At 45.1% G+C, this 125,124-nt stretch overlaps 1 protein-coding gene across 2 annotated transcripts; it reads left to right on the top strand.

Moving 5' to 3' along the window:
* Positions 1-39,322: 39,322 nt before the first annotated feature.
* Positions 39,323-113,891, top strand: GOLGA3 (golgin A3). 2 transcript variants are annotated; one of them, XM_069756097.1, is made up of 24 exons: positions 39,323-39,830; positions 43,092-43,413; positions 67,490-67,747; positions 73,272-73,384; positions 75,050-75,732; positions 76,463-76,574; positions 78,036-78,342; positions 85,394-85,596; positions 85,686-85,823; positions 87,556-87,717; positions 89,833-90,201; positions 90,342-90,419; positions 91,976-92,239; positions 97,258-97,352; positions 97,922-98,138; positions 98,262-98,405; positions 102,614-102,811; positions 104,790-104,906; positions 105,919-106,058; positions 106,257-106,389; positions 106,808-106,930; positions 107,819-107,983; positions 109,259-109,419; positions 111,179-113,891. In XM_069756097.1, exons 2-24 carry the CDS (start codon positions 43,290-43,292, stop codon positions 111,366-111,368), a joined length of 4,494 nt encoding a protein of 1,497 aa, XP_069612198.1. In that variant the 5' UTR covers positions 39,323-39,830; positions 43,092-43,289; the 3' UTR covers positions 111,369-113,891. The 2 variants fall into 2 exon arrangements, with proteins under 2 accessions (XP_069612198.1, XP_069612199.1); XM_069756098.1 differs by having other exon boundaries at positions 39,504-39,830; positions 67,490-67,633.
* The last annotated feature ends 11,233 nt before the right edge of the window (positions 113,892-125,124 follow it).

The raw sequence follows: 125,124 nt of genomic DNA on the forward strand, positions 1-125,124 counted from the left end.
GGGGTGTGTCAGGGTTAGGGGCGTGGTTAGGGTTATGGTTGGGATTAGTGTTTGGGGTGTGTTGGATGTGTGGTTAGGGTTGGGATTAGGGTCTCTAAACTCGACATGGCGTCCGATCTCAATTCCAGCCAATTCTGCGTTGAAAAAGTAAAACAGTGCTCCTTCCCTTCCAAGCTCTCCCGTGCGCCCAAACAGGGGGTTACCCCAACATATGGGGTATCACCGTACTCAGGACAAATTGGACAACAACTTTTGGGGTTGAATTTCTTGTTACCCTTGGGAAAATAAAAATTTGGGGGGCTTTAAAACCCTTTTTGTGGGAAAAAAATTGATTTTTTATTTTCACGGCTCTGCGTTATAAACTGTAGTGAAACCACTTGTGGGCTCAAAGTTCTCACAACACATCCAGATAAGTTCCTTTGGGGGTCTAGTTTCCAGAATGGGGTCACTTGTGGGAGGTTTCTACTGTTTGGGTACATCAGGGGCTCTGCAAATGCAATGTGACGCCTGCAGACCAATCCATCTAAGTCTGCATTCCAAACGGCGCTCCTTCCCTTCCGAGCTCTGCCATGCGCCCAAACGGTGGTTCCCCCTCACATATGGGGTATCAGCGTACTCACGACAAATTGGACAACAACTTTTGGGGTCCAATTTCTCCAGTTACCGTTGGGAAAATACAAAACTGAGTACTAAGAAATTATTTTTGTGGAAAAAAATGAGTTTTTATTTTCACTGCTCTGCGTTATGAACTGTAGTGAAACACTTGGAGGTTCAAAGTTCTCACAACACATCTAGATAAGTTCCTTAGGGGGTCTACTTTCCAAAATGGTGTCACTTTTGGGGGGTTTCAATGTTTAGGCACATTAGTGGCTCTCCAAACGCAACATGGCGTCCCATCTCAATTCCTGTCAATTTTGCATTGAAAAGTCAAACGGCGCTCCTTCCCTTCTGAGCTCTCCCATGCGCCTAAACAGTGGTTTACCCCCACATATGGGGTATCGGCGTACTCAGGACAAATTGTACAACAACTTTTGGGGTCCATTTTCTCCTGTTACCCTTGGTAAAATAAAACAAATTGGAGCTGAATTAATTTTTTTGTGAAAAAAAGTTAAATGTTCATTTTTATTTAAACATTCCAAAAATTCCTGTGAAACACCTGAAGGGTTAATAAACTTTGTGAATATGGTTTTGAGCACCTTGAGGGGTGCAGTTTTTAGAATGGTGTCACACTTGGGTATTTTCTATCATATAGACCTCTCAAAATGACTTCAAATGAGATGTGGTCCCTAAAAAAAAAAATGGTGTTGCAAAAATGAGAAATTGCTGGTCAACTTTTAACCCTTATAGCTCCCTAACAAAAAAAAATTTTGGTTCCAAAATTGTGCTGATGTAAAGTAGACATGTGGGAAATGTTACTTAAGTATTTTGTGTGACATATCTCTGTGATTTAATTGCATAAAAATTCAAAGTTTCGCCAAATTTACGTTTTTTTCACAAATAAACGCAGGTAATATCAAAGAAATTTTACCACTATCATGAAGTACAATATGTCACGAGAAAACAATGTCAGAATCACTGGGATCCGTTGAAGTGTTCCAGAGTTATAACCTCATAAAGGGACAGTGGTCAGAATTGTAAAAATTGGCCTGGTCATTAACATGCAAACCACCCTTGGGGGTAAAGGGGTTAATATGTATATGAGTATGCATGTGCTTTATTCATAAGGGACATTATTTATATTATTTCATTATGACTCTAAGGTAGACATGCACATTATACTATTGATATAGCGGTTTTATATCCTTCATCACTCCCTATTATCAATAAATTGTTTGCTTATATCCATGCACTTTTTGTTCTATATATCTTCACCGGTAACAACCTGCACTCCCTATTGTTTAATATCCTTTACAATGGATGGCACAGCACTTTTTGCCCCTTAGGCCGGCTTCACACTCAGCGTATGAAAATACGGTCCGTATATTACGGCCGTAATACGCTGAAATGTCCCGAAAATAGTGGTCCGTAGCTCCTCCGTAGGCAGGGTGTGTCAGCGTTTTTTGCGCATGGCATCCTCCGTATGTAATCCGTATGGCATCCGTACTGCGTGGTTTTCTCGCAGGCTTGCAAAACCAACATACCGCTATAGAAGTGATCCATGTGTCCCAAAAAGAAAAAAAAATATATATATACTGTCTATATATATATATATATATATATGTCAGTAGACACATATATGTATATATATTAATATTTTTTCCAGCGCTATACAGCTTGAAAGCCGGAAATTCAATTACCGGCTTTTTCCTTCTCCTTCCTAAAACCCGACATGATTTGAGACATGGTTTACATACAGTAAACCATGTCTTCTCTCCATTTTTCTCCTGGTAGTGGTAGTGTGGAATCTGCAAAAAAAATGGAGAGAAGACATGGTTTACTGTATGTAAACCATGTCTCAAATCATGTCGGGTTTTAGGAAGGAGAAGGAAAAAGCCGGTAATTGAATTACCGGCTTTCAAGCTGTATAGCGCTGGAAAAAATATTAATATATATACATATATGTGTCTCACTGACATATATATATATATATATATACCTATTCTATGTGTACACATTTATTCTACCTATTCTACTGTAAGCTGTCAGTGTGATTTTACTGTACACCGCACTGAATTGCCGGCTTTTCTCTCTAACAGCGCTGCGTATTTCTCGCAAGTCACACTGCTTGTCCGTGTGTAATCCGTATTTTTCACGCTTCCATAGACTTTCATTGGCGTATTTCTTGCGCAGTACGGTGACAAACGCAGCATGCTGTGATTTTGTACGGCCGTAGAAAGCCGTATAATACTGATCAGTAAAATACGGCAGATAGGAGCAGAGGCATAGAGAATAATTGTGCGTATTTTTTGCGAGTTTTACGGACGTAGTTTCTGCGCTCTTACGTCCGTAAAACTCGCAAGTGTGAAGCCGGCCTTATTCTGGCACTTCCCTTTTTTAGTTTTTTTCCCAGACCAGGTATCTTTATGATCTGGTTTTATATTTTTTCATCACTTCCCAATTTTCATTAACCCGGTTGTTCACATCCGTGCACTTTTATCCTGGTCCTATATATTCTCACCGGAATTTAATCCGCACTCCTTATTGTTTAAATCCTTTATTATGGATAGCACAGCACATTTCGTTTCTTAATCCTGGCACAGTTTCTTCGGCCCCTTCTCTGATCAGGCACCCGAACGATAGTGCGCATGCGCTGTCTATCGCGTCACCATGCATTTCCGTAAGCGCTCCACTCTGGGCCTGCGCACTGCAATGTGCGCGATCCAGAGAGCGCAGATCCGGAAGTGCCTTATCATGGTATGATGACGATGACCACATGCGCCAGTGATCTCGCTCGTGGTGTGCCGATAAACTTCACCCACAGGTAAAAGTCCCGTTAGCATTGCCATTGTGCGCTCCATATGCGGGCCACTGAGGTCACTTGTTTGCGCCGATTGCCAGTGTATCAGTACACCCAATGGGATATGGGCTAGGGTACAGGCCCTCCTCTTCCCTATACTCCTATTGGTTGCCACCAGTTCAAAAGACCACACTTTCCATCCCCTGGGCACGCCCCCGGAAGAAGCTAAAGGCGAAACGCGCGTCGGGGTGAATAGGGGAGCGCGAAATCACCCTACACCATCTAATTTATTGCCTACATACCGGCGATTCACTGCTACCAGGTAATACCTTCTGATATTTGTTCTTTATGTGAGGATTGTCCATGATGTATGCCCCGTCAGGGTACTGCTAAATATTTAAATTCCTCTGCATATACTGGGCACATACAGCAATGTCTTGATAGCACTTAATAAGCATTATGCTCTTATTGTTTCTGCGTTTTTTGGCATATGCCTAAGCAGTCAGGTAATACCTCTTGAGCCTGGTGTTGTATATGAGAATAGTCCATGAAGTACGCCCTGTTCAGGGCACCATTTGAATATTTGAATATTTATTCTCAGTATACACTCCGCATACATGGCAATGTTATGATAGCACAAGCTAATCTTTAATGGACACTGTGCTCTTTTTTTACGCCGTGTTTTTTTGGCATATACTTAAGCAATGTGAATTAGGGTATTAACGCTGTGTCTCCCCTGGGTATTTTTTGTATTTTATGTACCGTACCTTTTTTCTTTTCTTTTTTCAATAAAATAAGTTATATTTTCGATAACTCTTGGTTCTCTTCTTTGGGCTCAGGGGTTAATTCCTACTGAGTTTCCTGTTTGTTGTATATATGCTGTGAAGTGCCAAACCAACTTTGTAGGACATTTGTTGAGTGATCAACATTGCGTGCAGCAGCCACAACAGCCTCCCAGACACTGTTCCGAGAGGTGTACTGTTTTCCCTCCCTGTAGATCTCACATTTTATGAGGGACCACAGGTTCTCTATGGGGTTCAGATCAGGTGAACAAGGGGGCCATGTCATTATTTTTTCTTCTTTGAGACCTTTACTGGCCAGCCACGCTGTAGAGTAGTTGGAGGCATGTGATGGAGCATTGTCCTGCATGAAAATCATGTTCTTCTTGAACGATACCAACTTCTTCCTGTAACACTGCTTGAAGAAGTTGTCTTGCAGAAACTGGCAGTAGGTCTGGGAGTTGAGCTTCACTCCATCCTCAACCCGAAAAGGTCCGACAAGTTAATCTTTGATGATACTAGCCCATACCAGTACCCCACCTGCACCTTGCTGGCGTCTGAGTTGGAGTGGAGCTCTCTGCCCTTTACTGATCCAGCCTCTGGCCCATCAAGAGTCACTCTCATTTCATCAGTCCATAAAACCTTTGAAAAGTCAGTCTTAAGATATTTCTTGGCCCAGTCTTGATGTTTTATCTTATGTTTCTTGTTCAAAGGTGGTCGTTTTTCAGCCTTCCTTACCTCGGCCATGTCACTGAGTATCGCACCTAGTGCTTTTTGTTACTCCAGTAACGTTGCAGCTCTGAAATATGGGAAAACTGGTGGCAAATGGCATCTTGGCAGCTTCACGCTTGATTTTCCTCAATTCATGGGCATTTATTTTGCACCTTTTTTGCCCACCACTTTTCTTGCGACCCTGTTGGCTATTTGCCATGAAACGCTTGATTGTTCAGTGATCACGCTTGAAAAGTTTGACATTTTCAAGACTGCTGCATCCTTCTGCAAGACATCTCACAATTTTGGACTTTACAGAGCCCGTCAAATCTGTCTTCTGACCCATTTTGCCAAAGGAAAGGAAGTCTACTATATAATTGTCTAAGGGTCACTTCCGTCTGTCTGTCTGTCTTTCTGTCATGGATATTCATTGGTCGCGGCCTCTGTCTGTTATGGAAATCCAAGTCGCTGATTGGTCGTGGCAAAACGCCCACGACCATTGCCACGACCAATCAGCGATGGGCACAGTCTGCCAGCAAAATGTCCGCTCCTTCCTCCCAGCAGTCAGTGCCCGCTCCATACTCCCGTCCAGTCAGCCCTCACACAGGGTTAATGCCAGCGTTAATGGACCGCGGTGTAACGCACTCCATTAACGCAGCTATTAACCCTGTGTGACCAACTTTTTACTATTGATGCTGCGTATGCTGCGTATACTACGTGGCTGGGCAATATACTACGTGGCTGGGTAATATCCTACGTGGTTGAGCAATATACTACGTGGCTGGGCAATATACCATGTGGGCTGTGCAATATACTACGTGGACATGCATATTCTAGAATACCGTTAGAATCGGGCCACCATCTAGTTGCCTAATAATTAAGCACACCTTATGTAGGGTTTTGATGTCATTAGACAACACCCCTCCTCATTACAGAGATGCACATCACCTGATTTACTTAATTGGTAGTTTGCTCTCAAGCCTGAACAGCTTGGAGTAGGACAACATGTATACAAAGTATCGTGATCAAAATACAACTTACCTAATAAGGCTATGTGCACACGTAGAAAGGGGGCTGCGGGTTCTCCGGCAGCGGATTTGATAAATTTGCAGGGCAAACTCGCTGCGGTTATCCCTGCAGATTTATCGCGGTTTGTGTTGCGGGTTCCGCTGCGGGTTTAATCCTGCACTTGTTTTGCATCAATAGCAATGTTAAAAATAATAAAAATAATGATATACTCACCCTCTGACGTCCCGATCTCCTCGGTGCTGCACGCGGCGGTCCGGTTCCAAAGATGCTGTGCGAGAAGGACCTTCGTGACGTCACGGTCATGTGACCGCGACGTCACCGCAGGCCCTGCTCGCATAGCAACCTGAGACCGGACGGCCGCGTGCAGCACTGAGAGGGGAGTATATAATTATTTTTTATTTTAATTCTTTTTTTTTACAAAAATATGGTTCCCAGGGCCTGGAGGAGAGTCTCCTCTCCTCCACCCCGGGTACCATCTGCACATTATCCGCATTACTTCCCGCGAAGTGACATGCTGCGGATTGTAAACCGCTGCGTTCCCACGCGGTTTTTCCCGCAGCATGTGCACAGCGGTTTGCGGTTTCCATAGGGTTTACATGTTACTGTAAATGCAATGGAAACTGCAGCAGACCCGCAGCGGCAAAATCGCCACGGTTCGGCTGTAAAAACCGCAAAGTGTGAACATGGGCTAAGGCTTCGTTCACACTTCCGTCTTCCAAATCTGCACAGGATCCATCAAGACGTTGAAATGACGGATCCTGTGCAGATTGTGGAAAACGTGTGCACTGGGCCCGTCTTTCTGACGGACCCGTCGAGGCTATGTGCACCTGTTGTGTATGCGTCTTCGCAGCGGTTTTCCGTGGAAAAATCAGTGTGGAATTACTGCGGATTTAAAAGAAGTGCATGCCACTTCTTTTGTGCGGATCTGCAGCGTTTCTGCACCCCTCCATGATAGAAATCCGCAGTGGCAAAAACTGCAGAAAATCTGCATCAATTCCGTGGCAAATCCGCAGCTGCGGATTCTGCCAGGAGATGCGGATTTTGTGCAGAAAATTCTGCACCACGTTTCCTATGTGTGCACATAGCCTTAGAGATGAGCCCGGAGACCTGCGCGGTGCGTGCAGATTCTAGGAAGCAGCAGCCAAGGCAGACAATGTGGGAGATGGGAAGAAAGCCCCCGGAGACCGGCATCACTGCCGGGTACCGCGCAGAAGCGTCGACCCCAAGACCACAGGTAAGGACCAGTGAGCAGAGAGGGACGGATGCACTACAGTAACCCTGATGATTTACGCTGTGCTGGACTAGAAAGGGTGAATTTGCCAGCCCAGGGCAGTGACCTCCATAAACTGTTGCCCCTGCGGTTTCTACTACATTGGGAAAACAATCCGGCCACATTTTGTCCGTTTTTGAGAACATTCAGAAACTCTTGCTAAGGAGAGAGGTGTTGTGAATTCTGTTGTCGAACTCCCTCCTGTGGTCGTGAATGGTACTTCGGTGAGTTCTGTCCATGGACTCCCTCTGGTGGCTGTGAGTGGAGCTGCTACTTCTGAGGTTCCTTACACAGGTGACGTGGTTTATCCTTTGGCTGGCTGCTCTATTTAACTCCACTTAGATCGTTACTCCATGCCAGCTGTCAATGTTTCTGCATTGGTTCAGTTCGCTCCTGGATCTTTCTGGTGACCTGTCTACTCCAGCAGAAGCTAAGTTCCTGATAGTATCCAATTTGTTCATTGTTTTCTTGTCCAGCTGGATATCATGATTTTTTCTTGCTAGCTGGAAGCTCTGGGATGCAGAGTGGCATCTCCGCACCGTTAGTCGGTGCGGAGGTCTTTCTGCATACTCTGCGTGGTCTTTTGTAGTTTTTTGTGCTGATCGCAAAGCTACCTTTCCTATCCTCTGTCTATTTAGTAAGTCTGGCATCCCTTTGCTGAAACCTGTTTCATTTCTGCGTTTGTGACTTTCATCTTTACTCACAGTCAATATATGTGGGGGGCTGCCTTTTCCTTTGGGGAATTTCTCTGAGGCAAGGTAGGCTTTATTTTCTATCTCTAGGGCTAGCTAGCTCTTAGGCTGTGACGAGGCACCTAGGTAGAGTCAGGAGCGCTCCACGGCTATTTCTAGTGTGTGTGATAGGATTAGGGATTGTGGCCAGCAGAGCTCCCACATCCCAGAGCTTGTCCTGTGTGAGTTTTAACTATCAGGTCATTCCGGGTGCTCCTAACCACCAGGTCAAAACAGTACAGCTGGCCCAAAGTATTAATGCATCTCAATAGAGGGATAAGAGAAGTTCTGAGACCATTTTTTTTTCTTTACACTGTGTTTTGTCTTTCTTTTCCCCTAAACCTTTGGGTGGTTCAGGACACAGGTGTAATAATAATAATAATAATCTTTATTTTTATATAGCGCTAACATATTCCGCAGCGCTTTACAGTTTGCACACATTATCATCACTGTCCCTGATGGGGCTCACAATCTAGAATCCCTATCAGTATGTCTTTGGAATGTGGGAGGAAACCGGAGTACCCGGAGGAAACCCACGCAAACACGGAGAGAACATACAAACTCTTTGCAGATGTTGTCCTGGGTGGGATTAGAACCCAGGACCCCAGCGCTGCAAGGTTGCAGTGCTAACCACTGCGCCACCGTGCTGCCCTTGCGCCACCGTGCTGCCCTGCTGTACCGTGCTGTAGATATGGACATTCAAGGTCTGTCCTCTTGTGTGGATCATCTCACTGCAAGGGTACAAAACATTCAAGATTTTGTGGTTCAGAATCCGATGTTAGAGCCTAGAATTCCTATTCCTGATTTATTTTCTGGGAATAGATCTAAGTTTCTGAATTTCAAAAATAATTGTAAACTGTTTCTAGCTTTGAAACCCCGCTCCTCTGGTGACCCCGCTCAACAAGTAAAAATCATTATTTCTTTGTTGCGTGGTGACCCTCAAGACTGGGCATTTTCCCTTGCGCCAGAGGATCCTGCATTGCGTGACGTTGATGCTTCTGAGATTGGAGCAGGGGCTGTTTTGTCGCAAAGAAGTTCTGGTGGCTCGGTGATGAAACCATGTGCCTTCTTTTCTAGAAAATTCTCGCCTGCTGAGCGCAATTATGATGTTGGCAATCGAGAGTTGTTGGCCATGAAGTGGGCATTCGAGGAGTGGCGACATTGGCTTGAAGGAGCTAAACATCGCGTGGTGGTCTTGACGGATCACAAGAATTTGACTTATCTCGAGTCTGCCAAACGGTTGAATCCTAGACAGGCTCGATGGTCGCTCTGTTGTGAATTCTGTGGTCAAGCTCCCTCTTGTGGTCATGAGTGGTACTTCGGCTGGTTCTGTCCATGAGCTTCCTCTGGTGGATGTGAGTGGGGCTGCGGCTTCTGAGTTTCCTTCGTCATGTGACGAGGTTAAGTCGTTAGGTGCTGCTCTATTTAACTCCACCTAGTTCTTTGTTCCTAGCCTCCAGTCAATGTTCCAGTATTGGTCTTGCTCTCTCCTGGATCGTTCTTGTGGCCTGTCTGCCCTGCATAAGCTAAGTTCTGCTTGTGTTACTTTTGTTTGCTATTTTTTCAGTCCAGCTTGCTATATTGGTTTGTCTTGCTTGCTGGAAGCTGTGGGACGCAGAGGGAGCACCTCCGTACCGTTAGTCGGTGCGGAGGGTCTTTTTGCGCCCTCTGCGTGGTTGTTTGTAGGTTTTTGTGCTGACCGCAAAGCTATCTTTTCTATCCTCGTTCTATTCAGTAAGTCGGGCCTCACTTTACTAAAATCTATTTCATCTCTGTGTTTGTATTTTTATCTTTACTCACAGTCATTATATGTGGGGGGCTGCCTTTTCCTTTGGGGAATTTCTCTGAGACAAGGTAGGCTTATTTTTCTATCTTCAGGGCTAGCTAGTTTCTCAGGCTGTACCCGAGGCACCTAGGTCTGGTCAGGAGCGCTCCACGGCTACCTCTAGTGTGGTGTGATAGGATTAGGGATTGCGGTCAGCAGAGTTCCCACGTCTCAGAGCTCGTCCTATGTTATTAGTAACTATCAGGTCACTTTGTGTGCTCTTAACCACCAGGTCCATTGTGTTTCTGAATCACCAGATCATAACAGTACTGGAGGCCCAAAGTACTAATGCTTCTCAATAGAGGGAAAGGAGAAGTTCTGAGACCATTTTTTTTTCTCTGCACTGTGTTTTGTCTTTCCTTTCCCCTAGACATTTGGGTGGTTCAGGACACAGGTGTAGTGATGGACATTAAAGGTCTGTCTTCTTGTGTGGATCATCTCACTGCAAGAGTACAAAATATTTAAGACTTTGTGGTTCAGAAATCTATGTTAGAGCCTAGAATTCCTATTCCTGATTTGTTTTCTGGAGATAGAGCTAAGTTTCTGAATTTCAAAAATAATTGCAAACTGTTTCTGGCTTTGAAACCCCGCTCCTCTGGTGACCCAGTTCAACAAGTTAAGATCATTATTTCTTTATTACGTGGCGACCCTCAAGACTGGGCATTTTCCCTTGCGCCAGGAGATCCTGCATTATGTGATATTGATGCGTTTTTTCTGGCGCTCGGATTGCTTTATGATGAACCTAATTCAGTGGATCAGGCAGAGAAAAATTTGCTGGCTCTGTGTCAGGGTCAGGATGAGGTAGAGATATATTGTCAGAAGTTTAGGAAGTGGTCTGTGCTCACTCAATGGAATGAATGTGCGCTGGAAGCAATTTTCAGAAAGGGTCTCTCTGAAGCCCTTAAGGATGTCATGGTTGGATTTCCTATGCCTGCTGGTCTGAATGAGTCTATGTCTTTGGCCATTCAGATCGATCGACGCTTACGTGAGCGTAAAACTGTGCACCATTTGGCGGTATTATCTGAGCATAAACCTGAACCTATGCAATGTGATAGGACTTTGACCAGAGCTGAACGGCAAGAACACAGACGTCGGAATGGGCTGTGTTTTTACTGTGGTGATTCCACTCATGCTATCTCCGATTGTCCTAAGCGCACTAAGCGGTTCGCTAGGTCTGCCACCATTGGTACGGTACAGTCGAAATTTCTTTTGTCCGTTACTTTGATCTGCTCTTTGTCATCCTATTCTGTCATGGCATTTGTGGATTCAGGCGCTGCCCTGAATTTGATGGACTTGGAGTTTGCTAGGCGCTGTGGGTTTTTCTTGGAGCCCTTGCAGTATCCTATTCCATTGAGAGGAATTGATGCTATGCCTTTGGCCAAGAATAAGCCCCAGTACTGGACCCAATTGACCATGTGCATGGCTCCTGCGCATCAGGAGGATATTCGCTTTTTGGTGTTGCATAATCTGCATGATGTGGTCGTGTTGGGGTTGCCATGGCTACAAGTCCATAACCCAGTATTGGATTGGAAATCTATGTCTGTGTCCAGCTGGGGTTGTCAGGGGGTACATGGTGATATTCCATTTCTGTCTATTTCATCAGCCACCCCTTCTGAGGTCCCAGAGTTCTTGTCGGATTACCAGGATGTATTTGATGAGCCCAAGTCCAATGCCCTACCTCCGCATAGGGATTGCGATTGTGCTATCTATTTGATTCCTGGTAGTAAGTTTCCTAAAGGTCGACTGTTTAATTTGTCTGTGCCTGAGCATGCCGCTATGCGGAGTTACGTAAAGGAATCCTTGGAGAAGGGTCATATTCGCCCGTCGTCGTCGCCATTGGGAGCAGGGTTTTTTTTTGTGGCCAAGAAGGATGGTTCGTTGAGACCTTGTATTGATTACCGCCTTCTAAATAAAATCACGGTCAAATTTCAGTACCCCTTGCCGCTGCTGTCTGATTTGTTTGCTCGGATTAAGGGGGCTAGTTGGTTCACCAAGATAGATCTTCGTGGTGCGTATAATCTTGTGCGTATTAAACAGGGCGATGAATGGAAAACAGCATTTAATACGCCCGAGGGCCATTTTGAGTACCTGGTTATGCTATTCGGGCTTTCCAATGCTCCATCAGTATTTCAGTCCTTTATGCATGACATCTTCCGAGAGTACCTGGATAAATTCCTGATTGTATACTTGGATGATATTTTGGTCTTCTTGGATGATTGGGAGTCTCACGTGAAGCAGGTCAGAATGGTGTTCCAGGTCCTGCGTGCGAATTCTTTGTTTGTGAAGGGGTCAAAGTGTCTCTTTGGTGTTCAGAAGGTTTCATTTTTGGGGTTAATTTTTTCCCCTTCTACTATCGAGATGGATCCTGTTAAAGTCCAGGCCATTTATGATTGGACTCAGCCGACATCTCTGAAGAGTCTACAAAAGTTCCTGGGCTTTGCTAATTTTTATCGTCGCTTCATCAATAACTTTTCTAGTATTGACTGATTTAACCGTTGACTGATTTAACCAAGAAGGGTGCTGATGTGGTCAATTGGTCTTCTGCTGCTGTGGAAGCTTTTCAGGAGTTGAAGCATCGTTTTTCTTCTGCCCCTGTATTGTGCCAGCAGTGGCGTAGGAAGGGTGGTGCGGGGGGGGCGGTCCGCCCCGGGCGGCACAATGCGGGGGGCGGCCGGCGCTGCAAGAGAAGAAAAAAAAAAAAAAGACGCCCCTTCAAATCTTCGGGCGGCGCCGTCCGCCGCCACGACCAGCTCCCCCCACCCCCACCCCCGCCCCCGCCCCCCGCTCGCCGCTCTAAAATACTCACCTCTCCTGGTTCCTGCGGCTTCAGCGTCCTCTGACTCTGCGACGTCTCAGAGCAGAGGGCGCGATGACGTCACTACTGTGCGCGCCGCTCAGCCTCTCTGTCCTGAGCGTCGCAGAGCCGGAGAGACGCTGACTGCACCGGACCTGCGCTAGGAACGGGAGAGGTGAGGATTTTACTTTTTTTTTTTCTTTATGTCTGACTGTCTGGGGGCAATGCTGGACACACTGGGGCAATACTGGAGAGCATGGGGCAGATTGCTGGACACACTGGGGCAATACTGGAGAGCATGGGGCAGATTGCTGGACACACTGGGGCAATACTGGAGAGCATGGGGCAGATTGCTGGACACACTGGGGCAATACTGGAGACCATGGGGCAGAATGCTGGACACACTGGGGCAATACTGGAGACCCTGGGGCAGAATGCTGGACACACTGGGGCAATACAGGAGACCATGGGGCAGAATGCTGGACACACTGGGGCAATACTGGAGACCATGGGGCAGAATGCTGGACACACTGGGGCAATACAGGAGACTATGGGGCAGATTGCTGGACACAGTGGGGCAATACTGGAGACCATGGGGCAGAATGCTGGACACACTGGAGCAATACTGGAGACCATGGGGCAGAATGCTGGACACACTGGGGCAATACTGGAGACCATGGGGCAGAATGCTGGACACACTGGGGCAATACAGGAGACCATGGGGCAGAATGCTGGACACACTGGGGCAATACTGGAGACCATGGGGCAGAATGCTGGACACACTGGGGCAATACAGGAGACTATGGGGCAGATTGCTGGACACACTGGGGCAATACTGGAGACCATGGGGCAGAATGCTGGACACACTGGGGCAATACTGGAGACCCTGGGGCAGAATGCTGGACACACTGGGGCAATACTGGAGACCATGGGGCAGAATGCTGGACACACTGGGGCAATCCAGGAGACCATGGGGCAGAATGCTGGACACACTGGGGCAATACTGGAGACCATGGGGCAGATTGCTGGACACACTGGGGCAATACTGGAGACCATGGGGCAGATTGCTGGACACACTGGGGCAATACTGGAGACCATGGGGCAGAATGCTGGACACACTGGGGCAATACAGGAGACTATGGGGCAGATTGCTGGACACACTGGGGCAATACTGGAGAGCATGGGGCAGATTGCTGGACACACTGGGGCAATACTGGAGACCATGGGGCAGAATGCTGGACACACTGGGGCAATACTGGAGACCCTGGGGCAGAATGCTGGACACACTGGGGCAATACTGGAGACCATGGGGCAGATTGCTGGACACACTGGGGCAATACTGGAGACCATGGGGCAGAATGCTGGACACACTGGGGCAATACTGGAGACCATGGGGCAGAATGCTGGACACACTGAATGCTGGAGACCCTGGGGCAGACTTCTGGACACACTGGGGGAATGCTGGACACTGGGGCAGATTGCTGGACACACTGGGGGTAATATGCTGGACATACTGGGGCAATGCTGGACACTGGGGGTAATATGCTGGACACCCTGGGGCAGACTGCTGGACACACTGGGGAAAGGCTGGACACTGGGGCAGATTGCTGGACACACTGGGGGCAGTGCTGGACATACTGGGGCAGATTGCTGGACACACTGGGGGTAATATGCTGGACACACTGGGGCAGATTGCTGGACAACATGGGGGTAATATGCTGGACACACTGTGGCAGATTGCTGGACAACATGGGGGTAATATGCTGGACACACTGGGGGCAGGACTTGAGGCATGGGCAGAATGTAGACACGGGGCATGATTGGAGACACGGGGCAGGATTGGATCATGGGGCAGGATGGATACGATGGAGGCTGGTGGGGCAGGATGGGGAGATCATATGGGGTAGAATGGATACTCATGAGGGCAGGATGCGAGAACATATGGCTGGAGCCAGGAATGAGATAAACGGGGCCAGGGTGGGGAATAGTGTTACCATAGGGGATAATTAAGAAGGGATATTATTACTGCAGTGATGTATTTATTTTATTTTTTGAGTATACGGTTTTAAATGGGGGGGCGGTCCTGTTACTGTGCAGAGTGACACTATATCACCTTTTTTTCTTCATGTGATGTAATGTAGAAGTTGTGAAAAATTAAGTAATGTGTTCTGCAAGCGGAGCTCGAGATAACTGTGTTATTTCCTGCAGAAACGAGTCCTGGCTGGAAGGAATGATGGCGGTCTGTGCTGGATGAAAGATGAAGGACTTCACCTAGAGACGTCACTGGTGAGTCAGTGTTACCTATACACTGACACTATACACTGTATACTATATAGAGGTCCTGTGTATAATGTCACCAGTGATCTCTGTATTACCTCTACACAGACACTGCATACTAAATACAGATCTCCTGTGAATACTGGCACTTATGGTGATAGTATTGTGGGGTTTTTTTTATTACTGATCAGTATTGTAGTATTCAGTCACTATGTGGTGGTAATATGTGGTCTGGAAATGGTGTTGTGGTATTTGTCCCTTGTATGTAGTATTATTCGGTCACTATGTGGCCTGGTCATGGTGTGGTGGTATTAAGTCACAGGTGTGGCATGTGGGGGTGACACCATTAGGCCCAGTTTAAGTTCTACAAAACAGGAAAACCATTTTTGGTAACCTTTGTGTGTATTGAGCCGGGGGGGGGGGGGGGGGGAAGGGGCGCCAGACTCGGGAACAGCCCCGGGCGGCAAAAGCTCTAGCTACGCCTCTGTGTGCCAGCCAGATGTTTCGCTCCCGTTCCAGGTCGAGGTTGATGCTTCTGAGATTGGAGCAGGGGCTGTTTTGTCACAAAGAAGTTCTGATGGCTCGGTGATGAAACCATGTGCCTTCTTTTCCAGGAAGTTTTTGCCTGCTGAGCGTAATTATGATGTTGGCAATCGAGAGTTGCTGGCCATGAAGTGGGCATTCGAGGAGTGGCGTCATTGGCTTGAAGGAGCTAAGCATCGCGTGGTGGTCTCGACTGATCACAAGAACTTGACTTATCTCGAGTCTGCCAAACGGTTGAATCCTAGACAGGCTCGTTGGTCGCTGTTTTTCTCCCGTTTTGACTTTGTGGTTTCGTACCTTCCGGGCTCTAAGAATGTGAAGGCGGATGCCCTGTCTAGGAGTTTTGTGCCCAACTCTCCGGGTTTGCCTGAGCCGGCGGGTATTCTCAAAGAGGGGGTAATTTTGTCTGCCATCTCCCCTGATTTGCGGCGGGTGCTGCAAAAATTTCAGGCTAATAGACCTGACCGTTGCCCAGTGGAGAAACTGTTTGTCCCTGATAAATGGACGAGTAGAGTTATCTCTGAGGTTCATTGTTCGGTGTTGGCTGGTCATCCTGGAATCTTTGGTACCAGAAATTTGGTGGCTAGATCCTTTTGGTGGCCATCTCTGTCGCGGGATGTGCGTTCGTTTGTGCAGTCCTGTGGGACTTGTGCTCGGGCTAAGCCCTGCTGTTCTCGTGCCAGTGGGTTGCTTTTGCCCTTGCCGGTCCCGAAGAGGCAAGGGCAAAAGCACCTTGCCTCTTCGGGACCGGCAAGGGCAAAAGCAACACCAACATAGAAGAGGAGTCTTTACTGTTAGGGCAGTGAGAATCTGGAATTGCTTGCCTGAGGAGGTGATGATGGCGAACTCAGTCGAGGGGTTCAAGAGAGGCCTGGATGTCTTCCTGGAGCAGAACAATATTGTATCATACAATTAGGTTCTGTAGAAGGACGTAGATCTGGGGATTTATTATGATGGAATATAGGCTGAACTGGATGGACAAATGTCTTTTTTCGGCCTTACTAACTATGTTACTATGTTACTATGTTACTATGAGGCCCTGGACACATATCTCTATGGATTTTATTTCGGATCTCCCTGTCTTGCAAAAGATGTCGGTCATTTGGGTGGTTTGTGATCGCTTCTCTAAGATGGTCCATTTGGTACCCTTGTCTAAATTGCCTTCCTCCTCTGATTTGGTGCCATTGTTTTTCCAGCATGTGGTTCGTTTACATGGCATTCCGAAGAACATCGTTTCGGACAGAGGTTCCCAGTTTGTTTCGAGGTTTTGGCGAGCCTTTTGTGCTCAGACAAATGGCCAAACTGAACGAACCAATCAGACCTTGGAAACATATCTGAGATGTTTTGTTTCTGATGATCAGGATGATTGGGTGTCCTTTTTGCCTTTGGCTGAGTTCGCCCTTAATAATCGGGCCAGCTCGGCTACTTTGGTTTCTCCGTTTTTCTGCAATTCTGGTTTCCATCCTCGTTTCTCTTCAGGGCAGGTTGAGTCTTCGGACTGTCCTGGTGTGGATACTGTGGTGGATAGGTTGCAGCAGATTTGGACTAATGTAGTGGACAATTTGACATTGTCCCAGGAGAAGGCTCAACGTTTCGCTAACCGCAGGCGCTGTGTGGGTCCCCGACTTCGTGTTGGGGATTTGGTTTGGTTGTCGTCTCGTTATATTCCTATGAAAGTTTCCTCTCCTAAGTTTAAGCCTCGTTTTATTGGTCCGTATAGGACTTCTGAGGTTCTTAATCCTGTGTCTTATCGTTTGACCCTTCCAGCTTCTATTTCCATTCATAATGTATTCCATAGGACATTGTTGCGGAGATACGTGGAACCTGTGGTTCCATCCGTTGATCCTCCTGCCCCGGTTTTGGTTGAGGGGGAGTTGGAGTATATAGTGGAGAAGATTTTGGATTCTCGTATTTCGAGACGGAAACTCCAGTACCTGGTTAAGTGGAAGGGTTATGGTCAGGAAGATAATTCCTGGGTCTTTGCCTCTGATGTTCATGCTGCCGATTTGGTTTGTGCCTTTCATTTGGCTCATCCTGGTCGGCCTGGGGGCTCTGGTGAGGGTTCGGTGACCCCTCCTCAAGGGGGGGGCACTGTTGTGAATTCTGTGGTCAAGCTCCCTCTTGTGGTCATGAGTGGTACTTCGGCTGGTTCTGTCCATGAGCTTCCTCTGGTGGATGTGAGTGGGGCTGCGGCTTCTGAGTTTCCTTCCTTAGGTGACGAGGTTAAGTCGTTAGGTGCTGCTCTATTTAACTCCACCTAGTTCTTTGTTCCTAGCCTCCAGTCAATGTTCCAGTATTGGTCTTGCTCTCTCCTGGATCGTTCTTGTGGCCTGTCTGCCCTGCATAAGCTAAGTTCTGCTTGTGTTACTTTTGTTTGCTATTTTTTCAGTCCAGCTTGCTATATTGGTTTGTCTTGCTTGCTGGAAGCTGTGGGACGCAGAGGGAGCACCTCCGTACCGTTAGTCGGTGCGGAGGGTCTTTTTGCGCCCTCTGCGTGGTTGTTTGTAGGTTTTTGTGCTGATCGCAAAGCTATCTTTCCTATCCTCGTTCTATTCAGTAAGTCGGGCCTCACTTTACTAAAATCTATTTCATCTCTGTGTTTGTATTTTCATCTTTACTCACAGTCATTATATGTGGGGGGCTGCCTTTTCCTTTGGGGAATTTCTCTGAGGCAAGGTAGGCTTATTTTTCTATCTTCAGGGCTAGCTAGTTTCTCAGGCTGTGCCCGAGGCGCCTAGGTCTGGTCAGGAGCGCTCCACGGCTACCTCTAGTGTGGTGTGATAGGATTAGGGATTGCGGTCAGCAGAGTTCCCACTTCTCAGAGCTCGTCCTATGTTATTAGTAACTATCAGGTCACTTTGTGTGCTCTTAACCACCAGGTCCATTGTGTTTCTGAATCACCAGATCATAACATCGCTCTTTTTCTCCCGTTTTGATTTTGTGGTTTCTTACCTTCCGGGATCTAAGAATGTGAAGGCTGATACCCTGTCAAGGAGTTTTGTGCCTGACTCTCCAGGTGTTCCGGAGCCGGCGGGTATTCTTAAAGAGGGGGTAATTTTGTCTGCCATCTCCCCTGATTTGCGGCGCGTGCTGCAGAAGTTTCAGGCTGATAAACCTGACCGTTGTCCAATGGAGAAACTGTTTGTCCCTGATAGATGGACTAGTAGAGTTATCTCTGAGGTTCATTGTTCGGTGTTGGCTGGTCATCCTGGAATCTTTGGTACCAGAGATTTGGTGGCTAGATCCTTTTGGTGGCCTTCTTTGTCATGGGATGTGCGTTCTTTTGTGCAGTCCTGTGGGACTTGTGCTCGGGCTAAGCCCTGCTGTTCTCGTGCCAGTGGGTTGCTTTTGCCCTTGCCGGTCCCGAAGAGGCCCTGGACGCATATTTCCATGGATTTTATTTCTGATCTCCCTGTTTCTCAAAGGATGTCGGTCATTTGGGTGGTTTGTGATCGCTTCTCTAAGATGGTCCATTTGGTACCCTTGTCTAAATTGACTTCCTCCTCTGATTTGGTGCCATTGTTTTTCCAGCATGTGGTTCATTTGCATGGCATTCCGGAGAACATAGTCTCGGACAGAGGTTCCCAGTTTGTTTCAAGGTTCTGGCGGTTGTCAGGATTCCCCTGACCGCTGGCCCCAATTGTCATGATTCGGGGTGACTTTAGGCCAACAGACAACTATCACATGTGCAGGGGGACTTATCTTAGTTATCCCTCCACTGCTAGCAATGTGATGAGAAAACACACACAAGGCTATTGACCTCTTAGTTTACAGCAGGGGCTTATTCTAGGTATCCCACTGCTTTCAATATACCACAAACTGCAGGGATTTATGTATATCCCACTTACTGTTCCACTTAACACTTGCAGCTCTCTGGCGCCCCCCTTACTCTCAGGTCAGATTAGGTACTGCACCCTGGGTAATAAGTCGCCAGAAAGGTTGCCTGCTATGTACTGGCTATTGGGCACGCTGCAGCGACGCGATAACTACTCCCACTCAGGCAGGAACAATAATTATCAACGCCGCAGTCGCTGCAGCATCACTCAACAGTCTGCACACGGTATTGCCGCCACCAGCTTCGATTAAACGGGTCCGAAGCTAACCCAACACAACAGTAACAGTAGCGTATTTCCTTTCAGAAGACTTAGGGTACGGTTTAGAACAGGAGAACGAACTAATATTAAATATTATATCCCATAAAAAATTAGGCAGTGCTTTATCAAAAATATTTTATAAAGATATTACAAATGAGACAATTGCAAATATGTACACGGGTAATTATAACATAAAGGGAATAAAGGAGAAAGGATAACACTCACATGTTCAACGCATGGCAGGCCCCCAGGCTAGGGCAGTTTTCCATACGTCCCAGCTCATGGGATGTACTCAGCTCTTCCAGGAAAAAAAGGACAAGAAGGCAAGCTGGGGATGTGTGCAGACAGTTATAGCTTAAGCCTGTAACATCCCAGAAAGGGGTTGGATCACCTCGCCCCTCCTACCTCTCCAGTTAACTCATTTTATCCTAATCTATATCTACTTTCGATAACTCCACTACAAAACATGTTATAGTCCTAACAAATCCATCATTCATCTCGGATTAACGTGAGCATTCTAATGAGATCAAATATGTCCTATCTGGGATACATATTTACAGAGAAATCCCTACTTCTTTACCAGATGGAGTTAGAAGCCCGGGTTTCGCGGGATGGGTAGATACACCGAGTGAGAATAAGAATATATATTTTCGTATTTCTAGCTTAAATCGTTTGCCTAATATCTAACAAAAACTAAACAAAGAATCTTTCATGGATCCTCGAAGTTTCTACTTCACTTATAGCTGAACAAGAGCTTACACAGGAAATGCCTGTCGTAAATACTTTTGGCTCTCCTAACCCCCACACTCTCTGAGAAGGAAAGCCAGGAATTTGCAGCTACAACTGTTGCAGTATCACTCCAAGAAGGGGGGCTTAGCCCACGCAGGCTAGCAAGAGAACTACTTATGATATTTCATACCATATCGTGACACCTCCCCCTTTTGTTGTGCGCTAGGGAGGCAGTACCCCACGGTATGCCTCCATGGGCACCTCAGTAGGTTCACCCTGGCGGGAGAGTCCATCAGCATTCCCATGCTCTTTGCCCGTTTTGTGTTCAATGGTGAAGTCAAACTGCTGAAGGGCAAGGCTCCAGCGTAGCAACCTGCCGTTGGTTCCACACATGGCGTTTAGCCAGCGCAGAGGGTTGTGGTCGGTCACCACAGTGAAGGGGCGACCGTACAAGTAGTGCTGCAAGCGCTGCAGGGCCCAGACTATGGCCAGGCACTCCTTCTCGATGGTGGAGTAGGCCACTTCCCTCGGCAAAAGCTTCCGGCTCAGGTATAACACGGGGTACTCTTGGTCCTCCGAGTCAACCTGGCTGAGCACAGCACCAAGGCCAAACTCGCTGGCGTTGGTCTGCACCAAGTACGGTCGACTGCTGTCGACTGCTTTCAACACAGGGGCGTTGCACAGTGCGGTTTTCAACGCCTGGAAGGCCCCCTCACAGCCATCTGTCCAGGTGACGATGTGGGGTAGCTTCTTCCTGGTGAGGTCCGTCAAAGGTTTTGCCAGGCTACTATAGTGCTGTACGAAGCGCCTATAGTACCCTGCAGTGCCCAAGAAGGACATCACCTGTTTCTTGGTCACGGGAGTGGGCCAGTTCACGATCACTCCCACTTTGTCAGGCTCTGGCTTCAGGGTGTTCCCGCCTACCCGGTGCCCCAGGTAGTGAACCTCCCTCATGCCCATCTGGCACTTTCCGGGCTTGATAGTCAGTCCTGCTTGGTGAATTCGCCTGAGCACCTCCTCGAGATGCTGCAGGTGATCCTCCCAGGAGAAACTGAAGATGGCAATGTCATCCAAGTACGCCACTGCGTACTTCTCCAGTCCCTGAAACAGGAGGTTGACCATCTGCTGGAAAGTGGCAGGGGCATTCTTCATGCCGAAGGGCATGACCGTGGACTCGTACAGTCCAAAGGGTGTGATAAAGGCGGACTTCTCCTGTGCCTCAGGGCTCAGGGGAATCTGCCAGTATCCTCGACTCAGATCCATTATTGTTAGGTAATTTGCGCCAGCTAACTTCTCAAGCAGCTCCTCGATGCGCGGCATGGGGTGCGCGTCAGAGGCTGTAATGGCGTTGAGCCCCCTGTAGTCCACGCAGAACCGGGTGGTCCGGTCCTTCTTTGGCACAAGAACTACAGGTGATGCCCACGCGCTCTTTGAATGTCGAATCACCCCCAGCTGTAAAATCTCATCGATCTCTTGGCGCATAATCTGCTGCACCTGGTCAGAGATTCGATAGGGTATTCGCCGTAGTGGGGCGTGATTCCCGGTATCCACCTCGTGGACGGCTAACTCAGTCCTCCCAGGTCGGTTGGAGAACACGACCCGGAAGGGTTCCAGTGTGGTTTGCAACTGCAACCGCTGGGGTTCAGTTAACGAGGCGCTTACCTCCACGTCCTCGATGGACCCATTGGCCTTGGCTTGGGCCAGCATGTCCAGGAGGGTGTCTTCCTCCCCGTCTTCGGGCAAGCTGCAGACCGGTAGGACGAAAGGTTCACGTTCGTGATGAGCCTTCATCATGTTGACGTGAAAGGCCTTTTGCCTACCCCGAGCGTGGTCAAGCGTGACCACATAAGTGACCGGGTTGAGCTGTTGGTGGACGACGTACGGGCCCTCCCAGGCTGCCTGAAGCTTATCCGTTGGTACGGGGACCAGCACCCACACCTTTTGACCCATGTGGTAGGTCCGCTCCCGGGCGTTCTGGTCATACCAGTGCTTCTGATCAGCCTGAGCCTGCGTCATGTTGTCATGCACCAACTGCGTCAAGGTCTGCATCTTGTCACGGAAGCGCATGACATACTCCACTATGGACACTTCAGAAGGGTTCGGCTCCTCTTCCCAGGATTCTCTTACCAACCCAAGGGGTCCCCGGACTCGCCTGCCGTACAGGAGCTCAAAGGGGGAGAACCCCGTCGAGGCCTGCGGAACCTCTCGGTAAGCGAACAGCAGGTGTGGGAGGTACCGCTCCCAGTCGCGCCCTTGAGTCTCAACCAGCATGCGTAGCATCTGTTTGAGGGTACCATTGAAGCGTTCACACAAGCCATTGGTCTGTGGGTGATACGCACTCGATACCAGGTGCTTCACCTGCATTCTCGTACAGAGAGCCTCCATTAGGCGAGACATAAATTGGGTCCCTTGATCAGTAAGCATTTCCCTGGGAAATCCTACACGTGAAAAGATGGCCAACAGGGCATCCGCCACCTTATCTGCCCTAGTTGACGACAGAGCTACTGCCTCTGGGTACCGGGTAGCGTAGTCTACCACAGTAAGGATGTATTGCTTTCCAGAGCTGCTGGGGACGGCCAGCGGGCCCACAATGTCCACTGTGATCCTCTGGAAAGGCTCCTCTATCACTGGCAAAGGGATCAGGGGAGCCTTAATAGCAGGTCCCGCCTTCCCCACTCTTTGACAAGTGATACAGGAGCGGCAGTAGTTTGACACATCTGTCCCCATCTTAGGCCAATAGAAGTGTTGAGACAGCCGGGCCTTAGTTTTGCTGATCCCCAAGTGTCCGGCTAGCGGGATCTCATGGGCAATCCGCAACAACTCACCCCGGAATTGCTGCGGGACGACCAGATGTCTTTCCCTCAACCACTCTGGAAGGTCCTTAAAGATGATTTCAGGGAATTAGGCTGCAAGCTGAAAGCAAGGACCTACAACGTGGTATTTTCCGAAATACTGCCGGTACCACGTGCCACGCCAGAGAGGCAACGGGAGATTAGGGAGGTTAATAAGTGGCTCAAGAATTGGTGTAGGAAAGAGGGGTTTGGGTTCCTGCAGAACTGGGCCGACTTCTCAGTTGGCTACAGGCTCTACGCTAGGGACGGGCTGCACCTCAATGGGGAGGGTGCAGCTGTGCTGGGGGAGAGAATGGCTAGAAGGTTGGAGGAGTGTTTAAACTAGGAATTGGGGGGGAGGGTATTCATTTTATAGGAGGGGAAAATAGTGCAGACAGAGACCTGGGCACAAATAAGGAAGTTGGGGGTGGCGGTGGCATGGGGGGTGGGGTCAGAACAGTTAATAATTTAAGAAATAGAAGTACAGAGAGGAACATAAAGTGCATGTATACTAATGCCAGAAGCCTCGCCAACAAAATGGACGAATTAGAACTAATGTTGTTGGAGCATAGTTATGACATGGTGGGGATATCTGAAACGTGGCTGGATGAGAGCCATGACTGGGCTGTTAACTTGCAGGGCTATAGCCTGTTCAGAAATGACCGTACAGATAAGCGAGGGGGAGGGGTGTGTCTATATGTAAAATCATCCTTAAAACCCATCCTGCGCGATAATATAGGTGAATTTAATGAAAATGTAGAATCCCTGTGGGTGGAGATAAGGGGAGGGGGAAAAAATAATAAATTACTGATAGGGGTTTGTTATAAATCTCCAAAAGTAATGGAAGCAATGGAGAATATCCTCGTAAAGCAAATAGATGAAGCTGCGACTCAAGGAGAAGTCATTATTATGGGGGACTTCAACTACCCTGATATAGATTGGGGAACAGAAACCTGCAGTTCCAGCAAAGGTAATCGGTTTTTGACAATTATGAGAGACAATTACCTTTCACAACTGGTTCAGGACCCAACAAGAAGGGGGGCACTGCTAGACCTAATATTAACCAACAGGCCAGACCGCATATCAAATATAAGGGTTGGGGGTCACTTGGGAAATAGTGATCACAAAATAATAAGTTTTCATGTATCCTTTAAAAAGATGTGTAGTAGAGGGGTTACAAGGACACTAAACTTCAGGAGGGCAAATTTCCAACGGATGAGAGAGGATCTTGGTGCAATTAACTGGGACGATATCCTGAGACACAAAAATACACAAAGAAAATGGGAGACGTTTATTAGCATCCTGGATAGGACCTGTGCACAGTATATACCGTATGGGAATAAACATACTAGAAATAGGAGGAAACCAATATGGCTAAATAGAGCTGTAAGGGGCGCAATAAGTGACAAAAAGAAAGCATTTAGAGAATTAAAGGAAGTAGGTAGTGAGGAGGCATTAAATAAATACAGAAAATTAAATAAATTCTGTAAAAAGCAAATCAAGGCAGCAAAGATTGAGACAGAGAGACTCATTGCCAGAGAGAGTAAAAATAATCCTAAAATATTCTTTAACTACATAAATAGTAAGAAACTAAAAAATGATAGTGTTGGCCCCCTTAAAAATAGTCTGGGTGAGATGGTGGATGAGGATGAGGAAAAAGCCAATATGCTAAATGACTTTTTTTCATCAGTATTTACACAAGAAAATCCCATGGCAGACAAAATGTCTAGTGATAAAAATTCCCAATTAAATGTCACCTGCTTAACCCAGCAGGAAGTGCGGCGGCATCTAAAAATCACTAAAATTGACAAATCTCCGGGCCCGGATGGGATACACCCTCGAGTACTGCAGGAATTAAGTACAGTCATTGATAGACCATTATTTTTAATCTTTAAAGACTCCATAATAACAGGGTCTGTGCCGCAGGACTGGCGTATAGCAAATGTGGTGCCAATATTCAAAAAGGGAACAAAAACTGAACTCGGAAATTATAGGCCAGTAAGCTTAACCTCTACTGTGGGTAAAATCCTGGAGGGCATTCTAAGGGACGCTATACTGGAGCATCTGAAGAGGAATAACCTCATGACCCAGTATCAGCACGGGTTTACTAGGGACCGTTCATGTCAGACTAATTTGATCAGTTTCTATGAAGAGGTAAGTTCCGGATTGGACCAAGGGAACCCAGTGGATGTAGTGTATATGGACTTTTCAAAAGCTTTTGATACGGTGCCACACAAAAGGTTGATACATAAAATGAGAATAATGGGGATAGGGGAAAATATGTGCAAGTGGGTTGAGAGCTGGCTCAGGGATAGGAAACAAAGGGTGGTTATTAATGGAGCACACTCGGACTGGGTAGCGGTTAGCAGTGGGGTACCACAGGGGTCAGTATTGGGCCCTCTACTTTTTAACATATTTATTAATGACCTTGTAGGGGGCATTCAGAGTAGAATTTCAATATTTGCAGATGACACTAAACTCTGCAGGGTAATCAATACAGAGGAGGACAATTTTATATTACAGGATGATTTATGTAAACTAGAAGCTTGGGCTGATAAATGGCAAATGAGCTTTAATGGGGATAAATGTAAGGTCATGCACTTGGGTAGAAGTAATAAGATGTATAATTATGTGCTTAATTCTAAAACTCTGGGCAAAACCGTCAATGAAAAAGACCTGGGTGTATGGGTGGATGACAAACTTAAATTCAGTGGCCAGTGTCAGGCAGCGGCTGCAAAGGCAAATAAAATAATGGGATGCATTAAAAGAGGCATAGATGCTCATGAGGAGAACATAATTTTACCTCTATACAAGTCACTAGTTCGACCACACTTAGAATACTGTGCACAGTTCTGGTCTCCGGTGTTTAAGAAAGACATAGCTGAACTGGAGCGGGTGCAGAGAAGAGCGACCAAGGTTATTAGAGGACTGGGGGGTCTGCAATACCAAGATAGGTTATTACACTTGGGGCTATTTAGTTTGGAAAAGCGAAGACTAAGGGGTGATCTTATTTTAATGTATAAATATATGAGGGGACAGTACAAAGACCTTTCTGATGATCTTTTTAATCATAGACCTGAAACAGGGACAAGGGGGCATCCTCTGCGGTTGGAGGAAAAAAGGTTTAAGCATAATAACAGACGCGGATTCTTTACTGTAAGAGCAGTGAGACTATGGAACTCTCTGCCGTATGATGTTGTAATGAGTGATTCATTACTTAAATTTAAGAGGGGACTGGATACCTTTCTGGAAAAGTATAATGTTACAGGGTATATACACTAGATTCCTTGATAGGGCGTTGATCCAGGGAACTAGTCTGATTGCCGTATGTGGAGTCGGGAAGGAATTTTTTTCCCCAATGTGGAGCTTACTCTTTGCCACATGGGTTTTTTTTGCCTTCCTCTGGATCAACATGTTAGGGCATGTTAGGTTAGGCTATGGGTTGAACTAGATGGACATATAGTCTTCCTTCAACCTTAATAACTATGTAACTATGTAACTCTGTGACGCTGTAAGAATCTGGCTGCACTCGGATGTCACCCGAGTGCAGTCCTATTAGAGCATGTAGATTCAAACAGTGAAAAACGGAGAGTGGACCCACTGGACCGTGATGACGAACCCCTCTCGGACGAGCTGACCAGGTGGACCGCCCCCTATACAGGGAGAGTTAGGGGCAGGCCCGTGAGGGACTATCGCCACGGAAGCTGGAGGGTCGACTGAGAACAGATGGGAACACAGCAGGCACAAAGGGAAAGAGGGAACAGAAAGGAACTACTGAGACAAGGGAGAAGATGGGAACGTTACGGAGGCACGGAGGCTGGCAGGACAATATGGAGACAGCGAGGCTGACGGGAGCAAGGAAAAGATATAGGAGCCGGGCAGGTACCGCAGAGGAAAAGGAACTGAAGGAACAAGGCAGGAACACAGGAAAACAGGCAGGCACTGCAGAGGGCGGAGGAGACCCAAAGTCAGAGAGCTAGGAACGCACAGAGACCACAGGTGGCCAGAAGCACTTGTAAACACAAATGAACATCAGGCACAGAGAAGCAGCAGGAAGCAGTTTACATAGCAGCAAGGGAGCTACTTCCGGGTTACAGTCCTCCAGGATGACGGAGAGGACAGGAAAGAGCGCCAACAGAGGAATCAGATGTGCACACGCGCAGAGCTGAATGCAACGCACGCGCGCACCCGGCGAGCTGCAGTGGGGAGAGGCGGCGGCAGCAACGGCATGACAGTACCTTCATCTTTACGCCCCTCCTTTTTAAGACTAGAAAGAAACCGGGACAAAATACGAGGAGCATGAATGTTCTCTCGAGGCTCCCAGGACCTCTCCTCAGGACCAAAACCCTTCCAGTCAACCAAAAACAAAGTTCTACCTCTAAGTTTTTTCATGGTTAAGATGTCCCTAACTTCAAAGACATCATCCTCGGAAACAGGCGAAGGAGAACAAAGGTTAGAAGAATGAAACTGATTAAAAACTACAGGTTTAAGGAGAGACACATGAAAAGAATTAGAAATACGCAGAGAGGCAGGCAACTTAAGTTTGTAAGAAACGTCATTAATACGAGACAAAACTTCGAATGGACCGATATAGCGAGGACCCAGCTTATGTGAAGGGATTTTGAGACGGATAAATTTAGAAGAAACCCAAACCTTGTCCCCAGGATGGAATATAGGAGAATCAAGACGTCTTTTGTCCGCATGTCTCTTCATTCTAACTTGAGCCAACTCAAGGGCGGACTTGGTCTCCTGCCAGACCCTGGAGAACTCTCTAGACAGAAGATCAGCCGCTGGTACAGTAGAGACAGGAGGAACCGGAAGAGGAAGACCAGGATGTTGACCGTAGACGATAAAAAATGGAGATTTGTTAGTGGCTTCGCTGGGATGGTTATTGTAAGAAAACTCAGCCCATGGCAGTAAGTCAGACCAATCATTCTGATGAGAATTGGAAAAATGACGGAGATAAGTTACCAAGGTCTGATTAGTACGTTCCACCTGGCCATTGGACTGTGGATGGTAGGCCGAAGAAAAATCAAGCGAAATGTTCATAGATCTGCAGAGGGATCTCCAGAAGCGGGCCGTGAATTGAACACCTCGGTCAGAAAAAATATGTAAAGGAAGACCATGAAGACGAAAAATATGGTGAACAAAAATCTTTGCCAATTCGGGAGCAGAAGGTAAACCTGGGAGAGCGATGAAATGAGCCATCTTGGAGAAACGGTCCATGACCACGAAGATGACGGTGGAACCAGAAGAATGAGGCAGATCAGTGATGAAATCCATAGATAAATGTTGCCACGGAGAGGAAGGTACTGGCAAAGGATGTAGAAGCCCAGAAGGTAGTTGCCTGGGAATCTTATTCTTGGCACAGGAAGGACAAGAGGCGACAAAACTTTGGACATCCTTAGACAAAGTTGGCCACCAGTAAAAACGAGAGATCAAACGAAAGGTTTTTTTGAAACCAACATGTCCAGCCAGTTTGGAGGCATGACCCCAAAGTAAGACACGTCTCCTGTTCCCTTCAGCGACAAAAGTCTTACCCGGAGGCAACGAAGTGAGAGAGACTGGAGCAACTGTGATGACTCTGGCAGGATCAATGATGTGTGCAGGCTCGTCCTCCAAATCCACCACCTGGAATGACCTAGACAGAGCGTTGGCTTTGGAGTTTTTATTTCCTGGCAAGAAACGAAGTTCGAAGTCAAACCTGGCGAAAAACAAGGCCCACCTGGCCTGCCGAGGATTAAGTCTTTGCGCAGAACGAATATACGCCAGATTCTTGTGATCGCTGTAGATTATAAAACGATGTAAAGCCCCTTCTAAGAGGTACCGCCACTCCTCTAATGCCAACTTGATTGCCAAAAGTTCTTTATCACCGATGGAATAATTTTTTTCTGAGGAGGAGAAGATCTTTGAGAAAAAACCACAGGGCACAAGACGACCAGAAGAGGATTTCTGCGAGAGCACAGCTCCAGCTCCAATTGCAGAAGCAGCTACTTCAAGGATGAAGGGTTTATTGGCCACTGGACGATGAAGAATAGGAGCTGAGGCAAAGGCTTGCTTGATGGACCGGAAAGCCTCTTCGGCCTCAGACGACCACAGATGAGGATTGGCACCCTTCCGAATCATGGAGGAGATTGGAGCTGAAAGAGAGGAAATGTGAGGTATAAACGGCCGATAGTAGTTAGCAAATCCAAGAAATCGCTGAATTGCTTTCACTCCAAGAGGACGCGGCCAGTTGAGCACGGCAGAAACTTTTCCCGGATCCATACACAAACCAGCGTCGGAAATGATGAAACCCAAGAAGGGTAGAGATGACTGTTCGAAGACACATTTTTCCAGTTTTGCGTACAGCCGATTCTCTCTCAAACGCTGAAGTACTTGCCGTACATCTCTTCTGTGAGTAGACAGATCTGGAGAGAACACAAGGATATCGTCCAAGTACACTACAACACAGGTGTAAAGTAGATCCCGAAAAACATAATTTACGAACTCCTGGAAGACTGCGGGTGCATTGCATAAACCGAATGGCATAACCAAATATTCATAATGACCATCTCTGGTATTAAACGCAGTCTTCCACTGGTCACCAGAACGGATACGGATCAAATTATAAGCTCCTCTGAGATCCAATTTGGTAAAGATTCGTGCTCCATGCAGACGATCAAAGAGTTCTGGTATGAGAGGAAGTGGGTACTTGTTTTTGATCGTGATGGTGTTGAGACCCCGGTAGTCTATACATGGGCGAAGAGAACCGTCCTTCTTTTTAACGAAGAAGAACCCATCTCCTGCAGGTGAGGAAGACTTTCGAATGAAGCCTCTGGCCAGATTCTCTTGAATATATTCGGACATGGCTTGAGTCTCGGTAGGAGACAATGGGTAAATACGACCCCTAGGTGGAGTAGAACCAGGAACAAGGTCTATCGGGCAGTCATAAGAGCGGTGCGGCGGCAAGATCTCCGCTTCCTTCTTGTTAAAGACGTCCGAGAAAGCGCAATAGGCTGGAGGAATTCCCACGGATTCCGAAGCAGACCGAGAGGAGGACGCAGGCTTGACGGGAAGCAGGCACCTGTTCAGACAAGACTGTCCCCACCGTAGAACATCTCCAGTACACCAGTCCAGCGTGGGTTCGTGATCTCTCAACCAAGGAAGACCCAAAAGGAAAGAATGAGACAAAGAAGGTAAAACATAAAAGGCCAGTTTCTCACGATGAAGAGCTCAAATCTGAAGTTCGACTTCCTCCGTAACCAAGTTGACGGTCTCCCGCAAAGGCTGACCATCGACGGAAGCTATTTGTCTTGGAGTCTCCAAGGGTCTAACAGGTATCCCAAGCCTGTTAACAACCTCGAGCTGAACAAAGTTCCCAGCCGCTCCTGAATCAACATAAGCCTCCAGAGAAAAGTGACGGGAACCTAAATGTAGAATAACAGACAAAACCAGAGGCGGAGAGGAATCATAACCACCTAGGAAGGCCTCTCTTACCTGTCCTAAGCGGATGCGTTTCCCGGCTTCTGAGGACAAGTGCGTAAGAGATGAGAGGCACTGCCGCAGTAAAAACAAAGACCTTGTGCGAGTCTCTCCTTGCGGCGTTGCTCAGAAGACTTAAGGCGATCGACCTGCATGGGTTCAGGAGAAGATGAAGAAGCCACCGGGGCTGCTTGAGAAAAAGAAGTCCCTCGAGCAACAGTGGTCTGGCGAAGAGGTCTCCTCTCTCTGGCAAGCTCACGAGTGCGCTCCTGAAAGCGCAGATCAATGCGTATGGCCAAGGAGATAAGATCATCCATAGAGGTGGGAGTGTCCTGTCCCGCCAACTCATCCTTAATCCGTGAAGACAAACCACGCCAAAACGCTCCAACCAAAGCCTCATTATTCCACCCAAGGTCTGAGGACAGAGTCCGGAAACGGATGGCGTACTGGGCTACTGAGAGAGTACCCTGGTAAAGGTTAAAGAGGGACTCAGTGGTAGAGACCAGACGACCAGGTTCATCAAAAACCTTACGGAAGGTATCCAGGAACGGATTGAGTTGGGAGACCAAAGGATCATCACGCTCCCAGAGGGGATTAACCCATGCCAAAGCCTCACCCTCCAAATGGGATACTACAAAAGCAACCTTAGCTCGGTCGGTAGGATAAAGTAGCGGAGACAATTCAAAATGCAACTGGCATTGATTAAGAAAGCCGCGGCACGCTTTAGAATCCCCACCACACCGAGGAGGTCTAGCAAATCGGGGCGAGGGTTGTGGCGCAGAGACAGGAGTGGAAACAGAGGCCACATTCTGGAGGGAGAGAAGCCGATCATTAATGGAGGCCATAAAATTCAAAATATGAGACCGAGTGTCCCGTTGTTGACCTAGCTCCTGCTGAAGGGCAACCAACTGCGGAGCAATACCAGGATCAGAAGGCTGTAAAGCCGCTAGGCGAGACTCCATATTCTTTAAAAATGACATGATCCTAGTCTGGTTTTCACGCAAAAAGAGTAACTCCTTTTGAGTGGCGGAGACTCCAGCGGGGTCCATGGCCTGATGTTACTGTGACGCTGTAAGAATCTGGCTGCACTCGGATGTCGCCCGAGTGCAGTCCTATTAGAGCATGTAGATTCAAACAGTGAAAAACGGAGAGTGGACCCACTGGACCGTGATGACGAACCCCTCTCGGACGAGCTGACCAGGTGGACCGCCCCCTATACAGGGAGAGTTAGGGGCAGGCCCGTGAGGGACTATCGCCACGGAAGCTGGAGGGTCGACTGAGAACAGATGGGAACACAGCCGGCACAAAGGGAAAGAGGGAACAGAAAGGAACTACTGAGACAAGGGAGAAGATGGGAACGCTACGGAGGCACGGAGGCTGGCAGGACAATATGGAGACAGCGAGGCTGACGGGAGCAAGGAAAAGATATAGGAGCCGGGCAGGTACCGCAGAGGAAAAGGAACTGAAGGAACAAGGCAGGAACACAGGAAAACAGGCAGGCACTGCAGAGGGCGGAGGAGACCCAAAGTCAGAGAGCTAGGAACGCACAGAGACCACAGGTGGCCAGAAGCACTTGTAAACACAAATGAACATGAGGCACAGAGAAGCAGCAGGAAGCAGTTTACATAGCAGCATGGGAGCTACTTCCGGGTTACAGTCCTCCAGGATGACGGAGAGGACAGGAAAGAGCGCCAACAGAGGAATCAGATGTGCGCACGCGCAGAGCTGAATGCGACGTGCGCGCGCACCCGGCGAGCTGCAGTGGGGAGAGGCGGCGGCAGCAACGGCATGACACACTCCTTTTGTGATTCTCCGGGTACTGTCTCCCGGTACAACCTTCCTTGTTCCCAGAACACCTTCTCCTTATCAGTCTCGGAGAAGCGCGTCCCGGCGAGTTGTCTCAAACTCTCTAGGCTCGCATCTGTGTGCAGAGTGGCCTGAAACTCCTGGCTAGGGGAAGCCAAAAGCGACGTCAGGGTCCCTTCCCCACGGGAACCCTCTTGGACATGCTCTGGGTCCACCTCTGGTTCAGTCACAGTAATGACTGAGGAGGGTCCGGAAGGCTGACAGTTATCTGCGTTCCGGGCACTGACTGCGGGTGACAGCAGCTATGTAGGTTGTCTCCCCGGGGATTTCTAAAGACCCATCAGCCGGCGCTGCTATGGGCTCTACCTCCCCATCCACCCCCAACACTCCAGGGGCAGTGCTACTTATGGGCCAGTTACCTTCCACGGTGGCACTGGTCACTTTCATGGCATCACCTTCCTCACGGTTCCCATGCATCTCCCCATTTCCTGTAGCACTGACACTTGCCCCTGTTAGGGGTTCCTCAGCCGTCTCATTCCGCAGAGCGACGTGGCTGGGCACGCCTGTACCTATGGACACATTAACCTTCACAGAAAAATCATTATCAGGTTCAGCTGGCACAGGTACAACATTTCCACCATCAATCCTAGGGAAAAAATGGTTATTAGATGCATCATTACAAGATAAAGCATGGTCAGGTAACACATGCGATTTCCCATCATCATCATCATCAGGGTTAACTTTACCCTCATTAGTAGATTGGGGAGGGGTGTCAGGGACGTAGTACGCAACCAACCTCCCCAAATCAGTCCCCAACAAAACATCAGTGGGCAAATTATCAGACAGCCCCACTTCCTTCACCCCGCTCCCAGCACCCCAATCAATAAAAACCCGGGCCATCGGTAAGGGACAGCTGATGCCCCCAATCCCAGTGACAGTTAGGGTTTTCCCTGGAATGATTTCTTCAGGGGCCGCCAGTTCGGGTCGGATGAGGGTTCGTTCAGCCCCGGTGTCCTTGAGGCCTGTAGCAACATGGCCTCCCACAGTGACGTGCTGTACGTTGTCACACACCCTCCCAACCACACCACCCACCAAAAGAACTGCTGCATTAGGCCCTGGGGCCTTGGCTGGAGTGTTCTTCTGCTTGGTTGGGCAGGAGGGACTGATATGACCAGTCTGATGGCAGGTGAAACACTTGCGAGGTTCGGTGGTAGGTCTGGTGCTGTTGGCTACGGGGACAGGACCTCTGGAGTGCTGGCTGGCAGGGATACTGGCGTTGGTTGCAGGCTTACCCCCTCTCCAGCTGGTGGTGACTGGCTTCCGCACTTCCGATCTACGGTTGGCCTCATAGGCATCGGCAATCTGCGCTGCTTTCGTCACGTCTTTGGGTTCTCTGTCCATCACGAACTGTCGCACCTCAGCTGGGCAAAGATGAAAGAACTGATCTTTGATCATCAGGTCTCGCAGCTGTGCAAAGGTGGTCACTGACAGTCCTTGGGTCCACTGGTCAAAGTGGGTCCCCAGTCCATGCACCACATCACTGTAACTGTCGTGTGGGACCCGTTGGAGGGTCCGGAACCTTCTACGGTACACCTCGGGTGTAAGCTGGTACTTGGCTATCAGAGCCTGCTTGATGGCCTCATAGTCACCATCTTGTTCTTGAGGGAGGGCAGCAAACGCCTCCAGAGCTTTACCTCTCAGCCCTGGTGTCAGGTATCGCGCCCATTCATCTGTAGGCAGCCGGTACTGTCTGCAGGCTTTCTCAAAGGCCCGCAGAAACGTGTCCAAGTCTCCGTCCTTCTCCATAACAGGGAAGTGATCGGGCCGGGGCTTAGGCATCTGAGCGCTGCTGGGCTCACGGCTGGACTGGGACGACCCCTGCATTTGCAGTCGGGCCATCTGCAGCTGGTACTCCCGCTCTGCTTGCCGCTCGGCTCGCTGGGCCTGGGCCTCTCGCTCAGCTCGGGCCTCTCTCTCAGCTCGGGCCTCTCTCTCGGCTTGCTGGGCCTGGGCCTCCTGCCGGTATTGCTGAATCAGCTGCCGGCGTCCCTCATGGTCGTCAGTGGGGAATTCTTTCAAGGCCGCCTGCAGGTGGGGGTCCAATTCGCCCGGATTGCTAACAGGGCCGGCATTCAGTGGTTGGACCTCTGCTGCAGCACCATGTTCGCTGGTGCTGGCTTCTGCGGCCTCTGGGCTCTGTGACCTGGCTTGGTCTGCTTCGAATTGCACCAGGTCAGTGACCATTTGAGCCTTGGACTTGTCCTGGGGGTTCAGGCCATGGTACATGCATATCCCAGCAAGAATGTCCTTCTTCTGCTGGTTGTACCAGGCTTCCCCTTTCGCAGCCATGGTTGCCAAATAAAAGATAGGATAGAAAAACGTAGAGAAAGGGAGGGGATAATTACCCGTACACAATTGTCTCAAGACTAAAAACACTGAGTTCGTTCTCCAAACTTATTTGCGCAGAGTCCTCGCAAGAACTTTCTGCAAGTTTTTAGTGAGAGGAAAGATTACTCAAACCAAATCACTAATGCTCTAAGCTATCCCACCGCCTTGCCACCAAATGTCAGGATTCCCCTGAACGCTGGCCCCAATTGTCACGATTCGGGGTGACTTTAGGCCAACAGACAACTATCACATGTGCAGGGGGACTTATCTTAGTTATCCCTCCACTGCTAGCAATGTGATGAGAAAACACACACAAGGCTATTGACCTCTTAGTTTACAGCAGGGGCTTATTCTAGGTATCCCACTGCTTTCAATATACCACAAACTGCAGGGATTTATGTATATCCCACTTACCGTTCCACTTAACACTTGCAGCTCTCTGGCGCCCCCCTTACTCTCAGGTCAGATTAGGTACTGCACCCTGGGTAATTAGTCGCCAGAAAGGCTGCCTGCTATGTACTGGCTATTGGGCACGCTGCAGCGACGCGATAACTACTCCCACTCAGGCAGGAACAATAATTATCAACGCCGCAGTCGCTGCAGCATCACTCAACAGTTTGCACACGGTATCGCCGCCACCAGCTTCGATTAAACGGGTCCGAAGCTAACCCAACACAACAGTAACAGTAGCGTATTTCCCTTCAGAAGACTTAGGGTACGGTTTAGAACAGGAGAACAAACTAATATTAAATATTATATCCCATAAAAAATTAGGCAGTGCTTTATCAAAAATATTTTATAAAGATATTACAAATGAGACAATTGCAAATATGTACACGGGTAATTATAACATAAAGGGAATAAAGGAGAAAAGATAACACTCACATGTTCAACGCATGGCAGGCCCCCAGGCTAGGGCAGTTTTCCATACGTCCCAGCTCATGGGATGTACTCAGCTCTTCCAGGAAAAAAAGGACAAGAAGGCAAGCTGGGGATGTGTGCAGACAGTTATAGCTTAAGCCTGTAACAGCCCAGAAAGGGGTTGGATCACCTCGCCCCTCCTACCTCTCCAGTTAACTCATTTTATCCTAATCTATATCTACTTTCGATAACTCCGCTACAAAACATGTTATAGTCCTAACAAATCCATCATTCATCTCGGATTAATGTGAGCATTCTAATGAGATCAAATATGTCCTATCTGGGATACATATTTACAGAGAAATCCCTACTTCTTTACCAGATGGAGTTAGAAGCCCGGGTTTCGCGGGATGGGTAGATACACCGAGTGAGAATAAGAATATATATTTTCACATTTCTAGCTTAAATCGTTTGCCTAATATCTAACAAAAACTAAACAAAGAATCTTTCATGGATCCTCGAAGTTTCTACTTCACTTATAGCTGAACAAGAGCTTACACAGGAAATGCCGGTCGTAAATACTTTTGGCTCTCCTAACCCCCACACTCTCTGAGAAGGAAAGCCAGGAATTTGCAGCTACAACTGTTGCAGTATCACTCCAAGAAGGGGGGCTTAGCCCACGCAGGCTAGCAAGAGAACTACTTATGATATTTCATACCATATCGTGACAGCGGTCCTTTTGTGCTAAGATGGGCATTGATTTGTCTTTTTCTTCGGTTTTCCATCCTCAGACTAATGGCCAAACCGAACGAACTAATCAGACTTTGGAAACATATCTGAGATGCTTTGTTTCTGCTGATCAGGATGATTGGGTGTCCTTCTTGCCTTTGGCTGAGTTCGCCCTTAATAATCGGGCCAGCTCGGCTACTTTGGTTTCTCCTTTTTTCTGCAATTCTGGTTTCCATCCTCGTTTCTCTTCAGGGCAGGTTGAGCCTACGGACTGTCCTGGTGTGGATACTGTGGTGGACAGGTTGCAGCAGATTTGGACTCATGTGGTGGACAATTTGACATTGTCCCAGGAGAAGGCTCAACGTTTCGCTAACCGCCGGCGCTGTGTTGGTCCCCGACTTCAGGTTGGGGATTTGGTTTGGTTGTCATCTCGTCATGTTCCTATGAAGGTTTCCTCTCCTAAGTTTAAGCCTCATTTCATTGGGCCATATAAGATTTCTGAAGTTCTTAATCCTGTGTCATTTCGTTTGGACCTTCCAGCTTCTTTTGCCATCCATAATGTGTTCTATAGGTCGTTGTTGCGGAGATACGTGGTGCCTATGGTTCCCTCCGTTGATCCTCCTGCCCCGGTGTTGGTCAAGGGGGAGTTGGAGTATGTGGTGGAGAAATTTTGGATTCTCGTGTTTCAAGACGGAAACTCCAGTACCTGGTCAAGTGGAAGGGTTATGGTCAGGAAGATAATTCCTGCGTTTTTGCCTCTGATGTTCATGCTGCCGATCTAGTTCGTGCCTTTCATTTGGCTCATCCTGATCGGCCTGGGGGCTCTGGTGAGGGTTCGGTGACGCCTCCTCAAGGGGGGGGGGTACTGTTGTGAATTCTGTTGTCGAACTCCCTCCTGTGGTCGTGAATGGTACTTCGGTGAGTTCTGTCCATGGACTCCCTCTGGTGGCTGTGAGTGGAGCTGCTGCTTCTGAGGTTCCTTACACAGGTGACGTGGTTTATACTTTGGCTGGCTGCTCTATTTAACTCCACTTAGATCGTTACTCCATGCCAGCTGTCAATGTTTCTGCATTGGTTCAGTTCACTCCTGGATCTTTCTGGTGACCTGTCTACTCCAGCAGAAGCTAAGTTCCTGATAGTATCCAATTTGTTCATTGTCCAGCTGGATATCATGATTTTTTCTTGCTAGCTGGAAGCTCTGGGATGCAGAGTGGCATCTCCGCACCGTTAGTCGGTGTGGAGGTCTTTCTGCATACTCTGCGTGGTCTTTTGTAGTTTTTTGTGCTGATCGCAAAGCTACCTTTCCTATCCTCTGTCTATTTAGTAAGTCTGGCCTCCCTTTGCTGAAACCTGTTTCATTTCTGCATTTGTGACTTTCATCTTTACTCACAGTCAATATATGTGGGGGGCTGCCTTTTCCTTTGGGGAATTTCTCTGAGGCAAGGTAGGCTTTATTTTCTATCTCTAGGGCTAGCTAGCTCTTAGGCTGTGACGAGGCGCCTAGGTAGAGTCAGGAGCGCTCCACGGCTATTTCTAGTGTGTGTGATAGGATTATGGATTACGGTCAGCAGAGCTCCCACATCCCAGAGCTTGTCCTGTGTGAGTTTAACTATCAGGTCATTCCGGGAGCTCCTAACCACCAGGTCATAACAGAGAGGCCAGGTAGATCATGCACACAGGGGCAAAGAGTTTAACAGGTTTTAATGAAAAATGTAATGATTGTTTTTGTACGAAGTGTTGTAAATGTTTTTAGCATGTACACGGTGATATAGAGGGATTTGGTTGTTTTAATCTTTACTGTAATTAAAGGGAACCTGTCCCCCCACCCTGGTGTTTTTAACTAAAAGAGCCAACTTGTGCAGCACTAGTGCTGCATTCTGTGAAGGTGGCTCTTTTTTGGGGGGTCCCTTCCAACGCTGCAATATTACTTTTTATAATTTTCCCGCCATACCTTTAGTCTATACTGGGGGCACGCCGTTTCCCCCTGGACACAAACGCCTCCCAGCCATCACTCAGCCCCTCCATACGCTGGGCGCCGCCTCCTCTGCCTTCATTAATGTCCCCGGCGCCTGCGCTGTAAGTTCGTTTTTCGGGCATGCGCAGTTTGCGCTGCCCTTCGACTCACATTACATAATGGGAACTTACAGCACAGGCGCTGCAGATTTCAATGCAAGACGCCCTACGCAAGAAAACTGTCACCATTCCCATGTTATTTAGGTGTATCCATATAAGTTGCCCACCCAAAAAAGTTTGTCTCATCACTGAACATAATGTTCTGTGAAAACTGAGAGTTCTGTTCCAATTTTTGTTTTGCTCATTCTGCAAATTCAGTGCGCCGATCTGGCATCAGTCGATCAATCCTCCGGTGGATATTAGCTACTCACAAATGGCACCCTTACAAAATCCAGCTGCTGCAGCATCTCAACGAGGATGACCCAGATCGGCGTGCTGAATTTGCAGAATGGGCAAAACAAAAATTGGAACAGGACCCTCAGTTTACACAGAGCATTATGTTCAGTTATGAGGCAAACTTTTTTGGGTGGGCCATTTATATGGCTACACCTAAATGCACACAGATATAGCACACAACACTCCGGCGATGGCTCCCAACATCCTTCACTCTCTTGCCCCCCGCTAGTCTCGTGGTGGCTGTACACAGGCCCGCTGCTCTAATACACACAAAGTCAAAGACCACATAACACCCAGAAGAATAAAACAACCAGGGACACTGTCCAAAGAAGAGGGACACAGTAACTGGGCAACAAAAATGATGAAAAGTTGTAAATATTAATAAAACACTTTTTAAACTTCTGCTTCTTTTTATGATATATCGTAGTTGTTGTTGGCTCTGTATTGCTTTGTGTCCATGCATGATATGTCCTGGGGTGACCGGACCCTCACAGCCATGGCATAAAAGCTAGGCACACCATCTTTCTTGCTGCATATCTGTTTGCAGAGGTCTCTAACTGCTGCGCTTGTATGGAGGTATATGACATGTAAGCAGGGGAAGGTTCGGGGTGCGGCCTCTGTATTCAGGGGTGGGGAATAAAATTGCCCATTGGTTGCTGCAGGCTCCATGCACGGCTAATGGTGCCGTCAGTACACTTTATGAGGGGAATGCCGCTCTCCTGCTTGTGTTGCACTGGCAGCAGACTGCAGGAAGGAACTACTGGGATTTACGCCCGGCACCGAACAAGTTAACCAACAAGCCCTCCTCTTGTTTCAGCTGGCACCGGAAGCTCTTCGTGCAGCTGGCGTTGTCTTCCTCCCGGAAACATTACACAGCTGATACTATCTAGAAAGCGACGTGGCCGCTACTTGGTGCTTGTTATTGTGTTCCCTGGCTGTAACCTCAGCCTCAGTGCTGCCCGGCTCCGCTGCTCCGCAGTCTGCGCTTTCTCACGGCTCAGGATAGCAGCGTGCACGGCTAATGGTTCCGGGATCTGACGATTCCTAGTGGAATGGAAAACATATAGACACCGGGCCGGTCACCAAGAGCCACGTCTGATGGGAGAGGCAGAGGAGCAGGAGCCGAGTGACTGTAGCCAGTGACGAGGGGCTGCTCATGGCGGGTGAGTATAATCGTCATATATTAGAGGTGCCAAGTCCCTGCCATGTCCTCTGCTGTATCTGCCCGGTCACATAGTGATTACCCATGTCACGTCTGACTGTGCCACCCAGGTGTCTGCTGCATCATAACATACTCATCATATATCTAGTGTATTACTACATATCACACCCTCTACTGTCATATCTAGTGTATTACTACATATCACACCCTCTACTGTCATATATCTAGTGTATTACTACATATCACACCCTCTACTGTCATATATCTAGTGTATTACTACATATCACACCCTCTACTGTCATATATCTAGTGTATTACTACATATCACACCCTCTACTGTCATATATCTAGTGTATTACTACATATCACACCCTCTACTGTCATATATCTCGTATATTACTACATATCACATCCCCTACACATATATCTAGTGTATTACTACATATCACACCCCCTACTGTCATATATCTAGTGTATTACTACATATCACACCCTCTACTGTCATATATCTAGTGTATTACTACATATCACACCCCCTACTGTCATATATCTAGTGTATTACTACATATCACACCCCTACTGTCATATATCTAGTGTATTACTACATATCACAACCCCTACTGTCATATATCTAGTGTATTACTACATATCACACCCTCTACTGTCATATATCTCGTATATTACTACATATCACATCCCCTACACATATATCTAGTGTATTACTACATATCACACCCCCTACTGTCATATATCTAGTGTATTACTACATATCACACCCTCTACTGTCATATATCTAGTGTATTACTACATATCACACCCCCTACTGTCATATATCTAGTGTATTACTACATATCACACCCCTACTGTCATATATCTAGTGTATTACTACATATCACACCCCCTATTGTTATATATCTAGTGTATTACTACATATCACACCCTCTACTGTCATATATCTAGTGTATTACTACATATCACACCCCCTACTGTCATATATCTAGTGTATTACTACATATCACACCCCCTACTGTCATATATCTAGTGTATTACTACATATCACACCCCTACTGTCATATATCTAGTGTATTACTACATATCACCCCCCCTACTGTCATATATCTAGTGTATTACTACATATCACATCCCCTACTGTCATATATCTAGTGTATTACTACATATCACACCCCTACTGTCATATATCTAGTGAATTACTACATATCACACCCCCTACTGTCATATATCTAGTGTATTACTACATATCACACCCCCTACTGTCATATATCTAGTGTATTACTACATATCACCCCCCCTACTGTCATATATCTAATGTATTACTACATATCACATCCCCTACTGTCATATATCTAGTGTATTACTACATATCACACCCCTACTGTCATATATCTAGTGTATTACTACATATCACCCCCCCTACTGTCATATATCTAGTGTATTACTACATATCACATCCCCTACTGTCATATATCTAGTGTATTACTACATATCACACCCCTACTGTCATATATCTAGTGAATTACTACATATCACACCCCCTACTGTCATATATCTAGTGTATTACTACATATCACATCCCCTACTGTCATATATCTAGTGTATTACTACATATCACACCCCCTACTGTCATATATCTAGTGTATTACTACATATCACACCCCCTACTCCATACTGTCATATATCTAGTGTATTACTACATATCACACCCTTACTGTCATATATCCATTGTATTACTGCATATCACATCCTAACACGTTATTAGCGCCATGTCATGTCTCAAGCCATTGTTCTAGTTACATACTATGACGTTCTCTGTTGATAGTTTTTATCTTGACATGTATAATCATTATCTGTTCTGGTGCTCATGGATACAATGCTTCTGTTTTCCAGGGAACCCATAGCCTTAAAGTGCCCATACTTCTGTGGTGTCTGTCCACTGCCCTGTCAGTCCCTGTATGGCAGCCAGCCCTGTGTGGTCATCCAGGATCTCACATGACATTAACAAAACATAGTAAAAGACAGAAGAAAAATCAAATCAAGACTTTTCCATATATAGCATAGCAAAATATCACACCCCATACTGTCATATATTTAGTTTACTACTACATATCACACCCCCTACTGTCATATATCTAGTGTATTACTACATATCACACCCCTACTGTCATATATCTAGTGTATTACTACATATCACACCCCTACTGTCATATAGCTAGTGTATTACTACATATCACCCCCCTACTGTCATATATCTAGTGTATTACTACATATCACACCCCTACTGTCATATATCTAGTGAATTACTACATATCACATCCCCTACTGTCATATATCAAGTGTATTACTAAATATCACACCCCCTACTGTCAGATATCTAGTGTATTACTACATATCACACCCCTACTGTCATATATCTAGTATATTACAACATATCACACCCTCTACTGTCATATATCTAGTGTATTACTACATATCACACCCCTACTGTCATATATCTAGTGTATTACTACATATCACACCCCCTACTGTCATATATCTAGTGTATTACTACATATCACACCCCCCTACTGTCATATATCTAGTGTATTACTACATATCACACCCCCTACTGTCATATATCTAGTGTATTACTACATATCACACCCCCTACTGTCATGTATCTAGTGTATTACTACATATCACATCCCCTACTGTCATATATCTAGTGTATTACTACATATCACACCCCCTACTATCATATATCTAGTGTATTACTACATATCACACCCCCTACTGTCATATATCTAGTGTATTACTACATATCACATCCCCTACTGTCATATATCTAGTGTATTACTACATATCACACCCCCTACTGTCATATCTAGTGTATTACTACATATCACATCCCCTACTGTCATATATCTAGTGTATTACTACATAACACACCCCCTACTGTCATATATCTAGTGTATTACTACATATCACACCCCCTACTGTCATATATCTAGTGTATTACTACATATCACATCCCCTACTGTCATATATCTAGTGTATTACTACATATCACACCCCCTACTGTCATTTATCTAGTGTATTACTACATATCACATCCTGACACGTTATTAATGGCATGTCATGGCTCAAGTCTTTGTTCAGACATTGTTCTAGTTGCATACTATGACGTTCTCGGTTCATAGTTTTTATCTTGACATGTATAATCATTATCTGTTCTGGTGCTCATGGATACAATGCTTCTCTTTTCCAGGGAACCCATAGCCTTAAAGTGCCAATACTTCTGTGGTGTCTGTCCACTGCCCTGTCAGTCCCTGAATGGCAGCCAGCGCTGTGTGGTCATCCAGGATCTCACATGACATTAACAAAACATAGTAAAAGACAGAAGAACCATCAAATCAAGACTTTTCCATATATAGCATAGCAAAATAACCCGTAAAGAAGTGCGTTCATGCAGCCTGTGTCCGAATCACCTGGTGTCTTATTTGGCACTGTGACTGGAAATGACATTTCTGGTAACCAAGTGGAAGTGTTAGGTGCCAGGATAGAAATTAGCAGAAGAAACGGAGAGGATGGTAAGTGATGATTTTTTTATTTATTATTAATTTGGTTCTTGATGAATATTTTTGAGCTCTTATTATTGTTAGTTTTATGTGACATTTTATAAATATGTAATATTATAAAGTTATAGGAAAAAATGCAGGCAGCACTCCATAAAGGTGAACAAAATGTGGTTTTATTTCAAACCCACAGCATGTGTGTTTGAAATAAAACCATGTTTTTTCCCCTTTAAGCTATGGAGTGCTGCCTGCATTTTTTCCTATGTCTGGATTGAGGCAAGTCTTGGATATTTTGTCTGGGAGGCGTGCACCCATTTGTTGGTAAAGTGCTGTACCAATTTTCTGTGTTTATATTATAAAGTTATACGTTTTAATGTCCTCTTTAAATTCTGACTATATCTGGTGTAATTAGTCCATGCAAATCTATGGAAATGCACAAGCTGCATTTAGCTGGTTGATGTCGCTCACTGAGGGGAACCTTGCAGCAGATACATGCTGCCCAATCCACACTGGGGTGTTACAGAGAAAAACGTACTTTAGCAGCTGCAGTATAGCCTAGTCTCCACATCCTACCCTGGATTGACAGGTCTCTGCTTACATGCACATACGAGAACTCTGCAAAGGAAAACGTGGATTTTGTCCGCGCTGCCCAATTGATGAGATTCCAGAAAGTTATTAAAGTTTGTCAGTGGTTTATGCTGCGCAAAAAACCTTGAAATGCGTAGAATAAACGTGTGTGCTGCATGGCTCTGTCTCCAAGGCCTCGCAAAGTACGTTCCTCTATGAAAAGCTGCAGCGCGGCATTTTAGAGTCAAACATTCCTGGCTGAGATTATATTAGTGAAGTGTGCTCCAAAAGGTCTTTTGGTCTTGTTCAGACTTCAGCGATTTTTCACATAAGCAAAAAAACTGTCAAATGTCATCAGTGTTTTCAACAGATTTTCATCAATGTTTCAGTTTTTAGTGATATTCAGTCGTGAAATATAAATGACAAAGTTTCTCCTATTTATTAGGCTGGATGTCCACAATCTGGAGGTGGCAGCGCTTTGGATGCAGTGTATGTTCGCTGCGTCCAAAGTGCTGCCACCTATTGAACCCAGGTGAATCCGCATGTGTTCACTAAACTGTGTGTATTTACCACGTTTAATACACTCTATTGGTGAAATTTCTTGACATGCTGCAGTCTGGGAAGACGTGCGCATGTCCGTCTCCACGGGTGAGCAGCAGGCGTCTGTGGACATAGGATTTCTTGCAATCTCATCCACTTTGCTGTAACATCTGGACCCTGCTGGTTGGACGGTGCATAAGTACGCATTGTCCAACCTCCAGCATTTACCGATTTGTGTGCACATACCATAACAATGTTTATCTTGGACTGCACGCTAATGCTATCTGTGTGCATTTCTCAGACTCATAGACTTGTATTGCTAATTACAGATCATTAACAGACCCCTCTCTGTGATTGTTTAGCAAAAACTTGTGTTGTGGAAGATAACGGACATGTGACCAGTTCCATAGCTTACAATGAGTACATGTTTTACCTGTGAAAACAACATAGAACCCTAACTTGGAAAAAAACGGACATCTGAATAAGGCCTAAAGTAAACTAAATACCGTAATAGGTGGTGTAAACGTAGATAGCATTGTCTGAAAATTCTTTAGATTTCTCACCCAGTATGAGCCATTGTGATAAAAGTGCTGCATTGTATGATTATCTAGTCTAAGGTACCTTCACACTAAACGACGCTGCAGCGATCCAGACAACGATCCGGATCGCTGCAGCGTCGCTGTTTGGTCGCTGGAGAGCTGTCACACAGACAGCTCTCCAGCGACCAACGATGCCGGTAACCAGGGTAAACATCGGGTTACTAAGCGCAGGGCTGCGCTTAGTAACCCGATGTTTACCCTGGATACCATCCTAAAAGTAAAAAAAACCAAACGCTTCATACTTACCTTCGGCTGTCTGTCCCCGGCGCTGTGCTTCTCTGTACTGGCTGTGAGCACAGCGGCCGGAAAGCAGAGCGGTGACGTCACCGCTCTGCTTTCCGGCCGCTGTGCTCACAGTGAGTGCAGGAAAGCAGAGCGCCGGGGACAGACAGCCGAAGGTAAGTATGAAGCGTTTGTTTTTTTTACTTTTAGGATGGTATCCAGGGTAAACATCGGGTTACTAAGCGCGGCCCTGCGCTTAGTAACCCGATGTTTACCCTGGTTACCAGCGAAGACATCGCTGAATCGGTGTCACACGCCGATTCAGCTATGTCAGCGGGAGAGCCAGCGACCAAATAAAGTTCTGGCCTTCTAGCCCCGACCAACGACATCACAGCAGGATTCTGATCGCTGCTGCGTGTCAAACTGAACGATATCGCTAGCCAGGACGCTGCAACGTCACGGATCGCTAGCGATATCGTTTAGTGTGAAGGTACCTTTACTCTGTTCAGACAGTAGATACATCTGCTCCATCATGTGTAAAACACAGTTTCCCTGCTCCAAGCTTTCCTCCTGGAGCATGCTGCAGCCTTGTTGAATCATTTCTATATACCAGCAGATAAGTCTAAAGGTACCGTCACACTTTAGCGACGCTGCAGCGATACCGACAACGATCCGGATCGCTGCAGCGTCGTTGTTTGGTCGCTGGAGAGCTGTCACACAGACAGCTCTCTCCAGCGACCAACGATCAGGGGAAAGACTTCGCATCGTTGAAACTGTCTTCAACGATGCCGAAGTCCCCGGGTAACCAGGTTAAACATCGGGTTACTAAGCGCAGGGCCGCGCTTAGTAACCCGATGTTTACCCTGGTTACCATCGTTAAAGTAAAAAAAACAAACGCTACATACTTACCTTCCGCTGTCTGTCCTCGGCGCTCTGCTTCCTGCACTGACTGTGAGCACAGCGGCCGGAAAGCAGAGCGGTGACGTCACCGCTCTGCTTTCCGGCTGCCTGGTGCTCACAGCCAGAGCAGAGAAGCAGAGCGCCGAGGACAGACAGCGGTAGGTAAGTATGTAGCGTTTGTTTTTTTTACTTTAACGATGGTAACCAGGGTAAACATCGGGTTACTAAGCGCGGCCCTGCGCTTAGTAACCCGATGTTTACCCTGGTTACCAGCGAAGACATCGCTGAATCGGCGTCACACACGCCGATTCAGCGATGTCAGCGGGACCTCAACGATCAAAAAATGGCCCAGGCCATTCCGACACGACCAGCGATCTCACAGCAGGGGCCTGATCGCTGCTACGTGTCATACATAGCGAGATCGCTACTGAGATCGCTGTTGCGTCACAAAACTTGTGACTAAGCAGCGATCTCGCTAGCGATCTCGCTATGTGTGACGGGGCCTTAACGGCCCCCAACGATGGTTCTGCAGGCCATTTGGTTGGCAGCTATCTCAGCCAGCTCTCCCATACACGAGTGCTCGTTTGACCAAGTGTTCCTTTGTTCTCTGTGAGTCTCTTAACACATTGTTTGGTGGCCTATCAATGGGAGAATGTGACCAGCAGTCCAAAATCAGACATCTGATCGACATCTTCACCATCCATCAGTCATCTGGCGCTCCCATACACATTAGATTGTCGGCCAAACCTGTCAATATCAGCGGGTCCAGCCGACATTAAAGGGAACCTGTCACCCCCAAAATCGATGGTGAGGTAAGCTCACCGGCATCAGGGGCTTATCTACAGCATTCTGTAATGCTGTAGATAAGCCCTCCCCCCCTCCTCCCGCCTGAAAGAGGAGAAAGAGAGGTTAGATTATACTCACCCAGGGGCGGTCCCGCTGCGGTCCGGTCAAATTGGTGTCTCAGGTCTGCTCATAAGAGCAGACAAAGTACGCCTGCGCCGGAGCCGCGGCGTGAAGACCAGAAGAGAACGTCATGGAATGAAGATGGGAGGCGCTGTTCCGGACCTGAGACACTCATTGGAGCAGGACCGCCCCTGGGTGAGTATGATCTAACCTCTTTTTCTCCTCTTTCAGGTAACATCGACGGCTTATCTACAGCATTCCTGAATGCTGTAGATAAGCCCCTGATGACGGTGAGCTTACCTCACCATCGATTTTGGGGGTGACAGGGGGTTTCTACAGACTTTTTTTTAGAGACCTAAAAATTAAAAAAATTTAATTGGAATCAAGAAATGCTCCTATTTGAGGCGTTTGTGTTTTCTCATACGGTGTTTTGCAGCCCTTTGACTTATTATTGTCGAATGTGAAGCAAATAGCGCCTCAATGAATTGACAGGTCATGTCTTCGTTTTACAGGTTTTTTTTTCAAAATCTTGTCTAGGGGGACAAAATAATGCTATGAACAGCAAAGTGGATTTTATATTGAAATGTTTAGGAAGAGTAAAGTATTTTCAGCATTTTTTAGAAGAGTCTTGGAGGTGTTTGGCTTTAAAATTCTGCTAAAAAAACAAACTGTGCCCCTAGTGTAGGGGAACCAGGGGCTTCGATTCTCCCAGCTTTGTTGTAGACATTACAGCTGGATGTTATTAGAAGTTGCTGGGCAAGAACTTGTAAATGTCATTTGCTGCTAGTGTGGAATTTGCCATGTCTCGAGTGCAAACAAACGCCTAGTGACACTAGATGCTAAAAAATGTCATATGGCATTAAATATAGAAATCTGCTAATATTACGGTAATTCTAAGTATCTCCTGTAAGGTAAAGTTGCTGCTCATTTTGGACTGTTTACTGGAGCAGATTTCACAAAGAATTTCTTTTCTAGCCTCGTCTCCGAGACTGACTGATTAATACGCCCGTCACAGGTTACATTAATGTTCAGGAGAAAAATGAATGGATTTATAGATTGAAGCCTAAAATCAGCTTTAGTAATGGTCATGCAGCAATAAGGCAGTTTACCTGCAGTAAACTATAAGGTACAAATAAATTTAACCCCTTCCAGCAACAGTTTTCATTTTTGCATTTCAATTTTTACATTTTCCTTCTTCCAAAAGCCATAACTTTTTTTTTTTTCTTTGCATATTGACATATGGTGGGGGCTTGTTTTTTTTTCAGACAAGTTATGCTTTTTGAATGACATTTGTATTATTATACTGTCATTGGAAAACGGGAACGAAAATCTAAGTGCAGTGAAATTGTGGGGAAAAAAATGTAATTCCTACTGTTTTTTTTTGGGTTTTAATTTTAATTCTTTCCTTGTGTAGTAAAAATGAGCTGCATCAAGATTCTCCAGGTCAGTTCGATTACAGAGAAAATTGTCCAGATTTATTATTTTAGCGGTGGAGAAATGATTTTGACACCATTTTTGAATAAATATGATGTTTTTTGGTCACTTACGGTATTTTTTTTTTTTTGTGGCTATTCAAATTCGGCAAATTTTTGTTTTGTTTTGTTTATGGTGTCCTCTGAAATCCAGCCAAAGGAAATTCTCCTTTGGAAGTTAGAGGAGCACCATGATGGCAGACACAGGGTTCTTCAGCAGACCCCTTGCTACTATAGCAACCCATCAGTGCCTCGGGGCGGGTGGCAATGGGTGCGTGGAGCAGCGGCATTTATCAGGTTAACAGTTGTTAGAGGCAGTACTGACTGTGCGCCCTCTGCTCACAACTTGCACTGTACATGTACATCCGATCTTGGGGAGGGGTCACACCAATTGATGGAGTTTCCAGTTTGTTTTAGGCCGGTTTCACGCGGCAGTGGCTCCGGTACGTGAGGTGACAGTTTCCTCACGTACCGGAGACACTGACTCACATAGACACATTAAAATCAATGTGTCTCTGCACATGTCAGCGTGTTTTCACGGACCGTGTGTCCGTTTGGAAAACACGGAGACATGTCAGTGTTCGTGGGAGCGCACGGATCACACGGACCCATTAAAGTCAAAGGGTCCATGTAAAACACGTACCGCACACGGATGTTGTCCGTGTGCAGTCCGTGTGCCGTGCAGGAGACAGCGCTACTGTAAGCGCTGTCCCCCCCCCCCGCGTGTGGTGCTGAAGCTGGAAATTCATCCCTTCTTCCCAGCAGCGTTCGCTGGAAAAAAGAAATGAATAATCTTTTTTTTTTTTTTTTTTCTTTCCCCTTAAAAATAAAGTTTGTGCGTCCCCTCCCGCCTCCCATCCCCTGTGCCTCCCCCCCCCCCCCCCGCTTGCCAGGAAATACTCACCGACACCCAGCTCCAGGAATGTCTCCTCTCAGCGGCTGCAGCCTGCGCTGTATGAGGGGTCACGTGGTGCCGCACATTAAAGTGATGAATATGTGGCTCCACCTCCCATAGGGGTGGAGCCGCATATTCATTACTGTAATAAGCGGCACCACATGACCGCTCATACAGGAAGAGCTGCGACGCTGAGAGGATGGAAGCACCGAGGGACCTGGGTAAGTATTTTAATGCCAGCGGGCGGGCGCTCTGGGGGTGGGAGGGGGCAGATTAACGGCAACTTTATTTTTAAAACAAAAAAAACATAAGACTTTTCATTCCTTCTTTCCAGCGAACGCTGCTGGGAAGAAGGGATGAATACCGGCTTCAGCACCGCACACAGGGGACAGCGCTTAACTGTAGCGCTGTCTCCTGCACGGTCCGTGTGGTCCTCAATCGGCACACGGGCGGCACACAGCTGCCGCACGTGTGCCACACTGATGTGCTACGTAAGCACACGGACACGGATAATTCCGGGACCGATTTTTCCGGTACCGGAATTATCTGGACGTGTGGGACAGGCCTTAGGTGAACTTGCAGCAGAATGTTTTGTTAGCTTTCAGCTCCTCCTTCCCTTTTGCCATAGAACTTTATGCGCACAAGCTGCTCCCATCTCAGTAATGGTAAAGTCTGTACACACTGAAGTCAGATTTTATCTGTGAATTGAAAATTTTGATAATGAAAGATCAGCCAAGCAGAAAAATGAGGTGGATTTCTCTGATTAAAATATATTACAACTTTTTATTTTTATTTTCATGCACACTACCAATTTATGGAAACAAAATGTTAAAACTCTTTAAAAGCTAGAAGATCAAATACAAGTTACCTTTTTACCTTTTACAAGGTTTTGAGGCATATTATGGGCACATCTAAACCGTGGTACGTCCGCAGAGTGTGAACCCAGCAAAACAATAAAGACCAGTGATTTGAGTTAACCTTTGCGACCTTCACTATAGGCGAAATATCACCTTAAGGAAATCTAATATATTCTCTCTATACTTCCAGAATTATTTGAAAGTATATCCCTAGCAGTGGCACCTTGTGTTCTTTTGTCTTTGTTTTTTTAAACAAGGATATTCTATTACAGGTTATGTTAGACTTGAGAACAATCGACTATTGTTGCCAGAACACTCTGCAAGGTTTAGGCGTTTTTTTAGAATTGTCATCCTGCTGGAAGCTTGTTGTAACCTTTTGGTGTTTGCGTGATTTTTTTCCTTTAAACCAAAAAGAAGCTCTGCAACTTTGTAATATACTTTTGGGGCAGATGCTTCAAAGTGTTTACGCTAAAAAATGTGGCATTGTGCCAAAAGTTAGTGACTTTTGCTGTTTTCTGTTTCAAGCAGCTCTGACAAAATAAGTGGAGCTGGGGAGGAACTGGGAAGTCTACGTCGGCCAATTAAAATTAATGGAAAATCGCGGCATTTCTTACACCAAGAAAACTATACCAGGAAACCTTGTAACTAACCGATACTGAATAAAATAACGTTTTTATTATTTAAAATACTGAACACATTCACCATACAAAAAACCGTGCTTAGCTACAACATCCCCCTCACACTGTAAATGCTCTAAGTTTCCCTGCCTATGCAGCGGAGGTTGGCACCCTAAAATTGTTCGAGATTGGCGCCCCCGCTCAACGATGGCTGTCCCTTTTTCTCCTGTCCAGCCCCTGGTAGTAATGTGATGCAGTTAGATACCAATCAAACACGACAGGGAAAAATATGAAAAAGACAGTGATTGCTTTTCAATATTTGTCATCTATAGCAATCAAATAGACAGTGTGAGGTAGAGTGAATAACAGACTAAATTAAAGTGCAAAAAAGTGCATAACATGCATAGAGTACCTCTCTATAACTGTTCCCTGCTCTGGCAGCCTACCTAACTGTGGAGGTTGGCACCCTACTGTACAGCGGAAACGGCGCCCCCACTCCTCGACGGCTCACCCTACCAGTGGCCCTATAGATAAACTACAATATAGTGGGAATATAACCAATTTAAACCACCACAGCTATAGGCACAAGACAGATATCAACTATACCAATAGAAAAGAGCACAATCTGGATAAACGCTGTGCACTCATATCATATTGTTAAAACGATGCCAGTTAAGCTCAATGGGGTACTCATCGTTGTATGATGTTTCTGAGGATAAGTTCCTCATGCCTCAACGCGTTTCACCGATTGGATCATGAGGAGGCTTGGATAATCAGATGCTGCATGGTGGCCACCCTCGTTGCTAATATTTATAAATTATAGAAGTGGGCCCTGCACCAATCAGGAGAAGTCACCTTAACCACTAGAGGTGGGAAAGGAGTCTCCACGTAACGGGTCCCATTAGTAGATAAACACTTGATTAAGCCCAATATTTAGATTATGTTCTCACCTTGGCACCGGCCCCCATCAGATGTAATACGCTAAACCGGAAGTAAAACTGGCGTCCATAGCGCGTGGTAAACCGGTCTGTGTATGGATATCCATTGCGCATGACCGGAAATTTTTCAGACACTATATTCTTGAAGCTCGGGATACATCTATCCCTATGTATAAGCGGCATTTGCGCATGACCGGAAATGTGCCGGGCGCCATTTTCTTGGCGTCATATTCTTAAAGGCCCTGGATGCGTCTATTCATATATATGAACGGCAGTTGCGCATGACCGGAAATATCCCGGGCGCCATTTTCTTGAGGCTCAAAACATGCAGATGACTTTATGATGTTACCAATGCTTTACCGGTATCCCTTTATAATGGCATATACTACATACTTATCGCTCAAAAGAGCGCATGCCCTCTGATATTACTAAACCGAAAATTACACGGGCGAATATTGCGCATGGTATAGTTGTGTATCTCCCAATAACCATTGCGCATAACCGGATACATCTCGGGGGCCATTTTCCTGAAGATCTATATGACAAAGCATATGCTAACGGAGATTACCTATATACACATATGAGCCTCCTTAAGTGAGAAACATACAACTGGTCAGGTTATATTTTCCCCCCGATCTATGCCAATTGTCATTTTAAAAGTGTACCCCTATATGATAGATTGACAATAGACCACATATTCATTCTGTATTACAGCTGTATCAGCCTTTAGATCATTGTTTCTCATACACTACCTCCCAATCAAAAATTAGAGGTGAAACCAAGGTAAGAAAAAGGGGACACAAAGAAAAAGAGGCAAGAAAGGGGGGTGGGAAAACAAGTGTTGAACTATAATTAACAGTATGCGACAGTCCCTCAGATGTTTTCTCTAGGCTGATATACTGAGCTTGCAATATGACATGATCAATCATATGCACATACCGAATAAAAATAAACAACTGGGTGCTTGAATACCCCTAAAACTATAATAACAGAACATTTTTAATTGTACATAATAAACCACAATAATTTGTGAATCCCACAGAAAATGGGATAAAACGCTATAGTATGGCAAGAACACTTCTCGATACAAATCAGTGATCCAACTATCCCTAACATGCTGGTTATCAAAAATTGAAAAACAGGCTTAAAGTATATATCAATGTGTCCTAAAATAAAAACTGAAAAACTATTGTATTGTAAAAAATAGTTATAATAAACCAGAGTCATGGCGTATCCCTTTAAAGAAAGCATGCATATGATACGTTTTCATTTAAGCCCCTGGGAGCAACACAATTGAAGCGGTAGATCCAGGCACACTCCTTCTGTAGCAGTAGCTTGTCAAAATTCCCACCCCGAGGATTCGGACTGAATGTTTCAATAATACTGAATGAAATATCACACACATTGCCGCCATGGATTTCATTCATATGTCTAGCGACAGGAGTGTCACGTTTATGTCTAATATCGCCAATGTGTTCCCCCACCCTCCTCCTCAGCTCTCTCCTTGTCTTCCCAACATAATTTTTAGGGCATCCACACGTGGCTACATATACTACACCACTGGTCTTACAATTGGAGAAATCACGCAGATAGTATTCTCTGTCATTCAATACACTAATAATTGATCTACATGGCCGCATATATTTGCAGTTGACACAGTCTCCACATTTGAAAAAACAGCACGTTCTGCGATCTAGCCAAGTACCTACTGGGGCTGATCTCTTAAAATGGCTGTGTACTAATTTATCCTTGAGTGAACGACCCCTTCTATAGGTTACAAATGGCCGGGGGCCCACAAGGTCTGCCAAATCTGGATCAGCTGTTAAAATGTCCCAGTGCTTGGAGAGAATTTTCATTATTCTATTATTCTGGCAATCATACGTGCCGATAATTCTAATTTTAGATGGAGTTTGACTATCCCTGTGATTACGAGACTGTGTTTGTAACAGAGAATTTCTATCTTGCTGGAGGGCATGATTGAAAGCCCTCTCGATAATGCCTCTTGGGTACCCTCTCTCGGTGAACCTCTTTTTCATATCCACCGCTTGTTTAAGGAAGGCATCCATGTCAGAGCAGTTCCTCCTCAGCCTCAAGAACTGGCCTTTGGGAATACCACTTTTTAGAGCCTGCGGATGATGGCTCTCCCATCTAAGTAAGCTGTTCGTGCTTGTCGGTTTACGAAAAATCTGAGATCTCAACAATCCATCGCTCCCCCTAGTTATTTGGACATCCAGGAACGATAATGAAGTTTCCTTTAGCTCATAGGTGAACTTCATACCTATCTCATTGATGTTGAGCTCATCCACGAAATTAATAAACTCTTGTTGTGTGCCCTGCCAAATGACAAAGATGTCGTCAATGAATCTATACCAAACACTGACGTGTTGATGCCACCATCTTGTGTCATCAGCAAAGACAATGGTTTCCTCCCACCAGCCCAGGAACAGGTTTGCGTAAGAAGGGGCGCAGGGACTACCCATAGCCGTGCCCCTGAGCTGGTGGAAGTACTTCCTGTCAAAAATGAAAAAAATTTTCGTGAGTGTAAATTGTAGAAGATCCAAGACAAATTGACTGTGATCTTTGCACTGTACAGCTCTAGATTTCAGAAAGTGTTCAACCGCTCTCAATCCCAAACTATGTGGTATGTTGCTATATAGGCTCTCCACATCTATAGAGGCCAAGAAGGAACCCTCAATGACATGGATGCCCTCTAATTTGAGGAGGAGGTCAGAAGTGTCCCTGATGTATGAGGGAAGGGCTAATACAAAGGGATGAAGTATCTCATCAATGTAAACGCCACAATTCTGTATGAGTGAATCCGATCCCGAGACTATTGGACGGCCTTTGATCGGATTTAAACCCTTATGCACCTTAGGTAAGGTGTAAAAGTTAGCAATCGGGATACAATGGTAGAAGGAAGTCAAATTCGTTTTTACAAATGAGTTTTCTAGACAGCGCTGTTTCAAGAAGAGAGGACAATTCACTTTTATATATAACTGAGGGATCTAATGATAGAGTCTCATATGTATCTCGATCTCCCAGGATCTTCTTACACATTTCAATATATTTTAGCTCTGTCATGATCACGAGATTACCCCCCTTATCGGAGGATTTTATGACCAACCCCTTCTTTTTGGTGAGCTGAAGTAGAGACTCCTGTTCCAGCACTGTTAAATTTGAGTCAAAAGACCCTGATGGAATTTTCCTCAGATCTCTTTCTACCAGGCTGAGAAATATATCAATGCCAGTGATGTCACCCTGAGGAGGCATTTTGGTACTCCTATTTCTCAGATTGGTGAATGGAGTCTCTCTTGTAGCTGACTCATTTTCCTCCAGTAATCCCACCAGTGCTCTAAAGCCTTCCAGATCACCCTCATTCAGGCCCAGTCTCTCGCAGTCTGTCTGATCATTGTGTGAAAAAAACTTCTTCCACCTCAGCTTTCTACAAAACAAATTAATGTCTTTTGTCCAGCCAAAGCTGTCAAATTTGTTTGTGGGGACAAAATTAAGACCTTTCCTGAGGACACTGTAGTCCTCCCGTGTAAGAGGTACATCAGATAAATTAATAATTTGCCCATGATTTAGATTACACGAGGTCTCAGGCCATAACCCGGTCCGGCATCCCTCTCTAAAAAAGAAGCCGAGGAAGACGAGGAGGAGGGCAGTGGTAACATATGTGAGGTATTTCTCCCACTCATGGGTCCTCCTGTGGCTTGTTGATTCTGACCACCCCTGTAGGCACCCTTTGTGTGGTATCTTCCCCTGCCCCTCCATCCTGTTCTATATCGTCTTCCTCCTCTCAGAGGGGGGTTTATAGACTGAGAGCGTTCGGTGTCTGATGTCTCAATGTCTGATGATGAGATATCGGAGACACTATTTTGATGAAATGAGTATGCCTGATTTTCCCCAAAGGCCTTAAGATCTCTCTGGAACTGCAGTTGTTTCCTCTCCTTGATAAAGGATTGGTATTTTTCCACTGAGGTCTGTAATAGGCCTTCCCGTCTATTAAAGTCCGGGTCCCCTTTTAGTTTTAAAATTTGATCTATAGACTTATTCAGCTGTTTGGAACATAATCTAAATATTGGGCTTAATCAAGTGTTTATCTACTAATGGGACCCGTTACGTGGAGACTCCTTTCCCACCTCTAGTGGTTAAGGTGACTTCTCCTGATTGGTGCAGGTCCCACTTCTATAATTTATAAATATTAGCAACGAGGGTGGCCACCATGCAGCATCTGATTATCCAAGCCTCCTGATGATCCAATCGGTGAAACGCGTTGAGGCATGAGGAACTTATCCTCAGAAACATCATACAACGATGAGTACCCCATTGAGCTTAACTGGCATCTTTTTAACAATATGATATGAGTGCACAGCGTTTATCTAGATTGTGCTCTTTTCTATTGGTATAGTTGATATCTGTCTTGTGCCTATAGCTGTGGTGGTTTAAATTGGTTATATTCCCACTATATTGTAGTTTATCTATAGGGCCACTGGTAGGGTGAGCCGTCGAGGAGTGGGGGCGCCGTTTCCGCTGTACAGTAGGGTGCCAACCTCCACAGTTAGGTAGGCTGCCAGAGCAGGGAACAGTTATAGAGAGGTACTCTATGCATGTTATGCACTTTTTTGCACTTTAATTTAGTCTGTTATTCACTCTACCTCACACTGTCTATTTGATTGCTATAGATGACAAATATTGAAAAGCAATCACTGTCTTTTTCATATTTTTCCCTGTCGTGTTTGATTGGTATCTAACTGCATCACATTACTACCAGGGGCTGGACAGGAGAAAAAGGGACAGCCATCGTTGAGCGGGGGCGCCAATCTCGAACAATTTTAGGGTGCCAACCTCCGCTGCATAGACAGGGAAACTTAGAGCATTTACAGTGTGAGGGGGATGTTGTAGCTAAGCACGGTCGTTTGTATGGTGAATGTGTTCAGTATTTTAAATAATAAAAACGTTATTTTATTCAGTATCGGTTAGTTACAAGGTTTCCTGGTATAGTTTTCTTGATTTTGAACCTTGAATGTCCAATCAAAAAATTTTTTGTTCACATTTCTTACACCAGAAATGTTATTCCAGTCAGTCATTCAGGCTGGATCAGGGTTTTTTTTTTTTTTTTTAAGGTCCTCACCATTTTTTTACTTTTTTGCTGTGAATTAACACACTCCTGTTGATGTCCTGTAAACCTATGTAGCCAGTCCTGCTCTAGGCAGAGAACTGAATACCACTGCATCCAGTTTATATAATGCATGTAAGCAGATCAACTTTGAATCCAGTGGACTGCGACTTTGTAGTAAACTGCATCAGAGATTTGTGTAGCTGCTCGTGTTTCGGTCAAGGAATTGGCTAGGCTAGATACAGTTGTCTCCTCAGATGAGAATAGGAGTAACTGAGTAGTTGGTTCCTAGCAGGGGTGTAACGATTGTGATTGCAGAGGTTGCTACAGGGCCCATGCGGGTGAGTGGCCTGCCAGCGCAAACTTCAACTGGATGTGCATCCTCAGACGCACATGTAGCGTAGCGACCCCCCCCCCCCCCCCCCGAAGTTGGAAAATCTATGATGTCTCTCCTACTGGGGGTAGCTGAGACCCCAGAGAACATGATCAGGGCCAGATTTGCCGATGTATGATTACGTGATCGCCGTTATTCACTGAGTAGCGATGATCACAAAAAAAAGTGTTAGCTGTTTCAATGATTTCTCTCTCTTCTGACAATGATATACATGTCGGAGGAGAGAGAAATGATGCCCCCCTAGACCTCCAGTACCTCCGCCACCTCAGTGTCTCCTGCTCCATCTCCCAGCATTATCTCCAGGCAGGCGCATGCGCAATGCGCCCGCCGAGATCTGCCGGTACCTGGCAACAAAAGGAAAATTTTCCTATTGGTCCTTCTTGATCACTGTGATAGACCCTATCATAGTGATCAAAATAACAAAAATAATAAATCAACACCCCCCCTTTGTCACCCCCTTAGGTTAGATAAAAATGATTAAAAAAAAATTTCATTTTTTCCCATTCTTTGCAGTTGGGGATAGGGTTGGGTTAGGGTGTGTTAGAATTGGGCTTTTTTTCAAAAGTAAAAAAAAATAAATGATATGACAGCAAGTGTTGAGCCCATGTGCTCGCTACTCAAGTTTACATCAGGTTCTCGGGTATACACGGAGTATCATGGATCCCCGCATGTATTTTTTTTGGGGGGTGTCTAACAGCTGTGAAACATGCGGGGCAGGGACTAAAGCATGTCACTCGATCACCCGTGATATCTGGTACATACCGAGCACCCAATGCAAACTGGAGTAGCAAGCGATAAAATCCTTGAGGGGTCTAGTTTCCAAAATGGTGTCACTTGTGGGAGGATTTCCACTGTTTAGGCACATCAGGGGCTCGACAAACGTGACATGGCGTGCGCTAATTATTCCAGCAAATTTTGCATTTAAGAGGTCAAATTGTGCACCTTCCCTTCTGAGCCCTGCCGTGTGCCCAAACAATGTTTTTTCCCCACATATGGGGTATCCGCATAGGAGAAATTGCACAAGAAATTTCAGGGTCAATTTCTTTCCTGTTGCCCTTGTGAAAATAAAACATTGGTCTAAATTTATTTTTTTGTGCAAAAAAAAAAGTTATGTTGTTTTTTTCCCACCTTCTAAAAATTCATGTGAAGGGTTAATAAACTTCTTCTTGAATGTGGTTTTGAGCACCTTCAGGGGTGCAGTTTTTAGAATGGTGTTACTTTTGGGTATCTTCTATCATACAGACCCCTCAAAGGGACTTCAAATGTGAAGTGGTCCCTAAAAAAAAAATGGTTTTGTCAATTTTGTTGGAAAAATGAGAACTTGCTGGTCAACTTTTAACCCTTATAACATCCAAAAAAAAACCCAAATGTTTCAAAAATTGTGCTGATCTAAAGTAGACAGTGGGAAATGTTATTTATAAACTATTTTGTGTGACATATCTCTGTCATTTAAGGGCATAAAAATTTAAGCTTTGAAAATTTTCCAAATTTTTGTTTTTTCACACAAATGCAAGTCATATCGAACACTTTTACCGTTATCATGAAGTACAATGTCACAAAAATCAGTCTCAGAATCAGTGCGATACTTTGAATTGGCCCAAAGTTGTAACCTCATAAAGTGACAGTGGTCTGAATTGTACAATTTGGCCTGGTCATTAAGGGGTTAATGGTGTGGCAGCCTCTGTGGCCTTTCAGTAAAGGTATGTGTATATACTGACAGACCATGTGACTCTTAGCTTTAACACAGGGGGACATCCTGTCACCAAGCATGTGACTTATGAAGGGAATTGCTTGCACCAGAAATTTTTATAGCACATAGCCGAATGTGTGAATACATAGGCACATGCTAATTTTTATTTATTTACCGTATTTCATCCCATAAATTAAATTTTTGCCCGTTTTTTTTGGGCACTTCACTAACTTAGACTATTTAGTGCTGATGCATCACACACAAATTGGATTCCAAAAATATTTAAACACAGGTTGTAATGTAAAAAGCAAAGGGGGCTGACTACTTTCCCAAGCTACTGTATAATGAAATGGCTAGGGGTGAGTTGCAATACCAGACACCACCTTTACACAGGTGTGGCGCTCTTATTCAAAGACAGATGCCTTGCAAGCATAATGGATCCATACAACTCATTCATCTATAGAGTTTATATTGGCACAGGGTATACACGTACGGCAGGAGAAAGATACAGCCTGGACAGGTTCGCCGCCAACAGCGAATCTGTACTAGTGACGTGGCTGCCTGTCATTAGAGCAGATGGAGCCACAATGCAGGTTCCCCATGTTAGAAGTAAATTACTTCCAGTCCATGTGTTTAGACCCTTGGGGAAGAGAAAAAAAGCGTGGTTAAATAGTATATCTCTTGACTGCAGAACAGCTGTAACAAATGTCCCTGAGGAGTACAAGCCAAGAACACGGCTATGACGCGCTCCGACTCAGGGCAGCCATAATATACGCAGCTAGAGTTTATTTCTGAGGAGCTGACTCACACTGGAATTTAGACGTTCCTTTGTAGAAGTCTAAAATTATACTATACTATAATTATCCCATGCCTTTTAGTTACAAACTTAATTTGTCATCTTTTATTTATGCGGAATAGCTTTGCTGTCACACACAGCACAAACTAATAAGGAATAGCAGATGCAGCCATTATCAGTAGTGGGCACCATATTCCCCAACAGCCAGGCAGCATCTGGGGATATAGTGCAAATTACTCTGATCTAATTTGTGCTTCGTTTATACTTCAAGTACTTTTCACAATGACTGACTGTAAAGATTGACATAAAGATGTTCCATCAGGATAGCTTTCACATTCTAAATGCGGTATATTTATTTTTATCCCGGATAGAATATAGCTGCAGTGTGTATGCCCTCCTTCTGTGCCATTCATTCTGCACTGGGCTGCAGGAGAAACCTTAGCACAGCGCTCTGCAGCCCCACAGACAATGAATGCAGCAGTGCTGATTCATGTGAGTCTGACCGGTCGGGTCCCCACCAATCAATAAATTATTTTATCATTAAGTTCTCACCTATGCTTTTTTATTTTTATTTTTTCATTTTTTTTTGTTTACACAAGCTCCAGTGAAAGAACCAATGGATTGGTGCTTGTTTAAAGGGAACCTGTCATCCGGATTGTGCACGGTAACCTACAGACACTGTCAGGTTGGCGCTGTTAAACTGAATACAGTGAAACCTAGGTTGATGAAATCCGTCTTGTGGTTGTTGATTAATCTTTATTTTCAGTTTATAGTTAATGATCTGCTCTTGCTGTGGGGCGGCCTGTGGGGGGCTTCATGTGGTGCTATGATTAGGTATTCACCAGTATGGATTTTGACAGGTCACTGATCCCTCAGTGTCCTGCCCCCCTAGTTAACATAACGAGTGTTATAAATACATACTAAAAAAAAACCAGGTACCAGCCATTGCACCTTAGCTGCAGCATAATCACATATGTATATAATTATTATGGTTGAGGTTATCCTGATATTAAAGAAAAAAAAAAAGTCCATTTGAAAATGGCACCTGCGCAGTAGCAGATATCGGTGTGCATAGCTGTGATCCCGTAGCTGCTACTGCGCAGGAGCCGGCGGCGCCATCTTGCTAGAGAAGAAAAAAAATTTTTTCCTCCAATACTACTGACAGGTTCCTTTTAAATGTCCTTTTACATGGATCGATTAAACCGTTATAGGGACCAAACGGTCCATTGTTTACCATATCTTGTTATTATCAGCAGCACGTCTCCTGTTTACAGGGGAAGATACACTACTCATAACGATGTTTAGTCCTACATTAAGGCTAGGGCTGCACAGCAATTTGGGGTGTAAGGGTATGTGTCCACGGGCCGGATTACATCCAGATTAGCTGCGGATTGAACGCTGCGTATAACCGCAGCGTCCAGATGTTACAGCATAGAGGGGATTTTATGAAATCCCATATCTGTGTGCGAACATGCATCCGGCAGCCCTGCGTTTACAGACATGCGGCACATCTTTTTAGAACGCAGTGTGTCTGTTTACCTTGCGGATGTAACCCATCCGGATTCAGCATGCGTTCAGAAGGGGGCGGAGCGGGTTTTCCGCTCCGTCCAAAGCGCCGACAATCCGGACCAAGGACACGCACCCTTACACAAGTCAATAACCCAAAATTTCTTTATTGTGCCACTAGGTAACAGCGTGATGCTGGTGGAATGAGGTTGAATTGTGATCGGCAAGATACTGCAAACGTGATAAATAAGTTGCAAAAAAAATGATTGATTTTTTTTTACCTGCCTGTCATGATCTTGTGAGTCAAAATACGATCCCATCCATCGGCATCCCGCAGCGATGTAGTAGCAGCATAGAGTGATTCTTGGCTGCAAAGAGTTATGTCATAAACATTGTAAAGCTAAGTAAGTTTGCAAATAAAAGGGGGTAGTTATATAAAAAGCAAACTAAGTATTTCTTACCAGAGACAGGACTCCACCATTACCCCGATCTTTGTTTGTCTGCAGCTCTGGTCACGTTTACAAAGCTGCAGCCAATCACTGAGCTCAGGGCTCTGCACGTGTTAACAGAGCCAACCGCTGAGTGGTGATTGATGTGACTTCAGCTCTACAGGCAGACAGGCACCAGGACAACGTCAAAGAGCTGGGTTTGGGTAGGGTAATTAATAATTAGCTTTTTTGTGTTGATTTTTAGGCCGGCGTCACACTAGAGTTTTACGGACGTATGAGAGGCGCAAAAACTACGCATTGCACACGGACCAATGATTCTCTATGGGGCAGCTCCTATCTGCCGTATATTTCTCAGCCGTATTTTACGGGCTGAGAAAATCGCAGCATGCTGCATTTGTCAGCGTATTGCGCAAAAAATCTGCCAATCAAAGTCTATGGGGGGCGAGAAAAATACAGATTACTGTAGAAAAAGTCGGTAATTCAGCGCGGTGTACAGTAAAATCACACTGACAGGTTTTATTAGAATCTATATATATAATTGTCTAAGGGTCACTTCCGTCTGTCTGTCTGTCCTTCTGTCAAGGTTATTCATTCGCTGATTGGTCTCGCCAGCTGCCTGTCATGGCTGCCGCGACCAATCAGCGACGGGCACAGTCTGGAAGAAAATGGCCACTCCTTACTACCCACAGTCAGTGCCTGTCACCCGCATACTCCCCTCCGGTCACCGCTAACACAGGGTTAATGCCGGCGGTAACGGACCGCGGTATGCCGCGGGTAACGCCCTCCGTTACCGCCGCTATTAACCCTGTGTGTCCCCAACTTTTTACTATTGACGCTGCCTATACGGCATCAATAGTAAAAAAATTTAATGTTAAAAATAATAATAAAAAAAAAAACCTGCTATACTCACCTTCCGTAGTCGCTAGTATATAGATGGTCGCCTGATTCTAACGCATCGGGTATTCTAGAATATGCATGTCCACGTAGTATATTGCCCAGCCACGTAGTATATTGCCCAGCCACGTAGTATATTGCCCAGCCACGTAGTATATTGCCCAGCCACGTAGTATATTGCCCAGCCACGTAGTATATTGCCCAGCCACGTAGTATATTGCCCAGCCACGTAGTATATTGCCCAGCCACGTAGTATATTGCCCAGCCACGTAGTATATTGCCCAGCCACGTAGTATATTGCCCAGCCATGTAGTATATTGCCCAGCTACGTAGTATATTGCCCAGCGACGTAGTATATTGCCCAGTGACGTAGTATATTGCCCAGTCACGTAGTATATTGCCCAGCCACGTAGTATATTGCCCAGCCACGTAGTATATTGCCCAGCCACGTAGTATATTGCCCAGCCACGTAGTATATTGCCCAGTGACGTAGTATATTGCCCAGTCACGTAGTATATTGCCCAGCCACGTAGTATATTGCCCAGCCACGTAGTATATTGCCCAGCCACGTAGTATATTGCCCAGTCACATAGGTATATAACACTGCCCACGCAGTATTTAGCAGTGTGTGCACCATATCCCTGTTAAAAAAAAAAAAAAAAAAAAAAAAAGTAATTAAAATAAAAAATAGTTATATACTCACCCCTGGAATCCAGCGAAGCTGTGTGATGCAGCCGCCATCTTCCGTTCCCAAGATACATTGCGAGACCGCTAAGTCTTCTGGGTAAGTTCGCAATGCATCTCTGGGAACGGAAGATGGCGGCCGGCGCGAGTGGCTCAGCGGACATTACATCTTTTTACTGATCAATAGTAAAAACTTGGGCACACAGGGTTAATAGCAGCGGTTACGGAGTGCGTTACCCGCGGCATAACGCGGTCTGTTTCCGCTGGCATTAACCCTGTGTGAACGGTTACTGGAGGGGAGTATGGAGCAGGCACTGACTGCGGGGAGTAGGGAGCGGGCGCCGGGGACACTGACTGCGGGAAGTATGGAGCGGAGTGTCGGGGACACTGACTGCGGGGAGCATGGAGCGGAGTGTCGGGGACACTGACTGCGGGGAGCATGGAGCGGAGTGTCGGGGACACTGACTGCGGGGAGCATGGAGCGGAGCGCCGGGGACACTGACTGCGGGGAGCATGGAGCGGGCGGAGGGGAATGTGACTGTAAGGGAGGGACTAATCGGACTGTGCCCATCGCTGATTGGTCGCGGCAGCCATGACAGGCAGCTGCCGAGACCAATCAGCGACGCGGGATTATATATATATATATATATATATATATATATATATATATATATATATATATATATATATATATATATATATATATATATATATATATAATATATACTGTATAAATGTTTTCTCGAAAATTTGAGCCCATGGATCCATTCTATGTCCATTTTGCAAACCGTGCTCGCTGTACGGATGCCATACTGTTTTGGGATCATTTCGGCGTATTACGCCTGTGAAATCACCGTATTTCCCTACGCTGAGTGTGGCTCCGGCCTTATTCTTTTTTTTTTATAAGTTCTGCAGCTTGTAGCAGAAAGCTTTCTAGCTTGCATGATTCTCATCATTTATCTAGCTCGTTGCCTAGGATGGTGGCCATTACTGCTGGCCTGGAGTGGTGGACTAACATGCACAGTTACAACATTACGTATAACCTTGTGAGCTGGCTGGAATCTCAGGAGTGCACATTCTGGTGCATGTGAAGTAGCTCCTGATCCCTGCTGATTCTCTAGTCCTATTTATTACTATAGATCAGCTCCTGGGCATGCACAGTATCCGAGGGGCTGGACTATAGTTCTGCTCACTGCCCCATACTAGCTCATCCAGAGCTGCTCCATGACCAACAGACAAAAAGCACTTCCATTTCCTGTGCTCACATTGACAATCAATAGTTGATTTGTGCAGAGAGAGCAATGTTCCGCTACACACTTCAGCATCCTCAGCAGGTTCAATGTGCCCCAACTAACCCACCCCACCCTGTCATCAACAGGAACAATATGTCCCTTTTCTACTCCCCCCTCTCCTGTGTCATTGGCAGGAACAGGGAAAATATACCATTCTTGCTACCTGTGCAGGGACCTAAGAGGTAAAGGAGTCCTTTTCCACCTCCAATTAAAGTGGAATTCTGCACTATGATGGGCTATTAGACTAAAAAGGGCCCATATACTGTTTATGAACAAAAGGCTCTATTCTGTATTTGTTTGCCTTTGAGCAGGAATGATGTGCTACCTCTCCACCCCTGTCATCAGCAGGACTGACGTGCCATTACTGCCCCCATCATCAGCAGGGACAGTGTGCTACCACCTACCTCCTTTATCATCAGCAGGACTGACGTGCCACTACTGCCCCCATCATCAGCAGGGACAGTGTGCTACCACCTACCTCCTTTATCATCAGCAGGATTGACGTGCTACTAGTGTCTTCATCATCAGCAGTTACAGTGTGCTACCACCTACCTCCTTTAACATCAGCAGGACTGACGTGCCACTACTGCCCCCATCATCAGCAGGAACAGAGGTCCACCTTCTCGAGCTACACAGGTTTTGTTTGTAGCTTTTTTACCTGGAGAAAAAGATGTCTGTGTTACAGCTGTAAATACAGAACTATGTGCAAAATTGTCATTCATTTTAAATGTATTAAAAATGAGGTTTGGGAGAACTCTCCCATCTGAGGCGTGTGTTGGTTCTTATACTGTATATTTCCACATTAGTGTTGGCACTAGGCAGGTGTGCGTTACTGCCAGGCTGAGCCACACAGCAGACGTCTTCACAATCAGAATGTGTACAATGTCTTTCTTCCTATATTAGGTCCAAGATCAAGACTTAGCACCTATCTATGCGTTAAGGCCCCTTCACATTAAAGGTACCGTCACACTAGACGATATCGCTAGCGATCCGTGACGTTGCAGCGTCCTCGCTAGCGATATCGTCCAGTGTGACAGGCAGCAGCGATCAGGCCCCTGCTGTGCTGTCGCTGGTCGGGGAAGAAAGTCCAGAACTTTGTTTCGTCGCTGGACTCCCTGCAGACATTGCTGAATCGGCGTGTGTGACACCGATTCAGCGATGTCTTCGCTGGTAACCAGGGTAAACATCGGGTTACTAAGCGCAGGCCGGAAAGCAGAGCGGTGACGTCACCGCTCTGCTTTCCGGCTGCCCGGCGCTCACAGCCAGACCAGAGAAGCAGAGTGCCGTGGACAGACAGCGGTAGGTAAGTATGTAGTGTTTGTTTTTTTTACTTTCACGCTGGTAACCAGGGTAAACATCGGGTTACTAAGCGCGGCCCTGCGCTTAGTTACCCGATGTTTACCCTGGTTACCGGGGACCTCGGGATCGTTGGTCGCTGGAGAGCTGTCTGTGTGACAGCTCTCCAGCGACCAAACAGCGACGCTGCAGCGATCCGGATCGTTGTCGGTATTGCTGCAGCGTCGCTTAGTGTGACGGTACCTTTAGCGACGCTGCAGCGATACCGACAACGATCCGGATCGCTGCAGCGTCGCTGTTTGGTCGCTGGAGAGCTGTCACACAGACCGCTCTCCAGCGACCAACGATGCCGGTAACCAGGGTAAACATCGGGTAACTAAGCGCAGGGCCGCGCTTAGTAACCCGATGTTTACCCTGGTTACCAGCGTGAAAGTAAAAAAAACAAACACTACATACTTACCTACCGCGGTCTATCCCCGGCGCTCAGCTTCTCTGCACTCCTCCTGTACTGGCTGTGAGCACAGCGGCCAGAAAGCAGAGCGGTGACGTCACCGCTCTGCTTTCCGGCTGACCGACGCTCACAGCCAGTACAGGAGGAGTGCAGAGAAGCACAGCGCCGGGGATAGACAGCGGTAGGTAAGTATGTACTGTTTTTTTTTTTTTTTTTACTTTCACGCTGGTATCCAGGGTAAACATCGGGTTACTAAGCGCGGCCCTGCGCTTAGTTACCCGATTTTTACCCTGGTTACCAGTGAAGACATCGCTGGATCGGTGTCACACACGCCGATCCAGCGATGTCCACGGGAGATCCAGCGACGAAATAAAGTTCTGGACTTTGTTCAGCGACCAACGATCTCCCAGCAGGGGCCTGATAGTTGGTCGCTGTCACACATAACGATTTCCTTAACGATATCGTTGCTACGTCACAAAAACCAACGATATCGTTAACGATATCGTTATGTGTGAAGGTACCTTTAGGTTCCAGGTGTCTCCTGAGACACCCACTGATTATGAGGCCATGTGCACACGTTCAGTATTTTTCGCATTTTTTCGCTATAAAAACGCGAAAAAAAACGCTTACATATGCCTCCTATTATTTACAGTGTATTCCGCATTTCTAGTGCAAATGTTGCATTTTTTTTTAGAAAGATTGCAGTAAAACCTTTTCTTAGCTAAAATATAAATGTTACTTTCCTACTGACTATACTTTAATATATCAAAAGTTTTTGATTTGCTGCAGTTCATGTGACTGTCCGTCAAGTAAAAAAGTCATATTTCTACTTCATACTGTCCCAAGCTGCATGTGCTTCCCCGTGTGAACAGGTCAGACATATTTTAGAAGAAAAAAACATTAGTCAAGCCACCACTCTTGGATCTTTGGGCATGGACTTGTGTTGTTCATTCTGTTATTTTATATTAAGACATTTAATCTAACTGTATCATTTCTTTCTATGACAGGTATGCATTCAGAAAATCTGCCAAAACTAGGGGGCAGTATGGAGCCGCGATCTGTAGCCTTGTGTCAGAATGGGCCTCAACCACATTGCTCCGAGCATCCTCCGTCCTCGGCCATCGGCTCCTGCAGTACAGCAGCACACCCAGGTGTGGCTGGTTTCAATGACCTCATATCGGAGACTAGTACTGAGGGCCTAGTTCTTAGAAAAGAAGCTTTGCAGTCGCTGAAGCTAAGCCTTCATATGCAGGAAACTGACCTGTGTAAGCACATTTTCTAGAGAGCATTCCATTTATTGCCTTGCACCGTTCAACTTTCTTACAAATTCTGCATGTGGTGATGTTATACTAAAATGAAGTTCCAAAAACTTACACGAATTATTGACCTGTTATTTTAATCTAGCAAGTAATTAACTACTTGGACATATAGAAAGTAGCATATTCGCATTAAGTTTAACACTAGAAACCACTGACCAGTGTCATTCATCCATGAGACTGTATGAAGAAATTGATGATTAGTCGTTACCATTACTTGTTTCCATGAAGCGTGTCGCCACAAACTCTGGCACGACCGGCTACTGTTCAGTGTCACAGTGGGAACTATGCCATTGGCAGCTTTCAGTTTTTTAATCTATTTACTAGCAAATAACGGGGATGAAACAAAAGCAAACACGTGAGACGCACTCCTTAAAGGGGTTGTCCCACAAGCAAAAGTTCATATTATTCACTAGATCTTGGATTAAAAATAATTTCCACAATTGGATGTGTTTAAATAAAATGTTCTTGTGCTGAGATAATCTTATAAATGTGCCCCTGCTGTGTACTGTGTAATGGCCCCGTACAGGAACATGGTCTGATCATACCACAACTACTGGGGAGGTAAGGAAGGAGTAAGGAGTATACAGACATTACAACATCCGTCAATATGGCTGTATTAGGATTGTTTTTTGCGGGCCGAGTTGTACTTTTAAACCACACCATTGATTTTACCATATCCTATATTGGAAAACGGGGAAAATATTGCAAGTGCGTTGAAACTGCAAAACTAGTGAAACTCCACAATTGATTGTTGGGTTTATTTTTTACCATGTTCACCTAAAATGCTAAAACTGACCTGCCATTATGATTTTCCAGGTCATTATGAGTTTGTAGATACCAAATATGTATAGGTTCTTTTTTTATTTAGGTGGTGAAAAAAAAATTGTTTATCATTTTTTTTTTTTTTAAATGGTGCCATTTTCAGAGAACCGTAGTGTCTCCATTTTTCAGGACCTGGAGATGAGTGAGGGCTTATTTTTAGCGAGTTTTGGAGTTTGGGAGGAAACCGGAGTACCCGGAGGAAACCCATGCAAACGCAGGGAGAATATACAAACTCCTTGCCGATGTTGTCCTTGGTGGGATTTCAACCCAGGCCCCCAGAGCTGCAAAGCAATGGTGCGAATGGGATGGGCGCTCATAGCATATTGGCTATGACAACCACCGTGTTCCGCTGCAGACTATGGGTTGTCAGGTCAACCCATCGGCTCCCTGCAATCATGTAACAGGGGTGCCGATGGGTGTGGTTTATGAAGTGTTTCCGGCGTGTGCATGTTAAATGCCGCTGTTAGAGATTGACAGCGGCATTTAACATGTTAATAGCCGTGGGTGGATTGCGATTCCACCCGCAGCCATTAAGGGCACATGTCATCTGATCAAAACAGCTGTGATATGCCGGAAAAGATGCAGGCATCGGAGCCTGCACCAAAGGAGGAGATGCAATGGCTCATGTCGTGAAGGGGTTAAAAACAGGCAGGGAAATGTTTTGCCTCACAAAAACAATCAGCTGTCATCTTGTGCTGTCCCATCTGTATACTCCTTCCTCCCCTGCCCAAGATATGTGGTATGATCAGACCGTGTTCTTGCACGGTCAGATTAGCCATTACAGAGTGCACAGCAGGGACACAGTTATAAGATTATCTCAGCACAGGAGCATTTTATTTAATCACATCCAATTGTAGAACTTATTATTATTATTACAAGATCTAGTGAATAAAATGAACTTTTGTTTGTGGGAAAAACCCCTTTAGGCTGTGTGCACACGTTCCGGATTTTTCAAGTTTTTTCTCCGTTTTTTCGCTATAAAAACGTGGAAAAAAAAAAACCGCAAAAAAACCCCGCATCCATTAAGCATCCTATTAATAGAATGCAATCCGCAATTTTTGTGCATATGTTGCATTTTTTTCCGCAAAAAAAAGGCATCGCGAAAAAAAATGCAGCATGTTCATTAATTTTGCGGATTTCCCGCTATTTAATGCATTGTGAAGCTCCGGAAATAAACGCAAAAAATCCGCACAAAAAAAAACCGCTCAAAAAACGCATGCGGATTTCCTGCGGAAAAAGTCTGGTTTTGTTCAGGAAATTTCTGCAAATAATCCTGACGTGTGCACTTATGTTGCAGAATTGCCGCGGAAATTTCCACAGCCATTCCGCAACTCCTGCCGTGGGTATATCACATGCGGAATTGGCATGCATATTCCCGCTAAACACTAGCATTTTGCAAGCGTAATTAGCTTGCAGAATGCTAGCGTTTTCCAAAGGATCTGTAGCATCGCTTGGAAAACTGATTGACAGGTTGGTGACACTTGTCAAACATGGTCACACTTATCAAACACTAACTTTTTACTATTGATGCTGCCTATGCAGCATCAATAGTAATAAGATAGAATGTTAAAAATAATTTAAAAAATAATAAATCGTGATATTCTCAACTTCCGGCGTTCCCTGACAGCCTTTCTCGCTCCTCACGATGCTCCGGTCCCAGTAATGCTTTGCGGCATGACCCCAGATGACGTACGGTCTCGCGATACCGCACGTCGTCACAGGTCATTTTCACAAAGCATCACTGGGAGCGGGAGCGTCGCGAGGAGCGGGAAAGGCTGTCAGGGAACGCCGGAAGGTGAGAATATCACTATTTATTATTTTAATTCTTTTTTTAACAATTATATGGTACCCAGGGCTTTGAGGAGAGTCTCCTTTCCTCCACCCTGGGTACCAACCGCACATGATCCGCTTACTTCCCGCATGGTGGGCATAGCCACATGCGGGACGTAAGCGGATCAATGCATTCCTATGTGTACGGAATCGCCGTGATTCCGCACTTTAATGAACATGCTGCGTTTTTTTCCGGAACGCGATTCCGCCGCGGAAAAAGCAGCATGTGCCAAAAAAATGCGGATTACATTCTAATAGGATGCTTAATGTATGCGTTTTTTTGTGTGGTTTTATCGCATTTTTATAGCGAAAAAAACACAAATTCCTAAACGTGTGCACATAGCCTTAATGTTTTCTCTTTTAGTATATTGCATTAGATTGTGCTGACATAACAGAAAATGCTGCTTTATAGTGTTTTGCATAGCTTTGCACAAGTTGCAATTTACTTAAGACCCTTTTATATAGGCTTATGCCAAATGTAGAAGGATCAAATGATTGGGTCACCATACAGTTTACTTACTGTCAGCAGCCTATTATGACATGGGAGATATACAGCCGAGCCACTATCAATAATGCTTAGACCCAAATGAACGGTCCAATCAGCCAACGAACAAGCATTTTGTTTGTTTGGTAGCCAATAACTGCTATGTTTGTACAGGCCGAAATGAGTATTCTTAAAATCGGTTATTTGGTCTATTATTTGCCCATGTAGCAGGGCTTTAGAATTTGGTCAAATTTTGTTAATGGATTCATAACATATCCTTCATGGATCCTGTAAAAACTGAACTTGGTAAATAGAGCCTTCTACTTTTGTGAATATAAAGTTTAAGGAGATATCATATTCAGATAAGTAAACTGCACTATTTTATCAAGTCATGTATAGAAAGGTGTTCCATAATGTATACAAAGCACTTGATTCACCAACTTTACAAAAGAGAGGATGCTAGTAACAGAGCAGAAAAGCTAGTATGAATATTGAAACTATCTAAAAACATATATTTTGCTGAATCCAAACATATGAATCCCCTCACCTGAGCTCCACAGCCCTGTCCAATTATTGGATTGACTTTAGTTATAAATGAAGTACCGTAATATTAATAATTATACATTTAGTTCCTTATTATTTAATCTGGTACTAAAGGTAAATTGACATTTTATGTTTACATAGAGAAAATAGTTTCGCAAATTCATGTTCAACATAGCTGACAAATGAATGTATCCAAAAAATGAAATGTGTTTAAGGGAATCTGTCATGTCCAAAACTGCTATATTCCGGCAGATATAGGGTTAATCTGCAGGTAAATGACATTAAAATCCTGCCTGGCTGCCTTGCTGGATGAGCAGCTATGGGAAGAAAATGAAATGGTATTTTCCCTTTAGCCGCTCGCTTTCAGTCGTACAGGACTGTGCAAAGAATGGTTATAGTCTCCATTCCCTACATTGAGCGCAACTGTAATCACTCCCCTGGAGTTTGATTGTCAGCCTGCCCTGCACTCGCACATGCTGCACAGCAGACAAAGTGCTGGGGAGAGACTAAAGTAGAACTTTCTGGGTAGTAAGCGGTGACTGTAACCGCGCTCTGCAGCATCCCTGTGACTGAAAGCAAGCTGCTGCATTGAGGATATAAGTTAATTTTCTCCCTGTAGCGACACTTCCAGTAAGGTAACCAGGCAGTAGTTTAACGCTGTTTACCAGCAGAACCCTAGATCTGCACATAAATTGTGTTTTTGGACATATCTGGTTCCGTTCAGTAATATATAATAGCAAGATGCATATAAATATCTGTGGAGACTCATTATTTGCCTGCATTTTTTCGCTCATCTTGCATGCCAAGCTTGTTTCATTGCCCATTTATAGGGGAAAAGACTATAAAAAAGAGAAGCAATGAATGAAGTGTAACTCCCCCACCCTACCCAAACCAAGTAAAAATTTCTAATATCTTCAATCCCCCTCCAAACCTATGCATATACTTCTGAGCGCTGACTTTTACAACCTGCCTGTGATCAGATGTACCACCACGTGACTTCTAGAGTTAGTGGCCTCAGCAGACTCATGCTATACTCACTGACACAACAAAGCAGTGATAGGATCACATGCTGGCCACTTGTAATGACCCACACTAGATCACAAGCAGATGTAACGTTGGGTTTTTGTTATTTTTGTTTATTATTATTAAAGGGAATCTGTCACCCCCAAAATTGAGGGTGAGGTAAGCCCACCGGCATCAGGGGCATTCTGTAATGCTGTAGATAAGCCCCCGATGTATCCTAAAAGATGAGAAAAAAAGGTTATATTATACTCACCCAGGGGCGTTCCCGCTGCTGGTCCGGTCCGATGGGCGTCGCTGTCCGGTCCGATGGGCCTCCCATCTTCATCTGATGACGTCCTCTTCTTGTCTTCAGGCTCCGGTTCCGGCGTACTTTGTCTGCCCTGTTGATGGCAGAGCAAAGTACTGCAGTGCGCAGGCAGCGGGAAAGGTCAGAGAGGCCCAGCGCCTGCGCACTGTAGTACTTTGCTCTGACCTCAACAGGGCAGATAAAGTACACCTGCACCGAAGCCGCAGCGTGAAGACAAGAAGAGGATGTCATCATATGAAGATAGGAGGCGCCGGACCAGAAGCGGGAACGCCCCTGGGTGAGTATAATATAACCTCTTTTAGGATACATCAGGGGCTTATCTACAGCATTCCAGAATGCTGTAGATAAGCCCCTGATGCCGGTGGCCTTACCTCACCCTCGATTTTGGGGGTGACAGATTCCCTCTAACTAGGTGTTCTCACATTCTTTTTCTAATTTTCCAATGCATGTCTTCTCTTTAGCCTCCAGTGAGGCTCCTCTTCCGCTTGAGCGAGAGGAGCAAATACGTTTGCAAGCCAGGCGTCGCTTAGAGGAACAGTTAAAACAGTACAGAGTCAAGCGCCAACAGGAACGGGTGAGCACAAAGTCAACAGCTGAAACTATTAATGAACGTATGAAATACAATTTGAATATTAATTTGCCAGGACTATTACCAAATTTACAAAGGCTGCAGAGCTATTTAGATAAAAACTATATTTTTATCCTTTACATTTTTTGTGCTTGCAGTTTTGAATACAGTAGGAATTATGTCTATATAAACAAATGACCCTGCAAATATTTTAGGAATTGTTAACGAAATAATATTAAAAGGTAAAAATGACATTAACCAATAAAATTGAAAAACATGTCGTTTAGTCATTGAAGTTTAGGTTTGCAGGGTTCATAGCTGCATGTTGCAAATGCTCCTCCTTGAGCGACAGTAATGGTTGAGCAGCATTTTTTTGAAGACCTAATGTGTTACTGTGGCACATTCAGGAATGACAGTGGTTGTTATCGCTATATTTACATGTAGAGATAACATGGCCTTTGAAGCAGAGGACTGAACAGTTCACGGGGAAAGTGAGCAGTGATAAGGAGAACTAGTCTGATAAAGCAGCCAACCTTTTGATTTTGCAGGACAGATACCAGCAGTTTTGGATCTGGCACTGATGGGGGAGGGGGGGGAGATGTGAGCACTGTCTAACCACTCTACGGAAATGGAGGTGAGGTGATGGAGATCTTGGCACCAAGATCTCAGGAGATGAGATCTCAGCGCTGATCTGTCAAGATATAAAATTAAGTAATCCTATTGGTAAATGCTGTAAAGAGAGAAAAAATAGAAATGTCTGATTGGCAATTTTGGGATGCTGCATCACTGCAAAATAAAAAAAGTATCTAGCCCAAAATTGTATAAATATAAACGGCTCTACGTGCAAAAATAACAAGCCCTCACACAGCTATATTGATGGAAAAACAAAAATGTTATAGTTCTCTGAAGTTATATTTAAAAAAAAAAAAAAATTAAAGGGGTTGTGCCATGAACAAAAGTATATTTTAATCAACTGATCTTGGAATCAACAGATTTTGTATACTTAAATCCAGCAGTGCCAACTTTAGCCCCTTAAAGTATTGTTCCATCAACCATCTTGCCATTCCCCCTCTTCCCCCCAGTGTATGAGTATCCAGATCTGCTCCTCTGTGCTGGACTTCTAAGAAATGCCATCATCTGGACATCTACTCCTCAAAGCTAATACTCCAAGCTGACAGCTGGAAAGCACACATCATGAGTCCGGGAGTCACACGTGGCTCGTGAGCCACAGTTGGAGACCCCTACTCTGTATGGTAAAAACAAATGGTGTCATTCAGAACAACTTGTCCTGCAAAAAAAAAGTCTTCATATCTCTCCTCTAGGTTTATGGGAAAAATAAAAAAAAAAGTGAGGACTCCTTGAAAAAGGGGGGAAAAAATGAAACCGCAAAAAGTAAATTGTTTATGGGGATTAAGGTAGATTATTCACCAACTGTAAAATGTAACATTTATATGAGATGTTCAGCCGAACAAACGTTCATGGGAATTCTAGGTTTGCAGGTCATCCCCACATGCTAAGTGTTGTGATGTCGTAAATGTTCAAAAACTGTATTAGGATGAATGATTATAGTAATGATCACGTGTCCCCATACAGGTTGGACATTCAGATGATTGCCGCATGGAAAAAAGTGCATCCAATAATCGTCTTTAATCTATTTATATTTTCTTGTAGTCTAGCCAATCAACTCCTAAAAATCGGCCATCGAGCACGTTGGATCCTGAACTTATGTTTAATCCGGATAATCTTCCTCGGGCTAACACTGTGGCAATGACTAAGGAGTATTCCTTCTTACGCACAAGTGTCCCACGAGGACCTAAACTGGGCAGTCTTGGACTTCCTTCGTCTTCCAAAGAGAAAAGGTCATCTAAATCCTCAAAGTCTTCCAGTAAGATCCGTTCACTGGCAGATTACCGCAAAGAATCGTCAGAAACAAACAGTGCCAGTGTAGGGTATTCAGATTCTTCTCCTGGATCTCTACAGCCCAACAGAGGGAGTAATACATCTGTAGTATCGGAGATCAATGTTGAAGGAGGACATCGACCTGAGAGTATCGGTTATTTTGCTGACAACAGTTCTGAGTTTGATGGAAGTGATTTGAACATAAGGCAAGATGGAAATGAAAGTGATAGCTCTACTTATAGCAGTGTGTCTGCTGGACAAGGTGTTTATCTGAGTGCTGTGTCTCCGAGGCGGGAAGAAGAATACATTGTTAACGGTCAGAGCATACCTGCAGAAGATGTCGGACAGTTCCCATCACTCAGAGATGTTCTACAAGCAGCTGCTGCAGAACAACATGCTCAGGTCGCAGAAGGGAATGGGGAACCTAGAAGTCGGAGAGACAGTATATCGAGCAGGTAAGTGTTTGACTTCCCAATCATGCTAAAGGGTTTTGAAAACCAATAATAACTACCAGATAACATCACTTTTCTCTCTCTGCTATTCAAAATCTAATATCAGAACCTTTATGTAAATTAAGTTTTTCTTTGAGAGTAGCAGAAGAGTAAGTGGTTGACAAGTGACTGTGAGTATGCTAATTGTGTGACAGAGCGGAATCCTAACTGTGTGCATGTTTCATCATGTTAGACCTGCTTGCTAATTTTGAACTTAGGCCAGTTTGCCACTTTAGAGCAGTGTTTAGTTTATTTTTGTTTTATTATTATTATTAATATTGCTATTATGAACCTGTATCTGTTACATGACCTATCGGTGGATTCACACTTGACAAACCACTGAATCGGAACCTGGCTGCACGACTGCAGCCAGGTATGTTTTTTTTTATTTCTGAAAACCTCCAACATTTCTGATAAGCTGGCTAGAGACTATAGCAAGACACAATATTAGTCTGGTGCCATCCCTGGATAGCTTTTTATAGAGGGAATGTGGTGTTTGTATAGTGAGAGACCTGCATTCAGACTCCACCTGGAGATTACATTGGACTAATCTCCCTATAGTGTACAGCTGACTATGAGAAAAACATGCCTGCAGCCAGGCTCTAATTCATGCGGCCTATGGTCTGGATAGCATCAATTGACTGACAGACTCATTTTAACAATGATTTGTTGTCTGTTTATATTTTACGTGCAGTATTTCTATGGAGAGCTCCATTGCTGGCACCCATGATGAACTACTTCAGGTCCTCAAGGAAAAGATGAGATTGGAGGGACAGCTGGAGACTCTATCAGCAGATGCCAGCCAGGTGAAAAGTGTTTTTTAATTTTATTCTCTTTAAACACTGTTGTCACTACAAATGAAAATTCTGTAAAAATGAAAGCATATCTGTCATTTCTCGTCATAGAAGTATATATGTGCCTCCGAGATGGGAAGGCTATGCTGCTCTTACATAGCGCGGCATATTCACATGCTTCATTTTTCTTCTAGTATAAATTGGTCTTTAATATGTGTGAAATTTATACTAAAATCTAATTATTCAAATTGTCTCTTGAGAGAGGAAGACAACTAGAACTCTAGTTCCACTTATTGGAAGGTAGCAATCCTACAAGTCTATGTCGACCCTTTGACATTGACTTGTAGGACTGCTACCTTCCAATAGGTGGCACTAGAGTTCTAGTTCTCTTTCTCACTGAAGAAACAATTTGCATAATTAGCATATTTCCCAGAGGAGCATTGCGGCTTTTAGGCTATGTGCACACGTTGCGGTTTTTACCGCAGAACCGCGGCAATTTTGCCGCTGCGGGTCCGCAGCAGTTTCCATAGCGTTTACAGTAACATGTAAACCCTATGGAAACCGCAAACGCTGTGCACATGCTGCGGGAAAAACCGAGCGGGAACGCAGCGCTTTACAACCCGCAGCATGTCACTTCTTTGTGCAGAATCGCAGCGATCCTGCACCCATAGAAATGCATTGATCCGCTTACTTCCCGCATGGGGCTGTGCCCACCATGCGGGAAGTAAGCGGATAATGTGCGGGTGGTACCCGGGGTGGAGGAGAGGAGACTCTCCTCCAGACCCCGGGAACCATATTTGAGTAAAAAAAAAAAAAAATTAAAATAAAAAATCATGATATACTCACCTCTGAAGTCTCAGCGCTGCACGCGGCCGTCCGGTCTCAGGTTTGCTATGCGACCAGGACCTGCGGTGACGTCGCGGTCACATGACCGTGACGTCACGAAGGTCCTTCTCGCACAGCATCTTTGGAACTGGACCGCCGCGTGCAGCGCCGAGGAGATCAGGACGTCAGAGGGTGAGTATATCATGATTTTATTATTTTTAACATTACTATTGATGCTGCATATTGCTGCATATGCAGCATCAATAGTAGGAGTAAATCCCACAGCGGAACCCGCAGGACAAGCCTCGATAAATCGGCAGGGATAACCGCAGCGGGTTTGCCCTGCAGATTTATCAAATCCGCTGCGGGAGAACGCGCAGGGACAGGACGCTATGTGTGAACATAGCCTAAGTCTCCTCATCTCGGCATGCTTAGCATGTCAATCTCCGCAAGGAAAAACGATACTTCTTGGATACTAAACGCTATAAATATGTAACCATTTTTATGCTCTTCTGTAAAAAAGATAATTGAATGAGTTGTTTATACAAATCTGTAATTAAAGAACAGAAATCGGTTTTCTGTCTGTGACAAAATGAAATGGAACAATATTACTAATTGAACTGTATGATTTGTGCATCTGTAATACAGGCACTTAAGGAAAAGATTGAACTTCAGGCCCAGCTAGCAGCTGTAAGCACCAGACTTCAAGCAGAAGTTGAGCACAGCCTGGCCAGTCAGCAGAAGCAGGAGAATCTAAGTTCAGAAGTTGTGACCCTGAAGAAGTCATGTACCGATCTAGAGAGAGCAATGGCCGATCTTCAGAACAGCTTAGAAGCTAAAAGCAGCAGCCTGGTTTCATTAGGCAATGATTTGCAGCTTGCAGAAGAACAATATCAACGTCTGATGAGCAAAGTTGAAGAGTTACAAAGAACAATAATCCAGAAAGACAACACTGGTGAGATTAAAATGTGGTACCTATATATAATTTGTATAAAGAACACTGTTGAAATAATATTTTAGTTTTCCTATATTATGGTTAAGCCTGACCTGTTGGTTCTAAAAACAGGATTTTTGGTTGCTTACCGTAAAATCTGTTTCTTGAAGCCTCCATTGGGGGACACAGCAACCATGGGTGTATGCTGCTGCCACTAGGAGGCTGACACTATGCAAATAAAAAAGTTAGCTCCTCCTCTGCAGTGTACACCCCACCGACTGGCATTATACTCTTCAGTTAGTGAGAAAGCAGTAGGAGATAATGAAACAAGGTTGAAAAACCATAACCACAAACTTGAGAACTGTAACGTGAGAACAGTCATAGAACAGATAACAACAGAAAACATTGGGAGGGAGCTGTGTCCCCCAATGGAGGCTTCAAGAAACAGATTTTACGGTAAGCAACCAAAAATCCTGTTTTCTTTATCGCCTCTCATTGGGGGACACAGGAACCATGGGACGTCCCAAAGCAGTCCCAAGGGCGGGAAAAAAACAGACTTCCATCAGGTCAGAGGACTCACCACTGTCGCCTGCAGGATCCTTCTGCCTAGGCTGGCGTCCGCCGATGCATAGGTATGGACCTTGTAAAATTTGGCGAACGTGTGGATGGAAGACCAAGTTGCCGCTTTGCAAAGCTGTAGGGCGGAAGCCCTGTGGTGCACCGCCCAGGAGGCGCCAACTGCCCGGGTAGAGTGAGCCTTAATCCCAGGAGGGGGCACTCTGTTCTTGACCCGGTAAGCCTCCAAAATTGCCATTCTGATCCATCGAGCAATAGTCGCTTTAGAAGCCGGCTGGCCTCTGCGCGTGCCATCAGGAATGACGAAAAAAGAATCCGTCTTCCGGAAAGAGGATGTTCTGTCCAGATAAATCCTCACTGCCCTGACGAGGTCTAGCTTGTTCAACGATCGCTCCAGAGGATGAGTCGGAGCTGGACAAAAGGAAGGTAGAACGATGTCCTCGTTGAGGTGGAAGGTGGAAACCACCTTAGGAAGAAAAGAAGGTGGGGGTCGGAAAACCACCTTGTCCTGGTGAATGACCAAAAACGGGGGGCGGCAAGACAGTGCCGCCAGCTCGGAAACGCGGCAAATGGACGTGATGGCCACCAGAAAGGCCACCTTCCAAGATAAAACTGATAGAGGAATCTCCCTAAGAGGCTCAAAGGGAGAAACCTTCAAAACGTCCAGCACTAGGTTTAGGTCCCATGCCTCCACAGGGGCCCTGTACGGCGGGACGGCGTGGGCTACCCCCTGAAAGAAGGTCTTAACCTGTGGCCGAGAGGCCAAGGACTTCTGAAAGAGGATGGAAAGCGCAGAGACCTGGCCCTTCAGGGAACTAAGAGCCAGGCCCGAATCCAGCCCTGCCTGAAGGAAGGCCAAAGGAGAAGGCAGGGAAAAAACCATAGGCGGAACGCGGTTGGACTCGCACCAACGGAAGTAGGCCTTCCAGGTGCGGTAGTAGATCCTGGAAGACGAAGGCTTCCGAGCCTGAATCATGGTGTGAATCACCCGGTCCGAAAGGCCGGACGCTCTTAGAACCGCGGTCTCAACAGCCACGCCGTTAAACTGAGCGACCGAGAATTCGGGTGGCAGATCGGACCCTGGGACAGCAGATCGGGCCTGTCTGGAAGGCGCCAGGGAGCGTCCGCGAGAAGGTTGACGAGCTCCGCAAACCAAGCTCTCCTGGGCCAATCCGGGGCGATCAGGATGACCGGCACCCCTTCTGCTTTGATCTTCTTCAACGGTTTGGGCAGTAATGGAAGGGGTGGGAACAGGTAGGGCAGCTTGAACTGTGACCAAGGAATGGCCAGAGCATCGACGCCCACTGCGAGAGGATCGCGTGACCTGGAGACGAATTGCGGAACCTTCCTGTTGATTCGAGACGCTGTGAGATCCACATCCGGAGTTCCCCATCGAAGACAAATCTGATGGAAGACCTCCGGATGCAGGGACCATTCCCCTGCCGCGAGACCCTCGCGGCTGAGGAAGTCGGCGGCCCAGTTTTCCACGCCGGGGATATGCACCGCGGATATCACCGGAACCGTTGCCTCTGCCCAAAGGAGGATCTTGGATACCTCGGCAAGGGCCAAGTAGCTCAGAGTCCCCCCCTGATGGTTGACATATGCCACAGCCGTGGCGTTGTCCGTCTGGATCCGGACTGGAAGGCCCCTGAGGATCCTTTCCCAATGGCGGAGGGACAGAAAGATGGCCCGAATTTCGAGGACGTTGATTGGCAGAGCAGACTCCTGCGGCGACCAACGGCCCTGAACCATCAGGTGGCGAAAAACCGCACCCCAGCCGATCAGGCTGGCATCCGTTGTCACCACCTGCCAGTGAACCGGAAGGAAGGACCTGCCCTGGGAGATGAGAGGAGACGTCAGCCACCAGTTGAGAGACCGCTTGATCCGAATGGAGAGTCTGATCGGCCGATCCAGGGAGAAGACCGACCTGTCCCACTGAGACAGAATGGCTTGCTGAAGGGGTCCAGAATGGAATTGGGGCGAAGGGAATCGCTTCCAAGGTAGCTACCATCCTCCCTAGAACCTTCATGGCCGATCTGAGGGAGGGAGGCCGAGGACCCTGGAGCAAGAGTATGTCCCGACAAAGGGTGGATCTCTTGTCCTTGGGAAGGAAGACTCTGGACTGACGAGTGTCGAAGAGCATGCCCAGAAAGATGATGCGCTGAGAAGGAATAAGGCAGGACTTCTTCCGGTTGACCAGCCATCCGAAACGGGATAAGGTGTCGAGAACAATGGACAAGCTTTCGTGGGCCTGAGCAAAGGACGGAGCCTTGATGAGGATGTCGTCGAGGTATGGAAACAGGACCAAGCCTCTGACTCTCAAAATGGCCATCAGCGCCGCCATGATTTTCGTGAACACCCTTGGCGCGGTTGCGAGACCGAACGGCAGGGCGACGAACTGAAAATGATCTTGTTGCACTGTGAAGCGCAGGAAACGGTGATGTCCGGGAAATATTGGAACATGTAGGTAGGCGTCCTGGATATCTATAGAGCATAGAAATTCCTGAGCCTCCATGGAAGCAATTACTGAACGAAGGGATTCCATCCTGAAGTGTCTCAGGCGAACCCTCCTGTTCAGCAATTTGAGGTCCAGAATGGGACGAACCTTGCCGTCTTTTTTCGGTACCACAAAGAGGTTCGAGTAGAAACCCGTGTACCGTTCCTTTTCTGGGACGGGAACGATTACCCCGGATCTGAGCAGAGAAGCGATGGCTGCGAAGAAGCCCGGAACCAGAGCGGGATCTTTTGGAGGACGAGATTGGAAGAAACGATCTCTGGGTCGGGAGGCGAACTCTATTTTGTATCCCGAGGATACAACTTCCCTGACCCATGCATCCTCTACTGCGGAAATCCAGACGTCCCTGAAACGGAGAAGACGGCCCCCCAACCTGGGAGTTGGGCTGGAGTCTTGCCAAGAGTCATGCGGAAGTGGATCTTCCAGTCCTGGGCCTGGATGATCTACCCTGGGAATAGCGAGGACGCCAGGACGGAGTGGGCCTGAAGGACACCGCCTTCTTCTCTTGACGTGCCTGTGGCCTCTGTTGCTGCTGGGAAAAAGAGTTTGATGCAGCGAAGCGACGAAAAGGCCGAAACGAGCGAAACTGCCGTCTAGGAGGAGGGCGACGAGGTTTAGCCTGGGGGAGAAGGGAACTTGTGCCCCCAGTGGCGTCCTTAATGATCTGGTCCAGCTGGGAACCAAAGAGACGAGAGCCCTGGAAGGGCAGACTAGTGAGGGACTTTTTGGAGGACAAGTCCGCCTGCCAGGCCTTGAGCCAAACGGTCCGGCGGATGGCAACGGCATTGCTGGAAGCCTGAGCCGCACAAGACGCGACATCCAGGGAGGCGGAAACCAGGTATTCACCAGCGTGGGAAATCTGGTTGGCAAGTTCAGCTAATTGCGCGGGAGGAGCCCCGTCCAGGATACCTCGCCGTAGATCCTTGGCCCATTTTGAGATGGATTTTGAAGCCCAAGTGGAAGCAAAAGCTGGACATAGCGCTGCTGAAGCCGCTTCGAAGGCAGATTTCGCGAAGGATTCTATAACTCTGTCGTTAGAATCCTTCAGAGATGCTCCGCCGGACAGTGGAAGCACCGTGTTGGTGGACAGCCTGGAAACAGGGGGATCCACCGAGGGGGAGACCGTCCAATTGGCGGTAAGTTCTGGTGAAAAAGGATAGAACACCCCCAGGCGTTTTCCCCTCTGAAAACGTCTGGTCGGATTCTCTCTCTGGCCAAGATTTCCTCGAATTCAGGATGAGGAGCGAAAAATTTTGAAGGTGGTTTGGCCCGTCTAAACGAAACCGCCTGATCTGCGGGTTCCGTAGAGGGATCCATAATGCCACAGGTTTGGTTTATAGCCCGAATGAGGTTTTGGACCGACTCACTCATGGTGGCGATTTGTCTAGGATCCAGCTCCGAAATCTCCTCTGAGGGCGCATCAGATAAAGCCTCGCTTGACTCAGGGGAGGAGGATCGGTGCGACACCAACCGCGGGGGAGGGCCGGGCAGCGAGATGGAACGCGAAGAGGACTCAGATCGACGTTCCTGTCTGGACCTTTTGTAGCTTGGCAAGGAGGTCTCGGGTGGCGGTTCCTGCGACCCGCTGGCCACGGCAGGGGTCTGCAGGGGTAACCGATCCAGCGCGGACACCAAGGTTTGAGATACTCGTGTTAAATCGGCCACCGATTGGGACAGAGAGGCGGCCCAGCCTGGGATGGGGGGGATCACTCTCGGGCGGAACAGCCGGGGGATCCTGGGCAGTGGGAACAATCGGGTTGCTGCAGGACTGACACAGCGGGGAGGACTGACCTGAGGAAAGTTTGCTGTTACAGGACGAACATGCAAAGTACGTGACTAAGACAGAAGATGAAGAAGTAGGGGGACGAGAGCGGCCCCCTTTAGAAGACATTTTGAGAGATCCCTGAAGATGCCAGTGGGTTAGTGGACAGAGGGGCAGAGAAGGGTGTCAGTCTGCAGTGCAGCTACTCACGGACCCGGTCCTGGAAGATGTCCCACTTGTCCTCGCGGAGAACTTCCCTGAGGAGCTGATTCTGCGATGCTGAGCCACAGAAGACGAGTGAAGGAGCGTGGCGCGCTGTGTGAGGCACTGCGAGGCTGCTGCTGCTCTGGCCAGGATTGAGAAGCGGTGCAGACCGGCCGAAAGACCCACGAGGAAGGGGGGGTGGAGCCAGACGCAGAGGCGCCGGTGGGCAGGGCGCAGAATGTCGGGTGGGAAAAAGCCCGCCTGCAGGAGCGGAAATGGAGAGGCCGAAAAACCGGAAGTAGGCCCCGGCAGAAGCCGGGGCCTAAATTAGGCATCGGTGGCCGAGAAAAGAAGCCGCGGCGCCGAAATAGCGCGCCGGAACAATGCGGCGAGAGGAAGGCTGAGCCGCAGGAGCCGCGGCCTGCTAGGCTGCGCCGCTGAAGGACGCCGCAGAAAAAACACCCTCCTGCGGCGCCAGGGCGATGCGCCGCAGGGGAAAACGGCGCGACCGCCTGCAGGGCTGCGTCGCAGAAGGGGCCGCAGATAACCTCCTGCGGCGCCAGAACAATGCGCCGCAGCGAGAAGCGGCGCGACCGCCTGCAGGGCTGCGTCGCAGAAGGGGCCGCAGATAACAACCTCCTGCGGCGCCAGCACAATGCGCCGCAGCGAGAAGCGGCGCGACCGCCTGCAGGGCTGCCCCGCTGAGAGAAGGAATATCGGCCGCGCCATCGTGGAAGATACAGACGATGGCCAGGAAAGCAGTCGACAGGGAGCCCCAAACAAGAACCCCCCCTATCAAAGATCTGGGATGGGAAGGGGGAGAATACTCACCTAAAAACATCCCACGCCGGTACTAACCTTAAATGGGGGTGAGACGTCCAGGGGCTAATAGACGTCCTCGTCTCCGCCGACCGACAGGCTCTGGTGGGCGAGTGGGTGGGGGACGGAACCAGGACCGGACTTCTGAGCACGCTTGTGTGCTAGGATCTTGGTCCTGGAGAGGGATCTATGAGGATACGGGGTGGCAGTACACGCCGTACTCATAGTCCGTATTGTGGGACTACAGGTGTGACTGCTCACCCTGTATCCCTGCAAGGAAACCTGTAAAAAAACGACGCACATTGAGGTAGATAAGGGTCTAATGAAAGACCCGTGTCCACCTCATACTGACACTAAGCTAAACTGAAGAGTATAATGCCAGTCAGTGGGGTGTACACTGCAGAGGAGGAGCTAACTTTTTTATTTGCATAGTGTCAGCCTCCTAGTGGCAGCAGCATACACCCATGGTTCCTGTGTCCCCCAATGAGAGGCGATAAAGAAAGCCAACTGACCCCAGGAACTAACAAAAAAAATAATGTTGCTCAACCTCAACCCCTTCCCCTTCTTTTGTATGAGGGAGGGGCGGAATGGGTGTTTTTTAATTGTTTTTTTTTTTCATACTTTTATCCCTTTTTCTTTTCCTTACTGTATTTTTTTGAATCTTCTTGTGGGACTTCAACCTGTTTGCCTGTGCTATTTAATACAACAATAACTGTGTTGCAGTATATACAGAAAATCACAGCCTTCTATTAGGCCTAGCAACATACTGAGTTTCACGGGAGCACTGTTATGGTGGGCACAGATGCCTTCAGCAGCCAACCCATCGGCACCACACAATCACATTGCTTGAGGGTCGAAGGACGCATGGAGTGGCTCTACCCCTCCTTCCAAGATTGTGCACCCAAATGCCACCGCCAGTGATCTTAGTTAACAATTTTGATTAGATCTCCGTTGTGTTATAAAGCCAGCAGCTGCCGGGTATTGTACTGGCTCAGTTCCTGATCCCGCTCCATACACCCAAACCTGACTTATTCTATACATCTGCAGAGGATGTCAGGAATAAAGTTAAATAAATATTAATTGGAACTCTGTCAGTCAAATTTATTAAACTAATTTTTTCCAAAAATAGTTCTTAAAGGGCTAATTAAGAAAAGTATTGCCATCACTTGAAACTATCTGCTTTCTATTTGAAATAGTTCATGATCTGCGACAACAAACTGTGTCCCTCCAGTACCAACTACAGCAAGTGCAACTGGACCGCACAACATTAACTAATAAGCTGAAAGCCTCAAAGGCAGAAATAACGTCTCTGCAGCAGACCCGGGAGTGGTACCAGCAGCAACTCGCACTAGCTCAAGAAGCACGGGTCCGACTCCAAAGTGAGATGGCAAACATCCAGGTAAATCCCTGTGTCCTTAATATTGGGAATTCAACTGAATTAGATCAATTGGGATGACTTTTTTATTTTAATATGAAATGTTTTCATAGGTTGGGCAGATGAGCCAGGCTGGTGTTCTGGAACATCTGAAAATAGAGAATGTAACCCTTTCACACCAGCTGACGGAGACACAGCACAGGACAATCAAAGAAAAGGAACGCATTGCTGCACAACTGCAAACTATTGAGGTAAGCTAGCATCTCTTAACTACCGTAACTCAGAACTAAAACTTCCAAAGATTGTACTATACATACACAGTCTTCTCTCCTTAGAGTCTTTTAACATACATTGCTCAAAAAAATAAAGGGAACACTAAAATCCCACATTCTAGGTAGCACTGAATGAAATATTCCAGTTGTAAATCTTTATTCAATACAGAGTGGAATGTGTTGAGAGCAATAAAACCTAAAAACTATCAACGTAAATCACAACTAATATCCCACGGAGGTCTGGAATTGGAATGATGCTCCAAATCAATGTGGAAAATGACATTACAGGCTGAAATGCCTCAGTGGAAATGCCTCAAGACAAGGAAATGATGCTCAGTAGTGTGTTTGACCTCCACGTGCCTGTATGACCTCCCTACAACGCCTGGGCATGCTCCTGATGAGGCAGCAGATGGTGTCCTGAGGGATCTACTCCTAGACCTGGACTAAAGCATCCGCCAACTCCTGGACGGTCTGTGGTGCAATGTGACGTTGGTGGATGGTGTGAGACATGATGTGCCAGATGTGTTCAATCGGATTCAGGTCTGGGGAACGGGCGGGCCAGTCCATAGCTTCAGTGCCTTCATCTTGCAGGATGCTGAAGGATGTTGCAGGCAGCAGATCGCTCTCCACGGCATGTCCAGACTCTGTCAAGTCTGTCACATGTGCTCAGTGTGAGCCTGCTTTCATCTGTGAAGAGCACAGGGCAACTGTGGCGAATTTGCCAATCCTGGTGTTCTGTGGCAAATGCCAAGCATCCTGCACAGTGTTGGGCTGTGAGCACAACCCCCATCTGTGGACGTTGGGCACTCAGACCATCCTCATGGAGTCGGTTTCTAACCGTTTGTGCAAACACATGCACGTTTGTGGCCTGCTGGAGATAATTTTGCAGGGCTCTGGGAGTGCTCCTCCTGTTCCTCTTTGCACAAAGGCTGAGGTAGCGGTTCTGCTGTTGGGTTGTTGCCTTCCTACGGCCCCTCCACATCTCCTGGTGTACTAGCCTGTCTCCTGGTAGCGCCTCCAGCCTCTGGACACCACGCTGACAGACACGGCAAACCTTCTTGCCACAGCTCGCATTGATGTTCTATTCTGGTTGAGCTGCACTACTAATTTCCATCTGTTGTCTATTCCATTTGCATAACAGCATGTGAAATTGATTGTCAAACAGTGTTGCTTCCTAAGGCTGGGTTCACACTACGCTATGGGCGTCCGTTAGACGGACTACGTTACACCGCAGCATAAACGCGGTGTAACGTAGTCCGTTAAGGCCGCCATTAATTCCTATGTTGGACGCATCGCTAGCGCACGCCCACAATGGGCGTGCGCTAGGGATGTGTTGTCATTGAGTGACGGACCCTGAGACGCGGGCTGCAGTGTTTCCGGGTCCGTCACTTCTAGCGCAGATAGAGCTAGCAGATGCTCTATCTGCGCTAGCGCGATGGAGAATGTCGGCACTTGCGTCAGCAGCCCGTTCACGTATGTGTTGAACGGGCTGCTGTTTAACGCAATGTGAACCCGGCCTAAGTGGACAGTTTGATTTCACAAAAGTTTTATTTACTTTGTGTTATATTCTGTTGTTTACGTTTTCCCTTTATTTTTTTGAGCAGTGTAGTTTAGATGAGAAAAATGTTTTTGGAAAAAAGCCACCATCTAACATTACGTAGAAATAAGACATCCCTTTCAAATGTTTTTTTTTTCTCTAAATTCCTGATAGGCTGACATGTTGGACCAGGAGGCTGCATTCCATCAGATACAAGAAGCGAAACACATGGTGGAAGAAGACCTACAGAGAAAATTGGATGAATTTGAGATGGAAAAAGAGCAGCTTCAAAAACTTGCAGATTCTGCTACTGCTTTGGAACAAGAAGTGGAGCAGGTTTGGCAATTAATTTATTGACATGTATTTAAGTTGTGCATGTGGTCACTTAAGCCCCAAGTAATCAAGACCGGCGCTGTTCATACCATGTTGATGAGAGTTGTGGCGAAAGTCTGGCCGCAGCTTGCCTGGAGTTTTGTAAGCTGGCGTCGTCATGCTCCCGTCACACCCCAGCCTCCCCAAAATGGCATGAACATGGCAAAAGATGTAAAATGTTTGCACTACTCCACTTTGCGCAACAATTTTGTAGCTTTTCAAAGCTTTTTTTTTTTTTTTTTAAAATCTGGCATAATAGCTTTGTTGAATTGCAGCCTAAGGGCCTATTCACATTGTGTTTGTGGTGTATCTATGTTTTGAGGATTTCCAGATATATATAGTGCCACCACCAAATGCCTCCAAAATATACCACTGTATAGCCATGTAATGGCATATGTACACTACGGTTCCAAAGTTTAGGGTCACCCAGACAATTTTGTGTTTTCTATGAAAACTCATACTTGTATTAATCACATGAGTTGCCAAATGAATTGAAAATCTTGTCCAGACATTGACAAGGTTTGAAAAAAAGATTTTTATTTGAAATTTTCTCCTTCAAACTTTTGTCAAAGAATGCAACCTTTTGCAGCAATTACAGCATTGCAGGCCTTTGTCACTCTAGCAGTTAATTTGCTGAGGTAATCTGGAGAAATTTCCCCCCATACATCCAGAAGCCCCTCCCACAACTTGGCTTGGCTGGAGGGGCACTTTTTGGGTACCGTACGCTGCTCCCACAACAGCTCAATGAGGTTGAGATCTGGTGACTGCGCTGGCCACTCCATTACAGATAGAATGCCAGCTGCCTGCTTCTTCCCTAAATAGTTCTTGCATAATTCGGAGGTGTGCTTTGGGTCATTGTTCTGTTGTAGGATGAAATTGGCTCCAATCAAGCTGTGTCCACAGGGTATGGCAAGGTGTTGAAAAATGGAGTGATAGCCTTCCTTATTCAAAATCCCTTTTACCTTGTACAAAAATCCCACTTTACCAGCACCAAAGCAACCCCAGACCATCACATTACCTCCAACACTTTTTTCCAATCTTCCTCTGACCAATGTCTGTGTTCTTTTGCCGATATTAATCTTGTCCTTTTTATTAGCCAGTCTCAGATATGGCTATTCCATTGCCACTATGCCCTGAAGGCCAGCAGCCCGGAGTCACCTCTTCACTGTAGACGTTGACACTGATGTTTTGCGTATACTATTTAATTTAGCTGCCAGTTGAGGACCTGTGAGGCGTCGATTTCTCAAACTACAGACTCTAATGTACTTGTCTTGTCGCTCAGTTGTGCAGCAGGGCCTCCCACTTCTCTTTCTACTCTGGTTAGAGCCTGTTTGTGCTCTCCTCTGAAGGGAGTAATACACACCATTGTAGAAAATCTTCAGTTTATTGGCAATTTCTCGCATGGAATAGCCTTCATTTCTAAGAACAAGAATAGACTGTCGAGTTTCACATGAAAGTTCTTTTTTTCTGGACATTTTGAGAGTTTTATGGAACCAACAAATGTAATGCTCCAGATTCTCAACTAGCTCAAAGGAAGGTCAGGTTTATAGGTTCTCTAATCAGCCAAACTGTTTTCATCAGTCCTAAAATAGTTGCACAATGGTTTTAAAGGGTATTCTAACCATCCATTAGCGTTCTTACACAGTTAGCAAACACAAAGTACCATAAGAACACTGGAGTGATGGTTGTTGGAAATGGGCCTCTATACACCTATGAAGATATTGCATTACAAAGCAGACGTTTGCAGCTAGAATAGTCATTTACCACATTAACAATGTATAGAGTGTATTTCTGAATAATTTAATGTTGGCTTCATAGGAAAAAATGCTTTTCTTTCAAAAATAAGGAAGTTTCTAAGTGACCCTTAACTTTGGAACGGTAGTGTATGTTGTACACAGGCCATGCTTTTTTTTTTTTTTTCCATGATGCTTCTGTATGAAATATGTTTTGATCAATAGCATGTTTAGGGAGGTGTATCTGTTGAGTTTAAAAAAAGTGACACTGCAAGCACTGTATGAATTCTGCGTTATATAGGAAACTAATCTAATTTAGATTTACCTTTTTTTTTTTTTTTATTAGGTGAAGCTAAATTTGAGCCAGAAAGACCTGCAGCTTGAAGCACTCCAACAGGAACATCTTGAAATCCTGAGACAGCTTACTTCAACACAAGAAACTCTTCACACCAAAGATCAGTCCCTGAACGATCTCCAAATGAGATATGATGAACTTGAAACCAGGCTTGAAGAGCTACAAATTGATCTGTCTTCAAAAGACGATTCAATCCAGTATCTTCAAAACCAGAAAATAGTTTTAGAGGTTGCACTACAGGCAGCTAAGATGGAGCAAAATGACCTAGATCAGGGTACCAAAAAACTAGAAGAGGGAACTGAAGCTGCTGGAGAAATCTTGGAAAGACTGCGACAAGATATTGCTATCAAATCTGGACAGGTAACAGAAAAAAAAAATTAAGTTTGGAGGTTAATTCCATGTTTTATTTTAAATACTTTGTTAAATAGGATGTTTAATTTTAGTTTTGAGTCTAAAATCAACTAAAATAAATTGGTCTAAGCTATTTTTATGTTTTGTAGGTGGAAGCTCTGCAACAAGAAAACAACAATCTAAAAAAACAAACACAGAAAGTTAAGGAACAGTTTGTCCAACAGAAGGTGAGTCATAAATAAGCCTTTGTATTGCAATGATTAGTAGTTCAGTTTAAGTATTTTACGCTGTTTTTGTTTTTTTCTTTGTATATTTATGCAAATTTCCAAAAGTGCATGAAAAGGGCACTCCTACAAAGCTTTTTTTTTTTATAATTGCTTAAACCCATATAAAAGTCTAGTGTAAGTATGGTAATCTTATTACCGATAGCCATCTTCCCCATTTTGTCAGGTGACTTCTATTCCAATTTGCCAGATCACACAGGGGTCTGGGTGTGAACCTACGGAGTGTAAGAAAGAGGCTCCACAGGCTGGTATATCTCTTACAGGCAGTGTGTTCTGGCAAGTCCAGTTAAAGTCTCATGACCCAGAAGAGGACCGGGTTGTTCACATACATGGGCAAGCTGATGCACTCTCTACATGTGGCTTTTTATAACTAGAGTTGAGCGAATTTGATCGGGTCCCTGCTTATTCGGCAAGCTTTAGCGCTTACCGAAATAAGCTGCAGAGGGATCCCGGATACATGAAGTGCGCCGACTGATCAGTTGTCTGGTGCTGCAGTGGTATGTGTCGCGGTTGTGTCACTGTGACAGCACATGCATGGAGAGCAAACACAGGCTCTCCATGCATGTGGTGTGACAGTGACACAACCGGGACACATGCAGCTGCGGCGCTGATCAGCCGGCGCGCTTCATATATCCGGGTTCCCTCTGCAGCTTATTCGGCAAGCGCTATAGCTTGCCGAATAAGCAGGGACCCGATCAAATTCGCTTAACTCTAGTTATAACCATTCATGCTGAGTAACCGTGCTTCAGACTGCCCATGTATGTGACGTAATTTATGACCTCACATGCATCATGGGATGGATGCTATGTAAATGAAAACACTTGGTAAGAATGTATGGGTGGTGGAATGGGTAGATGTGCACCTCTGTTACAGTTAATGTTGGATTTCTCAAGATTAAGTTTAGAGTCCATAGTAAAGTACTAAATATTATTTGGAGAATTGCAAACAGTTTGCCCTGTGTTTGTCAATGTGTCCTATGTAGGCTTTATAAATTAAAACACTTGTAACACAATGCACTAAAATAAAAGCCTCAACTCATTGTAAGGTCCAGTTGTAAAAGTAAGGCTAGGTTCACATTGAGTTAAGTGCAGTCCGTTCAGCGCATACACTAACGGACTGCGTTAACGCAAGTGCCGAAAAAGATTGCGTTTATGCGATCACGCTAGCGCAGATGCTCTATCTGTGCTAGCAGTGACGGACCCAAAAACGCTGCAGACTGCGTCCGAGGGTCCGTCACAGAATGATGGCACATCGCTAACGCATGCCGATTATGACATGCGTTAGCGATGCGCTACATAATGGCAGTCAATGGGTGCGCTAACGCATCCGTTACATAGCGTTAGTGCCGCTATGTAACGGATGCCGTCAGCGCATTGCCATTAACGCAATGTGAACCCAGCCTAAGGATACAATAATGCAAACTAACTTAAATGCAACCTTGTCATGAAGGAATGCATTTCCTTAACACTGGTAAAATATTTTTCTTTTTTTTCTAATAGGTGATGGTAGAAGCCTATCGCAGGGATGCCAGCTCCAAAGACCAACTCATCAGTGAGCTCAAAGCTACCAAGAAAAAGTTAGATTCAGAGGTGAAAGAACTTAGAAGAGAGCTACTAAAGATTCAAGGTGAGAAGTCTGCAGCAGAGATGGAAAAAGCCCGGGTTATGAAGGAAATGGCTAAGTTGCAACAGCAGATGGAAGAACTTGAATCCCATCTCCAAGCTGCACAAAACGACCGAGATGAAATGGAAATACGTTTACAGGTTTGTGCAATGAGGCATGAGCTTTCAGAGAATATTTGTGTGGTGGATGAAATTTTGCCTGAGCCGGAATACATGCTGTTTGCACATCCTGAATGTTAAGAGTGACTCATAGAAAACCATTTAATTATTGATGCAGACCATTACTCTTGTATTCCTAAGATTTCAATTATGATATACAGCTGAACAATTGATATTTTATTAGGCACTAATTGAATAAATATAGAGATTTTATTCCGTGTATTAACTCCTTCACGACCTTGTGAAGGACTTCCAGACCTTGGATGTATGGATACATCCTGGTGATTTTGCACTCACAGGCTGTGCGCTCGTGGTCACCACCGGGTGTTAAGCGGTTCTGACAGCTGACACAACTCTCACTGCTGGGAGCGGTGCCTGCACCACTTCCAGCAGTTCAAACATCTAAATCCCGTGATCGATGTCAATTTTAGCATTTAAAAGGCACAGGGAGGGAGCGAGCTCCGTCTCCCCTCCGATCGGCGCCTTCGTGACGTCCTCGTGAGGACCCGATCAGTGCCATGGTGACCAGGCTAGATAAATCATGTGTAGTGCATTGTCTAACTAGCTTGTGTCAGTGCAGCACTGACAGTTATAAAGGTAACAGATATATCAGAACAAAACATATCACTCAACGGTGATATAAGGCCATATAGAGGGTTGTCGAGGACAACAGAGTACTCCAATACATATATGTAAATTCAAGAGGACAAGGAGTTACAAAAATCTTTTTAAGAGATGTATAGAAAATGTATTTATTGATTACAACAGTACCATATAAAAAAAGGCAAATATAGAAGTAATTTAGGGACAAATAAATTTGAAATAAAGAGCTCTGATATAGTAAGTCTGAGGTCAGCACAATAAATATAAGGATCAAGAGGTCACATTCCTATGTTGAACAAGGGAGGTTTGCATCCAGGAGTTAAAGAGAGAACGATTCCTACTGCTGGCAAATAGCATAATATTTAAAGTAATGTTGTAGGAAAGTTATCCATCAACTACCTAGTTGTAGACAGGGGTACACCTCTAATAAATCTGTAAAACAGTAAAGTGCTGCAGGAATGCTCCTTGCCCATGTGAATCCCTGTGTGACGTCAGACCATCCAGCCTCAACACGCGTTTCACGTGGGCTACTTGAGGGGCCGTCTGACTGTATTGTATTGGTTTATAACAGCGATCAGAGCTGTAAAAGTCAAAGTCCCATAGTGGGACTAAATAAAAAAATAAAAAAAAGTACAAATATTTAAAAAATATTTAAAAGTGGCAAAAAAACTATGCTTTTTCCTCATACCGCCGAATAAAAAGTGGAATAAAACGCAATCAAAAAGACCAATGTAAATACAAATGGTATAGCTGAAAACGACATATTGTCCTGCAAAAAAACAGGCTGCCATACCATCAGTGGAAAAATAAAATCGTTATAGCGCTCACAATAAAGATATGCAAAAGTAATTATTTTTTTCTAGAAAATAGATTTTGTGTAAAAGCGCCAAAACATAAAAAAATGATATAAATGTGGAATCACTGCACTGTAATTGTACTGACCCAAAGAATAAAGCTGCTTTTTCAATTTTACCACACCGCGAACGTCATAAAAAATCACCTCAAAGAAACCATTCCTGAATTATTTTTTTTTTGTTCATTCTGCCTCCCAAAAATCTGAATAGAAATCAATCAAAAAACATTGTGCCCTAAATGGTACCAATAAAGAGGTCACCTCGTTCCACAAAAAACAAGGCTCACATGATTGTCAGCAGAAATATAGGAAAATTCGAGCCCTCAAAATATGGTATGCAAAGACTTGTTTTTGCAATCAATATAAAGCGTATTTTAGTGTGTGACAGCAGCCAAACATAAAAAAACAATATAAATCTGGTATTGCAGTAATTGCACCGACCAGAAGAATAAAGTCTTCTGATCACTTATACTGCATGAGGAACGGCGTAAAAAATGAATAAAACCAATTCTTGACCTGCTGATTTGTTCATTCTGCCTCTCCAAGATTGCAGTAAGGCTTGGCTCACATTTATTCTGCACTCTGCGCCGAGCGCTTACAACGGGGTTTCCATGTAAATCTCTGAAATATGTGATTGAGGCAAAACTCCCGTTAAAAGATTCCCTATAATGAGGCTGATAGAGGCACTGTGGATGCCATCTATCCTATGATCTGGTGGTGTCCGTCTTTTTTGGCGTGCATAAAAGTGCCATTGTCCACAGTTTTGTGCACTTCGGAAGAAAAGGACCCCTCTGAACAGAGGCCAGACTGAGTCCCGAGTAACTCTGCTGCCTCATTATAGTGAATGGATCTCTCGGGGGTTTCATCTGAATCATGTCACTCAGAGATTTCGATGCAGACCTCAAAGTAAGTGGTCAGCGTAAAGCGCCGGATAAATGTGATCTCAAACGTTATGAAAAATGTTCCCAATAAAAGCTTCACCTCAATCCACAATAAAAGCCCCCACTCAGGTTTGTTATGTTAACAGAAATGTAGGGGGCATCCACGTTATTGGTAATAGAAAGGATCTGGAAAAGCACTATGGCTCCTCGCCCCCCAAAAAATATCCAGGGAATTTTGCACTCACAAATCAAAAAGCCCCCTCCCTTCTGAGCTCAACAGTGTGCCTAAACCACATTTAGCACCCACATGTTTGGAATTTCTGTAGTGAAGAGAGCCCGCTTAATTTATGGCTGCATGTCCCAGAAGCACGAAGTGGGATAACGTACTGGGCACTACAATAGCAGATGTGCAATTTGCACTCTGCAACATCCACTGCTGCTTGATTTTTGACTATATGGGTGTTTTACAAAACCATTATTACGCTTGTAGATAAATTCCTAGTTCATGTGGCAAATACCGCTCCTTTGTTTCCTGAGTCTTATCGTGTTACTAAACAGTACTGTACAGCCACATATGGGGTCTATCCACGTTCAGCAGAACTTGTGTGACAAATTTTGGTGCCATTTTTATCCATTTTCCAGTGTGAAAATGATAATCTGGAGCTAAATCAACATTTTTATGGTTAAAAATGTAATTAATTTTTCTTCACTACCCATTGGTATAAAATTCTGTGACACACTTGTGGTGTCAATATGATCACTGCACCCCTAGATGAGGTGTAGTTTGAAAAATGGGGTCACTTATGGGGGGTTCTGCTGTTCTGGCACCTCAAGGGATTTCCCAGTGGGTCATGGCACCCGCAAACCATAACAGTAAAATCTGCACTACATTTTGGCGCTCCTTCCCTTCTAAGTTTTGTACTGTGCCTCAAAAGTAGTTCCCAATAACATGTAGCGTATTAGCGCGCTCAGATGAAATTGCACAACAAACTAAGAGGTCCATTTTTTCCTACTAGCCCTTATAAAAAAAAAATTGGGACTCAAACAACATTTTAGCTGTAAAAATGCAATTATTCTTTCTTCACTGCCCAGTGGTATAATTTTCTGTGAAGCCCTATTGGTGTCAATATGCTCACTGCACCCCTAGATTAATTCACTGGCAGTGTAGTTTGTAAAATGACATCACTTACAGAGGATTTCAGCTGTTCTGGCACCTCAGGGTCTCTGCCAATGTGACATGGCACCCTCACGCCAGTGCAGCAAAATTTGAACTTCCATATGGAGCCTCTTCCCTTCTAAGCTCTGCATTGTGAGTCAAAAGTAGTTTTCAACCACATATATGGGCTATTTGAGTACTCATGAGAAATGACACCATAAATTGTATACTGCGATTTCTCTTGTTACCCTTGTGAAAATAAAAAAAATAGGGCTAAAAACATTATTGTGGGAAAAATGATTTATTTTTTTTATTTTTTTTATTTTTCACAGCTCAACGTTGCAATGTTCTGTGACGCACCTGGGGGTTCAAGGTGCTCACCACACATCTAGTTACATTCCTTGAGGGGTCTAGATTCCTAGTTAACCACGCTCGCGGACCTGACTGACACTGGCTCTACATTGTGGCTGGCTGTCAGTCAGAGTCGGGGGCGCGGTTATACTCCAAATGGCGACTGAACAGGCACCGCCCCTATGACTATACCGAATGCTGGCGGGGAGAATAAAGATCATTTTCTCCCCGCTGCATGCGCCGGACAGCATAATAATCTGTTACTCTGCAGGTTAATCCCATATCTGCAGGTTAACAGCGTTATTCCTGGTGACAGCTTCCCTTTAATCCTTCTAACTTTCAAATTAAAAGTTTGAAAATTGCTCAATTTTGTCCAAACTTCCAATCTTTTTCCACAAATAAACGAAAGTCATATCGAAATTTTTTTACCACTGATATGAACTACAATATTTCACAAAAAGACAATCTCTGGATCAGTGGGATCCGTTAAATCGTTTCAGAGTTATGAAGTGACAATGGTCAGAATTCTAAACTTTGGCATGGTCATGAAGCTGACAACAGTCTTGGGGGGGGGGGGGTGTAGGGGTTAAAAACTACTCTTGAGAGACATGGCCTAACAATCTGTTAGATCTTTCAGAGTAAGGGCTCTTGTTTGTATCTGGAGTATGGGGAGAAGCGATCTCATGGAGTGATGGACGTATGACTGCCACCTTATTTTCTATACTGCAGCAGAAGTTTTGTGTGAAGTCTGCACCAAGTAAAAAATATATAGTGTTTCTGTTGCATTAATGCACCTTACAGTCTTCTCCTTCAGAAACATTGGTACAGTGCTTTTATAAGGGAATAAAGTAATATGCTGTACACACTTAAGACTGAGCATGGTAAACTTTCTGACCAGCATTTCAAGGTCTGTGATGCACACTTACAATCGGTTGCTCATACAGACTGCAAATATAAATGCTGAAATGTCTGTTTTCTGCTGTGAGTCCATACACGGCGAATTTGATTGACAAATACAGAAAGAAAATAAAAATACATGTGCATATGATATTGAAAACTGTCCAAATCACCTTGTATTCCATTTATGCAGATGGTAAAGATGGTTGTTCTATATGCAATCCTATATTTAGTCTTAGTTGTTTTTTTTTTCTTGTAGTCCATACAGTTTGACAAAGATCAGCTAATATCTCTAACCCAGGACAATACTGCGCTAAAAGAACAAGTAGAACTGTTACAAAATGAGGCTAAGAAGTAAGTGCTTTTTGGCATAATTTTCAAATGTAGTATTGTTTTTTAAAAAAAATGTAGTTCTTCTTATAACATTAACCTTCGTCCGGCTGAGTAGGTACAATTCGAACTATTCCGTTTTAAAATTGCAATAACTTTTTTTTTCTCGAAAAGCCGTAGAGGGCTGAAATTTTGTGACATCTTTGCTGTTTTGGTCCAGAATATATTGGCCAAATTTCAATAAAATATATATGAAGGTACAATTGTACCTCTGCAGCCTGTTAACGTTGTAAAATTATGCAGCCTGACGAAGGTTAAATCATAACATTCTCCTGAACAAATAAAACACTATTGGATAACAACGTTGAAGTTTGCACCAATAACTGCTGACCTTACTGAAGTATATTGTAAATATTAATAAATTATACTTACGGTATTTGAAAGAATATTAGGTTATTGCACTAAAAAACAAGATCTGGTGAAGGTAATATGTTAAACAGATTTTTGGAGGGTAGTATACCCGTTTTAATATACCGTAGTTACATTGTCAAGCTGTAGAATCCTTAACTAGCCTGTCTTTACTGCACCTTAAGCGCAATTACAGAACAGAAGCAGAGAATGAAGAGACTGGGCTCGGACCTGACAAGTGCTCAGAAGGAGATGAAAGTCAAACACAAAGCTTATGAAAACGCAGTGGGGATCCTGAGCCGGCGTCTTCAGGAAGCACTGACTGCAAAAGAAACCATGGAATCGGAGCTAAGTAAGCTGAAAGCGCAAATATCAGAAGGAGGTGACAGTTACGCTTTTCAGGTATCTTGAGATTCATGCAAAAGTATGATGGTTAGTCCTAATCACAGATATAAGTGAAAATAAATGTCACCATTTACTTATTTAATTTTTTTTATAAACCTGCTTTTATTATCTTGTATGCAGGAAAAACTCGCTGGATTGAAAAGTGAATTACAGGCCGTAAGCCATAGTAAAGCCATGCTGGAGCGTGAGCTGCAGGAGGTCATATCACTCACAAGCCAGGAACTTGAAGAATATAGAGAGAAGGTTCTTGAACTTGAAGATGAGGTGTGCAAAACTGAATACTGGTGTAGTTATGGAATTATGCATTGCCGTGCTGCCTAAATTCACTATGAAAGTACTGTAAAATTGTGTCAGTGGTAGGAGCCCTTGAAATGAAAAATGATGGAGATTTACTAAGCGAGATGCAACAGAAATTGGACATGAATTGCATCAATATTACTTTTATATGAAGTAGATGTAATTCAGGAGATCTGTCCACTTTCCTGATATATTCACAACTTTTGCTCAACAGTAAACAAAGATGTTGCTCCCCCAATCCATGGGGCAACTAGTACCATAAACAAAGCAGCTATCACAAGAGGTGTGATCAAAGAATGCCACGCTGATCTCACCAGGGTACCATATAAAATATAAATTTTATTAAATAGCATTAAAAACACATGAATCACTACATACAGGTGCAAATCCTCAACAATAAGAGGGACTATATAGCCTGAGTTGAACACCACTATACCAGGCCCCACATATAAATAAGACAGGGAGTAATATAGTACTACGGCATCTTAAAGAGAAAGATTAACCTATGTGATCTATCCTAATGGAGCCCACTAGGGATCTCCATAGTGAGTCCTCTGTCTAATATATAAAGGTCTAGCAATACATAAAGACAATTAGAGATAGGTATATTACCTCAAAGTAAACCTGGCGTGTGCTCCTCGGCGTCCCTCTGCCCCGACGCGCGTTTCGCAGTAGCTTCTTCTGGAGGCCTCCAGAAGAAGCTACTGCAAAACGCGCGTCGGGGCAGAGGGACGCCGAGGAGCACACGCCAGGTTTACTTTGAGGTAATATACCTATCTCTAATTGTCTTTATGTATTGCTAGACCTTTATATATTAGACAGAGGACTCACTATGGAGATCCCTAGTGGGCTCCATTAGGATAGATCACATAGGTTAATCTTTCTCTTTAAGATGCCGTAGTACTATATTACTCCCTGTCTTATTTATATGTGGGGCCTGGTATAGTGGTGTTCAACTCAGGCTATATAGTCCCTCTTATTGTTGAGGATTTGCACCTGTATGTAGTGATTCATGTGTTTTTAATGCTATTTAATAAAATTTATATTTTATATGGTACCCTGGTGAGATCAGCGTGGCATTCTTTGATCACACCTCTTGTGATAGCCACTTTCCTGATATGTCTGTTTTAACAAATCCTGGTATTTCTCATGTGCATATGTTCAGTTACCTCTGTTATGCTCTTCTTCCACTGTTCATCTTTTAAATGTATGAATTAATTGAAAGCTAGATGTGATCATTACTCATGTCAGAAGGGCGTGTCACCACACATGAAGCACTGATTGGTTAATAACAGACTGCTACATGGGACGTGCCCCATCTGGCAACAGTCAACAGCCAGTTGTCAATTTTTTACATGGTTTTTAACCAGGCAGGAAAATGTTTTTCCTTACAGAAACCAGCAGCAGTGATCCCATGCTGTAATGTCTGTATACTTTCTTTTGATTTCTCCCCTGCCCAGGAGCTGTGCAGTACATAGGCAAAGATATGGGGGGTGTATTAGAGGGTGAAGGGATCTATACAGTCATGGCCAAAAGTATTGACATCCCTGCAATTCTGTCAGATAATACTCATTTCTTCCTGAAAATGATTGCAAACACAAATTATTTGTTATTATCTTCATTTAATTTGTCTTAAATGAAAAAAAAAATTGTCCTAAAGCCAAATTGGAAATAATTCCACACCAAACATAAAAAAGGGGGTGGAGAAAAGTATTGGCACTGTTCGAAAAATCATGTGATGCTTCTCTAATTTGTGTAATTAACAGCACCTGTAACTTACCTGTGGCACCTAACAGGTGTTGGCAATAACTAAATCACACTTGCAGCCAGTTGACATGGATGAAAGTTGACTCAACCTCTGCCCTGTGTCCTTGTGTGTACCACATTGAGAATGGAGAAAAGAAAGAAGACCAAAGAACTGTCTGAGGACTTGAGAAACCAAATTGTGAGGAAGCATGAGCAATCTCAAGGCTACAAGTCCATCTCCAAAGACCTGAATGTTCCTGTGTCTACCGTGCGCAGTGTCATCAAGAAGTTTACTGTGGCTAACCTCCCTAAATGTGGAAGGAAAATAAAAATTGACAATAGATTTCAGAGCAAGATTGTGCGGATGTTGGATAAACCTTGACTAACATCCAAACAAGTTCAAGCTGCCCTGCTGTCTGAGGGTACAACAGTGTCAACCCGTACTATCCGTCGGCGTCTGAATGAAAAGGGACTGTATGGTAGGAGACCCAGGAAGACCCCACTTATTACCCCGAGACATAAAAAAGCCAGGCTGGAGTTTGCCAAAACTTACCTAAAAAAGCCTAAAACGTTTTGGTCAGATGAGACAAAAGTAGAGCTTTTTGGGCAAATACATCAACATAGAGTTTACAGGAGAAAAAAAAAGACATTCAAAGAAAATAACACGGTCCCTACAGTCAAACATGGCGGAGGTTCCCTGATGTTTTGGGATTGCTTTGCTGCCTCTGGCACTGGACTGCTTGACCGTGTGCATGGCATTATGAAGTCTGAAGACTACCAACAAATTTTGCAGCATAATGTAGGGCCCAGTGTGAGAAAGCTGGGTCTCCCTCAGAGGTCATGGGTCTTCCAGCAGGACAATGACCCAAAACACACTTCAAAAAGCACTAGAAAATGGATTGAGAAAAAGCACTGGAGACTTCTAAGATGGCCAGCAATGAGTCCAGACCTGAATCCCATAGAACACTTGTGGAGAGATCTAAAAATGGCAGTTTGGAGAAGGCACCCTTCAAATATCAGGGACCTGGAGCAGTTTGCCAAAGAAGAATGGTCTAAAATTCCAGCAGAGCATTGTAAGAAACTCATTGATGGTTACCGGAAGCGGTTGGTCGCAGTTATTTTGGTTAAAGGTTGTGCAACCAAGTATTAGGCTGAGAGTGCCAATACTTTTGTCTGGCCCATTTTTGGAGTTTTGTGTGAAATGATCAATTTTTTGCTTTTTGCTTCATTCTCTTTTGTGTTTTTTCATTTAAGACCAATTAAATTAAGATAATAATACCAAATAATTTGTGTTTGCAATCATTTTCAGGAAGAAACTGAGTATTATCTGACAGAATTGCAGGGGTGTCAATACTTTTGACCATGACTGTAAGGGTAATGGGAGATGAGACGAGTAGTAAAGAAGAATGCTGATGCATAGGTATAAGTGAAAGGATAGGCAGAACGTAGTGTAAGCAAAATGTTATGTAGTCAAGGTGCAGGTTTCACTATAGGGAAAGTCTGGATAAGGCCAGTGGTGAGGCATCGGGATGATGATGTAGTGTGCAAGAGTCTGGAGATAGGCACAACATTGCAAGGCAGAATGGGTACTAAAAGTAGGTAGTGAAAACGGAGGTTTGCCTTTAGCGAGAGCCGGAAGAGGGTCAGTGTATGTGGCACTGAGCAGGCCGCGGGAAGGAGTGCCCGGAGCCATGCATGTATTTTTCTGCAGGATACGGGAACCGGAAACCATAAATGCTCAAGGTGCTGCATCATCGAGTGATGTAAGGTGTTAAAGGTGTGTATGGGAGAGAGGATGGGTGCTCTGCATCATTGGTGTGGACGTGGTGGAAGCCCTTTGTGGGGAATAGAGCTGGGTGGGGGTGAGTAATCTACGTAAAAAATGATTTGTAGAATTAGAATGCGCTAGCTACTACAGCGGGCCAGCTCTAGAGACATTGGGTATTTCCTCATGGGACAAATATAAGTACCCTGCGGGCCAGAGTTTTATGTATGATGTAATGAAAGAAAAAATATATTGTATTAAGCAAGATGCACCAAATGTTTCAAATTAATAATTTGGCGTGCTCCTCTGCTAAATTTAGCACAGTTTTTTTTCTGGTCTGATTTTATACAGTCTAACTTAATTGAGACAGTAATAATAAATCTGCCCTAATGCTTCTAAGGCTTGGTTAATGAGAAAAAAAGAATTCGAGCCATTCAAAACAGAATGCATCTATACCAGAAATCCTTTGTCATAGTACAGGTCGTTATACATCTGCTGAACAAAACAAACAAACTTATGAAAACAGATTGCAAATTTATATTGAAATGTACAGTTTTACTTTGTTGTGTAGACTGAATTTTCTTTTTATTGTTTCTGGTAAATATTGTGTTCTGTACATTATATATCTGTTACCAATCTTTTCTCACTTTATTGTATGCTGCAGCTGCAGGAATCTCGTGGCTTTAAAAGGAAAATAAAAAAATTAGAAGACCTCAACAAAAAACTGACACTGGAATTAGAACATGAACGAGGAAAGTTAACTGGACTCGGACAATCCAACGCTGCACTACGTGAACACAACAATATACTCGAGGCTGCTCTGGCAAAGAGAGAGGCAGATTTGGTACAATTAAACCTGCAGGTACATACATTTAAATTATATCATAATGCTTCACTCTTCACGATGGTACTCCTATCAAAGCCAGCCTGTAGCTGGAGTTCATAAGAGAATGTGATTTTTTGCTCTATGTGGCAGTACCGTGGTATTGCTGTATATAGCACAAGGAATCAGCTGATTGCAAATTCAAGTCCCTTAAAGGGAATCTGTCACTACTTTTTTGGAATATCATGTAAAAATATTCAATTCAGTGTCAGCTCTGCATTATACAAGTACTTTTTAGATCCCTTGACTCCCCACCAATGATACATAAATACCATTTTTATTTCTCCTGTAGTGTATGTAAATATGCTCGGTCCGATGGGTGGGGCTTATTGTCCATCTCTCCACCCTCCCCCCCCCTGGCTTGCTCTACGCATTCCTTTCGGTAATTCCTGCGTTCGCATAGTTACCGCGCGAGTGAATTAAAATGGTCCCTCGCGCGTGCGCAGTATGCTTTGCCAAACAGTATTGCGCATGCGCCGGCATACGCAATTGCATTCTATGTTCTGGAAGTATACTTGTAAACTTTCAGGCCATAGAAAGCCATGGTGTATGCCGGCGCATGCGCAATGCTGATTTTATGCTTTGCCCACAGTTTGGCAAGGCATACTGCGCACGCGCAAGGGACCATTTGAATTCACACGCGCGGTAACTGTACGCTATCTGTGATATTCACAGAAACGAATACGTACAGCAAGTCGAGGAGGGGGGGTGGAGACGGACAATAAGCCACGCCCATCGGACCGGGCACCGCGGGAGGAATAAAAACTGTATTTATGTATCATTGGTGGCTGTATTTATGTATCATTGGTGGGGAGTCAAGATGTATAAAAAGTACTTGTATAATACAGAGCTGACAATAAATTGAATTATATTTTTACATGATATGCCAAAAAAGTGGTGACAGATTCCCTTTAAGGGAAATACAAAATACAGTCAAAAGTTAAAGAAAAAAATAAGTTTGAATCGTCCACCTTTTCCCCCATTAAAAATTAAAACAATGCAAAAAACGCATTAACAGGCAATCAAAACAACGTATTTAACCCAAAATGTTACCCATAAAAATGTTGGCTCAAGGTGAAAAAAAAAACAAGCCGTTGCACAGCTCCAATGACTTCTCGTTCCATTGGATAAGTGCAATGATTGTCCCCCATGCACTCAATAGTAGGACTTCTGCAATAGATGGGTGCCCAATTTGCATTAGGACTGGGAACATAGCTGATATGAAAATACCTGCAACGTATGCATGACATTTGTTAAAATCAAATCCACTCTGGTATTACTGTATTTTGTAGTGGATTCCTCCACACTTGACCAAACCCTAAGGCTATGTGCACACGATGCGGTTTTAGTGCGGATCCGCAGCGGATTTTTACGCGCAGAAACGCTGCAGATCCGCACTTTGATTTACAGTACAATGTAAATCAATTGGTAAAAAAAAAAGCTGTGCGGAAATGCTGCGGATTTAAAAGAAGTGCATGTCACTACTTTTGTGCGGATCTGCAGCGTTTCTGAACCCTTCCATAATAGAAATCCGCAGTGGGAAAAAACGCCGAAACTTCGCACAAAATCCGCATCAATTCCGTGGCAAATCTGCATAAAATCCGCATAAAAACCAGCTGCGGATTCTGCCCGGAGATGCAGATTTTGTGCAGAAAATTCTGCACCCCGTTCCCTACGTGTGCACATAGCCTAAAAGAAAGCAGCGCTGCTAGGAATTTTATATTCCCCAGTTACCTTGTAGTTGAGTGAGCAGAAGTCTGTTTTTTAAGCAAAAGCCTCCTGAAAGCAGCAGCCTGTAGTCAGTCTACATTGTAACCAAGAACACTCTAAGGGGGCTTATACGATAACGTAATATCATGCAGTAAGGTTTTGGCAGGTTCCATATGTATCATTGTCACTTAGCAATTGCTGAATTAGTTCTCTTCTGGATGGATCATAGTTAACATGTGTTCAACAGGTCCAAGCGGTCTTGAAGCGTAAAGAAGAGGAAGACAGACAAATGAGAGATTTGGTACAGAGTCTGCAAGATGCTTTGGAAAAAGAGAAGGCCAAAGTCACCAATTTGGCTGAGCAGGTAAAACATGTTCTTTCATGTGTAGAGTAAAATGGATAGGTTGGCGACTGGTCCCAATATTTCCTTGAAATGTGGATTTTAGCTTTTTGCCTCTGCATCATAGGAGAAGTGCAAGGCCACTGATGCTGTCCGGATTCAGTTCTTGAAAACAGAGAGAATTTTTAATAAGAGATAGCAAGATGCTTGTAAAAACAAAAAAACATTTAAAAAGATAAAAAAAACCTCTTTAATTTCAAGAATCTGTCATGATTGCAGTAAAGGTACCGTCACACTAGACGATATCGCTAGCGATCCGTGACGTTGCAGCGTCCTCGCTAGCGATATCGTCCAGTGTGACAGGCAGCAGCGATCAGGCCCCTGCTGTGCTGTCGCTGGTCGTGGAAGAAAGTCCAGAACTTTATTTCGTCGCTGGACTCCCCGTAGACATCGCTGAATCGGCGTGTGTGACACCGGTTCAGCGATGTCTTCGCTGGTAACCAGGGTAAACATCGGGTAACTAAGCGCAGGGCCGCGCTTAGTAACCCGATGTTTACCCTGGTTACCATCGTTAAAGTAAAAAAAAACAACCGCTACATACTTACCTACCGCTGTCTGTCCCCGGCGCTCTGCTTCTCTGGTCTGGCTGTGAGCACAGCGGCCGGAAAGCAGAGCGGTGACGTCACCGCTCTGCTTTCCGGCTGCCCGGCGCTCACAGCCAGACCAGAGAAGCAGAGCGCCGAGGACAGACAGCGGTAGGTAAGTATGTAGCGTTTGTTTTTTTACTTTTTAGGATGGTAACCAGGGTAAACATCGGGTTACTAAGCGCGGCCCTGCGCTTAGTAACCCAATGTTTACCCTGGTTACCGGGGACCTCGGGATCGTTGGTCGCTGGAGAGCTGTCTGTGTGACAGCTCTCCAGCGACCAAACAGCGACGCTGCAGCGATCCGGATCGTTGTCGGTATCGCTGCAGCGTCGCTTAGTGTGACGGTACCTTAAGTTTTAATAGAACTTCTCCTCATTGTCTGTTCACAGGTTGCTGCCGCTAAGGCAGAAGCGGCACACAACAGGAGGCACTATAAGGCTGCAGTGCTGGAACTAAGTGAGGTCAAGAAAGAGCTTCAGGCAAAGGAACAGATGATTCAAGCACTTCAAGCTGAAGCTGAAAAACTGCAGTACGTACTGGGAAAAAACAGAATTTTTCTTACACCATCTACAAATTGCAAGTAAATTGCCATGTGTAACATGGGTTTACTCATCTAAAAGTCTAAGGCAGCATGGATCATTTGAGCTGTACTCTTTATTCTACACTTGGCTATAGTGAATATTTATATCCTGAACTTCTGTATGATGATACCGGTTTCATCTTGCAGATCTCAGGACGAGAAGCATTCTCAAGAACTGTCGCAGTTTCATCAGGAATTGGCTGAAGCACGGTCGCAGTTGATAATTCTCCAGAAGGAACTAGATGATCAACTTTCTAAGAAGCCACAAGTTAATCAAGAGGTAAAAAAGACTTGAAAAATGTCCATATGATCTTTGGAATTGACATTTCTGTAGCCCCAATCTGCTGAGACCATTGTATGGTAATGAAGGCTGTCATTTGGAAGGCACACATGAAGATTTGCATTTGTACCATCACCTAAATCTACATTATCTGCAAGTGTTGGTGGTTGGCGCTGGTAGTCTGCTCCCTCTTTTGGTCCATTAGACTTTGAGTGGTATAGTACTGTCTTTGTCTGACGACTGTTCCATTCAAACTCCTCCGGAATGGGGCTCAGGGCAGCCATTTTAATGACTTAAGGGGGTCCCCTTGTAATCATTTGTGTTAAGTGTTTTTTGTGGACTAAGCTTCTTTTAGACTTTGTGCTCTACAGATGAATTTATACATTTAATACATCTTTTGTCTCTTTTTTTTTTCCAGGTAGAGGATCTAAAGTGGGAGGTTGAACAGAAGGAGCATGAGATTCAGTCCTTGAAGCAACAGTTGGATATGACTGAGCAACGTAACCAAAGAGAATTGGAGAATGTTCAGATTTTACTTCAGGTATGCAAAAGCAGTCATTTGTCTCCTTAATTTGATAGTTTAGCAGGTACTTAATAATGTCTAGGTGTTTTTTTTTCCATCTTTTGAATATTATGACTTTTTATGATCTATTGCATAAGTAACCTCTGGGACCTCCGCCAGCTCCCATAAATGAAGGGGTTGAGTTTTATTTGGCTTTTTATCTGGCACAACGCAGTGCTCCTGACTACCCTGCTGTGTGGATTAATGAGGATGTGTGACCAGAAAACCGTGAAATCCTGTTTCATTAGTTTTAACCAGAATTTTAAAGTGTCTCTATTTTTTTTGTACAACTCATAATTGCTGCTTTTGACATAATTACCCCAGTTCTTGTTAGGTTTGCCAACATTTTGAAAAGTGATCAAAGATTAGTCTTATGGTGTTGTGTCAGAGCAATGCTGACAAATTTATCATAAACTGTGCCACAAAAGAAGTGTAAATTAAGGCATAAACATACTTCAGTCCTTTACTTGAGTACATTTCGTTTGGTGGCGCACACTAAATTGCGAGATGTGCCAAATTCTTTAAGGGGTATGCGCTTCTCAATGAATGACACGTGTCGCCTTACTCCAGCGCATTTATTTTCAAGACTGGCGTGCAAGACATTAGTCTTGATGAGTCTGGGCCTAAGAATTAGTGGGGGTACGAGTATTTCTGCGCTCACTGATCAGTAAGTGATGGTATGATAAGAAAAACGTTAACATTGGTAAAGTATTGTAGACATTGAGGATTCATGGGGATTTGTGTCTAGTATCAGCAAGTTAAATAAATCATAGTTTGTTGACCAACATTGCCACAATGTGATTTTTTTTTCATTGGTTATACGAAGTATTTGTAGATTTGTAACACTGTCCTCTTGCTACACCACAGAATCTTAAAGCTGAACTTGAAGTTGTACGAGAAGATTTAACCATAACGCAAAAGGACAAGTTCATTCTGCAGACGAAAGTGACTGAACTAAAAAACAGCATGAAGACACTGCTGCAGCAGAACCAGCAACTAAAACTAGATCTTCGTCAAAGTCGAACTAAGAAGGTTAAAAATTAAAAATAAATTGCTCCCCATCCTTTAAATTTATTAATTTTACTAATTATTTGTTTATGGGTACAATTTTAATACAGTTTATTTTCTTCATAGACATAATTATTCTTCTTTTATATTGCTATAATAGTTGGGTCACAGAGAATAAAAAAACGCAAGAACCTGTTGTAAAAATGATTCTTGCGTTTTGCAACATTTACATTTACGGTAAATTCTTGTGTTACCAATGCCTCTTGGTCAGTAACACTTCTCAAGAGAACAAGGAATGGCCTCATTATCACAAGGTTGTCTGTCAAGATGGAAACCCTGGGCATTATTGAGAGCTTCTTATCAGAGAAGGGATAATAATGGGTGAAAAAATAGTTGTAAATCTCCTGTAAACTGAAAATCCAAAATACAGTGCTCCATGAAGGCAGATCTAAGTGGATTGGAAATGTTCCCAGTCATACCTACAAGCTCCATATTCACCAATTTCTATACATGCTACAAATGTACATTGAAGTAATTACTGTGATTGACGGCTTATCTGCTTTTGTAGTGGCCAAGATCAAATACATTTCTGATCTGGGACACTTGAACAAAGGGTATGTGCACACAGTGTCTTTTATAAGTGGGTCCTCACCGAAACCTGCCAAAAAAAAGCACTCAAAAAACACCCAAAAGAATGAACATTTGCATTTCTATGTAAAATGACTTGCTGTGCCGATGCTCAGCCTCTTGAGCATCTTTTAACCACTTTAGGCTTCAAAAGACTCCAAGTGGTTAAAAGAAGTGACCTAGCCATTCTTCAGGCATCTCTGCTCAGAAGATGCTCCATACTTTATAATAAAAATCAAGGGAAGGCTCAAAGGACGCCTGGACATCTATTTGAGCATTTTCTCAGCTTTTTCTCTTTAGTAGAGAAAGCCAGTAAAAATGACAACCAAAAACCGATAGAAAAATGCTCGAAAACACTGCTAGTCAATAATGTCAAAGGAAGTGCTCAGGGAACATGCAAAATAAAGACTTTTCTGGACAAACAAACAAACATGTCCCGAAGAATCTTTCTCTTAGAAAACTTGGTGGGTTCGCCCGTGTAAAAAAAAAAAAAGAGAAGGTGCTCCTTATCTGCTTGCCCCCTCACAAAATAAGCCAGCCAAGTCACACCAGTCCTTAAATAGCTAATAAAATACTTTTCGGATTATCCTTTTATCCATGTTTCCTAATTAGTGCATGCCTTTCCTATCTTTTTTTTTCCATTAATGTACATTTTCTTGCTGTTTACTACAGAGGAAGGAATTTAAGGGAGACGTTACATCATCTAATCCTGTGACTCCAGTTAAGATCCCTGACTGCCCAGTTCCAGCTTCCTTGCTAGAAGAGCTCCTGAAGCCTACAGCGATCAGCAGAGAGCCTCTGAAGAACTTGAACAGCTGTCTTCGCCAATTAAAGTAATAATATTGTTTCAGGAATCCCATTCTATAATTATCTGATTGTGAATGGCCAGGGACACTACAGGTGTTTTCCTATTAGAAGATCTGATTTAAGATCTAGATTTCACAATCCGTGTACAGTCTTACAATGCCCTGACTGACTGAAGTCTCCCAACATTACAGACTCAGATACCTATGAGGCTGTAAGTTCTTGTTGAGAGACCTGCAACCAGACCTGGCATTGAGGACCGTACACAGAACTTGAAATATGCTGAAGCATTTGAACCTGGCCTTACATGAGAAGGTTTCTATATCTTGTTGGTTTCTATATGGTGTTGACCTTTTGTCCACACATGGATTTATGCCATAGACATTAATGCTTGCTGAAACTAACTTCATTACCATTACATCATGGAACATGTCAGGGACTTTAGGCAAATGGCAGCAATATTATGTAGCTGCCATCTGCACCTAACAATAGCAATCGGCGCGCTCGCCAATCTCTGTTAACCTCTTAAATGCCACTGTCAGTCACTGAGCCGATAAGTTGGTATGACAGCCATGGGCCACCAGAATGTACGTGATCTCTTCTTTGGCTGGGTGTGATAGGAGACTGTCATTTTCACTGAATCTACTATATGATTGTCTAAGGGTCACTTCCGTCTGTCTGTCTTTCTGTCTGTCACGGATATTCATTGGTAGCGGCATCTGTCTGTCATGGAAATCCAAGTCGCTGATTGGTCGTGGCAAAATGCCCACGACCATTGCCACGACCAATCAGCGACGGCCATAGTCTGGCAGCAAAATGCTGCTTTACTGCCCTGCAGTCAGCGCAGAGCGCTCACACAGGGTTAATGCCAGCTTAACGGACCACGGTGTAACGCACTCCGTTACGCAGCTATTAACTCTTGTGTGACCAACTTTGTACTATTGATGCTGCCTATGCAGCATCAATAGTAAAAGATCTAATGTGACAAATAATAATAATAAAAAAAAAAGGTTATTCTCACCCTCTGACGTGGCGCTGTCCTCGACAGTGCAAGCGGCAGGTTCATCTAAATGCAACAATTGCGATTTTTATTTTATTTATTTATTTATTTTTTAAATTTTTGTTTTCCGGTCACCTCAATAATGTTAAAAAATGCAATAAGAGATCAAATCATAGTATGTACCTCAAAATTGTATATATAAAAACACCAGCTTGCCACTCAAAAAAAAAAAAACCCACACAGCTCAATTGATGCTAATATAAAAAAGTTTTTTTTTTTAAACAGATAAAATAGCAAAAAATATATATAAGTTTGGTCTCTCCGTAATCGTACTGACCTTGAGAATCATGCTTCCATGTCATTGTTACCATACAATGAATGCCATAACAATAAAACCCGAAAAACAATGGCGGTATTGTGGGGTTATTTTCACTATTCCTCCATACTTAGAATTAAAAAAAAAAAACAACAAGTTGTCCTATGTCTGTCAGTGCAAATATAAACGCGTTATGGCTGTTTGAAAAGGGAGGGGAAAAGAATGAAAATGAACATGAAAAATGACTAAACGAATGATGGGAGGGGCACATTGGTGAAGAAGGTTCAGGCCTGGAGTGCTTACCATCTATGCTACACCAAACATGCTTTTCTGCACATATACAAGAGTATTACCTGGCTTTTCGAGGTGGAGTATCCTGCTTCAATGAGATGGGAGTTTATTTGTAATTTTATTCAGTAACGTCTGCATCTTTTGACTTTATTAGGCTAATCTTGTAACATTGACTTTCTAGGCAAGAAATGGACAGTCTCCAAAAGCAAATGGAAGAGCACACCATAACCGTGCATGAATCAATGACTTCCTGGACTGAGGGCCAACTACCGGACTTTACATTATCCGACACACCAGATGTGAGCAGTGCAAATCATCAGGTTCAGAACCTCAACACTAATGACACCGAAAGACAAGAGCAGGCATTATAGACTGTTCTTCCCTATTCTGGCTGCTTTTTATTTCTTGAAGCAAACATTTCTATCTGTATAGCAGACTGGTAGCAAAAGAGCACAGCACATTTTTGATGTTTGAAAGCAAGAGACATTATAAAACATATGGGGATTTGATGACATGTATATTGTGTAAGTCACACACATGTTATGTGCCTTGTGTAACAAAAAATTCAAGGATGGATGTAGCTTCATTTCCACATTTTTAATGACCCTACACTTCAATTTTCTTCATGTACTTTCCAACAGAAAGCACAGAAATATTGTAAGTAGAATATTACCAGAGGAATAGGTCTGAAAAAATGCTGTATCCCCCTTCCACCCATGGCTGTTATATTAAATATTCATAACATTAGGTCCTAATTATCTTAAGGACCATTAGCAGTTCCCAAATATATGGTAAGTGATACGTGAACTGCATACGGATGTGAAGTATCTGCTTGGGGACTAGTGCACATTGTAAGATGAAGGTGGCATGTAAACTTAAAGTGTTCTTATTTACTATATGGCGCAGATAGAAACCTATAGACCTCTAACATCATGGCATTCAGGAAAAAACATTCGAGTATGTTACTGGCAGTCTCCTAGTATTAATTGGATCTGAAGGATGTACTATTTTTTTATGTATGGTGATGGTGTGAATTGTTTTCTCAAATGTGATTATTGGGACTGTATAAGTGAATAAAAGAGTTTGTAAATGTATCGTTGGTGCCATGTGGCAGAATTGAATCTGATCTGGCCTTACTAAACGTGACTATGAGCAGTTGAGCTGTTCATTTTGCTGATTGTTGCTGTTTGGACGCTTAGAATAAGTGACTGTCTTTGTAATATGGTAATATTGGCTTTTGCACCTTTAACTAAGGAATATTAATTGAAACTGAAACCCCCTGGGATCCCGTGTATTAGCCAGAGGAAGTTGCTGGTAGCTACACATTAATCCTGCTGGAGCCACTACAGAAAATAATATGGTACTGCATGGCTGTGCCAAGTCCTTCAGAAAGGGATCAGCCGTTAACAGCTGCTCTCCGCTCTAATTGAGGAAGGTAACAATAGAGGTACGGGACAATGCAGCGTTCAAAGAAAGTGTTAAAGCATTGTTATTTTAGGGGATCCTAAACTGACCTGTCTAGAGAGATGACAAGTCCCATTTAATGTATAAGTTCATATATACCGTAGTATGCCAAAAGTGAACTCTGACATACTATCATAGCCAACGTCAATTTTAAGAGAGAGTGGTCCAATAACAGAAGAAAATCCCCATCATTGCCCTGTGCAGCTCCCTGGGTTCCTGCACTCAGAACCACAGCATGTCCAGCCTATATTCTCATCTCAATAGTTTGGTGTGGCATAAATTATTAGTGGGTATGTATTCTTCACACCTAGGAAATCCAGTCAAAGTTGTATCAAAGCCATTTTACTAATATAAAGCACCTAATTCGTTTTAGAACTCATGACAAATGGTTAATGTTTTCTGGTTTTTGCATATCAACTATAAATGGCCAGTAATGTAATGACTGATTCCCTGACAGTGTTGGGAAAGTCACACTTTTCCATAATTGTAGATGAATAAGACCCAAAGATGCTCTAAACCCTTTACATGTGTGTAGTCAGGACATTGGTGTGATCTGATTTGTAAACTGACTTTTTTCTTTGTGTCCTCTGTATAAGTTGTATGTTCAGAGTTATAAAGGCACAATGGTTGATATTATTTATGGTTTTTCCTATGTTAGTCCAGAAATCAACTAAAACAGGTTTATAGTGTGTGTTATTCCCAGAGAAGGCAGCTCTATTCTAGAGTCAAACGCCCATCTGACAGTATTTTCAGACAATAAATAGCGGTCTGCGTCGCTTGTGCGTCACAGGCATAATTAAGAAATGAAGGCTGCTGTCCATAGTCTGAAGTATCCAGTAAAAACACAAATTGTTTCAGATTTTTCTTGGTAACATTTCAGAGGCAGTTTGGAGCACCTGACTTAGAACATTTTTTAAACTCCAAGATTAGGTTATTCTGTAACACAACCACAACAATAAGGGATAAAAGTGCCAAGTTCCCTAAAGGAATATCTGCAGAATTGCTTTTTATAATATACTTTGCGCTTTTATTTTTCTTTGGAAACTGACTCTTTGTAAGTAAAAAAGGAAAAATAAAGTCCATAATACCCTGCAAACAAGAAGACTTGGAGCGTTTTGTAGTTGATTCTGAATGGTTTGTGATGTTATGGAAGTCTGTGGCATATTTTGATTACTATTTGGTGGATTGCTCAAATAGATACTGCAATGTAATATTTTTTCATTAATAATGTTTAATGTGCTTTTATTTATAGAGAGAAGAAAATGTATCTTAAGAAAATGCTAAAATATCTATATAATATAAGGTTACAACTTTTAAACTGTTAAACCTGTACATAATATAATGCTCTGTAAAGCATGTGGATACAATATGTGCATAAGATTCCTTTCGAAGTTTTTTTTTCTGTGCAATAAACTATTTTTGTTAAAATACTGAAGTATTGTCTGTATTTGACACCTTTTTAAAGGGTTATTATTCATTTTCATACCAAAAGTTCTGTAATAGCTGTTCTAAAGTTATTTTTGCCTTCACAGATCCCACTTGGTCATGATACTTATCTGTGCTACTACGGACTCGCTGTGAGCTCAATTAGTCTTCTACCCCCTCTGGCAGCTGACAATACAGTCCTGTCTTGCCTCCCTTACAATTTTTTTAGCGTTACCATTATTTTTAGGATCAATGTGAGCCCTACAGCTATTACATTTATGACCTATACTATGGGAAGGGATGGGATTTGTGATAGTACCCTTCTGTGATGGGCCATGTCGAGAGAACCACTAGCTTCATGATAGGAAGAACCCATACATGGGAGGGTAACTTCTCAAAATGTTTTGGGCTTGTGCAGTCAGCCATAAGTCATTGTGGGTCAACATGACTGTGCTTGAGATTAGGCCGCTACCCAGATCACCCCTGAATTTGCCTTGGTTTACATACTGCTGCTGGATGCAATTATAAATACATCCAAAAAGAGAACAGGAGAAAGCTATAGCCTTAAAATAATAAACATACTTTATTTCAGACAATTAATAAACAAAAGAAACAGTGCAGTTAAAAATAACTAAGCGGAAACAAGGTGCAACTGATATAATCGAACCAGGCTAAAGACAGGCAATGCAAAGGGTCATCAGATATCAAGTATCAAATATATCAGATATCAAGTATCAAATATATAAAGTGCGAAGTGCAGATGAGAACGTGACAATACTGTTTATTAGCTAGAAAGAATGTTAATGTGCCTTGGTGCACAAATATCAAGCACCGATAAGGGGCTGGCAATGGATGGACTACAAAGCTACACCTAAGTGGAAGTAATCTACGCAAGAGAGTGCGGCCTAAGCTAGGCTCCAGAAGGGTGAGCAGGTCCGAATATGACAAGCATAGGAGATGACCCTAATATAAATAAAGCACAGTGGCAGAAACATTACCTGTAGCGGTGGAACGATTCCCCGACGCGCGTTTCGCGTGTAGCTTTTTCTAGGGGTGAGGTGCGGCGATAGCGTGTATGCAGCTTATTATCACAGGCGGACAGGATGGGCAGCGGCTGAGGCGGCGCTCCCGCCGGGGGAATCCACCGACGTCATTGGGCCTCGGCGTCACGTGGCAACGGCGCACCTCCCCGCTCGACGCGTCAGAGCGGGGAGGCGGCACCGCACCACAAGAGACGCGTTGCCCCAGCAACGCCAGAGCAGGAAGCCCAGCGGGAGCGCACACCGCTGCAAGAGCGGCTTAGGAACACAGGGAAAAGTGCACAGCGACCATGGGTCTAAAAAGGGAATAACGCCAATGCCGCCTAATGTGCAGGGTTCTGTCAGCGGAGGCCAAATAGAATGGGTCGATTAAAAGTCCGTGGGAGAGCCTATGATGGGTAAAAGTGCATAATATCAATAGGGAAGGGGTGATGTGGGTGGGACGTGTGTATCTTGAGGGAGGCAGACCTATAAATAAAGAGCTGCAAAAAGACACTAGATGAGGTGTAAGGTATAAGGAAGGTGAAAAGAAAAGGGGAATGGCAATTAATCATGTAGTGCTACATATAGAAATCAATGAATGAAGACTAGATAAATAAAGAAAGTGTGTGGAAAATAGTTGGGGAAGAACATATATTAAAAACATTTTAAGGAGACCATTTAAAACAGCACATTATGGCAGAAGCATTTATAACATTTGAAAATAAGGGGATGTATTGCCCACGGCGAGTAGATTATGATGGTGAATTTCGATACAGTCCTTTGGTTCCAACAGCGAATGCCCAGTATGTCCGCGATGTTCAGCAGTAAGAAGAAGGTTATGCATAAAGCATGGATAATGAAGTAAAGATCTATTATAGAGAAAATAATATGAATATTAAAAACATGATAAAACAGCTAAGAAAAAATATAAAATGCATTAGAGAAATGGGGCGAAGCTGAGAATTTCATTTAGACCGGCGCACTTTATATATTTGATACTTGATACTTGATATCTGATATATTTGATACTGATACTTGATATCTGATGACCCTTTGCATTGCCTGTCTTTAGCCTGGTTCGATTATATCAGTTGCACCTTGTTTCCGCTTAGTTATTTTTAACTGCACTGTTTCTTTTGTTTATTAATTGTCTGAAATAAAGTATGTTTATTATTTTAAGGCTATAGCTTTCTCCTGTTCTCTTTTTGGATGTATTTACCTATTGTTAAAGCTGCCTTTCCTAGGCATGTATTTTTTCTGTGGATGCAATTATATATTTTATTGGTATGTTTGTTGCATTTCCTTCAATTTAGCTAAATCGTTTTTTCCAAGATGTCCCTCCTGACAGCACCACCAGGAGGTTGTCCTTCTTATCCTTGATAGGGACAGGAAACACAGAAGAGGTTAAATAGCCCCTCCCCACCTCAACCCCTCAGTGTTTTTCCTGTCCCTATCAGGGACAGACGCAGAGGAGCATTGGCACGGCTTACCGTGCTGAAGATTCCAATAGCCGGCGAGCAGGACTCCCGGAGCGGCCTCATCCCTCTCCTGAGGGCTCTGAGCAGGCGGAGCAGGGTAACTCCGCATGGTAGTGCTGATACCGATGGAGGTCCCTCAGCGCTGGTTGAGCTCTGTGCACCCGACTTTGGTGCATCCCTCTCCAGAGGGCTCTGCACCTCTAGCTGCACCCGTTGGTGATTGGTGATCGTTGCTAACACGCGCCAGGGAGCGCGCCACGTTGACCCTGTGGGCAGTGCCTCTGTCGGCGGCGTGCCGCATCACTGGGGTGCGCCACGTCACCGGGCGTGTCGTGTCTCCAAGCGTGCCGCGTCAGGATCGGCTATGGCGCTGACTTCCGGTAGCGTTCCTGAGCAGCTCGTGGCATCGGGGATGCCGGAAGACAGCCTTGGGCTGCGCCATACAGCTGAGCTTTGAAATTCCCACCCATGAATTAGTGGGCGTTCCAGGACCCGCAGCGATCACCTGCAGCTGAGCTCGGAAGGAGGACGAGTCAGATGATTTGAAGACAGGTAAGATAACCTATTTAACTGCAAAACATCTGACAGCACACTGATCCTAGAGAGATGGAGGGTGCAGATCGTTCAGAGATCCTGTCCTCAGAGCTCGCCCCTGATCATGTAAGTTATACATAAGGGGATTGTGTCATATTTACCAACCACACACGAGCTATAGGGCTTCTCCATATCTATTTCAGGATAAGGAGGCGTCCAAGTGCCCAGCAACAGGCCAAAAGCGCAAGACGAGTAAATGCCCTCTATGCTCTAATAAACTACCAGAGGGGCATAGGAAGAAAGTGTGTGATAAATGTATGGCAGGACTTCTTAAACGAGAGCAGACTTCCTTTCTGGATAGTATAAAAACTATGATCAGAGAGGAAGTTCAGTCCCGAGTATCTGCGCTGATGCCAGTTGAATCTCCCCGTCCTAAGAAACCTAGGTGGGAGCAGGATCTTGGCTCAGAAGAAGGTGAGCTTTCAGCTTACTCCGTATCTGACTCCATGGAGGGAGAATGCTCTTCAAATATCCTCCCAGAAGAAAGAAAGGGATATCTCTTATCTTCTGAGCACACAGACACATTACTACCGGCCGTTAGAAATACCATGAAGGTAGAAGAGGCCACGGAACCCCTTACGGTCCAAGATGAGATGTTTGGGGGGCTTAGAGCTCGCAGAAAGAGAGCGTTTCCTGTGAATCACCATATTCAAGAAATGATCCTGGAAGAATGGGGTGATGTAGGGAAGAAACTGGTGGTCCCAAGAGACTTTAAATATCGTTTGCCTTTTGATCCAGATGAGACCAAGGTCTGGGAATCCGTTTCTAAAGTGGATATATCAGTAGCCAAGGTCTCAAAAAAGACCGCCATTCCATTTGAAGATTCCTCGGGTCTCAAAGATCCTATGGACAAAAGATCAGAAGATCTTCTCAAAAAGGCCTGGGAAGCTTCAGCCGCCATCATGAAGGCAAATATTGCGGCCACCTCAGTTGCCAGATCAATGTCGCTGTGGGTAGAAAAACTAGAGACTCAGATCAACAATAAGACTCCCAGAGATGAAATCCTGAAGTCTTTACCACTCCTGAGGATGGCAACAGACTTTATGGCCGTCGCTTCGGCAGAATCGGTGCAGTTCGCTGCGAGAAACAACGCTTTATCTAATGCAGCAAGGAGAGCTCTATGGCTCAGATCATGGTCCGGTGATACGCAGTCCAAAAACAAACAGTGTTCAATACCCTTCTCTGGCCTCCATGTCTTCGGTCCAGTATTGGATGAATTGCTTGAAAAAGAAGCAGATAAGAAAAAGGGTTTTCCTGAAGAAAAAAACAAAAAATACGCAGTCCTTTCGTAGGACTCGATCCCATCCCAGGCAAGACTATAAAGGGAAAGGCGGAAGATGGAGCTACCCGAAAGGGGGTAGAGGCAGGGGTACCTTTCAGGTCCAGAAATCAAGAACTAACAAACAATGACGCCAACTTAGTGGGTTGGCAAGACATCACTCAGAACTCATGGATCTTAAGTTTGGTAGAACGGGGTTACAAAATAGAATTCAGCCAAACACCTCCCAAGAGATTTTGTCTGACTCAGACCCAGTCATTATCGGTTCATCAGAGACTGCTAAAGGATATTCGAGAACTTATCCAAATAAGAGCCATCATTCCGGTACCCCATGCCCAGAGGTTCAGAGGACACTATTCGAGTCTATTCTCCATAAAAAAACAAGCGGAGAATACCGTACAATTATAAACTTGAAACCATTAAATCTATCAGTTACTTACAAGCAGTTCAAGATGGAATCCCTCAAATCGGTAATACCTCTGATCCAGAAAGGATCAGTAATGAGCACTTTGGATCTCAAAAGTGCCTATTACCAGGTTCCCATCTGCGCCTCGCACCAACAGTATCTCAAATTCGCCATAAAAGACCAGGGTCAGATTCTACATTACCAGTTCACGTGTCTGCCATTCGGCCTCTCGTCTGCTCCCAGGATATTCACCAAACTCATAGCCAAGGTGATGGCTTTCTTGAGAGAAAAAGGGATACTCATCGTCCCTTATCTGGACAACATCCTACTCATAGCAGACTCTCCAGGGCAGATGGAACAGAACTTGACAACAACAATGTCACTCCTGGGAAAGCTAGGATGGCTAATAAATTTCAAGAAATCAAACCTCAAACCTGAGACAAGAAAATTATTTCTCGGAGTAATCCTGGACTCAGTTCAGGAACATGCGTACCTCCCGCATCACAAGCAGGAATCATTCAAAAAAGAGATCCTAACGTTACAGAAGCCGGAGGGGACATCCATAAGAAAGGCCATGCAGGTACTGGGCTTAATGACATCTTGCATTTCCAGTGTTCAGTGGAGCCAACATCACTCAAGACCCCTGCAGCAAGAAATCCTCTCACTCTAGGACGGCAGGGATGTAACCCTTGACAACAAGGTGCGATTATCTCTAGATACAAAAAGTTCACTGTCATGGTGGACCGTAACAAAAAATCTAGAGAAAGGAAGGCCTTGGAGAACATCTCCGTGCGTAAGCATCACTACAGATGCAAGCCGCAGTGGCAGGGGAGCCCACATGGAAGAGATCTACTCTCAAGGGACTTGGCCTGCATCAGTACAAAGCAGGTCTTCAAATTACAGAGAACTCAGGGCAGTCTGGGAAGCCTTAAGGACATTCCAAGGGAAGGTTAAAGATCAACACATACATATCTTTTCAGACAATTCTGAAAGGTGGGGAGGGGCTATTTAACCTCTTCTGTGTTTCCTGTCCCTATCAAGGATAAGAAGGACAACCTCCTGGTGGTGCTATCATGATGGACTCCTGGAAACATACTTACCGGTAGGACTAATTCCTACTTTTCTTCTAAATGTTGAAAGTTATCGTATTTTTCGGACTTCGCACTTTCTTCCTCCAAAAATGTGGAGGAAAATGGGGGGGGTGTCTTATAGTCTGAATGTACCGCCTCTGGCTGTGGTGGAGAGGTGGGGGAGCGGCAGGGGAACACAGAAGCAGGAGCCAGCTGCTAATTAGAAATTAATATTCACTGCATTCCATGTGCAGAGCAGTGAGTATTCCGGCAGCTGCCCTTCGGCTTGCAAGCAGCACATGACATCACTGCCATGCACGGCTTACAAGTATAAAGCAGCTGCTGGCATCGGAACATGACGCTGCGAGTGAGTGCCGGGAAGGTAATTATAATGTTTTTTTGTTTTTTTAATGTTTCTCCTACGCCTCATTGGGGGACACAGGACCATGGGAGTTATGCTGCTGCCACTAGGAGGACACTAAGCAAATACAGAAAGAATAGCTCCTCCCCTGCAGTATACACTCTCCTACTGGCTCTAAGTGAACCAGTTCTTGCTTACTGTCTGTAGGAGGCACTTGGGTCTGCTTTCAGACCCCGCCATTTTTATTTTAGTTTTTTACCTTTTATTCTATTTTTTCCATTAACTGAGCGAATGGGGGCGATGGATCCTTTCTAGGTTCCGAATTCCCCCGAATCATCAACAGGCAAGTACGTGGAGCGTTCCTCCCGTATCCTTTCCTGCAACGTTGGATGCCAGCCCTGAGCTCACCTAACGGGCGACAGTTCCTAAGCGTTCCGATCTCCCCCTTCCATAGCAGGCGACCACATGGAGTAGCCCTCCATCTACCTCTCCTGGAGCCAGGTGCATAGCAGGACATGATACATATGGCGTCCGCGCAGCCCCCCACTGCATCACCACTGATATAGCGGATGACGCAAGGCGGCAGAAGATCTCCACCCCTCCCTATGGCGACGGTGGATTGAGCACCGGCCCACCTCATCTACCTTTAGTACACTGCGGGGGCCGAGGCGCAGGGGGGTCCTAGTCCCCGGGGTATGGGAGGTCCGCACCTTAAAGCCTGGGTCCGTTTGTGGTCTACAGTGCGGCAATTCAATGAAGGAGCGTGACATAAGTATGGTGCTAATAGCAGTCGTGGCGCTGCAGGCCGCAACCGCAGGTTTAAAATTTAGCCCCGGCTTTTCCCCTTCATACAGGCGGAGTTTTGGCCAAGCCCACCGGCAGTTACCGCTGCACGCTCTTTCTGGCGCTTTCCGTTCCCTGAGAAGCGCTCTCACTGATCTCGGAGGCAACCTTGAGACACCCACAGGGCTGATGCTGCAGCACTGCTCCAGCCTTTTGAATCACAGCCTTCAGGACTAGCGATTTCTGGGCATACACTGCGGACCTCCCCTGGGGACTCAAGACAAAGGACTTGGGTAAGCTGCAGAAACATAGCTTAACCCTTTCCCTGCTAGTAAGAGCTCTCCTCAAGGCTACGCTATGTCTCAATCAAAGCCTCACAAAAAGTCTGGGAAAACCCACACTTTGTTCTTCGCTGCATGTACCTCTTGTAAGGTGTCCTTACCCCGGGGTCACCATACTGCATTGTGCACAGCTTGTGAACCGGTGACTGCTCAGGGACCACCTGTTAATGATACCGAACCCAGTGAGCCTAGTCCCCCTGAGTGCATCCCTGGCAAAAGCGTTATACTCGTTCCGAGACCCTTCCTCTAACTAGGGCACTATTTCGGACGACGCTTCAGATCGTCAGAACCCCTCGTACTCCAGGGGTCGTACCTTGCCAAGGAGCTCTCGCTCTTCCAGGAAAAGGACTCATGCCATATCCCCAGACCATCACCGGGATCCGGGTTCTGAGAGCTCCATTTCTCGCTCCCTTTCTGTTGTGGCTAGTAGAGAACTTGTTTCAGAGGACGATTCTGACACGTCCCTAGATCAGGAATTTCATCACGATCATGAGACTCTCGACTCTCTGAATCAGTAAATAAGGCTTTGAGAATTGAGGAGGAACCTTTATCTAAAACGGATCATGCCGTGTCCTTTAAGAGGACCAAACGAGCTCACAGAGTGTTCTCCACTCATCCCAAGTTTAAGCAAATTGTTGAATCTCACAGGATCCGTCCAGATAAACGATTCACAGGGCAGAAGCCCATGGAGTCAAAATATCCCTTTGCCCAGGATCTAAGAAAGAATTGGTTGCAGTCTCCCCCAGTTGATCCTCCGGTATCGTGCCTGGCTACTAAATCTGTTTTATCCTCTTCGGAGGGTGCCTCGATTAAAAACCCAACTGATCGTCAGATCGACAATATGGCGCATTCAGCCTTTGAAGCCTCTGCAGCCGCACTCTCCCCATCTTTTGCCGCTACGTGGGTGGCTAAGGCTGTGACCCACTGGGCTGAGGTCTTGTCTTCAGTGGTGCTGGATACCAATCTTACCCCCAAGATAGGAGTCCTCGCTACTCAGATAGCCAGAGCTGGAGATTTTGTAGTGACCGCATCCCTAGATGCTGCTAACTGTGCTTCTCAAGCAGAAGCAAATGCCATCACCATCTGGAGGTCCTTATGGCTCAGGGACCGGCGTGCGGATTCTGCTTCCAAAAAAGTCATTGAGTTCTCTTTCATATCAGAGCGGTGGCCTTTTTGGCAAAAAGTTCGACCAATTAATTTCCGACACCACTGGAGGGAAGAGTAAATTTTTTCCACAACAGAGACCCTTTCGGAACCAGCAGCAGCAGTCTTGGTCCTGATTTTTTTTTTTTTTCCATTTCAACTCAAATTGGTCCTCTACTTTAACATCTTCCGGACCCGGCTGGGCACAACGTAGGGATAGAGGTCCCCAGACCTCTTACAAACCTTCCCCTTCATGGAGAGTCAGGCCTAGGCAGTCAGGATCCAGGGGGTCCAGACCGGGCAGGTCTCCCACACAATGACTCCCTGCGGTATCCGGAGGACACCCTCAAAGTAGGCGGCCGCCTGCTTTCCTTCAGCGAAGCGTGGCTCTCGGTCGTTCACGATGAATGGGTCCGCGACCTAGTGTCCTCCGGATACAAGATAGAATTTTCCTCTCTTCCACCAAATCGTTTTTTCCTGTCTTCTCCTCCCAGGGCAAAAGCATCAGAGGTCTTCCAAGCTATAAGCTCTCTGAGAAAAGACGGAGTTATTATTCCGGTCCCTCAAAGCGAAAGGTTTCAAGGTTTTTATTCAAACCTCTTCATTGTTCCAAAGAAGGACGGTACAGTACAGCCCATACTGGACCTAAAACTAATGAACAAATTCGTCAGGGCGCGACGGTTCCGGATGGAATCGCTTTGTTCTGTCATCGCCTCCATGGAAAAAGCGAGTTCCTGGCGTCTATAGACATCCAGGACGCATACCTCCACATTCCTATTTTACCTTCTCACCAAAGGTTTCTTCGCTTCGCAGTTCAGGAAGATCACTTTCAATTCGTTGCTCCCAGGGTATTCACCAAGGTCATGGCGGCCGCCGTGGCCATCTTTCACACCAGAGGCGTGGTGGTGCTACCGTATCTAGACGATATGCTCATCAAAGGCCCCTCTTTCCGCACCTGCAAGGAGGCTGTGAACCTCATAATAGATAATCTTTCTCGCCTGGGTTGGAAGATAAACTTCAAAAAATCTTCCCCAGTACCGGCTCAGCGGATTTCCTTTCTAGGAATGATAGTCTACTCATCCTGGGGGTTGGTTCTTCTTCCCCCCCGGAAAAGATCTCTCTTGCAGCGAGAAGCTCAGAAGCTCTTTCAGCCTCGCACTCACTCTCTGCGCCTCAGTATGAGAGTTCTCGGCAGGATGGTAGCAGCTATGGAGGCGGTTCCATTTGCTCAATTACACCTCCGCCCCCTACAGCATGCCCTCCTGGCTGTTTGAGACAGGAACCCGTTCTCCCTCGATCGTTGGTTCCTCCTTCCCCAGCGAGTCAGACAGTCTCTCAAATGGTGGACATTGAAATCCTCCCTGAATCGAGAGAAGTTCTTTCTTCCAGTACATTGGTTAGTTCTGACAACAGATGCCAGTCTTCTAGGCTGGGGAGCGGTGTTCCTTCATCACACTGCTCAGGGCCGCTGGTCCTCCCAGGAAATCATGCCTTCCGATCAACATCTTGGAAATTCGGGCAATCAGGTTGGCGCTTCTCCAATTTCATCCCTTCCTGGTGGGTCACCCAATCAGGATTCAGTCCGACAATGCCACTGCAGTGGCATAAATCAATCGCCAAGGGGGAACCCGCAGCAAGACAGCCATGACCGAAGTAGCCACATCCTCCGATGGGCCGAGAAAAAACGCTCAATGATATCTGCGGTTCACATCCCGGGAGTGGACAATTGGGAGGTAGATTTCCTCAGTCATCAAGGCCTCGGCTCCGGGGGGTGGTCTCTCAATCCGGAGATCTTCCACCAGATCTGCTGTCGTTGGGGAATTCCGGATGTGGATCTGATGGCCTCACGGCTAAATTCCAAAGTTCCTGACTTCATAGCTCAGTCCCACGATCCGGCAGCCATCGGGGCAGATGCTCTCGTACTCCTGTGGCATCATTTTCAGCTTCCGTACATATTTCCCCCGCTTCTTTTACTGCCGAGAGTCATCAAGAAGATCAGAGCGGAGAGGGTTCTGGTAATCCTGATTGCACCAGATTGGCCGCACCGTGCGTGCTTTGCGGAAGCAGTTCAACTAGTCGCCAATGTTCCCTGGCGATTACCGAATCGCGCAGACCTGCTATCACAGGGCCCCATTTACCACAAGAACTCTTGAGGCCCTGTGTTTGATGTCATGGCCGTTGAGTCCTGGGTTCTAACCCCAGGCAGGTTTCTCTCCGGAAGTCATCTCTACCATGATCAGCGCTAGAAAGCCTACGTCTATGCGCATTTATCAACGCACTTGGAAAACCTTCTTTTCCTGGTGCAACGACCGGGGACATTCTCCTCTTGAATTTTCCATCCCTGCCATCCTCAAATTTTTACAAAGGGGGTTTGGACTTAGGTCTCGACCTTATTTCTCTCAAGGGGCAGATTTCAGCCCTGTCCGTTCTGTTCCAACGCAGGATTGCCAACAGATTACAAGTGATGATGTTCATTCAGGGAGTCTCCCATAGGGTGCCGCCCTATAAGATGCCGTTGAAACCATGGGACCTTAATCTGGTCCTCCGGAGTTTTGCAACAGGCTCCTTTTAAACCTCTACAGGAAGTTTCCCTGTCTTTGCTTTAATGGAAAGTTGCTTTCCTAGTTGCAGTCACCTCTATTAGACGAGTTTCCGAGCTGGCGGCTTTGTCTTCTCAAGTTCCATTCCTGAATTTTCATCAGGATAAGGTGGTTTTGAGAACATCCCCGTCTTTTCTACCGAAAGTTGTCTCATCTTTTCA

The sequence above is a fragment of the Ranitomeya imitator genome, chromosome 1 (assembly GCF_032444005.1).
Source record: "Ranitomeya imitator isolate aRanImi1 chromosome 1, aRanImi1.pri, whole genome shotgun sequence".
NCBI lineage: Eukaryota > Metazoa > Chordata > Amphibia > Anura > Dendrobatidae > Ranitomeya > Ranitomeya imitator.

Excerpts from the sequence above, each read along its gene's own strand:
- GOLGA3 (XM_069756097.1), top strand. The coding sequence starts at position 43,290 with ATGCAGCCTGTGTCCGAATCACCTGGTGTCTTATTTGGCACTGTGACT. Across the intron at positions 67,748-73,271 it reads TATGCAGGAAACTGACCTGT|CCTCCAGTGAGGCTCCTCTT; the intron begins GTAAGCACATTT and ends TCTTCTCTTTAG. Across the intron at positions 73,385-75,049 it reads TCAAGCGCCAACAGGAACGG|TCTAGCCAATCAACTCCTAA; the intron begins GTGAGCACAAAG and ends ATTTTCTTGTAG.